The sequence below is a fragment of the Saccostrea cucullata genome, unplaced genomic scaffold, assembly GCF_032062105.1.
Source record: "Saccostrea cucullata isolate Sc308-1 unplaced genomic scaffold, CSIRO_AGI_Scuc_v1 ctg9, whole genome shotgun sequence".
Lineage (NCBI taxonomy): Eukaryota > Metazoa > Mollusca > Bivalvia > Ostreida > Ostreidae > Saccostrea > Saccostrea cuccullata.
The window spans coordinates 335,553-479,731 of record NW_026935030.1 but is presented as its reverse complement, the minus strand read 5'-3'; the positions used below and the strand labels follow the sequence as shown (position 1 = coordinate 479,731).

The 144,179-nt window shown below is 33.1% G+C and overlaps 11 protein-coding genes and 1 long non-coding RNA gene across 16 annotated transcripts; 3 read left to right on the top strand and 9 right to left on the bottom strand.

The window, feature by feature from the left end:
* Positions 1–5,532: 5,532 nt before the first annotated feature.
* Positions 5,533–26,503, bottom strand: LOC134241728 (3'-5' RNA helicase YTHDC2-like). Its single transcript, XM_062723753.1, has 32 exons — positions 26,341–26,503; positions 26,093–26,183; positions 25,551–25,738; positions 25,085–25,287; positions 22,727–22,893; positions 22,390–22,492; positions 21,991–22,147; positions 21,834–21,888; positions 21,565–21,617; positions 21,101–21,231; positions 20,694–20,829; positions 20,287–20,479; positions 19,903–20,084; positions 18,736–18,823; positions 18,516–18,603; positions 18,320–18,400; positions 17,196–17,278; positions 16,992–17,097; positions 16,281–16,400; positions 15,967–16,132; positions 15,401–15,507; positions 14,963–15,057; positions 14,578–14,757; positions 14,140–14,375; positions 10,688–10,803; positions 10,503–10,598; positions 10,257–10,353; positions 8,773–8,889; positions 8,139–8,389; positions 7,861–8,012; positions 7,453–7,537; positions 5,533–6,764 (listed from the first exon to the last, which is right to left on the bottom strand). The coding sequence occupies exons 1-32, from the start codon at positions 26,501–26,503 to the stop codon at positions 6,198–6,200; spliced, it is 4,653 nt and encodes a 1,550-aa protein (XP_062579737.1). The 3' UTR covers positions 5,533–6,197.
* Positions 26,504–35,202: 8,699 nt separating this feature from the next.
* LOC134241726 (uncharacterized) lies at positions 35,203–48,203 on the top strand. The gene is made up of 8 exons (XM_062723747.1): positions 35,203–35,222; positions 36,314–37,125; positions 42,590–42,709; positions 46,076–46,259; positions 47,267–47,292; positions 47,416–47,517; positions 47,631–47,875; positions 47,963–48,203. Exons 2-8 carry the CDS (start codon positions 36,346–36,348, stop codon positions 48,108–48,110), a joined length of 1,605 nt encoding a protein of 534 aa, XP_062579731.1. The 5' UTR covers positions 35,203–35,222; positions 36,314–36,345; the 3' UTR covers positions 48,111–48,203.
* Positions 48,204–54,328: 6,125 nt separating this feature from the next.
* LOC134241747 (uncharacterized) lies at positions 54,329–55,928 on the bottom strand. The gene is made up of 2 exons (XM_062723771.1): positions 55,625–55,928; positions 54,329–54,711 (listed from the first exon to the last, which is right to left on the bottom strand). Exons 1-2 carry the CDS (start codon positions 55,905–55,907, stop codon positions 54,452–54,454), a joined length of 543 nt encoding a protein of 180 aa, XP_062579755.1. The 5' UTR covers positions 55,908–55,928; the 3' UTR covers positions 54,329–54,451.
* A 451-nt stretch (positions 55,929–56,379) lies between these two features.
* On the top strand, positions 56,380–59,100 carry LOC134241746 (uncharacterized). Its single transcript, XM_062723770.1, has 4 exons — positions 56,380–56,673; positions 56,759–57,075; positions 57,156–57,399; positions 58,658–59,100. Exons 1-4 carry the CDS (start codon positions 56,403–56,405, stop codon positions 58,969–58,971), a joined length of 1,146 nt encoding a protein of 381 aa, XP_062579754.1. The 5' UTR covers positions 56,380–56,402; the 3' UTR covers positions 58,972–59,100.
* A 3,243-nt stretch (positions 59,101–62,343) lies between these two features.
* On the top strand, positions 62,344–67,420 carry LOC134241723 (cartilage matrix protein-like). Its single transcript, XM_062723741.1, has 6 exons — positions 62,344–62,491; positions 62,588–62,612; positions 62,795–63,385; positions 63,700–63,885; positions 64,913–65,512; positions 65,953–67,420. Exons 1-6 carry the CDS (start codon positions 62,438–62,440, stop codon positions 66,504–66,506), a joined length of 2,010 nt encoding a protein of 669 aa, XP_062579725.1. The 5' UTR covers positions 62,344–62,437; the 3' UTR covers positions 66,507–67,420.
* On the bottom strand, positions 67,361–71,382 carry LOC134241724 (collagen alpha-6(VI) chain-like). Of its 3 annotated transcripts, XM_062723742.1 has the most exons (8): positions 70,930–71,382; positions 70,334–70,405; positions 69,887–69,958; positions 69,589–69,660; positions 69,322–69,390; positions 68,928–68,999; positions 68,174–68,764; positions 67,361–68,022 (listed from the first exon to the last, which is right to left on the bottom strand). In XM_062723742.1, exons 1-8 carry the CDS (start codon positions 71,249–71,251, stop codon positions 67,481–67,483), a joined length of 1,812 nt encoding a protein of 603 aa, XP_062579726.1. In that variant the 5' UTR covers positions 71,252–71,382; the 3' UTR covers positions 67,361–67,480. The 3 variants fall into 3 exon arrangements, with proteins under 3 accessions (XP_062579726.1, XP_062579727.1, XP_062579729.1); XM_062723743.1 differs by lacking the exon at positions 69,589–69,660 and having other exon boundaries at positions 67,362–68,022; XM_062723745.1 differs by lacking the exons at positions 69,322–69,390; positions 69,589–69,660 and having other exon boundaries at positions 67,363–68,022.
* Positions 71,383–79,514: 8,132 nt separating this feature from the next.
* LOC134241725 (U9-ctenitoxin-Pr1a-like) lies at positions 79,515–80,435 on the bottom strand. The gene is made up of 3 exons (XM_062723746.1): positions 80,322–80,435; positions 79,934–80,096; positions 79,515–79,666 (listed from the first exon to the last, which is right to left on the bottom strand). Exons 1-3 carry the CDS (start codon positions 80,370–80,372, stop codon positions 79,551–79,553), a joined length of 330 nt encoding a protein of 109 aa, XP_062579730.1. The 5' UTR covers positions 80,373–80,435; the 3' UTR covers positions 79,515–79,550.
* Positions 80,436–91,044: 10,609 nt separating this feature from the next.
* On the bottom strand, positions 91,045–93,655 carry LOC134241745 (universal stress protein YxiE-like). 2 transcript variants are annotated; one of them, XM_062723768.1, is made up of 4 exons: positions 93,440–93,655; positions 93,002–93,085; positions 91,706–91,815; positions 91,045–91,427 (listed from the first exon to the last, which is right to left on the bottom strand). In XM_062723768.1, exons 1-4 carry the CDS (start codon positions 93,513–93,515, stop codon positions 91,236–91,238), a joined length of 462 nt encoding a protein of 153 aa, XP_062579752.1. In that variant the 5' UTR covers positions 93,516–93,655; the 3' UTR covers positions 91,045–91,235. The 2 variants fall into 2 exon arrangements, with proteins under 2 accessions (XP_062579752.1, XP_062579753.1); XM_062723769.1 differs by lacking the exon at positions 93,440–93,655 and adding an exon at positions 93,330–93,410.
* Positions 93,656–96,534: 2,879 nt separating this feature from the next.
* On the bottom strand, positions 96,535–104,761 carry LOC134241744 (universal stress protein YxiE-like). The gene is made up of 4 exons (XM_062723767.1): positions 104,625–104,761; positions 99,549–99,632; positions 97,621–97,730; positions 96,535–97,367 (listed from the first exon to the last, which is right to left on the bottom strand). Exons 1-4 carry the CDS (start codon positions 104,695–104,697, stop codon positions 97,176–97,178), a joined length of 459 nt encoding a protein of 152 aa, XP_062579751.1. The 5' UTR covers positions 104,698–104,761; the 3' UTR covers positions 96,535–97,175.
* An 11,866-nt stretch (positions 104,762–116,627) lies between these two features.
* LOC134241722 (uncharacterized) lies at positions 116,628–118,071 on the bottom strand. The gene is made up of 2 exons (XR_009986716.1): positions 117,634–118,071; positions 116,628–117,320 (listed from the first exon to the last, which is right to left on the bottom strand). It is a non-coding gene; the product is annotated as an uncharacterized LOC134241722 (long non-coding RNA).
* A 14,372-nt stretch (positions 118,072–132,443) lies between these two features.
* LOC134241741 (universal stress protein Sll1388-like) lies at positions 132,444–135,092 on the bottom strand. Of its 2 annotated transcripts, XM_062723764.1 has the most exons (4): positions 134,857–135,090; positions 134,689–134,772; positions 134,307–134,416; positions 132,444–133,011 (listed from the first exon to the last, which is right to left on the bottom strand). In XM_062723764.1, the coding sequence occupies exons 1-4, from the start codon at positions 134,909–134,911 to the stop codon at positions 132,796–132,798; spliced, it is 465 nt and encodes a 154-aa protein (XP_062579748.1). In that variant the 5' UTR covers positions 134,912–135,090; the 3' UTR covers positions 132,444–132,795. The 2 variants fall into 2 exon arrangements, with proteins under 2 accessions (XP_062579748.1, XP_062579749.1); XM_062723765.1 differs by lacking the exon at positions 134,689–134,772 and having other exon boundaries at positions 134,857–135,092.
* A 695-nt stretch (positions 135,093–135,787) lies between these two features.
* LOC134241743 (putative universal stress protein SAUSA300_1656) lies at positions 135,788–137,038 on the bottom strand. The gene is made up of 4 exons (XM_062723766.1): positions 136,858–137,038; positions 136,569–136,652; positions 136,236–136,345; positions 135,788–136,051 (listed from the first exon to the last, which is right to left on the bottom strand). The coding sequence occupies exons 1-4, from the start codon at positions 136,910–136,912 to the stop codon at positions 135,860–135,862; spliced, it is 441 nt and encodes a 146-aa protein (XP_062579750.1). The 5' UTR covers positions 136,913–137,038; the 3' UTR covers positions 135,788–135,859.
* Between the last annotated feature and the right edge of the window lie 7,141 nt (positions 137,039–144,179).

Genomic DNA, 144,179 nt, shown 5'->3' with positions numbered 1-144,179 from the left:
CTTTAAGTCTAGTCTGAATTTGTGGCTAGGAGAGGGAAACCCTTATACACTTTACACAAACAATAACAAAAGCCAGCTTTAGTAGCATGAACATCATCTAAATTTTGTTGTGAAGTTTTAATTTTTTTATCAGTTAAAGCAAACCAAGATCATGAAGCATCTTAAGCTTAAGTCTAAATTTTTCTGTTGTACTAAAATGTTGTGGAAGTCAAACAGGCCAAAATCAAACTGTTTCCCAATATTGTTTTACAGAAGTGTTGTTGTTTGCAAAATTAGAGATTTATTCAATAAATAATAAATATTTTACAGAAGATTAAAATTTTGACTTAAAGATATGTATGCCGTGTTAAACAGTATTTTTCCATAGCTGAAACCGAACAAAAATTTCTGAAGTATGATAAGCTATCAAAAATGAACCATTCTTGCAATTCGAGAAATATTATTCAATTAACAAAGTACTAGTTGAAAAGAAACATATTCTCATGCATATTTTTATAAAGGACTGACGTTTATCCTGGATCTGCGCATGTGCGCGGGCAAAGCATCACGAGAATCATCAGGTCGAGGAAAATATTTTTTGTTACGTCTGTTCAGTGAGGAACACAAATCCACCAATCAGCTCAATGAGTTGCATTTAATGCATTTATGGGTTACTACATAAAATACTACTGTGTAAAATAATACTGTGTTATTCGAAAAGGCTAGTTTTTTAAAATTGCTCTCGTTGACTTGATGCATATTCTCAAGCATTTACACGCTTAATGCATTATGTACATTATTATCTACTAATCCCATGTTCATATTTGCATACAAATGATTAACAATGATAAAAATTGAAGTTTCCCCCACTCCATTATACAGGTCCTTTTGTTTAGTTTCCCCGTGTTGTACTGCTATTTTCGGTTAATTAAAATAGCGACACGGATCTTCAGTATGGAGCGCATTATGGGCAAATATATTTTAAGTCATATATAAATGTAGATAAAACTTACATACCAAACAATCTTTGATATATTTGGGCTATAATTCCTAAAATTGGGCACATAAAAACTATTCCAGTTTGAGGGTACAACCAAGCATTTCGGTGAACACCATTAAGAAATATTAATTCAGGTAGGTAGCATCGTTTTTTTAAAGTGGGCGGGGGGATAGAACAGTTAGAATAAAAATCGACTAACTCGAAGAAACCTGACAAGTAAAATAGGTTTCATCCACTACAACATTACCCTATTTAACTATACTGCCACAAAAATTGGGAAAATTCGGGGGGGGCGACTTGTTCAATGAACATTTTCAACAGTAATTTTTTTTTTACATTTGGGGAACAGGTTTTATCACTGATGCTACGTGTATGTTCCTTCACAGGCTAAAAAAGGTCATCAGATGTACTTATGCAAAAGGAGGGGGGGGGAGGAAAAATAGCTTTTTCTGTAGTTAAATATATATTGAATGATTACATATATATAGAGGGAGCAATTTTAAAACCATGAATTTCAGATGTCATTCTTAACAATTCATTCCTAAAATATACAAAGTTTTATGGAATGCGTACATTTGTATATATCTTTCAGCATCACACGTGTTATTTACTCGTAAGTTTTAAAACCTACATATCGATCATGTACTGATTTCAAACTTATAATTCAGAATTTGAAGCCAGGATTTATAATCACAGATTATTTAGAGCCAAACTCCAAATTTCACTTTCGAATTTGAAAGTTTTTGTTTTGAACCATTAAAAAATGCAGAATCGAATGTATCTAATAACCATTTTGATTGATCAGGTTATATCATTTGTTTGTATTAGTTATTTCGTTTTGGCACAACATGGTTTCCACACTTCTTTATCCATAGTCGCTGACAGCTGTTGAAGTTCACCCAACCGAAAATGTCCAGTGAAAAGACAATTGCACATGATTATTCCTTGGTACAAAAAGCAACCAACTCTGAGGTGTGGTCACGTATTGACAATCCCTAACTCACGTGTTTGTAGTAAAAACGTAGTAACCATCATGCTTTTCGATTGAAATAAAATAATTCATCATGAATATTTCATAGAGGCGGTTTATTGTCCGATTCGGAGAGAAAAAAAATTTTACCAAATAATATTTCATAATTTTTAAAAGTGTTGGAGTGAAATTGCCTTATTTGCAGAAAGTAATAACTTATATATCTTGATGATACACCACATATATTTATTCCTTTTAAAATAAAAAACTAATACGGCATATATAGCTTTAAGTTTGACTTAAGTTTGTTTAATGATCCTGGGGTTAGGACGCAGCTAGATGCGATAGCGCGATGACGATGTACAATAGTGCGACAATGTGATGACGATACGATAGCATGATGAAAAGAAAGTGAACACTGCTGCTCGTCATCGGACTATTGTGCCATCGTCATCGCTATTTTCATCATCACCCTGTCATCGCTATCGCAGCACTGCGTCATCACTTCGTCTCCATCGCTCTATCGACTCTAACCTCGACATGGTGCAATGATGTGATAGTGAATTACATGTACAGTCTGTATATGACTCTATCTGAATTTCAGAACTTAAATTCTTTCACTGTCTCATCAATCATTAAAGTTTGGGTCAATAGCGCAATAGCATGATGATGCATTGAGAATGAAACAATAACATGATAGTTGAGAATGAAACAATGACATGAAGAGTTGATGCGATAGCGTGATAATGACGGTGCAAGGAAACGACAATGCAGGAAATGACCATGAAGTGATGACAAAATGAAGCAATTACGCAAATACATGGTGATGCAATAGCAATTACATGATGGTACAACGATAAGCAATGTAAGCTCTGTTGCATCATCTTAGTATTGCATCATTGTCATTGCGCCGTCACGTCATCATTATCGAGCCATTGCACTATGGCACCATTGACCATTTATCAATACGAGGGCCGTTCAAAAATTACGCGGACTTGTTGCACAGAAAAAATATTTGACGACATAATCGAAAATGTTTTAGATTTTTATATTTCAAAATTTTTTTTTAGTAAATTGGTATCAATTTTGAGTGATTTTTCAGGACTTCATTAAGTCACGGAGCAGAAAATCTTCGACGTCACAGGTTTTCAAAAAATATGTTATTGAAAAGCACACACTCAACATTTTCCCAATACATGTAGTCACTGTACAGTTTGAGTTACCTTATCTACTCAACATCCACACACCAGTTCTTGTCAAGCTGAAAATCTATTTAACAAGTAAAAATTTTTTTTTTGTTTTAAAACCAAAAACTTCAGGTATTTATGAGATTTTGTGTGATATTGGTGACTCTCAATCACGTTCTTTACAGTCCGGATAAAGTTTTCGTCGATAATCTTCTTCCCGTCCTCCCGTATAGCCTTTTTACATATATATTAAAATTTCAATTTGCTATACGTTTCTGTAACGATACTTTAATTACTACATGTTTTATTAAGCATAATTTTTGGTCACATTATGTTGGCGATATCTCGAGGACACATAATTTAACAAAAGTGTGCTGCGCCGTCAATTAAAACATAGACGATTTTCACAGTCGTTTTCACGGGAATCATCAGAGAAAAATCACTTTATTTCTGTTAGTACTCCAAATATCACTTCAGAAATTTAAATGCATAATAATAGAACAATTTTAAGATACATTTGAGAAAACTGTCGAAAAATATCGCGAATTATAGAAAATTAATGAGATAAATTTTGGCGGCTTAAATTTTTTGTCGTGCTCCGTACCTCTCCATCAGCGATATCAACATACCGATTATTTTAGTAGAATTTTTTTAAAATACAGAAATTTTGCCCAAAATTTATTGGAATCTCTAAGATACATATTTCTGCAAAATTTTATAACTATGTGACGTCTGTAAGAGTAAATAATAGCATAGTTCGCGTAATTTTTGGACGGCCCTCGTATTGTTATGATGTGAAATACCCGGATTCTCCACCAAGTTTTACGGGATGAATTTGTCCGTCTATACTGATTCTGAGTCAACTATGAGCTTTCCTCTTATTGTTGAACCCAGATTCTTTAAACCCTCACGACACCAACACGTTGACTCAAAATCAGTAGAGACGGACAAATTCATCCCGTAAAACTTGGTGGAGAATCCGGGTATTTTACATCGTAACAATATGAAGTTTAGATAGGGCCAGGTAGTTCACTATCACACCAATGCAACAATAGGGTTGGTTTTGATAGGGCAATGAAGTGATGATGCCATGACAATGAAGCATTGTCCCCAAGATAATGAAGCAATGCCTGCAATGGCGTGAAGACATTCTAGACAATTAATTGCTTTATTGCATCATTGTTATCACATTGTCAAGTCACATCATAACGCACTAAAGATCCTTTAGTTGATGTTTGATGGTGCAATAGTGAACCATTTGGCCCTATCCAGATTCTATAGATTAAAGCCTTAATTACTATGAGATCATATCACACTTTTTGCCTGCATAAACATTTTACCTTTAAGCAAAAGATGTGCTTCGGCCTTGTATGAAAACTAGATTTCTTGTTGCAAATTCTGAATTTAATTGGGTTTATGTACATGATAACTAGTCATTGTAAGTTTTGTTTACCTTCAAGCAACTAGTAAATTCAAAATTTACATGATAGCCATGCTGTCAGTTTCTAGCTGCAGAACTGTAGCTCTCCAATGAAACATTTTGACAGATTTGAGAGCTCAGTGCCACCCATTGAAAAAACTGTACATTTGTTGCACACAAAAAAGTATGCTGTTTCTAGATCTATTTCTGTTTTTAAAACTGTCATCTCAGAATATTACTAACGGTGTGTTCCTAACATTCTTTCACTGTTTCCACAACAGAACATTACTTACAACTGTTTATGCCCTGCTGGCCCTGAAATTGAGATGATAGAAAATTTCGTCTATTTTTACTCTCATTTTGGTTTGCAAGATTATTTGGTCCAGCAGATGTCAACTACAAGAATACTTGATAGAGGATTACGGACTTTTTTTTAATCTAGCTTTTTTGCAAATGATGTAAGAATTTGGAAAATTTAATCCAGAACCAAGTGCAACTTTTTGTGCGCAATAAATATACAGATGTTTTTTTAATGGGTGGCACTAGCTCTCTGGTCTGTCAAAATTTTTTTGGAGAGCTACGGTTCTGCAGCTAGTCAGTTTCTAAATGCATTCTGTAAGCATTTGTTCATACACAAAATTACGTTATTTTGTATAAAAGTTCTTAACACTATCTGTCTCACACATGAAAATGATTTTATTTTTATTCTTTTACCAAAATACAAGATTAATAATCAATAACACAAAAAGAGGAAACAACAAAAACACCAATTACATGTATTTAGTATATAACACATTTGGCACAGAACATATTAAAATAAAGATTATGGGAAGAAAATTTAACAAAATGACAATTATTCAATCTTTAAATTCATTCCATTGTGTCACTGATACGCTTTTAAATCATGTCTTCATGTATTACATGTACATGTCTTTTTTTCTTTAAAAGAAAGATCAGCAAATGCATTTTTAAAAAAAAAATTTTGCCTTGCTTAAATCAACATTCATGAAAACATAATATGCATAATAAAGCAAAAGAAATAAACATATAAATCCAATTCTTGAATTTACAACCTTTTCAATGATTAAAAAGCACAGGTAATGGCACATTTACATGTACATTAACGCTACATTGCTTACAAGTACAATGCACTAATTTTTTGCAAGATTTTACATCCTGGTCTGTATGGAACTGTTCATGATCACTGCAAAGATGACATCTGTACAGATATTTTATACCTGTACACAGACATTAAAAGGACCAAACAGCCTATAACTTACATATGTTCTAAATCTTAACTTTCTACAGGATGTATATTTAGCATTAAATAAAATATGCAATAATATTTGTAAATCAAGTATTTTTTACCAATCTATTTAAATGCATATTCAGATTAGAAAGAAAATTTAAAAACAAAAAAAAGTTGCATAAGAGGTTTTTTTCTGATTATAAAAGTTTTTTTTTTTCAATATATTTTGATGAAATTATTCAGATACCTTATTAGTACCCATTTCAAATCTAAATGAAAACCATAAACATGATATACATAGATAACTTTAGAAGATGCCTAAGTGCTTACAGTGTATGTGATTTTATTCAAACCCTGACTCATGGCAGTGAAGATGCTTTCTGATCAATAAATCAGTGATATCCTGACCCATATCCTGGATGATATCCTCTAAAGTGGCTTCCTGACCTTTGACCTCTTTGTAGAATCATCACAGGTGACAGTGGATGTCTGGGAGGAGAATGCATTCCCATATACATGGGGTGGTTGTAGTTAGGTCCCATGGGGGGAGGGTAACCCATGTTGTACATTCTAGAGTTATAATGTCCGCCTCCTCCTCCACCGTGATAACCCTGCTGTTGATGATGATAATACTGATGATTTTGTGATGAAGACGAGTAAGGATATGACCCTGGCCTCTGACCTTCATAACCCTGCTGATGTCGACCCTGATATTGACCTGGATGTCTACCCCTTGTGTTATTTGAATTTCTGTCTCCCTCCTCTTGTTTTGTTCTATCCTCATCAGACAGCAGGGAATCTTTGTCTTCTTCTGAATGTGAAGACTTTGAGGCTTTGTCACTTGATAAATCAGTCTCTTCATCATTTTCCTTCATTTCATCAGTTGATGCTTCATACAATTTGGGTTCAAATGTTTGCAGAACATGAATGAGCTTCTCTCCGCAAGATGTTTCCAGCTCCTGAAGCAACAAGATTTGCTTGTAAAACCACAGGCCTGCTATGTATATTCATGAAAATCTAGTTTGTTTATTAGCATGACATTCAACAGGGTCCCTGAGTAATAATGGGACAACCTGTATAAATTTAACCTGAGAGTCACAGGGCCAAATTATGTTCTAGTCTATTTGTTGGTTACAAAGTTTGATGACTATCAACTCCAGGTTTGCTTCTTGACAGAATAATCAGATATTTTATGTGGGTATACATATACCACAGTTACAGAAAACTTTCAGACCTTTAACTTTTCATCAGAAAACTTGTGAACAGATGTTATGTACATATCATGACCAACCTAGTATGATTTTTTGGCTATCAATCAAAGAATTTTTAAGACATTCGGGCTATATTTTGTGAGGGATATAAGATAAACAGGGGCTACTGATCTTTTGACCTCAAAATTGAGTCTACACTTACCAAGGATTTATCTAAATTCTTTTTCTAATCATGAAGATGATGAATACATGTATATAGATTGTAAATATTTCTTTTCTAATACCTTTATCTTCTTTTGAGGCTCCATCTTAACCCACAGGACATGTTTTGAAAATTTTGAATCTATATTACCTGACGATGCTGCAATATTATCATGACTAATCATGGTTTTCCTTTTCTATAAGATAAAATTTTAGAACTTGTATGAGTACTTACATGTCCATCTTTACTGTACTGCACCCTTTTGTTTTCATTCCAACTGTTGGTTATGTTATGTGTTGCTTTAAATGGTACAACTACCCTGTTAGATTAAAAATCATGGATGCATAAAGTTAGACTTTGTATGATGAATGAGAATGTACATGTACTTACTAGTATTTATTTTTTAAATCCAAAAACTGTTACATATTTCAGCATTTATACTTATTAGAAATAATATCTTTTATCGTTTAAATATTAAGGCAGTACTTTAAGGTTTTATTCTATTTTCTTGGATGAGTGTTACATTGATTCTTGTAATTTTGAGTCAAAAGAATTTAACAGCACTTTTAAAGAAATTCTCCTATTTGTATATAAACAGTATATTTGCTATTTATTCATTTATTAATTCACAAAAATACTTACTTTTTAATCCATTCAATCTTAAATGTTCCCCCGATGCCATCTCCAGACATATCAGGACACTTGTCCTTGCTGCTCTGTTCTGTTACTCTGGCATAACCCTGGAAATGTCCACTACCCACAGTAGAGAAAATTAGGTACAATTCCTTCCCATCCTAAAATAATTCTGATTATTATAGAAAGTACTCAATAATCATGAACCAATGCAGTTCAGCTGAGATACACAAAAATACCAGAAAAATATAAATGTCAGTACATGTATTTTTGATAATTGGCTATACCTGTATTGCTTTGTTAAATCTGGCTTCACTTTTAGGTGATGTAGCATAAATTGATTTTGACAAGGCAACATCCAATATATTCTGATCATTGGGTTTGACAACAAAATATTTGCTAAAGGATTTTCCCGAGCTTGCCAGGGTAGTACCCCCAGCCTGGGGACTGGTACAAGGAGTGGTGGGGCCACTGCCCTTTGGACTGCTGCTAGTGGAGGAACTATCTGATCTTGTGTTTCCAGTGGTACGGGGTGTTCCTATCAGATCAAGAATGATAATATAGACATGTGTAGTGATAAACATTTATAAAGTCTTCTCAATTTCAGCCAATTTTGATGAAAGCAATGGTGTTCAGATTAGAGAAGTTTCCTACATATCGAGTATGCACAGCATAACCATGTTAATTAGCAACTACACAAAAGTGTTTACACATTTTATAATTCATTTTAATAGTTTAATTTGTTATGTATTTATTAACCTACATCAAACTAACAGATGTGTAACTACATAAAACTGCATCCTGTCTAGGTCAATTTTATGAGCAAGTTAAAAAGCTGTCATATGTGGAAAAGTATCATTTATCATTTTACAGTAGATATATAAATCACTCTATAGTTCACATAGTCAATAAGATACTGACTAGGCAGGACAGTGGTGTGTTTCTTGGGTGGGGTGATAGGTGTCCTTCTGCCCCTGTTACTGTGATCCTCATAATCATAGCTACTGTAGCCCCCTCCTCCTGCAGACATGTACTCAGCTGAAAGAAAAACAATGGCCTTCAACTGGAAAGTTAACAGATTAAAGAGAATAAGCTCTCCTTCTCAAGACAATGATTTATTATAATAGAATTCACCATTTCACCCCAGGGAATGCTATCTTTAAGTAACACAAACATTAATATCAAACAATACCCTAGAATCTTGAAAATAAGACGGATTTAATAATAAGCCGGTTTTGAAAATAAGCCACCTATTTCTTGCATTAAAAATTACTCGAAAATAAGCCAGTTTTGAAAATAAGCCGGTCATGACAATGCCATTTAGAAAAGATGTTAAACGTTTGACGATTGCATCGTCTTAAATTTTTTTTAATGTGCAAAATAAAACTGAGTTATCTTTCCTTAATTCATTTCACCTTAAGTTTACCAATTTCTGCATACGACATAGTACGAAGTCTGTAGCTAATTATGAACTTATGTAAAATTACTAATGAAGGGTAGTTATTAAAGTTAATTTTTTTACCAATAAGCATGTTACTACGCTGGCTAAAAAAAATTCAGTTGTTATAATTAAACAAGTAAATTGATAAAAGGAATTTTTTGTTTATAAAGCATTTAACTGTCAGGTAACACTGCCCGAGGCAAGAAACCTGCTGATCAGCAGGGCTTGGTAGTAATTACATTTCAATGTACCGTATAATTGAGTTGTCTAAATATTTGTTTGTTTGACTAATTTTTCAAGTGATTCAATTGCAAGCGGATATCTTATATATTACTTTTACTTTTTTAAAAACAAGTTTATATTTCATGTAAATTTATATGCTGTATACAATGAAATTATCTTTTCGGGATCGACATTCTCAAAATATAAAGTAGACGCTTACAACATAGAAAACATACACCGGAGAACGCCAATGAAAAAAAAAAAATGACGAGAGATCGAACAAGTAGTTTCCATTCTATCGATTACATTTTATTCAATGATTGTATGGAAAAAAAAACTTGATTGTGCTCTCTTCTCTTACCGGTTTTTTGCATTGATAATAAGCCGGAATTTGAAAATAAGCCGGTTTTGAAAATAAGCCCCCACTTTCTTACCAAAACTTAAAATAAGCCGCGGCTTATTTTCAAGATTTTAGGGTATTCTGGTTGTGGAAATGCAGCAAAGATACACCAGACAAGTATGGTCTGTATAAGATTTCTAGTCACAGGTTACTTTTAAAAAAATTACGTTCAATCATCTTCAAAATGTATGTAATATATAGCTGTTTAAAAAAATAGCTATGAAAAAAAACCTTCTTATTTTGTATTCATATTGCTGTACTCAGATGTCTTTCTCTATGCTTACAATCACAATATTGTGCAATAGTATGATATAAAGGTACATATGTACACTGAAATCTTACTCATAGGTCTTGGTCTCTGTCCAATACCGGCCGGCTGCTGAAATCCGAGGGCCTGCTCCTCATTAGTTAAAACACTGATGACTGCTTTAATGACAGCCTATAAAAGTCAAACAAAATATGCATGTACATCAATGGAAAACTGTGTAAATGTCACTGTAGTTTATATTCCTGATACTACGAGATATATAACTAACAATACATGAACCCAAACATCTCTAAATGAATGTAGAAAACTTAAAACCTCACCTCATCCACCTGTGACCAGGGTTTGGAGGGAGCCCTCATTCTCCGTAGAAAGAGACAGTTCCATTTGTGTCTCAACTGAAGAACCATGTTTGCTGTCTACAATAAAGTAAACAATTCCATTTTTAGAGAGCAGTTGATTGACTGAGGAGAGCTACGTTTTAGTTTGTGTATGTTCTATAGTGTACCTCATTGTCTAGCCTGAAGGACAGCCAATCATCAAACTGTAAGGTGGTTTTAGTGTTGTCTTCCTTTTCTTCTCCCTCACTATCACTACTATCCTCCATTCCTGTATGTAGCATGGCTGGTAAAAAAAAAATCAATTTACATTTCTTAACTATCAGTTCAAAATGGAAACAGAATTTATGTACTTGGTACCGTATTTGGCCGAGTATAATACGCATTGATGTAAAATACGCACCCCCCTTTTTGAGCCTGAAACTGAGGGAAAAAAACGCAGTTCGGATGTATTATACGCAGCAGAAAATTTTATCAATCGGTGTTATGAACTTTGAAAATTGCGGTAATTTACTACGAAAATCGGCGCGGAAAAAAAAGTGCCGAAAATTTGCAGAATGCAATATTTTTTTTTTTCAATGCGTATTTTTTTCTTCTTAATCCATACTTTCCATATTGCAGCAAGCCAGAAAAATAATTTATTTCAACAAAGCATGAGAAAATGTTGCGTAAAAAAGTATTAACAGAGTTTGTTGTTTTATATTTCATACGATGGTATTGAAATTATACGTCGCCATATTCTTTGGCAAAATTATTTTAATTCAAAAAAGCACGAGATATTGTTGCAAGTTTTACAAGTTGTTATAATTATTTTAGTTTGTAGGTAATCATGGTGAAAATTATGTTAATTGAACAGCGTGCCCGATATGGCAACATCAAAGTAGTAATAGACTACGATTTTCCTCGTTTGAACTTGAAATTAATTAAATAAATAGCTGTTGTTATGAAAATAAAACCTAATTTAACAAGCGTATAAGGTGTTATCAACACACTTCCAAAGCTGTGAAAAACGATGTACAAAGCTGGGATATCGATCCCTCATTAATTAGAAAAATGATACCGATCAAAGCCATTTAATTACTGCAGTAAATAAATTACTGTCTGTAAAAACAATTCTTTGGTAGGGAAATAAAAAATTGAATCATTGCCCTAAGAATTTCCACTGCATAAAGATGGGTAAAGTACGACAGTCGTTTACTGCGAAGGAAAAGTTAAAAGTTATCGCGTACGCCGAGGCCCATGGAAACCGTGCAGCAGGCAGAGAGTTTTCCATCAACGAGGCAAACGTGCGACTCTGGCGACGACAGAAGGACAGACTGCATCAGCTACCGAAGTCCAAGATGGCAGACAGAGGCTGCACAGCGTTTTTACCGTAGAGACTGAACTACTCACGTGGGTTACTGATCGCAGACAACAGGGGTATGGTGTGTCGACAGCTGAACTTCGCCTACAAGTACTCAAGATCGCCAAGAAAGATCCGAAAGCTCAAGACTTCAAAGCATCGGTGGATTGGTGCTATGCGTTTCTCAAGAGACATAAATTATCCATAAGACGGAGGACACACATTTCCCAGAGACTGCCTGACGATTATGAAGACAAGCTGTCCAGCTTCCAGAGCTTCATGATCAAGATGAGGAAGAAACATCAATACCGCATGTCCCAGATCGGCAACGCTGACCAAACACCATTGACCTTTGATCTTCCTGCCGACACCACCATCCATCCTAAAGGCGCATCAACCGTGTCCATCAAGACAACCGGCAACGAGAAGAACAGATTCACCGTCATGTTAGCTTGCACTGCCGACGGAGGAAAGCTGCCGCCCTATGTAGTGTTTAAAAGAAAAACTATGCCTAAACTGCAGTTTCCCAAGGGAATTATTGTGAATGTGCATCCAAACGGCTGGTTCGACGATGACATTACCAAGGACTGGATCGAGAGAGTGTGGGGTCGACGACCAGGTGCTTGTGTTAACCGTAGTGTCTTAGTGTTGGACGCTTTCCGGTGCCATCGCTCCCCAGCAGTGAAGACTGTGTTGAGAGATTCACATCAGACGGACCTTGCGATCATACCTGGAGGTATGACGAGTGTGTTACAACCACTGGACGTTAGTGTAAATAAACCCATGAAAGTTGCTTTGCGACATAAGTGGAATTCGTGGATGTGCAGCGACGAACACACGTACACCAACCAGGGGCGCATGCGAAAACCCGAGCTGAACACCATCTGTGCATGGATCAAAGAAGCGTGGGATGAACTCGATCCACAGATCATCGTCCGTTCCTTTAAGAAGTGCTGCATTTCCAACGCCTTAGATGGATCCGAGGACGATATTCTTTGGGAAGATGTTCCATGCAGATCAGCTGATGAGTGTGATGTAGAGGATGCCGACCGCAACGACATCGTGTACGACGACGATAGTGATGATGACACCCCCCTTTCCGTACTCAGAGACATTTACAAGATATTCGAGAGTGACGACGAGGACGAGGAATTTGAGGGATTCTAAGTGACTGTGACTTGTGGTGAACATTGATCAGTGCTTTTAAACGGTGCTTAAATTAGTATGTGTTGAAAGTTCGAAGAACTATAGTTATTTTTTAATTTGATTGTTTAACTTGCATGTTGTTGTACAGTCATGTCTTTTTTTTTTGTCTTTATGTCAAAAATATTTGAAAGTGAAGTGAAAGACGAAATTTTATGTGTGAACATAGAAACATCTATGTATATTAATGCTTTCAAAAAAAAACTCTATTATTTATGAATTATTATCAGTGCGTGTGAAAATAATTTTTAATAATTTTATTACAATGTCTTTGTGTCCCACATACATTTATATATATATTCATGTCTCTGATGCTCGTTATGATTTGTTTTAACTTAATAAAATGATTGAAAAAAAACTTTTGATTTCTTTACAAGCTGTTTACGCCCTAGGGGATGTCATAATCATCGAGGTCAAAGCACAGGTGTCTACAACAATGAACTTTAATTGTTACGTAAACATGGAAAGCTAGAGGTGGAGCAAGCTAGATAAAAGTGTAAATTCAGGTGAAATGAATCTCCAAAGATTTATTAAAATAAATTGGTAATGTATTTTATTACAAGCGATTATATATTATTCTATCCATTGAAATTAATGATTGATTAGGTTGATTACGAAAATGTGGCTGAGGCCCGGATCATGTACACTTCTATTAAAAACAGCTGTAATGGCGGCATAATGGCGGCAGACACGGAGAGATGATGAATAGACAGCTCAAATACATTTTAATAATTTTAACTGGTTATTTTAAAATAATTTACATGTATCTATAAATACTTTAGATATGCATCAATTTCTACAATCATACGACCCAACAATAATTTCCTAAGGGTTAAATATAATGGTAAGCAGCAATAAAGCGATCTATATATAGGCTATGTCTGTGGTTCATACTAATCCTGCAGTTTCACCTGGACGAAAAAAACCTGGTCAAATCCCATTGTGATGTATAATACGCATACCTTTCTCACAGAAATTTGTTTTAGAAAAAAAGTGCGTATTATACTCCCCGAATTACGGTATATCAATTTAAAATCAAATAATTATAATTATTCTTGCATCTTTATAAAGAAATACCATGGGCTTTTGTGCCATCTCTGACACTCTCTGGTGGTAGTTTGATGGGTCCAGTGAAGAGAGCTACAGTAATAGGAGAAATGGCAGTACAACATCGGATATAAGCACTCCTCTCATACCGACTCATCTCCTCATACAGGATCCAGTCTGTAGGGATATTCTGAATGGCCTTCTTTTCAGAGAGGGCTGGGTTCTTTAGAACTGAACTGGTGTGGAATTTGATGCCAGAAGATTTCCTGTAAATGCATGTTTAAATAAAGCACAAAAATAATGTACAATGTACAGTATGTAAATTAATCCTTGAATGTCAAGTTCTCTACAAAAGCAATAAATGGTGTATTATTTGTTAAGAGCCATTCTGCATTTTAAAAATATAACTTTCAACATTAGATTACATGCAAAAAGAAGCACAAGTAAAAGTGCATTGTATCTTCTCACTGTGAAACCATTTTGATGTTTGTACATCGTTCAATTTTGACAAGATTGGGATAGATCCCTGCACACAGAGCAGCCTTGACTGCTGCCCAGTTCTCTGAATTTGTGTTTAGGTCACGGATGTCTCCACCTCCCCTTGCTCTCACAAAACCCGAGGCTCTCAACTGTCCTAAAAGTTGTGTCCTGTACAATACAAATTATGGTAATGTAAACAAAATTTCAACCACATGTTCGTGAAATCTTGTCCATATTTTAAGTGTCTGATTCAGAATCTCCACTACTGTGGCATCTGAACTGAACTGAATATCTGAACTGAACAAAAAAGTACATACATGTAACTATTTAAAAATTACAGCTGAAATTGTCATAAATTAAAAATATAGTTTACCTCATGCCAACTATCATTTCCATGCAAGCAGATGACAGAAAATTCTTTTCACAGTAAGTTCTCTCACAATTGTCAGTGCGAGCTCTTTGCCAACCCTTAAAAATAAGAATAAATGAATGTAAAGCAATATTGTGTACTACAATTATATTTCCCATTTAAATTGTAGCTTCTAAAATAAATTTTTAACACAGTTCTGAATTTTAAGAACTCTGCTCCTGTATTGAATATTCAAATACTAAACTTTACTGTTATTTTCACATCTTTTTTTTGCACTGAAAACATTAATACTTCATAATTTTTTACTGAATATTCTTTGCATTAATTGACAAATATTGCTATCACTGTATTGTTATTGACACAGCTTATCCAAGTGCAGTGAAAATTAAGAATTCATCTAAACATAATACTTTAAGAAGGACAAAATGGAGACCTACAGACCTGGAAAGCCCGGAGTAGGGCCATGTGATCACTGAATGTGTTGGAGCTATACTGACGTCTGACCTGATCAGCTGCTCGCTTCAGATGGGGTGAAGAGGGCAGAATGACTGTAACATAAACATATCCACAGTGGGAAAAGAAAAAATGCAATGGGGGAGTAATATATCTGTGAAAGTCAACCAATTAACTTTTCCTTAATCAATTTGCTATCTTATATTCTTATCACAGCGATATTTCACTTTCAGAAAAAAAAGACATTTGCAGAATGGTAATCTCTGACAATTGTTACATACTAAATAGTTTCAGGTCACATTAAAAATATTTTAGGAAAAATTTGTAAGTCATGGATTCCTGATGTTTGAGTTTAAGAAATAATTTCAAGCTACATGTATGTTTAAATTGGTTTCTAAAATGTCATTTTCTTCTTTTTTCTTTTTTTTTTTAATGTTTTACAATATTTTGGGCAAAGCTGCTTGCTTACAGATTTGTTATGTTTGAGCTTAAGAATTAACTTTTAGTTAAGTTTTACAGGATTTCTGAAATCCATCCAAACATGAAACACTTACAAGGATCTCGGTATGCCAAAGCGCACACAATGGTTAGAATTGGATCCAGGCATTTCAGTACAATAGAGTACAGAACAACTTTTCCCAGCCTTGGCTCCAGGGGTAGGTCTGCTAAATGATAACCAATCTCTGTCAAGTCCTCAAAGTGATCCAAAGCATCAATTTGCTGTAATAAACAAATAAGTTATACAATACATATACATATAAACTTTCACAAACTGTATTTTTCCTCTTTTAAGGACTAGCTTATATAATAATAAGACACAGATAATAATGTGGCATCTGGTACTATGTGTGTACACATGACTGGTTACCTTCAGTAACAACACAGCATTTCTTGTAACCATGTAAGGAGGTGGTTCAGGTGCCTTCGCCAAAAATTCAGCAATTGGACAATGAATTGGTGCAATCAACTTTGTATGGAGGCAAATTTCCTTAAAAAAAACAAGACTTCATTGGCAACAATGCTTTTGTCGTCACCAAATCAAAAAAAAAAAAATTTTTTTTAAATTGAATTTACAGCATGTTAAAGTTAAATGGACACATTATCGTCTTGTTCTTGTAAATACATGTACATGTACCAATATATCAATGTATAAAACTTTGTTCCCTCAAAAGCATATGAATGACAATGAAGGGATGCTAATAAAATACATGTATCTGACAAATGACACTTATGCTAATATTGAGAACAAGCTTTCTATAGACCCCCTTCTCCCAATATTTTTTTCAAGTTAAAATTTAATCTGTTATTTTGGCGCCACACTATTTCCAGAAGTCAGATTTCAATAAAACTTACTCTACATGACTGTATGTGTATATGTAAATTGATAGAAATATTTCAACAATAAATTTCAATATTTTGAATTAGAATAATTGAAAATACCACGATGTATTTCAAAATTATTCAAACTATAAAACTGCAAAAATAGGGTCAAGGCTCACGTGAGCTAAAAACGATACCAAAGAAATACTACCATACAACAGGTTTGAATACTGAATAACAGTGTTTAGAAGAAACTCACCTGTAGAGGAAACCTTAGAAGTTCTGGAGTGGCAAAGTCCTGCATCATACTGTATCTGATTCTGCTAAAGAGGTGATAGCAAACACCAGGTTTACATCTCCCAGCCCTGTCAAATTATTTGTTATGAATGAAAACAAAAAAACCCTGAACAGTTTTAAAACACAAGCCAAACACTTTTATCCTGAGAAATGTTTTTGTACTTACCTCCCCTTTCTCTGCAGTGCACTAGCTTTTGAAATCCATGTAGACTTCAGCATTGATAATGACAAAAGGGCATCAAAAGCTTTCTACAATAAATGAATGTAACACATCAAACAGTAACCAAGACATGACCCTTGTAATTCACATGGTGAAAATGTGTTAAAGTAATGTATGATTACATTCTATGCAAGAACATTGAATGAAAAGAAATGAAATTCAATGTACATGTATATGAATGGTTTGGCCAATTATTTTTTCTGGGTGTTGGTTGGTATTTGTCAGAAGAGATCTGAATGCCAGGATGTAGATTTTACCCATGCTTAGTGAACTTGTATGTTGCTTAGTGAGCTATAGTGTTTCCCCTGCTGAATAATCTTAGGAATCAGAATTCTGTGAAATTTCTAGGTGGAATGGTGTTGCAAGATGACAGAATGTTTAAACTTTCTAAAATTTCTCTTCATTTTAAAAACAGATATTCTTTATAAAATTGTAAGCAGTATCATGAACATGTATATATTTACATATGTATGTATATACATGAATTTATACATGTATATTATGTACATATTGAAATGACTCTTGGATGCCATGTTGCAAAGATATAAATTCATTCTCTTTTGATGAATACATTTATATGCACTTCAGCAATGAAAGAATAAAAGCAAGTAATTTTATTTCACAAGTGGTGTTTCTGATGAAAGTGCACAATAATATTCTTGCTAATACAGTCAATTATTGTTTTCTCAAATTCTATGGGACCAAGACAAAACTGAAATATCCAAAGTTTGAGACTTTTGAGCTATTCCCGCTGCACAGTAAACTTGACCTACGAGTTTTAAACTTGGTTTTGAAGTCACAGTAGGGTCTATACCTTACAACACTCAATGGGTAAAGTATGAATAACTTTCATCTAATGGCCTAGAAGTATACAAGTCAAGGAATGCTAACAGTGATTTTTACATTATAGTTATAAATTTGTATTACAATCACTGTACTTTTTTTCCTCAAGACACCTTGGATTAACTATGAATGATATAAGGCTAAAAGGCGAGATGATCTTTACAACAAGAAATCAAATCAGACTATAAGATGGATGAACTTTTAATGCATCTGTTTTACATACTTACCTCTTTTACTTTCCCAGAATCTATCACATATACAACATCATTAATTGTAATACTGGTCTCTGCTATGTTAGTGGCTAGAATCTGAAATGAAGAACATAAAAAATTAAAATAAGATTGAAAAAATATTTAATACTCGACTTGTACATTATTTCACAAGTAAAGAAAGCGAATATCTTTTAAACATGCCTGTACCTACTATTTTTCTCACTCCCTGTGGTACAGACTTGAATACCCTTTTCTGGTCATTGGATTGCATAGATGAATGCAAGGTATATAGCACATACCTGGGAAAAATTAAGCAAATGTAAGATTTTCAATGCTTGTTTTATTACCCAAATGAAGGTATTCAAACTATGAAGTGGTTTGCAATCATGTACATGTAAACATATAGGTATTCGTATTGATGATTTGCTTACCTGAATTTATCCATACTCTTGTTATCACTTAATGTTTCTCTCAATGTAACAATGTCATCATAACCTGGTAAAAAGACTAATATGGCACCTAAAAAAAGAATTCAAACATTTCAATACCTTACACACATTTCAAATCTGTATTAACTAGAAAACTGACCAGTCAGCAAGGGCCCCGCCATGGGGTAGAATTAAAAGGGTGCAGCTTATGCAGCAACTGTATTCTTAAAACTGAAAAAATTCCTGAATATTCAAAAACCTGAAAATAATATCCTTGTATTTACATTAGGCAGTAAAGAACAATTTAACATTGAATGTATATTATGAAGCTATATAGAATGCAAACAATGCAAATATCATGAAGGCTTGACCTTAACTTCAAACAAACAGCAGTTGTAAAACATTTTCTGCAAGGCTATTTAATTGTACCTCTCTCATCATTTTCTTCTAAAGTTACAATAAGAACTTTTTCAATATATAATGATAGAATGGGGTTTTTATAAAACTACCTTAAAAATTAATTAACATAAAGTAAAAAAAGTAATTCAAAAATCTTCTTTAATCTATTTCTTGTTTTTAGAATTAAAAATTTATACCTAAATCCACATTTCACAGTTTCTAGCATTCCAAATTGACTTAACTTCAAAACAAACTTCATTTGCAGACAGAGGTGGTAATTCATCTCAATGTGAGATAAAGATAATGCTCTGATTATTTAAAAGGGACTGTTCATTTCACAATGGGAACATCTTCAGCAGTTATCTCTCTTTGCCAATGCATTATAATCCACTTTGTCAAAATATGTATTTCTGCATAATATACCAAATTTGAACTTGTTGTTGCCCATTCATTCTTATGCATAGTAAAGGAATCAAATTTGAGAACAAAACTTAGCTCAAAATGTATTTCTGCCTACTGAACTACCATACCAAATTTGAACTTGATTGGGCAACCATAAAAAAAGTTATTAGAAAAAAACAGAAAATTTGTGGACGGAAGAGAGACGGAAGAGAGACAGACGGACAGACGGACAGACAGAGTGATTACTATAGGGCACCCGCAAATCCTTGCGGGGCCCTAAAAATGCCTATCAGAATTGTTATAAGATATATTATGAACTAACAAACAATTGTAAAACATTAAATTTTGTCTAATAAAATAGAACAATACCTTCTTTGCTTGTGGAGAGAATCCTGATTATTAAATGTAAAATGAGATTTATATCCACTTTGTCATCATCAAAACTGTGTTGATACAAATTTAGCAGCTCTTTGTCTTCCTCCGAGAGAATACGAGCTGGCACAGTAGCAATGGCACTGATTTCATCAGATGATCCCATTTCATATTCAACCCTTGGATGGATTGGATGGATAAAAAGAAATATCATTATACTTTTTTTAGTCTGTATTTTTTCCTTTGTAATTAAAGTAATGGTTTATTCAAACTATATGAGAAAGAAAGAGAGGAGAGGGATACATATTTACAAGAGTATTGCTTGTACATGCATGTGTTCCTTATTCTTAATTAAAAGCCATGTACTTCTTTTCAACTTACATGTAAGCTTGCAGCATTTCTATCACCTCTTCTTGGTTGAACTTCTTTGCAAAATCCAGGGCTGTCCAGTCATTAGAAGATTTGAGTTTGGCATTGGCTCCAAAGTTCAGCAGATGTTCTACTACAGCGGTGAAGCCTCGAGCAGCGGCAATCATCAGAGCTGAGAGACTGGTCTCAGAATGCTGGTAGTCCACTGTTATCATCAACACAGCAAACATCGATCATGCAGTGTTTTAACATGATGTATTATATTCTATGTATTCCCACCTTTACTTTTATTTTTTTACAAGAAAACCTTTTTTTTTTAAATTAAAAAAATAAATAAACATGCTTGCATTGCAGGTTAAATCTTGTGTCCCAAGGGAAATATTTTCTTTTCCAATATTGACAAAAGGTGCAAGACAAACCTGAAACATTTTCACTTTTGATGAGATGTATAAGTTGAGAGAAGCAGTCTTCATTTCCTGTGAGCCATATCTCACTCAGGAGGTCATCCATTTCCTTCACAAGCCATGGCTCTAGCTCTTCTTTCTCATCAGCATTCTGTAAAGTACACATGTACATTTAAATAGTAACACTCTGCAATCTCAATGGAACATGCATCTCAATAAACATACATGTACATGTATTATATATGAGACTGTATTCTGTTGTATCGAAAAAATCATCAATACTTCAAACACAGGCAACTGTGTGTAATTCTCACTTTTTCATTTATTATAAAATTATTAAAATCTCCACAGCGGAGGAGAGGATAAAAACAATGCCATAATAATGCTCACTATCCAATAAAATAAAAGAATAAGGAGACTACCTGGGAGACTTTTTGCTCCTCAGACAGTTCTGCGGCCATTTTCTCCTCTATCTCCTCGGAGTGAGGGGTAGTCGTCACCTCCTCCATCTGAATCTGACACCACTGACTCAGCTGCTTCTGTTGCTTCTCCACTGATTTTGAGAGTAAAAAGTTCTCAAAACATTAATGATGAAACACAATGAAAAATTCATGTGAATCAAATGCTTCATCAATAATTTTACAAATGCAGTTCTTCTTTGTTCAAGAAATCAATTTTACCTACATGTACCAAGTACCTTAAATTTTGAAATATATTAAAAGTTCAATTATCAATATTAATTTAATCATTCATACTATATATGAATGTACATAAAATGTACAATACCTGTGACTTATACCATTCAAATAACTTTTAGGTACTTATGAAACATTAATTGATTAGTAAATCATATGGGATCAAATCAAAATTCACAAATGGTACTTACAGTTTGACTGGCTTTTCTTTAGTTTCTCCATTTTCTTATTTGTGTAACCAGTCCTAAAATCAATACAGTATATGTAACGGTAATAAATATTTCTCAATCCTCTTATAACTGAATAACTGTTGTTTGTAAACATTCTAAACAGTTTTAAACTAATGCATTATTTTTTTAGAAGTGCATGTATTTCCACTTTTGAAGAGTAAAATTTACAATTTGAAAAGGAAATGGGGACTTTTTATCTAAAAAAAAAAAAAGACCAATAATATTACTACCATTTCAGCACATCCTCCAAGAAATGTTCCTCAACATCAAACAGACTTCCAGGGACTGAAGTGACAAAAATTCAGTTTACAAATACTTCAGAAACAGCAAGTATATAAATATGTAATGTTTGGATCTTAGATAGTGCTCTTAAATATATGGACTTACATCTTAAAACAGGACAGTTGTTGAAGTATCTGATGAACAAGTCCACATTCATTGAGGCACTCATAAGAATGAGCTTCATTTGTTGATACTTAGGGAGTTCATCTCTAATGGCAGTGAGAAGGAAATCACTAAATCTGTCTCTCTCATGAACTTCATCCTAGTAAGTATGAGGCAGAGTTCTCGAGTTAAGCCTGACACACATACACTGTATATACATTTTTAAACTAATTAAGTTTTATACAATAACTTTGCTTCTACTTTTTCCAGAGTTTTTTTAAGAATCTTGGCCTTTTTAATATAAAATACAATTAAATATGAAGAATTTTGGCCTAGTTAATTTAAATCAATGGAACTTTGATTCACTGCACATATTCAATACCGTAAAACTCAAAATCTCACCACAATGACATGTGTAACAGTTGACAAAGAATGACTTCCATTCATCAAAGTTCTCAACAATACTCCATTGGTACAAAATGTAAGAAGTGTTTTTGGAGATACCCTGAAAAATATTCATTTACATGTAAATTTAGGCTTGCATATGCTCACACCTTTCCAAGGAGTATCAAATCAAATTCTCTAGGATGTTTTCATTTTGTGAATGTATCCAAATTTACTTATAAATGCATTCATGTTTTCCTACTTCAGAAAAAACAGGCATATTTCAATTCTGTTGGCCATTAGTAAAATGATGTCCATGTATTTTACAGTAGATATTTGATGCTGAATGTCTTACTTGCTCTCTAATCTGATTTGATATCCCACAGTTTGTCCTACTTTCTCCCCTCTCTCAGCAGAAACTCTCTCTGCTATGCTGAGTGCAGCTATCCTTCTGGGTTGAGTACAGAGTATACGGCACCTTTTGTTGTTCACTGTACAATCATCTAGAATCATTTGTGGAATCTGTTAAACATAAAAGTTTTATTTAAAAAGCATTTCAATTAGCATATTTTTTATAGTTGATCTATCATCATCAACAATATATTAGATAATTAAAGATACATGTAGATATTACAGACTACAGAGCTTATCTCAAGAAATTTTAATTGGTGAACAAAGTTAAGTCTTGCATCAAATGAATATCCAAATTAATGCAGATGCAAAGTGAAGTTGAACATAACAATATTTCAGTTATGCACTTGGAAATTATAGATCTATTGAATGATGCAATAGTTTCCATCCCTACACACATCACCTAAACAAGTTGGTTGCATATACAAATGCTTCATCAGGAATGAGCCTGCTAAAATAAGAGGCCCATAGGCAAAAAATCCTCATCTGAGCCATTGTTGCCCATCTGTTCTTAATCAGATTTTAAAAAGATTTTTCCCCTCATGTAAAAAAAAATTGACCCTACATTGTGACAAAACCTATTCTCAATAATGAGGTTAAAGCATTTGAAAATGTATCAAATCTACTAGCTCTACTGACAAGTGTATTTTTTTTTGATACGTTCTAAATAAATGAAGACCAACAAGAGGCCCATGGGCCACATGGCTCACATGAGTAACTTGGGTGAAGCAGATCTTTAGCAAATTTCCCCTCTTGCTATACCTATCGTGCCCTCCCTACCCCCTCCCCTTACAGGATTTTAATACTTTAGAATCTACACTACCCAAGGATGCTTCCACATAACGTTCAGCTTTCCTGGCCCAGTGGTTCTTGAGAAGAAGATTTTTAAGAGATTCATTCTATACATTTCAATGTAAAACTTGGATTCCCTATTGTGGCCCCGCCCTACCTCTGGGGGTCATGATTTTATCAATTTAATATATACACTACCCAAGGATGCTTCCACATAAGTTTCAGCTTTCCTGACCCAGTGGTTCTTGAGAAGAAGATTTTTAAAGATTTGTTTTATATATTTCTATGTAAAACTTGGATTCCCTATTGTAGCCCCGCCTTACCCCCGAGGGTCATGATTTTTTACAATTTAATATCTACACTACCCAAGGATGCTTCCATATAAGCTTCAGCTTTCCTGGCCCAATGGTTCTTGAGAAGAAGATTTTTAAAGATTTGTTCTATACATTACTAAGTAAAACTTGAATCCCCTATTGTGGCCCCGCCCTACCCCCGGGGGTCATGATTTTTACAATTTAATATCTACACTACCCAAGGATGCTTCCACATAAGTTTCAGATTTCCTGGCTCAGTGGTTCTTGAGAAGAAGATTTTTAAAGATTTTTTCTATATATTTCCATGTAAAACTTGGATTCCCTATTGTAGCCCCGCCTTACCCCCGAGGGTCATGGTTTTTACAATTTAATATCTACACTACCCAAGGATGCTTTCATATAAGCTTCAGCTTTCCTGGCCCAATGGTTCTTGAGAAGAAGATTTTTAAAGATTTTTTCTATATATTTCTATGTAAAACTTGGATTCCCTATTGTGGCCCCGCCCTACCCCAGGGGGTCATGATTTTTACAATTTAATATCTACACTACCCAAGGATGCTTCCACATAAGTTTCAGCTTTCCTGGCTCAGTGGTTCTTGAGAAGAAGATTTTTAAAGATTTTTTCTATATATTTCTATGTAAAATTTGGATTCCCTATTGTAGCCCCGCCCTACCCCCGGGGGTCATGATTTTTACAATTTAATATCTACACTACCCAAGGATGCTTCCACATAAGTTTCAGCTTTCCTGGCTCAGTGGTTCTTGAGAAGAAGATTTTTAAAGATTTGTTCTATATATTTCTATGTAAACTTGGATTTCCTATTGTGGCCCCGCCCTACCCCCGGGGGTCATCATTTTAACAATTTAATATTTACACTACCCAAGGATGCTTCCACATAAGTTTCAGCTTTCTTGGTCTAGTGGTTCTTGAGAAGAAGATTTTTTAATGACCCCACCCTATTTTTGTATTTTCTTGATTATCTCCCCTTGGAAGGGGACTTGGCCCCTCATTTTAATAATTTAAACTCCCCCTTACCCAAGGATGCTTTGTACCAAGTTTGGTTAAATTCGGTCCATTGGTTCTTGAGAAGAAGTTGAAATGTGAAAAGTTTACAGACGGACGGACGGACGACGGACAAAATGTGATCAGAAAAGCTCACTTGAGCCTTCGGCTCAGGTGAGCTAATAAAAAATACCTGAGTTGTCTTCCCTGAGCCTGTTTCTCCTGTGATTAGAACAATTCTGTTGGAGTTGATACTGTGAATGATCTCCTCTTTGTGCTGGAAGACAGGCAGTGTATTTCTGAAGGCATCCAACTCTGTACCAGCCCGGGGAGGGGGAACCTGTGCCACTCCATTATTCAGTTTCCCAATGGTTGCTTTTGCAGCCTCCCTGTTGGCTTAAAAGTATTACAAATTTTCTTAACATGCAATATCACATAAATTGAAATCAAAATACATATAGTACGTGTACACATGTATATAAACAAAATGTATGATGGTATCTACATGCAACATTCAGATTACCAATATTCTTACTCAGACAATTGAATTAGATTAACATTTTACATAACGCATGTTGCTTTTAAAAATATTGTTCGAAGAAAAATTACAAACACATACTGTGTAAGTACAGTTAAAATGTGACTTGCAGAGATCTTACTGTCAAATGCTTGACTTCTCTCCATCTGTGGCATCAGTTCTTGTCTTTCTTTGGTGGTAAGAGGAAACCTCTGCAGCAGGTTACATATCTGCTGTCTTGAATTCCTGATAATTTTCACTGATGAGGCTGATGCCTGGGTTTGATTTAATTCTTTTTTTGAAATTGTCAATATTCTATTGTTGCCTTTTCTGAAATCAAATTATGACACAGTGGTAATTGTGCACTCAGAGGGTTCAAAGTTTGTTTTATTGTCTCTATTCATTTAATAATAGGGCATTTTTTTAATTAGAAATTCAGTTGAACTGCTTTTGGATGAGAACTCATCTACACTAGCCTTCATTGACTCTGATGAAATAAAAATCTTTCTTCCTAATTTATATGCCAGTTTTAAAATAATGTTAGGCCATGCTTCCAACATTTGTATTGTTTGTGATTAACAAACAAAACTCTGTGACAACTGTTTTCATAGTTTAAAGTGATACACACCGGATTCAGAAAGCAATAGAATGGTACATTTTTCAAGAATTTTTAGAAAAGTATACCCTTTGCTCTTGTGTTTCAGTCCTACTGTATCACAGTATCTGTGCACATATGCTCTTTCTGTGGCTGTTAAGGATGAGGGAAATTCCAACTCTTAAAAAAAACATTAAAAAGTAAGTATATCTGTCAATTATACATTTCTAAATAGGTAACACATATGATCATGTCAATGTAAATTGATTTCATTAAAACTGATAAACCATATTCAGAATAAGCCATTTAAGGACAACTTTCAAATCCCTTTCTGTACCTTTCTGGTCTTCATTTCTTCTAAATCTTTCAATTGCCAGATGCAGAGAAATCCTGACTTCCTCTCCAATACATACATCCTCTGTGGTCCTGGGTCCTCGATCACTGACTACACTGCTAGTGCTCTGTGGTCTTGATCCATTACTACTTGGACTTTGCATCATGGCTCTACATAACAGTTGCAATCATTACAGTAAATATTTACATACTGTAAATTCATATATTTTTGTGGGGCCTAATTTTTGTGGTTTGAGAAAAGAATGGTTTGTAGTTCTTGCACCTCTTGAAAAGTACTTGTATTCATGTAACAAACAGGATATATGGGTCTGTGTACATGTATTATTATACAGGCAATATTCTTTTTTTAAAAAGGGGGAGGGGGTATCACATATGTAAATTTCTTAAAAACAAAACACAGCTATATTCTTGAAAAAAAATTCCTTTTAACATTATTTCATGAAGAAAAAAATCCCTATATTAAAAACTTCCTCACTCCTTAAATTACAAATCTTCTGTCAGCATAAATTAGATAGGGGTCACGTATGTGATACTAAAATGTCAAAGATGTCAATGGTCAGTTAAAACTTGTATAGTTTATTGTAAGAATAAATAAATTCAAAAATTAGCTTAGATTATTTAGATTATTATGTTAATAAATATATATAGACTTTACAACAATTGCAAAAATATGGTTGGAGGAAAATTTGACCTCAACAATATTTCTTTGATTATGGAGGTTCAACATTGTTTTATGTATGAACACCTTTCAGATTTTTTTAATCCAATATTTCCTGAAAAGAGGTACATTATCCCCCCCCCCCCCCCCCCAAAAAAAAAAATTAAACAGGTTAAGCACAGCCCACCAAACAGTGGACTTTTTTAATCTATTCCAATTTTTATTAAAATAAAGCAAAAGCACATTTGCATCATGTGCATAGACATTGGGGAATTTTAGTGAACATTCAACATATTCCTCGCACATTGAACATATTATGAAAAAAGCCATTGCATGTGTACAAAATGAAATACTAGAAAAGCAAAACCTTGTTTTACTTTTTATTTCCCAACAGAAAAATAACACATACTTATAACCGACTTTTGACTGGGTTAAAAAAAGATCATAAATCTTATTGGTTTGCACTATTTGATTGGTTGCCCAGACAATCAAAAAATAAAGAAAGGGACACGATCGACTGGCAGATGCTTGGGGAAGAAGGGAATTTTTAAAAAGTAAAAGTGGATCAACATTGCACATGTTTACATGTGGGACGGTTTTGACATATTTTGTAAGGATTCTGCATAAAAAACTGGACATTGATCAAATTTCCGAATTTTTTCATTAAAAAATGAGAAACCAATAAATATCTTTATTTTATTCCACATGTTTTGAAATTATGTGCCATTCCACGCCATTCTTTGTAATTGACGATTTTTCTCCTGGCTCCCCCAATTAGTCAATATAATTAGTCTCTGATATAGGAGTTTGGTCCCAAATGGTAAATGAATGACCGTTTGATGAGTTGTGCCCAACCAAATTTTCATAGTGACGGATAAGTGTGTTGATTTGGATCCACCAGAAAAATTTAAAGCCGCTTCATCCGAAACAGGCACATATTATCTTTAAAAATAAATGTATGTCATTACATAGATAATATATAAAAATTAATTATAAGATTGATTTAATAGTTTATTACAAGAATCCTTACATGGAAAACATAGAACAAAAACCTTGTTGACAAACAACAGTTCCTGACGGGAAGTTAAGATCTGTTTTGAAGTCACCTTTGAAAAAAAATACTTTTATCGGTTATATCTAATTATGAAGAGAATTCACACCCGAGTATTTTTATTCCATTAGTAGAAGCCTAAATATAAATATTAAGAAATTAATTGAATATTATCCATAGTAATTTTTATATTAATATGCATATTTACAATGAGATAAAGGAAAATCAGATATTTTTAAAGATTTTTTAAAAAGGGAGTTTAATAGATATGAAATTGCCCGTGTACACTTTGTTGTGGAGAAAATGCTCGGGTTTGTTCTTCATGAGTTATACATGTAAGCGATAAATTTACTTTTTCGAAGGTGATTTCACGCAATGTCAACAAATGTCAACAAAGGATTATTTTTTGTGTGACCTAACAAAAATTATTTTTTTAACTTTTGACATTTGATATCTTTAAAAAGAAAAAGGCTTTGGGGATATAATTTGACAAAAGTTGAAATAATTTATGGACAATTATTTTTCAAAAAGAAAAATGAATATATATTTTTAGCGATTAGAATCGGACCAAGCGGCTTTAAAGGGTTAAAAAAAAAAAACAAGTGTCACTGTCAGTTCAAGTGGTACTCTACTACACATTTCAGACCCACTTCAATAATGGCAAAACTCATACAGTGATACACCAACGAATTAATTCAACAGCGTATTGACTAGGCCTACTTTCACTTTCATAAGCATTTAAAACATTGCAAAACAAAAATGAGGAAATTCTGGATGTTTTTGATGATGCCGTGGTCAATAATGGGGTCAAAACATCACTGATTTGCAAAAACAATCAATATCTTCTGCTGATTTTTCAAAATCATATTATGAAAGTTTTTTTTCCTTGTTCTAATGTGATTTTTTATTTAACCTGCTTTGTTAAAAAAACTGTGTCCCATTATTTGTTTTTTTTACGATCAAATCCTCATAGCGAGCCGCCATGTTGGTTTCAATGAGAAACGAAGGGAAAATGGATCACAGGGGTTACTAATAAACATAATAGATATGAAATGTATCGATTTTAACCTTGATTACAATAACACATATTAAAATTTCGCAAGATTTCATGAATTTTTTATGTTGTTACAAATTCAACCCTTGATTCTAAATTTTGTATACTTGAGCGCAAACCCCTTAAGGTTCTCAATTCAGTAAACTTCCGGTGAAGCTTTTACAAAAGTTTACTGTTAGGCCTATTTAAAAAATGGTAAGTTGTTACCCTTCCATTTTATCACCTTTTTTTCTCACGAATTGCATGTTTAGACATTTGATTATGGGAATGTATAAGAACAAAATGTTACATGTCTCAAGTGGTCACAGAGCAAGCTTAATTCCAGTGCCAGTACTGAAACAAAAAAATAAAAGAATGCAAAAGCTGCAATGTTAGAATAGAACCGTCTGATAATTTTTGATTTAGATTGCTCTTTTGGTATCCCATAGGCCAGTACACATAAGAATAGACACAAACATGCAGGTGTTGTCTAAATGTAAAAAAAAAAAACTGCATTGGCTTGCCTTGATATTTTCTTTAGCAAGCTAGTATTTTAAAAATAAGAAAGGCAAATGGAAAATATAGAATGCAAGAGAAAAATTATACAATTCAAATGATTCTTGGGGTAGACTTTACTTTACCAGTCCCCAGATCTGCAAGAGGATAACAACGTAACATTTACGTCTCTCAACTGATAATTAGGGTTAGTTTTGTACACTACTCGACTGGTTAGGTTTGGTATTGCACCCACCTCATGACCTGACAGATTAGGGTTAGTCTTTGCACAAGTATTAGACTAATTAGGGTTAGTCTCGCATCCATACGAGAGATTAGGGTTAGTCCTCGCAAATTATTTGATCGATTAGGTTTAGTCTAGCATCAGCGCAGGAGATAATGACTAAATGTATTTATTCTTGCATACTATCAGAGAGTTTAGGGATAGTGACTCATTCTTTTAGATGAATTAAGTGTAACAGGAAGGGAGAAAATGTATGGCTGGACTGGAAATCGAATCTGACTGGAACCCCTGCATCTCCAGTCAGGTACAGTACAGGCAACGCGGATCCCGTATTTCCCGCGCCCTGTCGCGGTATAAACACAACGCGGTATTTGGCCAGGTGAGACAGGTAAACCGCGTTCCCTCCGCGGGAATTTCATCACCTACCTGTCCCCGCCGCGGTTAAATCATCGATCAATTACTGACAGTTAGTATCACAGACAAATGGGAGTTATCTCCCTGAATTGTAATTTGCGAATTTTCCCTGTAACCAAAAATAACGACACTGTATGTTTATTAAAAGAAGTATTTTCATTTATATAATTTTGCTATGATGAATAGAAATTAAACGAAGAAAAAATATATTTATTTTTGTTTCTAAAATTATCTATCGATATCTGAATTATAATTAAAAATTTTATTCAATTGGTTAATTTTTTGCGTTATTGAGAGTCTAACAAGAAACAAAATTAGATTAATTTTTTTTTTATTTATTCATATTATATGCGAACTTTAATACTGCTGAACTCACACAGTGTGGGTTTCGAAAAACGATTTTCAGCATTCGTTTGAAAAAAAAGGTAGAATTAATCTTTGAAAAAATTGTACATCCTCATATTGTTTATACTCTTTTCCAAAATTTAGAACACTATAATTCCAATCTTCATTGTATCTATTGAATTCCTGTGTTTTGATTGGACGAGAACACGTTTAAGAAAATTTTTACACATCGATAAATTTTTTTTTCACATATTAGACTACTTTTTAGACTCGCTTCTACATGTAGTTTATCGTATAAACAACGAAAGCAGTTATTTATTGTCTGTTTTGGATAAATTATAAATACAAGAAACTTCAAATTAAAACAAAACTGGTGACATGCTAGGCTGCCCAGCTGACGGACGCCATGAAAATGTTAAATGTCACTGTTCGATCACGAGTGTGAATTTTAAAAATCGCTGTCTCAACGTTCATAATACGAAGATAATCAACTCAGTTTATATCGTTTAGACAGGGAAAAGAAACGTACCTCAAACTCTTGCCCTATAAGCATCAAATTCATACTTACTTTCTATATTGTTCCTCAATCTTTGAACAAACAAGTGCAAATCGAAGGCATCGATCAATTACTGCAACTTTCGCTATGAGAGTTGTCGTTTATGTCAACATGGCCATGGTCAAGGACGAACTTTCTGTAAACTCGTAATTACGATATTTGTTTACTTAAAAACATTCGATAAGTCTTTATAATTTATTTAATTTTGTTTTGACAATTTAAGTTGAAAAAAATATATTTATTTTTGTCTCGAAAATTACTTCCTTTTGAATTAAAATTAAAAATTTTATTCAGTCCAGTTAACGGATTGTATGGAGGCCTCAAAGAGAAATAATTTGAATATTTTTAAAAATTCGATATTGGAATTATAAGCGAACTTTAATACTTCTGAAAAATTTACACAGTGTAAACTTTGACATTTTACTCACAAACTTAACATAAAAGTGCTTCGCACTTTTAATCTTTGTGAGTAAAATGTACAGTCCTCACATTGTTTAATTTTTCAAAATTTAATCCTATATAATTTAATAAATTTCGCTTTATTGTATAAATGTGCAGCCATTTTTCTTATAGTGTCAAATTACTGGGAAACATTCGATGGCGATAGTTTGCAGTTACATGTAGTGGGCACGTGAACTTAAATTTTCTTTACGCAAGATATCAAGAAAAAATTCTTCTCTTCTTTTTTCTCATTGTTTATGTTCTTTTCCCAAATTAAGAACACTTTTTTTTAGTTTATTTTTGCTGAATTATATTATTGTGCAAGCATTTTTCTCAAAGTGTCAAATTATCGGAAAACATAAATTTTATTTCGATGGTGTGAGTTCACTTTGCAGTTACATGTGAACTTTATACAAGATGTCAAGCAAAAATATCGCCAATTGACCTTCATATTTACACGTGTTTCTTTTGTAAACAATATGTCTTTCTTTTTAATTTTAATATTTCTCCAGTTTCATGTGCGGTAATATAATATATGATGTGCAGGTACGGTTATAAACTTCACAGAACAAATTAAATTTAAGAAGGGGGATGTATTACACTTAATTTTTTAATAATATTCAATGAATGAAATAATCAAATACTTTCGATTTCTTTGACAAACCCTGTTTCTTTGTGTATTAAGTATTAGCCGCGATCATTTCCTGTGTATAGGGATTAGCAGTCCCAGAGCAGGAAACGGCATGCCCTGGGGGTTTCACACCTGTCCTAGAGTACCTTGAGTAACTCTCTCTGAATGTGCAAGTCGTTGTCTAGCCTTTCAACACAGCATTTGATTCAAATTTTCATTATTTCATCGATATCATTTTCAAATTAGATAACAGCCTTGAAATTTTAGTCAATATATTGTTGCTTTTTTTAACTGAGTGTATTAAGTAAAAAAAAAAAAACAACAAACCTTTTAAAACAAATTAATAATTAAAGTATTTGAAATCAATTAAATCAAATAATGATTCATTGCTATTTTATTTACGTGTCTGTATATCCCTGTACCAGTTAGTAGATTACGAGAGAGAGAGAGAGAACGAACATTACAGTATCAACTTGAGGCACGTGCAAGACAGTTTTTCCTTGTTTTGATCAGTATAAATATTATTGATTTCTCAAGTCTATCGAATAAAACTAAACTAAACATGATATAATTTTAATGAAGTTGCTAATGGATAAGATTTTCTTAAATTCCATAATAATCGTTGCCGTGAATAGATTTTGCTGACACTGATTTTTCAGTTTATTGACCATTTGTGGATATTGTCGAATTAATATGTGAGTTTAAGGAAAACACAGGAACAGTTATAGCTAAACACCCAATACTTAACTAAACTAACAGTTTGATATGATTGTTTCCAAGACATTTATTAATCTTATTCATAATTTTTCGTCAGTGTCTCTTCATGATGTAAGATTACGTAATGTGAAGGTATTGCAGGTATCTCGTTAAGGATATAGACCAGTTACACAGACTCCTGAAAACTTGAAGTATTTTCATGACAACTTGCTGATTAAAATAAGTTTAAGAATTTCCGTGCTGTGTGTTCAAATTATTTTATATTAAATTATATTATATTAATAAGATTAGCAATTTGAAGATCATTTGTGGTGAGATTATTGATTTTATAAATAAATTTGATTTTATGAATAAACATGATAAATATATTCAATAAATTATACAACTATATTTCATCCAATATGACTGTCAACAGACGCGTTTGAGGCTTAATTAATTTTGAGTGACTATTGGTATGTAATTTTTATTAAAGAATTTGATAAAACTTAAAAATGAATTTAAAAAAAAAATACACAGAATGGTATTCATAATATTAATGTGGTCGTAATCTTAAATGGCTACCCCATTTAAAAATCGACAAGACTTTACAGGTAACAACATCTAAGCTGAAGAATAACGGTAGCTGGCCCCGCCGCGGTGTAAACACGGTCTCAGGCAGCACCGCGATCAAAACCCGCGACGGTGTAACGCGGAAAGGATTAATACACCGCGGAGGGGACGCAGTCTAATACGGGATCCGCGTTGCCTGTACTGTAATCTACCAACTGAGCTGTCCAGGCCTTGGCCCTTGAAGACACAACCCAAGTTCTTATTACCCCATGGCAGGACTTTCACCTGCAAGTCCGGGGTTGGTCAACGGCACCAAATCTGTAACTAGAAAGGAGAAAATGTATGGCTGGACTGGAAATCGAATCCGGGACCCCTGCATCTCCAGTCAGGTGCTCTACCAACTGAGCTATCCAGGCCAATATCCACGGCCCTCACCATTACATTCCTCCCTCCTTAAATGCTCTTCGCCTCTCGAAGACACTACCCAAGTTCTTATTACCCCCTGGCAGGACTTTCACATGCAATTTCAGGGGTGGTGAATGGCACCAAATCCGTAACAGGAAAGGAGAAAATGTATGGCTGGACCGGGAATCGAACCTGGGGCCCCTGTATCTCCAGTCAGGTGCTTGACCAATTGAGCTATCCATGGCCCTAACCATTATATTCCTCCCTCCTTAAATGGTCTTCCCTCTCAAAAACACTACCCAAGTTCTTATTACCCCCGGCAGGACTTTCACCTGCAATTCCAGGGATGGTGAACAGCACCAAATCTGACGACTGAGGAGAGAAAAAAATGCATGGCTGGACTGGGAATCAAACCCAGGATCCCTGCATCTCCAGTCAGGTGCTCTACCAACTGAGCTATCCAGGCCAATATCCAGAGCCCAAATCATTACATATTAAAAAATGCAGTTGCCACTTTAATATTTGCAAGATCAAAATTAAGCTTCATTGGCATTTCGATGGTTTGTTTGCACCAAAAAAATGGCTAAGTACGAAAGAAATGGCACTAAGCATAGGCTGCACGCACTTCCTTGACAATCGTTTTTTGTTGATTTCTTCAATTAATTTATCAATTTTTTTTCAGAGGACAAGGTTAAAACTTTATTTTGAATAACAAGGAAGTTTAAAACTAAACATTTAACTGTAGAATTCGATTTTGGGGTCAAAAAGACAAAAAAAACCTCGTATTTTAAATTTGTTTTGATCGCTCACAGGATCTCACATAAATTAATGTCGCATTCAACCACACTACATTTTAGGGCGTTTTATTAGGGGTTGGGGGTGGATTGAACCATGCTGACTGGCGAGACTGCCCAAATTTTCTCCTGTCTTGATACATCTGATGCTGTGCCATGCCCTAGAACTGACAGGTGACAGGCCTGCCAGGGATGAGCCTTGGTTGGGTTCTTTGAGGGACCAAAGACCTTTAAGGAGGAAGGAATGTGGTGGTCAGCCAGGTTCGATTGCAGGTGGCCAGATAACTCAGTCGGTAGAGAACCTTAAGTAACTGGAGATTCAGGGGGCCCTGGTTCAAATCCAAGTCTGGTCCACTGCATTTTCTTTTCTCCCTTTACACAATACATAAAAAATGAAAAATTATACAATACAAACAGAAATTATACAATACAAATTGAATATTGCAACATTTGACATGCCATATATATTTTCACTAAACTAGGTGATGTGCAATACAGCAATTGAACCAAATAATTAAAGTGTTTTTCAGAGGTGAGATTTTTCACTGTCAACACGGTGAAAATATCAAAACTTTTAGTGTAGCAAAACTAATTAAAGATTTTTAATCCTTTCTTCAAGATATAAAGATAATTTCCTTTTATCATGTTTTATAAGACAGAGTGTAAATAAGGACTAAAATAATATAAACATTTATTTGTTTGCAGTTGCCTTCCGACCCACTGAAAGTGCACTCGACCCAAACTTTTGTTATATTACAATTTTTTTATTTTCAGGATAATAAAACTGACGTGTTTAATTTTAGTTTTTATCAATCTGTGGTTTATACAAGAGTGAAGATTATAATGTTTAGTAGGCCTATGAAAAGCTCTGTTATTAGTTATCTAACAAAACTTAATTTAAAAAAAAAAAATACCTACTTACCTACCCAGTGTACCCACTCAAAAAATTATAGGTTGGCAACTGCAAATAAGGATTTTTTAAGCTTGGCCTAAACCATTTTGATATCTTGAGAAGAGAAAAAAAATCACTGTCAACTATGGCAAGCCCTTTTACTATTTATTCATGAAATAACAATTTCAATCAGAGAGATATCTCTCAAGCATAGAGAGAAATCTCTTGACTTTAGCTTATAGAGATATCTCTTTGACTAATAGAGATATCTCTTTAAACAAGAGATATCTCTTTTTGTAAGAAAGATATCTCTTTTACTTAGAGAGATATCTTTATAAGCTAGAGAGATATCTCTTTAAGCGAGAGAGATATCTCTTAATGTTAGAGAGATAGATATCTCTTTAACAACATTAAGTTAAAGATATTTCTCTTTCTCATAGAGATATCTCTTGAAAATGAGAGATATCTCTTTAAGTTGGGAGAGATCTCTATTTTTTAAGAGATATCTCTCTAAAATGAGAGATATCTCTGTAATATTAAGATAAATTTTATTTTACGAAAAATAGCAAAAGGGCTTGCCAGAAGCAACTCTATCAAGACATATCAAGTCCTTGTTGACATTATATTTATAATAAAAATATGGATAAATTTAATAAGTACTCTGTTTTGGCAATTGAAAATCTGAGCATATGTGAGTTTAAAGTATCTAATTCTATTTTCATTTGCTTTAGATTTGACATTTATTAGTGACAGCCTATAACAGATGCAAAATCATACTGGACATCCTATGTCAATGATGGGACCAGGAGGACCAGGGAATGGACCTTCTATGTCAGGACCAACAATGTCAATGGCAGGAGGTGGACCCATGATGTCAGGCCCACCTATGTCTGGAAGTGGACCTGTAATATCAGGACCTGGTGGACCTCCTATGTCAATGATGTCAGGTCCAGGAAATGGACCACCAATGTCTATGATGACTGGACCTGGAAATGGACCTATGCATATGGGTGGACCTGGAAATGGACCCATGCAGATGATGGGTCATGGAAATGGACCAATGTCAATGGTAGGTCCTGGAAATGCACCGATGCAAATGTCAGGACCAATGCAGATGTCTGGCCCAAATGGACCAATGCAAATGACAGGCCCAAATGGACCAATGCAGATGTCGGGTCCAAATGGACCAATGCAGATGTCAGGTCCAAACGGACAAATGCAGATGTCAGGTCCTGGTGGAAACATGCCAGACCCTAGATCTGCTCATCCAATGTCAAGTCCTAGAGGTGGACCAATGCATATGGGACCAGGTGGCCCACATTCCATTGGGAAAATTTATCCACCAAATCAATCAATGGTATTCAATCCAGCAAATCCTAATGCTCCTCCAATTTACCCGTGTGGAGTTTGCCATAAGGAGGTGCATGAGAATGACCAAGCAATTCTTTGTGAAAGTGGTTGTAACTTTTGGTTTCATCGAATGTGCGCAGGCTTGACTGAACCTGCTTTTATCATGCTAACACAGGAAGTGTATGCTGAATGGGTGTGTGACAAGTGTTTGAATAATAAGAACATTCCTCTGATAAAGATGAAACCTTAATCCAATGATTAAATGAAAAAATATCATATCGGTGAAAACATGCATGTCAGATAGGGCTGGGACAATGCAAGGTATCCTGATGTGATACATATCATGAAACAGGGGTTGTGATATGATATAAATATGTTCAAAAAGGGTTTTTTTTCCGGTAGTATAAGGTATTCGATCTTTATACTAAAAGTTGTATAGTTTTCCTTCAAAGAAAGAAAAAAAATATGATCTTTGCTTTATTTCCATTTATTGTTAAATATTTACATCCACTGAATATTTCCTCCTTTATTTCTCAAGAAACCTCATTGCGTTCATCACTGCATAAACTACAGTAGACAGGTCGCCTGTACAGATTTCTTAATCAGTGGCTGTTCCATCAATGAAACGTATAAAGACGTTCGCATCATTAATATTTAATATTTAATATTTATTGCAGAAAAAATTTACATAACCCGCTTACGCGGGTTATGTATTTTTTCTGCAACAGCTGCTTCCGTTCATTCCAGTAACAACAAGCAAAGAAAGCATTTTATTGTTTAAATACATGTATATAAGTGCAGGAAAATTTATAGCAATACTTACTAAAAGAGTTCAAATTATTTTACTCCCAATGCTGTTTGTATCCTGGATTTTTGAGAGGTATATTTTAGATCATTTGTAAGAAGGTTTTTAGGAAAACATTCTTACAATTCTTGTAATGAATACTGTTACTTAAGAATGCTTCAATATCCAAAATTAATACTTCCCACAATATCTTAAATGGTAATTTGTATTTTTTCCCATGAGACAACATGCTTTTATCACTGTCACTGTTCATTTTTACTATTATATAGAAAATCTCTAGAACTTGAAATAATTTGCAAATGTAAAAAAAATTCTTAAAGTCATTGTTGGAAATCCACAGTAGGTCTTGCTTCTCTTACCTTGAGAGGTAACCCAGTGAAGTGAGATCAGCTGTGGACTTCCATTGATGCCTAAAGTATGTACCAATACATGTACTCTGAGGAATTTCACTAGAAACTGTTGCAAGAAAATTCATATTGATCAATTTACATTTTACTGGGTAAGTTAAATTTTGAAGAGTTGTTGTGAGCCTCTGAATAGTTGAACAGAAAATGCCCATTCATTTACCTACCAGTTTTCACAAGATTTATCTTTAATAGCAGCATACAAGCATTCAATGTTTATGGTTAAACTGTGTGATCTAACTCTGATTCCTGATTCTCCTTCATGCCATGGATTGGGGGGGGGGGGGTGGAGTTAATTCTGCTCATGAACAAGGAAGATGAAAGTTGAGAGTTGATTTTTTTTTTCTTTTTTTTGCTCCTGAATATTTTTGAAATGTGTAACTCAGATAAGATACAGTATAGGCATATATGTACCAGATAAATGTTTGTAATTTGATGGAGTATATGTGACTTCTCATATAGTTATGTGTATTTTTGTCATATATGTCACTGAAAACTGCAGTAGAACATTTCACAAATGTGTCTGTAATTTAAAAATTCAAGGACTTCTAACCAGTGTAAGTCTTACATTTTAAATTATTGTCACAAGTCAGACTTTTAAACATAAAGTTTTATAAACATATTTAATTTTTATTTACAACTTATATTCAACTTTGCATAATATAATAACATAGAATTACATTTAGGTTATATAATTTTTTATATAAACAAGTTTTTATAGAATTTGAATTATTTATTCATTTTTGTTTTACTTGTTAAAAAAAATTAAAACTTGGGTGAAAACTGAGTAGATTTTTTTAAAACCAATTTTTGGTTGTATACAGTTTTTTTTTTTAACCAGGTATATGCTTATATCTATTCATGCATCAAATGCAGCAAAATTTATATTCATTTATTACATCATCTATGTAATATAAACATTTTTTTGATAATATTAATGTTATTTGAAATTTATTATGTTACATTTACAAAAGAGGATTGTTACTCCTCGTTTCTGATCACCATTTTAATATTATTTTATGTATTCAAGTAGAAATTGCATTTAGTTTTGTTAAGAGAATTTTTTTTATATTACTTCATGTGAGTAGATATTTATTTTATATTTACTGTAATCACCTAATTTTATTTCTTAGATTTAGAAAAAATGCATCGACATTTAAGGATGTCATTTAATGAATGAATGGTTGTGCCAAAGCCATATTTCACTAAATTTTGAAAATAAAGATATTAAAGAGATATTTAAGTTATGACTCTGACTGTCCAAAAAATTAAGCCCTTTTTATTAAATTTTTTTTTCTATTATTGCGGGATATATGTTGATAATAGTCAAGAGGCGTTGCATTCAATCCCCAGCAGAGGGGAATAAATTTCCCTTTTAGATTTGGCGCCCACGTTGGGACCCGTGTGTTCTCTGGCGGGTGAGAATGTTTGCCCCTTGAACTTCGCCCCATAGGTGTCGGCACTCCAAAAGAGGTGAGGACATATATTTTATGGAGGGGGATAATGTAGTAGTGTAAGACACACGGCATCCTACCAGCTTGGGTTAACGGGATAACCCTTTCGCTCATTTGGCAGAGAACTGGACTGTCAAGCCAGAGTTCCCGAGTTCAATCCCCAATAGAGGCAAATAAATGTCTCTGTTAAATTATGGGCGTGAAAGTACAAGTTTTTGCGTACATGGCAAAAATTATAACCCCACCCCCCGGAATCTTCTATTACGAGCATAAAACTTTCTCTGAAATCTTTGAAATAAGTGGGTTGTCCACTTGCGTAAGTGGACCATAACATTACTTTCTTTTGCATTTACAGCCAATCTCAATGAACTAAAATTTTCAAGACAAGACAAGGTTTAAAGAAATTTCAATATGAAAATAACAACATTCAGATACACTGTACCCGTGAGAACTAACATTTTCCAGCAATAATGGAGCTATATAGTAGACAATTTGGGAAATCAAACTGAGGCAAATGCTACTTGGAGTTAGATTAATATAAAGCTGAAATGAAATACGATTATTAAAAAAGAAACCATCCGGATATTGGTTTAACCTCTAACCTCTCAATTCAGCAGCCCCCCCCCCCCCCCGAAAAAAACATGAACAAAAGAAAACAGAAATTGTTTCCTACGGGCCTGTAACAGACGAACGGACGGCTAAAAGCTGAAGACAGGGGACAAAGCTATACCATTATGCACAATAAACGCTCCAACAACATTCCTATATTAGTGAAAATTAATAAGTTTAAACCCCTGCAATTTGAGTTTTTTAATATAACATACATAGAACTTGTGCTGATTATTGGGCCTTACTAGAGAAATATACCTTAGATTTTGCTCATTTTTTAAAATTCGAGCTTAAGGTTGTCCGATCCTCAGGTTTATAAAATTAGCAGTTAAGTAATCAAAAGTACTCATGAAAGTATCTCTGAATCCACAAAGTTATGTAAATTTATCCACGGGATTTCTTTAAAGTTAAAAATTGAAGTTAATCATATTATGTAGGGAAAAATGTCAAATCTCCAATATTTTTGCAGAAAAAGCGAATTGGAATCTGAGCAATGCATTTTCTAATTGCAAATAGATCAACAAATATATTTTAGGTTAAAAAACGATATGTATCCAGGCATTCAGAGAAATTGCCATGATTTTTATACTTATTTGGTATTTTTGGTCTTCTATTTCCGTCATATATTCTATAATACATAATGTAAAAGGCTTCTGCTATCATTGCAAGACACCACAAATCACTCTTTATATCATATCCTGTAAATAAGCATTAGTATCTAAGGCTGGATTCAAGAAAATCTTATTTCTCTAAAACTGTATCATTTTTTTCCCTTTTATAGCGTATAAAAGTCAACTTTTATAAGACCTTTTCCAAGACTTCCAAAAACCTTGAATCATATAAAGATGAATAAAATGAAAATTGTTGCATGAAAAAAATTCATTTTCAAGCTTCATTTTGATGCATTTCAAATAAAATATTAATTTTTGGAGTTATCTTTCCTGGCTGAGGATCGGATATCCTTAAGCAAAAAGGAATAACTATAATAACCTTGACAGCAAACAATAATACCAGCGATTATATAAACTGTTACAGACAGGAAAAATAATGAAGCAAATTGAAAAGGGGAGGAGCTAAACCAACCCCAAAACAGTTTGGGACCAAACACCATTTTCAAGGCCTGTACTGTGTACATCTCTGGCTTTGTAAAACAAAGTGGGGGAGAGTTCGTAAGCCATTTAATATGTCCCCTTCCCTCTCACGGTTAATTCAGACCATAGGCGCTTGGTTTCAGGATGGTGTATTTTATGTATTATGTATTTTTCTAGGTGTGTCTGAATACCCTCATTAAAATAAAAATTCGCTGAAATAAGCACGTTTTAAAAATGTCACATATATACTGTATATAAATTTTAGAGGACTTTTTATATACAGTCAGTATATATGACATTTTTAAAACGTGCTTATTTCAGCGAATTTTTATTTTTATTTTAATGAGGGTATTCACACTCACCTAGAAAAACACATAATACACAAAATACACCATCCAGACACCAAGCGCCTATGATTCAGACGCCACAAGTGTGCATGATATTTGAAAAGAAGTATAAGAACTTAATATTATAGTTTTAATCAGGTATATATATATATATACATCATGATTTTAAAATAAGCATGGCCTAATTTTTTATCATTGAGTTTGACTCGTTTGATCCGCTCATGCACTGAACAAAAAATCGGAAAATGCAGACTATTTGGTTTGCACTTGCACTCCGGGAATATTAAATCCCTCCGGATATTTTCATTAATATAGATGTATTGTTGCATCCGATGCCTACTTTCAATTTATTGTTTTGTTGTTTTGTTTCAATGTTGATAAGAAGGGTTTTCAAAAAGTTGAGAAAAATGTCATCCACAAGGATACTGGTTCATTTGCAAAATATAACTCAAAATGATAGAGAACCCATACCCGCTAAATTTACTCAAGTAAGTTTTTAAAACAATTTTTTTGTCATTTTGCTTTCATCAAAGAAAGTGTTAACATGATTAAACTGCATTGTTCAGCTGCTGTTGCTTAAGGCAATGATAATGATGTTCTATTGATCCAGTTTTACACCTGTGGCGTGGGTCTGATAGTCTAATATTGGATTCCGCTCTGCGAGCGACAATCGCTGTTATGGGCGCCCTGTTATGTCTTAGTCTTATCACTGACATGTGTAAATGTTATATCAATACCCCCCCCCCCCAAAAAAAATTAAATTACACATGATTGTGAGTGTTTTATTTTGATGCAAAAAGAAAAAAATCTTATTATTTGATTATATTAGGATACATACATTATCATAAATTTAGGCAATTTTTTTTAATATTAAAAATGCTAACGTCCAGTGGTTTCATCTGGTACCCTTCTTTCACCAATTTATAACTTCAGAAACTTTTTTTCAGAGTGTAATTGATCATTTTGGTACAACAGGAGACCATATTACAGAAGTCAATGCTTTTCTTCAAGATAACAAGCTCATTATTTCTAATGATTGGAAGAAGGGCAAAGCTGTTAAGCTGAAGGTATTAGACAATTATGTTTTTAGAAATTACATGTGCTTGTAATTTGAAAAAAGTAAGACTATACATTTTAAGAATCCTCTCAATGAAATTTTTTTGAAAATATTGTTTAAATCAGGGTTAGAACCAAGAACTAATCATACTATTTTTGTTTGGAAACAAAAAAATTTAATTAATTATGTGAACGAAAAACCTATTAAAAATTATTATAGATCTAGAATATTGCATCGCAGTGAGAAAAGGATCGAGAATTTGTTCATAATATTTTGTGAGTTTTTTATTAAGTAATGAATTAATAAAAGGGTTAATTTGTCTTGTTAATTAATTCACAGTCAAGTTATTTAGTAAGAGTGAAAAATAAAGATTTGCTCTAAATGAGGTCCAATTTACTTTAACTGCATGTTTTTTTTTTTACAAAGCTTTTTTCCCCAAGACGTATCACAGTATCCTTGATTGCCTAATTAAGATATTGAATTCTTTTTGAATAATGTCGGTCTTATAACTGCACCTGGCAGTGCCAACAAATTGAATACCACAGGTTAATTTACACACTCTCTTATTTTCTCTCTTCATACTTGTCAATTTTATTAATCTTTATTATAAATGTAGCACCTTTCATGGAGCCTCGGTTTGTAAGCTAAGGTCTCATCCGAATGACCCAGTACTTTCACTTCAAAGTGCCAAGCGCTTGGCGAAGGAAAAACTGCTACCTATATTTTTTCGACTTAGGTCAGCTAGTGGCTGCCATCGAACACACAATCTTCCATTCATTGGGCTATTGACTGAACTACCTTGACGGTCTTGTAAAAAAAGAAATCTTTTACTCAAGTCTGCTAGATTAAAACTGGCTGATGATTCAAGCTCAATGTGCAAATTATTTTTCACATCATGCAAATTGTTATTTACTTATTATTCCCTCACTTACTACTGCCCGGCTTGTGTGAGCAGGTTATTTTGTCCTTGTGTATGCAAACTAAGTGAGGTACATGTAAACTGAATCAGGATCCATGTCGATGCTGTCTTGATTTATTGATACTCTTTTGCAAGAACATGAAGAAGATGCTCCTCTGTACAATGCTCTATTGTCAACATTTAATATTTATGCAACCAACATTTTTTTTTTAGTTCACCTGAGGCACCCAGATCACCTTGTACAAATTTATGGAATTCATGGTCCCTGAGTCAGAAGGAGCTCTAATGATATAATAATTATATTCAGTTTTAATATATGGTGAAAATGCGCTATTTCTTTAAAAATATTACTCTCTTCTGCAAACAAAACAAGAAGTGAAAGTCTGCTTAATTATAATGAGCAAGCTAGGGCACCTCTTTCAAAATTGTGAATTCCATGGCCCTTGGTCATTTGTTCTTGTTTTAGGACAGTGTTCTATTGACAATTAATACAATGGAAATGCATTAATTTTTTGAAAATCTTCTCTGCTCATAGCTATAGGTATTAGGTAGATAAACTGAGTACATTGTTCTGATGAACAAGGGTGCATCTAGCTCCTAACTTCATGAAATTCATATCTCCTGGGTAAAGGGGTTTTGTGTAAGGACAGGACTTTAAATATATTATGAACATGATGAATTTGCATTACATGTATTTCTTTGAAAATCTCTGCCCCGGATGCTAGAGCGGGACCTTATTAATTATGTAGAAAAAACGTTACATTTTTAGGTCACCTGAGTAAACTCAGGTGACCTATTGCTATCCGTCGTTGTCCGCCGTGCGTCGTGCGTTGTGCGTTAAGATTTGAACATTTTCAGCTTCTTCTCTGAAACCGCTCAACCAATTTCAACCAATTTTGGCACAAAGCATTTATGGGTGAAGAGGAACAAAATTTGTGAATTTCATGGTCCCTGCCCCCCTGGTGCCTGAGGGGTGGGGCCAAAACCACTAAAATTAGTGCAATCTTTAAAAATCTTCTTCTATGCTCCTGGACATCAAGCAGTCAAACTATTGGCATGATTGTAATCAGCACTGAGTCCTCTACCAAATTTGTGAAATTCATGGCCCCAGGGTCAGGGGTGCTAGTGCTGAGGTGGGGCTAAATAGACTGTATAGTGAAAATGCATTATTACTTTGAAAATCTTCTTCTCTGCTCCTGGGCATTAAATAAGCTAACCAAGTACCTAGTTTTGTTGAATTAGATTGCCTCTTCCAAAATTGTGAATTTCATGGCCCCAGGGTCAGGGGTTCTGGGGTTAGGGCGGGGCTCTATTGGTTATATAGTGAAAATGCATAAATTCTTTAAAAATCTTCTCTTCTGTGCTTGGATATTTAACCAAAGAACTATGTACATTGTTATGGTACGGAAGGATGCTTCTTCCCAATTTGTGAATTTCATGGCCCCTGGGTCAGGGGGTCTGGTGTTAGGCGGGGCTCTATTGGTTATATAGTGAAAATGCATTAATTCTTAGAAAATCTTCTTCTCTGCTCCTGGGTATTAAACAAACAAACTAAGTACATAGTTATGATGACCGAGAATGCCTCTTCTAAAATTGTGAATTTTATAGCCCATGGGTGAGGAGTTCTGGTGTTAGGGCGGGGCTCTTTAATTGTTTATATAGTGAAAATACATTAATTCTTTAAAAATCTTCTCATATAAAAATAACTAATACCCCGGTATATCCTTTAAAAAATAAGAAAAACAGAGAAAAATCGGATTAGCCAGAATCCATTTTTGTTAAACTATTTGTTTCAATTTGGTAACATCATCTTATAGACACTATATAGTAACATCTTTTTATGCAAAAAGGAAAACATTTAATCTTTAGAAAAGAGAACCACCCGTATCGCATGATTGTATGCAGTATTTTTCAGTCATAATGTTTAGGGAATTCTTAATGGAAATGACCTTGACGTGACCTTGACTTTAATATAGAACGGTCAAAACTTATCTAACTGATACCATCACTTAGTGATATTGTCTTCTTGATTCTGTAAAAAAAATCATTAATTTTTAAATACAAGAAATACAGTTTTGTGTGAGAAGAATCCTACCTTAAATCATTTTCAGTTTTCGCAATGGCACCGGTTCTGACATCTTCCTGGCATGTGAATATAAAAATCGCGAAAATCCTGGAAAACGTCAGATATTTCGGACTACGATAATGGGTTCCGGTACCGGTGTTGGGCAGTGCTAAACGTATGTTGAATCTAAAGTAAAGATGCTTTATTCTTTTATTTTGTACATCCCTACACGTATGTAGCTTCATCTATCAGTTTGTTTCATTTCACTCTTCTATGGACCCTTTATAGTATTTTATTAAAATCAGGTGACCTTTCAGGCTCCTGGGTCTCTTGTCTTTTCTGATCCTGGGTCAATTGTCTTTTCTGAAAGCTCCTTCTATTTCTCTTTTTAGCGCCCTTCCTTTTGTCCGGTAACAAATTTAACATCAGATACCAGTGACAAGTTACCAGAAGACACAGTAAAGCGCGGAATAGATTCAGGAGTAGCTCTTGTACTAGAATCTGCAGATGAAAAAGTTCTTCTTACCAGACGAGCAAAAACCCTCCGTACATTTCCCGGCGTTTGGGTCCCTCCTGGTAAGAATAACAATCAACTGAAAAGTAGTAGCGATTGATTTCGATACTTATAATTTATATATTTCTTTTTTTTTCGGCAAAATCAAAAAAAAATTCTTTTAGAACCACTCAGTAAATGAAAAGATCCATGTGCAAATTCAAATTTGACCCACCCCCAAGTAATAAGATAGCTATAAGAATAATAATTTCTTCAGAATTATGGGCAATGAAGCTGTTATTTCACCCATGGCACTGAGACTGATATTTCAGCCATAAAATGTAGGTTACATATAGAATCTAAAAGTGATAGGTTAATTATATGTATACACACAAATGAAACATCTATACCACCTTGGTTATTATTGAGTCTTATAAACACCTGGAAATGGACTTTGTTTAGACATTTTACCCCATAAGTCATGAAAGGATATCGACAGCATTTTGAGGACTATTATAGGCTTTTCCTGATGTCCAATCCAATTATGTTTTTTCCGTTGTTTCCTCATCATGACAAGGAGCCCACGGCGGGTGTGACCGGTCGGCAGGGGATGCTCACTCCTCCATTGCACCTGATCCCACCTCCAATGTTTTGGAGGTCCGAGTTTCGATGCTCTGCTCCTATATATTTTGTATTGTTTTATGGACTTTTGATCTTGAATAATGTTCGTTATCTCCATATGTTTCATTGACTTTTCATAATGAAATATTGATTGAATTAATCTAAAGCAAGACAAGTCTTGGGAGAATTTCTAATAAGTTGAAAATGGACCTGAATATTCTTGATGATTCATACAGAAAGTGAACTTAATATGTACAAGTGATCCAAATCATGATTGAAGGTACAGATATGTCTCCTTTAAACACCAATGTATCGAAATAAATAAACCAAGAAACCATTATTAAAAATTGCTCCCAGAAAATCTTGGTCACTTTCAAATCTAAACGCCAAACAATTTTACATGTTCTTGTTTACATACAAGTTTATATGATCTTGTTTAATTTGATTTTCAAATATTTGTTCTTTGCAGGTGGACATTTGGAGGGAAATGAGACGGTAATGTTGGATCTGTGGAAATTCCTCCTCCCCTCTTATATCTGTTATTTCTGAATAAAAGTCTTTCTAGCTACAAGAGACTTTTTTCAGATATTTATATATAAATATACTTCTTATTTGCAGTTCATTCAGGCAGGATTACGGGAATGTTATGAAGAAACAGGAATAAATCTTTCCCTTCAAAATTTTACATCTGAGGATGTCAAAGTATTGGCTTTATGGGAGGTGCGTCAGATTTTTTAAAGAAATTTAAAAAGTAGTAACCATTTGTTTGCTCATAATTCAAAATAACAAAGACCTATTTTATACTGAGAAATAATTGGTTTTTTTTTGCACAGTCAGTGTACCCGCCAAAGTTGACTCTAGGACCACCGAAACGCCATCATATTGTTGTCTACTTGTACGGGAAATTGAAACCTGGTTTAGACTCCCACACAGTGAACAAACAATTGCGACTGGACCCGTCCGAGACGGACGCGTGTGCCTGGTTTGACAAAGAACTGGTAACTTGTATTACACAGGCTGATGAAGAAAAAGCGTCAACTTCAGGGAATAAACAGCAGGGGAATCATGACTTCATAAGGTACATTTACATTACAGGAGAATTCGAAATCATATTTGCAGAAAGTAAGTCTTCATTGAGTCCATTTTAAATTTATTCCTTTTGCAGAGGCCATGTTTTTGATAACCAACAAATTGAAACAGACATTCCTTTAGCACCACTGTTAAGGGTGTCTGGTACAGACACAGATCACGAGAGAGTCAGTACTGGTACAAAGTTTGCTTTAGAGGAATGGATCAAACAGATATCTGCTTGAAATTTACCTCTTTGAAAAAAAATATTTATATGTTGTTATTTTTATGAACAGTTAATAGATATTTAATAAATTATATAACTGTGATTATCTGAATGTGGCATCTTGCAATTATTGCAACGTGAATTCCATGATTACATAATTTGAAACACACCTATTCCTAGTGGTCAGAAACCGCCATGTACTTGATTAAACCCCATTGATCAAGTTCAGACCCAAAGGAGAAAAGAAAAACCACACCAGTAATAAAATTCTAAAGTAAGTGGCAAAGTGCAGATATATGTACACCCAATAAGACATGTATACTTTTCCAGAGAAAGACATACTGGTAGCTCTGAAAACCTTAGCCTGACAATTTTTTCAAAAATAATTTTCATTTTAGTGTATTTTTCTTATGCTCAGCTATTCTTCTTTAGAACACCATGCTCTAAAATTGTTATTGATTTGTATTAACTGCGAAAAGGCTTTTAGAGATTTAATTTTTAGTAATATATTCATGTTTTTGCAATGTGGAAAAATATATTACATTAAACTTTCATTTTATCCTGTTTTTTTTAAAGGCTTTCAATCAAATCTTCATTTTTCATCACAATAATCTCTTGTATCTGATTTCCGAAAACATTCTTGGTCAATTATTTTTCAAGTTCTTCAGCCATAATATCATTTTCCCATCCAAAATCTTTACACAAGTTACTTTCTTATGGTCCTTTCTCATGTCCAGTAGATAAAATGAACAGTGATCAGTCTCAAAAGACCATTGAAATGTTACAAACGGGAGTAGAGGAAACAAGGACATATAGTATCACATTTCGACGGGTCACACTCGATGTCTGTTCATCGTGTAGATAAGAAAAACGGGAAAATTCCGTAGACAAATAATGACCTTACAGCTAGAATGAAAAATGTTACCCAGCTTTCTTCTTAATTTTGCTGACAAGTATCGACCATTGATAGATTTTGCGAAATGATGACTTCAAATGAGACGGTTTCTATCCTTGTTTATCAGCTATTTCCATTTTTATGTCGACACGATTTATCCTGGTGAGCTTGAAATAAAAGATATCACAGAGTCTGATACATCTGTTTCATATTAGTATGTTTTACTAGAGAAGACTTAAATGGTAATCTAGAAACAAAACTTTATGATAAACGTGATGACTTTAACTTTTCAATCGTCAACTTCCATTACTTAATATGCAGAAATTAATATACCCCTATCGCCTGCATATGGATTTGATATCTTCCAGCTCATTCGATACACAAGAGCATGCTATACGTATGAACAATTCAAAACAAGGTAAATTATAAACAAACAAGTTGACGAAACAAGAATACATATATCATCAGTCTCGTTTAAGTCATCATTTCGTAAGTTCTGTGCTCGATACGATGACCTTGTTAGTAAATACGTGCAATCTATCATTAAGTAAAATGCTGACTAACGTTTCTCATTCTTATTGTTATACCATTATTAACAAACTGAATTGTCGACGGATTTTCCCGTAATTTCCTGATCATGACAGGGAGCAAAGGCTGATGTGACCGTCGACAGGGGGATACACACTCCTCCATGGTACTTGATCCCACCTCTGATATTTTAGAGGTCCGTGCATGTTTGATCTGCTTCTAATTTGTAAAGTTTAATGGACTTTTGAACTTGAATACTGTTTGTTATCGCTATAACAATAATACGTTGTCGATATTTCTAAATGTCTGGTTGAAGGCCACAGCAATTTTTTTTTTCATGTGTAAGATTTTAAATAAATTAAAATTGTATAGGTGAAATTGATATAAAAATAGGCCTGCTAACATTTAATAAGCACATTTGCTCCATCTGGAATTCCAATAGATTATTTGAAGACTTGGTTTTTTTAAAAACTACATTTATTTTGTCAATTAGAAAATCGAGCATCTTTTAATATCAACTTTGGAGTTCTTGTGTGTACGGTCAGAATGTCTTTTAACTAAATAATTGAGCAAATGACCAGTGATAACGCTCGGTTATGCGAGTTCCATATTTATGAAAAAGGTAGCTGTATATGACGTCGAAAATCTGGACTTCAATTTATGAAAAATACTTTGTGGACCATTTATCCCATAGCTTCATCAGTTTGTTTTCCCTATTCATACTTTTGTAGTTCTATAACAGTGTTAATATCGGGTGATTGCTATTGCCCATGTTAACTAAAGTTCTTGACTTCTTTTCACGATTTTTTTTTATGTAGACACTTGATTTTATTAAGCAAGAATGTAAAATATTTACGCAAAATGTTATATTCGAAATTAAAAAGAGGATATTTCATTATTATGATAACACAGAAATAATAAAATGTCCTCTTTTAAAAATTAATTAAATTCAATACAATACATTACATGATCAGTACGTGCTGGTCCCTGCTGACAAAGCTTTTAACGACATTGTCTTCGTTTGTAAGGCACATGATTATAAATTGTATTTTAAAAGAACTTGGATTTATTCTACAAGTGGTAATCCAACTTATAGTTCCCTTTCTAAGAAATTCTCATAATCATATGTCGTTTTTGAATATATTTAATATCCCAAACAACCGAAATGGATTTGAATTTCTATATCTCTATATTGGATTCCGAAACTTTATAATAATCCTTACAAACAAAGATACCTAAAAATGTTCAACCAAGCCTCTTTAAGATATAAAAGTAGTGAAGGAGAAACTTAAGAGTAAGTGCAACAATATATTCGTTGGATTTATTCCAAGGAACTACAAGTTGTAATCCAACTTATAGTTCCCCAAAATTTTGAAAAATCTCATAATCATATGTCGTTTTTTGAATATATTTAATATCCCAAACAACCGAAATGGATTTGAATTTCTATATCTCTATATTGGATTCCGAAACTTTATAATAATCCTTACAAACAAAGATACCTAGCGGGTTCCAGGTAAATGTTCAACCAAGCCACTTTATTTACTCCTCCCTAAGATATAAACAGTAGCGAAGGAGAAACTTCAAGAGTACTGTGCAACAATATATTCAAGAAGAAGTGTAAATCAGATGTGGATACTTAAAAATTCCAAGGAACTTTGGACAATTTGAAATCATAAGATTTTACCAAAATTAACAGGTTAAAAACTTAATATAAGCCTTCTTTTCTTAAGCCAACTTTATACACAACCATTAAAAACATTCTGATTGTACACTCAAGTACTCTGAATTTGACATCGATTGGAATTCCTATGGTGACCAATTGCTCCCCGTTATTAGCAGACCTATTTTTGTATTCATATGAAGCAGAACTTGTCCAAAATCTTGCGTGAAAAGAAGAAAACCTTGCTGTGGCCTTCAAATCGACGTTTAGATACTAGTATATCGACGATATATTGATAATTAACAATGGTTATTTCCATTCTGATGTCGATACGATATATACTGAGGAGAGACAAAGATACCACAGAGTCTGACACATCTGTTTCATGTTTGGATATTTTACTTGAAAGAGACGTTAATGGTAATCTAACAACTAAGCTTAATGATAAACGTGATGACTTTAACTTTTCAAATGTCAACTTCCCTTAATTATGCAGCAATATACCCTCATCACCTGCATAAGGAGTTTATATCTCCCAGTTGATTGTATTCAAGTACATACTCTATGTATGTACAATTTCTAAAGCGAGGTGAATTATTGACATACAAGTTTCTTTGGTCGATACAATGGTCATGTCATCAAACGCAATTTATCATTGAGTCAAATGCTGAATAACGTTTTTCATACTCTTTGTAAGTCCATTATTTACACACTGAATTGCCGACGGGTATTCTTCCCTTTATTTTTCCGATTATGACAAGGAACACACGGCGGGTGTGACAGGTCGGCAGGGGATGCTCACTTAATCCCTTTCTGATGTTTTGGAGGTCTATGTTTGCTCTGCTCCTATTTTGTTTTATTATCTAACCTACTATATAAATTGTAATTAGGCATTTTGAACTGTTTCCTGATTCATTTTTATGTTTTTCGCATACCATGCAACCGTATACAGTTGGCAGCAGCTTGCACTCCGGTCCAACAGACCGACTGTTTCCCTCTACCCCAGTCAACAACTGTATATTGTTATACCTCTACTAAACAGTCCCTAGTAAAGAGACCTACGGTCTCGGCCAACAGCTTGCACTCCGGACCAACAAATCGACTGTTTCCCTCTTGCATGGCTGAATTGAACCATTATGACGTCATATAATTAAATTCTCGTACTTTACAGCTATATAATACTGAATTATGCATCAATTGAAGCATTTTCATGACTTTCAATTTGAAATTATCATTTGAAGAGAAAACCTAATACCCACAAAATATATATTCAATTTGATATCATTTGAAAGAAGAGGCCAAGGACATCTTTTCTGAGGGTAATTTTGGAAAACTGTAGACCCCTTTCACTCATTAGATCTTTGCCTTTTAAAACGTCCGACTCAGCGTGTTATATTCAAACCTTCAAGTCATTTTATGTTTTTTTTTTACTAAACAGCACATGTATACATAAATATTTATTAGGGCGTGCATGATAATACAAGAAATAATGCAAACTTTTGTCGATGTGTCTATATCATTACTTTAAGAAATTATATAGTAGGTTAGGTAATAAAACACTTATTTCATGACAAGTCGGACACCATTTTCCCAGGTCTTCCCCATTTCCTCGGGACAACAGTTTGACTGTTCCCCTCGTTGTATTGCAATAAGTGTCTATTGTTTTATGGATGTTTGAGCTTGGATACTCAAATTCAAATAATGTTAAGAAATTTTATCTGTAATAACTTCACACATTTTGTAGATCTGACATGGTTTACAAGGAATCATTCTCACACACATCATTTCAAGATAGGTTTAGATATTAAAAGGAAAATACTAGTATATCATTTATAATTCCTCTTACATTTGTAGAGATTTTTAACATAATAAGCAGTGACGGTGATGATGTTTTAAATGTTGTTTAAATATACTGTAGACGTACCTTTTACCACAGGGTCATACTTCCACAGAATCTTTTCAATCCACTGGTAGACAATTACTCGGGTATCTTAAGACTCTCTTTATATGCATTATATTTGCAATAAGTTCGATTGTACAAATTTCCGCGGTTTTGTGACCCTTTGTCAGATCCAACTGTATGTTCTATTTAGGACCAGATCACACGCCAATACGGATACTTCATTTTTAATAAATAAAATAATGCATGAGTATTTCAAAAATAAAGAAATTTACAATATGTAATGTCAGAAAATCTATTCCCTTATACTTAAGTGTACGTTTTTATTAGGACTAAAAAAGATAAATGTATTTATTACGGCAAAAATAAGTGATTTTCAATGTCTAATATAACGCATTAATTTGGTATAGGGTGTAAATTAATGCCTATTAAAATCAACTCAAAGGTTTAACTTGTATACTGTAACAGTAAGATATTTATTGAGACAAAGTCGTTAGCATATTTGCATGTAGTCAAAAGTTACAGAAAATATTATTATGCATTGCAAAATTTTTCCAATATAATTTTATGCTTGAAAAGTTTAATATTCTGTAGTTTTACCGATCGTTTATAAAAGAAATCGATGTTAGACCGCGACAGGTCTAGTATCTCACTCCGCGGTCAAACATCAATTTCTTGTATGAGCGCTCAGTGAAACATTGGAATCTTCTACAGTTACCTATCATATAATATTAAAAACTTTAAAAAAAATTCAGTGATTGTTCAGACATAGTTTTGATTATAATTAAAAGCATGTAGAAAGAACTTGCATGCCATTTGACCTGATTTGTATTATATCTGATATTTTAAATATGATTCATAGCTAGTTTTCTTAATTTTATTTTGCCTATTGAAGTAAAGAAATATATATATATACAATGTAATACAGATTTCTGATCAATATATACATAATATATGATATTACACACTCCTTTTTATACCCTTGTGTTGTTTTTCCAAAGAATTTCTGTGAAAAATATTTCAAGAAGTTTTCATATCAAAAAAAAAAAAAAAAAAAAAAAAACCAAACCAAAAAAAAAAAAAAACGATCAAACGATCTTATTAGTTAATCGGTAGAAATTTCTAAATATTATCATATAAAATAAAAATAACACCCTAACTGTATTTTGAAAACATCCACTGAAAATTTTGAAAAAGACCTTAAGTCCTTATAAAAATAAATGAAAAAAAAATTCAAAGACATTAAACACTTTATTCATTGACAAAGTCATATTCGAAGACTGTTTCTTATCTATTGCTACTTGTGCTTCCGTTACAGATTCTTTTCTGACATATTTCTTCTCCATTTTTTCTTAAAAAGTTCTACAATGGTGTTCAACTTCCTCTTCGCAGTATTGAAGCAATTTCGATTTCATACGTTCTATATATGTTCGAATTTTCCGCCGATGTTGGTGGCGAGGAGATGGAGTCGTCTCTATAACTTTCCACTAAACAGTAACCTGATGAAGATGATGAAACACTAGAATAACTTCTCTCATTTAAAGAAGTCGATGGATATTTGAATTCTGTAGTTTTTATGCTAGAATTTTCCCCGTTTCCTGAGATCATTTTCAATTCCTCTTCACAACTGGAATCTAAAAAAAGAAGAAACTGTTCAATTTACAAAGCATAACGCACGTTTACTTGTGTAAGATGGAGCGTATGAGAACCCTGATTCCTATGGCTTTGCTTTGATCAAAAAAGTAACTTGGGATCAAGTTTTTTATTTGACATCGAATTTGGCTAATTTTTTTTTTTTTGTTATTCAAGGTTACAACTAATGTAGAAATAAGGAGCAGATTGATATAGACGGACAAAACGTGCACTCACAATGCTCCCTCTGGATTTGCACTTTAACAGAAAAAGAGAAAATATATGACTGGACCACGTGAACCTAGCATGGGACATTTGCATGTCATCAGACTTTCTACCGACTAAGCTATCCAGACCAATATCCAGGACTTACATCACGACAGCACAGTAATGAATGCATACACACACACACACACACACCCTCACACACACACACACATATACATATATATATATATATATATATATATATATATATATATATATATATATATATATATATATATATATATATATATATATATAATATGAATAGACCCATTCAAGATAACCGCGATACTGCTCATTTGCAGGGCAAAATGATGTATTTTGGTGAAATATGACGTAAAAGTAATTATTTAGTATACGTCATTTAATTATCTATCAACAAATACTTCGTCAAACTTAATTATTTTGCCCTGAAAAAGAGAAGCACCGTAGCTATCGTAAAGAGGCTAATTAATATGAAAAAGAGATCAAACACTGATCCATCTACAAATAATCCAAACAAAACAGAATTGAAAACAGGGCATAAAAACGAACCCGCGAAAGGATCATGTGCCTGAGTGGAGTAAGCATCCTGTTACATTTCATGAAATAATAAACATTGTTAAATATGTCATTAAGTATAATTTTTAAATGATATAAATCACTTACTTAAAGATAATATTTGTTGTATCTTTAATTGATAATCTTTTATCTTGTTTGCGGCTGTTATCTGTTCAATTTCCGTTAAAGCATTGTGCAAGAACTCATAGTTTCCTAAGGTAATTTTTCCGTCATGAACTAATGATTCAAATATTTCCTGAAATTCTGCTCCTTTTCCTTGCAGCGTCTGTGGTATATGGTGTCTAAGACGAATTTTTAATTCCTTCAAAGCATTTGAATCACAGCATTTTTGTTCGTCGTGTAAGAATATTCTACGCAGCTCTATAATCATTTTAGATTCTTCATCCTTGGCTCTTTCTACGTATGCATAAGAAATTTAGAAATATTTGTAAATGTAAATAGAACTTTTTGCAATGATTTTCATTCAAGAGAATCAGTGCACAGCCATATATCTATATATTACAAATAAATACACATACCTTTATTCATCTTTACAGAAAATAGATTTTAGTCAGCAGATGATATCTCATAGCATGGAAAGGTATCTTCCACCATGAATATGTGTTTCGCACATAGACAAATGTCAAATGTCAAATGACATGGTAATATCACATATTTAGAATGAACTCTTGAATCTTTTAAAGGGTTTTAAACTTTTAAATTCAGATTTCAGGGACGTTATTATTTCTTTTATTTGTGGTCTATTTGGTACTCTATGAATCGAAACAAAATTGTATTATTAGCCTTGATATTTAAATAAGAGGGAAACAAGAAATAAAAACTTCAGGTAGAATATTAATATATGTGGTTGGAAGAGATTCTGAAAATGGCCGAGGGAAAACCAAATATAAGATACTCGCAAATCACTCAAACACTCGACAAAATGTTCAATGAGCTGACAACAGTCACGCCACTTGAAAATAAGCAACAGATTCATGGCTTGTGGATGTCACTTTATAAGGAAAATCTTATTCCGATGGGACCATCAACAATAACAAATTCTCTGGATGCATTATGTAGCATAAAGAAGAATATGGTCAAAAATGTGAAAGCCCGCAGTACAATTATGACGTGGTTATATGTCGTAAGAAGGCAATGTAAGTATTTTAAAATCATGTATAAAAGTAAAATGCAAGGGAATTATGCTATCAATTTACATTGTAATTACCTTCTTTATTACAGATATTCAACATTTTATCTTCCAAGAAAATAAAAATGGATTGCAAGTTCTTATTGGATACAAACCGGAAGATGGAATCTTTGACGATGGGCCTGCAAGAGAATGGCTGGGTAAGTTATCACTGGAAATACTAGATGGATGGAGGTCGGACACTGCAAGACAGCAACGTGGACCAAACTCGTTATTCATTGCTCTTCATACCGCGTTACAAAGACAGATCGAAAAAGTAGAAAGAAAGACTTTGGATAAAACATTAACATCTTGGGAATCCCTTAAAGAAACCCTAAAAATATCCATTGCTAATGCCAAGAACACGAAGGTATGTCAAATGAAAATAAAATATTTTTTATGCAATTCAGTTAATATATTTATTTCTTATTTCTAATGTTTTATTGCCAGATACTGCGCGAGTTTTCCAAAACGATGGAATGGAAAGATATGACCATAAATGAACCAGCTGCATTTTCCTGGCTTCCGTTTTACATTATGTTTACAGCAGACGCATTCTCTGTAAACGTTAATGTTTTATATTATCCGTCAGAAGAGGAAGTAATATTTTATCCCACAAAGCCCACGGAGAGAGCAATAAGAATTGGTTTAATCAACAAACAGCACTTTGTCTGCATTATTCCGAAAGATGAAGGTAATGAAAGACTTCATAAAAAATACCTTATTTCATTTGATAAAGAATGTGTCAACATGTCAAACTTTAAATCTCAAATTTTTATAAAGAAAGTAGGGATGTCAAATCGGTCAATTTTTATTACTCGGTTACTCGGACGTTTTTCCGATCGAGTACTCGGGTACTCGGTAAAGTGTAGCTAAATATGAACTAAATTGAAGACTGTAAAACATTGTAAACTTTTGTAGAAATAAAGCCACATGCTCTGATAGGAGGTTTACCCGTAAATGTATTTCTGTTGTAACAATGATGAACAGTTCGCGCCCGACGAAATTTAATATAACATTTTCATTAGTATTTATTTATCAGATAAACACAAGAAATAAAATCATAAGTGGTCCACAGTGTTTTTTTTTTTTTTTTAAATCTGCTCCGTAATTGTAATGTAACTCTTTGTTGCGTTTGATGTGAACATGTATCAGAGCTACGTACAGTATCAACTTAAACTTGATAAAGTTCTCCTAACAGAACGGATTTACGATTTTCAGACACTTTTCGATCCTAGATTTTATAGTATTAAGGGACGGTATTTTGTAGTTTAGTGCAACGATGGACATCGGTTTTTTGAAAGCCTTTGCCATCAACCATTTGTATTGGTATGTAATCAAACACAACCACATGTCATCAACAATCGCACGTGCACACGTAATATCATCTATCTCTTTTCCAGAGAATTTACGGCTTCTCGGCGAATTGACAAAATCACCTAACTGTTTAAACATAATAGACCTTAAACGACGATCAGTGAAAACAAATAATTAAGCAAACCAAAAATAAGGGTAGAAGACAGCTGGAGGTGAGAAAAGCCAGGTAACAGGTGCTTGGTCATGATAATTACTGTATAAACACGGCCACAGGCGATAACGGTCATTTAGAGGCGTAGGAAACCCTAATTACTATATGTACAGGTGCAATGAACATTTAACGTTTTAAAACAAATTGGTTAATGCATTAATAAATAAGCTTGGAAAAATTCAAAAATATACATCCGAGTAACCGAGTACCGATTTTAGTATTCGATACTCGGACGTTCGATCGAGTACCCGGTTAACCGGGTACTCGTTGACATCCCTAAAAGAAAGTAATTGCAGTTGGCTTAATACATAATTATGTCACTTATCAATTCGCAGTAGGAGACATTTTGATATAAGATTGCACTGAAATGCATTCAGAAATATTACCTACATTTTACTTCATAATATGTACGTGTTTCCTACAGAGAAAAAACATGTTGAGAAGGTTAAGAGCTTGGAACTTTCGATCAAAGATTTAAAGACACGCATTCAAATCAAAAACAACCAAATAAATGAACTGAAGGAAAAAGATAAGGAAAATAAAAAAGAAATATCTAGACTCGCAGCTGAAAGAGGAAAACTCGAAAAGGAACTAGAAGAAAAGGAAAAAGAAAAGGCAGACTTGATTAAACAAGCAGCTGAAGAAATGGAAACAACTTGTCAGAAACTTACAGAGCAATTAACAGCAAAATTCGTTCAGGAGTTCGCATCAAAGATTGCAGGTTTCACAGAAAAATGAATCTGAAAAAGTCACATTTTAATCATTAATGTTTTATATTAAATGAAAATTTCCCTGTTTAAATTGTTTTCAATGTAGTAAATATACACGGTACATTATTAACAATCGACTTCCAAAACTAGGCAATAAAGAGATCAAGTTTATTGCAGGATTGTCGTTGTAGATCATTGATTTTTTTATCAAATAAATATAAAAATAAAGTTGTTAAGCATCAATTTTAATTGTTTTACAGCTTAATTACAAAATTGATTGGAAGTTAAGTCCTGACATGGAAAAGGGAAAGTTATTCATGAATTTCATTCTTGTTTACATTATGTTTACAGCAGAGTCCTGACTTCCAAGCACAGCTACACCAAACATGGACAAAGAACCTGACTTCCTCAGTAAATATGAGTTTTTATGAATGTAGATCATTGATTTTTTTATCAAATAAATATAAAAATAAAGTTGTTAAGCATCAATTTTAATTGTTTTACAGCTTAATTACAAAATTGATTGGAAGTTAAGTCCTGACATGGAAAAGGGAAAGTTATTCATGAATTTCATTCAATATTTACAGAGATTGAATTTTATATAAATACCTGACTTTAAATTTTTTACTATATACTTATATAATTTTTAACTCTGATTGGCTGAGATTCAACATTCAAGAAATGGAACTACTGGGTAAATAATATTCAACTGCGCATGACCTTCCGATAGTTACAAACCTGCACTCAATTTTCACGTAAACATTTTTACTATGTTTTTAGATCGGATCAAAATAAATAAAAGAAATTCCACATCAATACAATCGATTATATTTATTTTAATCCCACTTCTCTTAAAGCACACGACAAAGATGTCAACAAATGTAAGCAATTAAGAAAGATTGGTTTTATTTTTGAATCATCATGATCATATAATTAACAAAGTTTGCCCCCATCCCCCCTTTTTTTTTACAATATCATAGAAGACATTGCTATATAATGGGACTTACTGTAAAAAAAATCAGTTATTTAATATTTAACACATTTCTATCAAGGGACCCATTAGACCACAATGTTCATTCTTGTACCTCTGTTAGTGACCCTTACTTGAATACCCACTGTATTTTTTGCACTTTCGATAATGGTTGCATATCAGTATTTTCAATCAGAACGCTGTTCTTGAGGTGTGTTTTTTTAGTTTTGTAAAACTTTGGTCCTTCAGATTTTTCTTTTGAGATCGATCATCGTTTCTTATTTTCACAGTGGTTAATAGCGTACGTCTGCTCTAGAGTCGCGGAGTAAGGAGTCAATCCTAACGTCGCGGGTTCGAATCCCACTGTGGGACCGGTCCTTCGGATGAGACCGTGTAAACCGAGTCCCAAATCGCAGTAGGTTTTGGCACAAAAAATCCCTCACTCTTCAATGGCCGTGAGTGCCGAGAATAGGACAAAATTTGTAGACCTCCATCGGCAAGTGGTGGCGTCTCCATGTGTGGAAAATTCTTGAGAGGGACGTTAAACAACAGTTGTAATCAATCAATCAATCTTCAAATAAAATAGATGTCAAGTTTCAAATGCATATTTACGGAAAAAAACACTAAAACAACTTATGACACGAACGTAGAAATTGTAAAATTTTAATTCATGCATCCTTTTATTTGTTACGCTGTGTTACAGCTTATTCTAGAAGTGGTGTTAATCAGATGTTTATACTCAGAATCTCTCAAGTATTGTTACAAACTGTATTATATATTTTTTAAAATTCTATTACATAAAAATTAAAATCTAGATATTTTGATTTCCTAGACAACCGCATCTTAATTAAAAATTAAAAAAGAACGCGGGACATTTTCACATCTTGTGATTAGTCATCAGCAAAATTACGTCGCTAAAAACTACTCTGAAGTCTGATTGTATTATACACATATATTCTGAAGTTGATATTTAAAAGGTGCTGGAGTTTCTCATTGACGGTTTTTATGTACCGGTAGTATTCAGAGACCAAGTTTTCCAACAAAGTATTCCGAAAAAAATTTTTCATGCGTAGAGCAAAACCTCTATGGGAGGAAAGGAAAACACTTATTTGGCCTTTTAATTCGACATTCATATGTGGTTTTTTTTTCAATTCACAATAGTTTTTTTATTCGTACGTTGACTAAATAGATCCTAATGAAATTGAAATTTTTTTTTTAAATCACCAAGGTGTCTGTCACACCTGTTTCATATTTAGACATTTTACTAACTATAGACAACAAAGGCCATGTAAAAACTAAATTGCAAAACAAACAGAATGACTTCAGCTTCAGTTGACTTGCTCGCTACTCAAAAGCTTTTTCTGTGTTTGATACTTTTTTAAAGCGTGGCAGACTACTGACTGATAAGTTGATGTTACAGCCTCATTCCCATTCAACATTTTATTAAGTATATTCTCCTTATAATGACCTTGTTATCAAATATAACTTACCATAGGGTCTTATTCTGGCTGACTTGTTTCATACTATCTCTGAAAACTTTTTCTTTAAGAATTTACTACGGATAAGTCTGTCTACCTGATCAATAGATATAATAAGACTCGGGGCGGGTGTATCCAGTCGACAGGAGATGGGGTCCCTCTTAAGCTCCTGATTCCACCTCTTGAATTTCCCGGGATCCGTGTTTTATTCCCCATTCACATATTTGTATCCTTCATGATTTTTAGAGTAAGTTCGATCACTGTTCCTTATCTTTCACATTTAGAGTTAGTTATTTTTTCAATGCTGACCTTGCCTTTTATTCATATGGTCTGTCCCTTTGTGGGTTTTTTTGTGTGTTGCTTTCTATTTTCCCTCCTTTTTATTATGATTATTATTTTTTGTTTCTTTCGTTTTTTTTTTGTTTTTTTTTTTCTTTTTTTTTTTGCTTGTGTAATATTGTTTCATTGTCAGTGATTTTTTTGAAAGGTATTTTTTTACTGATTATCTCGTTGCCAATCCCCTTAAAAAAGGAAGATGCCCTATGTCTGAGGACAGAAATCAAGTGATGCCCGTTAGGTCGAGTTTGAGATGGGAGTTGATAATTGGTTAGATTTTTTTATACACGAAATGAATTCAATTGTAATATTATACAAATAAGGAAATAAGGAGCTATTCAATTCAAGTCCAGGTGACATACCTTGGGCATATTGTCTTATTTCATGATACTAAGATATGCCAAGGTCTGGTAACTGACTGGATACTGGATTTTGATATTTTGATAATAGAATATATGGAGTCATCTTTGAAATGTAGTATAACATAAGCTAAAAATTGATAACAGAAATCAAGGCGTAATCACAAATCAGTCGTAACAATTGCATGCCTGTTTTTCAAACATTACGTGCATTTGCATTAAAAATATAACCACCTCTTTTTCCTTGACGTGAGTGGTACTTAGAGATCACATGGTTATATAAAAAAAAGATTCATCGATGTTCGACAATTCAAGACTTTTGTTTGCCTACAGTGATACAAGTAACCTTTTATGGACATGGTATTCTGTGAAATATTTACAACCTTGTTACTTATCAACTTTGTGGTGAGTTTTATTTGTGTCGATATTTTTTTTTCCTTAAATGATTTGATTTTTTTTTTTTTTTTGATAATTCATAATTCTTATTTTATTTTATTTCAGTCTGGCAAGAACATTAATAATGAAGGTAACATTTTTCATCCCAATTATTTAGAAAAAAAAAATACAAATTCAAGCAATTGAAATATGACCATGCGTAGTCCTCAAGAAAACACAGCTAACAAGTAACGAATCAAATATGACTATTTAAAATATCCAGAAACGGTTGCTTGTACGTTATTATTTTTGTAATCTTTCGTTTTAACATAGTTTTAGAAAATGGACAAGCCCCTTGTAAGGGCATCGATCTTGTCTTCCTTCTGGATACCTCTAGAAGTATCTGGGGACCAGACTTCAAAAAACAAATGGCTTTCGTCGAAAACATTGTCGACGAATTTAAAATTGGACCGGACATACATGACACAAGAGTGGGTGCAATAACTTTTGCACAAACGTTCTGGCCCCAATTTTATCTGCGGTCATATCTTGACAAAAGAAGGGTGAAAACTGCTCTTCGGTACATCAGGCACAAAAATGGCTACCGCACGAATACTGCTTCCGCACTTAAGTTTTTATATGGCTATATGTTTAATGAAAGGTACGGAGGACGACCGAACGCTAATCATGTTGCAATCATCATCACTGATGGAAGGTCACAGAATAGGGAATCCACCCTAGAGGCTGCAAAAATTGCCAGAGAAAAGGGTATTAAAATATTTGCCATAGGTGTTGGTAAATACCTTGATCTTCATGAACTAGAAGGTATTGGGAGTGAACCAATTGGACAACATGTCTTCACAGTATCATCCTACTCGGAACTTGGTGGCATTAAAGACAGATTGCCATCGAATGCATGCGAAGGTACGCTTTACAAATAGTTGAGATGTTTTAACATTCATATGTTTCTTGGCTTTGGTTGAATATGCCCCATTGGAGATCTGATTTCTTTAGAATTGTGGTACATGTTAATAAATATATAGCTTTTTTAAAATTCAGTGATCTATATTAACATCAAGGATTGTATTCATAATGTTAACAAAGCAATTCTAAATAATAGGGGGAAAATGATGAATCTTTTGCATTATCAAGAGTAATTTAAGTTTAATTAAAAAATCAAGAAGAAGTCAATGCCATTTAAAAGTCAGTTTTGTTAATGTTACAATTTTTCATTAAAGTGACCACTACCACCACCACCACAACAACAACAACAACAACTACCACAACACCTCCACCTTCCACAGCTATAGCATCCAAGGACGTGTCGGTGCCAGAGGCGTTCTACAAGTCGCACTATTACCAGTATCACGATCAACCTAACACCAATCATTACCACAAGTTCTTAAGCGACAAGCCCGCTGACTGTAAGTGGACCACTTTAACTTAATTATCAATTACGTTTTCACCACCCACGTGTCTTAAGACAGTGTATTAATATCATTTGTCAAGGCGTAGAAGAGACTATTTTATTATAATTGGAGTTATCCCCGATGTTTCTAGTCTTTTATTTTTTCTTTATACATTTTAGGATTCTTTTCTAAAATATTTATCCCAAGATGCTCATAAAGAAAGATTTTTTTTTTAAATAAGCATGCTGCTTTCCTCGTAAAAGTTATTTCTTCCCTTTAAAGATGATTTGAAGATGATAAAACAAGGAAGTTAAAGTTTGTTCCAAATTTTAAGTGTTTTGTTTACGGAAAGAACAAGGGCACCTTAGACTACTTACAATAAAGATACATGTAGTCAATGGCTTCCCTGCAGATAACACAAAGAATAAAGCTGATTAAATCGTAACATCCGTTGTAAATAGCAGCCGAATAAAGCATTCTGCTTTTTCCACTTTATAATTTATAAATTGTATTAAATACATAAATAATCATTAAATAAGGTTGATTGAAAAGTTATGTAACAACTGATATAAATTTTAGGAAATCAAATGTGAACAATATTTAAATATAGTCATGCTCCTAAAGTAAGCTTTTGCCTATCACCAAAATGTTACAGACGTCGCTATACGAAACTAAAATAAAATATCAAAAATATTTTCCAAATTATGTAATATGTATTAGAGACATATTTTTAAACAAGAAACATTAAGACCCAATAAACAAAACTGATTCAAGGAAAACAAAATAGAATAAAACAAATAACAAGGGAAAAATCAATTGAGCATACAAAACAACTAAAACACAGAAACAAAACAGCTTTTTGATTGTTGAAGTACATCCACGCGGACATCTCAAAGATAAACCTTGCAAAGATGCCAACTTTTCATAATCTTTGTCTGAATATGCTTTAAATTGACAAAGGAGCATGGCATTAATCCTTTTTTGTAACTATGGAGAAAATAATTTTGTAAAATGTACCTGGTATTTGTTTTGTTTTTTACAGATTGTGGAAAAAAGGAGGCTGATATCTATTTTGTTCTAGATGCTTCTAGTAGCATTTGGAAAGTGGACTTTGATAAAGAACTAAATTTTGTCAACGCAATGATAGATGATTTGAAGATTGACAACGTCCATGGAAGGATCAGGGCAGGAGTTGTGGTGTTTAGCAACAGAACACGAAATGTTGTTGCTCTGGATTCAAAACGAACACGGGAGGAGCTCAAGAGACAGATTAGTGGCGTGACATATAGCAAAGGGGTGACCAACACAAATGAAGCCATCAGATTCGTCCGCCAGTACGGCTTCCGAGAAGGGGTGACTCGTCCTGGTGCTATCAAAATTGCTATTGTCATGACTGATGGCATTTCAAGATTACCTCAAAAAACTATGGAGCAATCTGAACTTGCAAGAAATGAAAACATAACCATCTTTGCAATTGGAATTGGGGACAAAGTTGACAAGACAGAGTTGAAGAGAATAGCAAATGACCCTAACAGCAAGCACGTCTTCCACGTCAGTGACTTTAATGGTCTTCATGCAATTAAAGATTTATTGGTACTCTCTACATGTGCTGTTATACCAGACGTTCCACAAAATCTTCAAAGTAAGTATAAAGGATATAAACACTTACTATTTCATTTTTTGTTAAATGTTTGACCTTATTTTATCATTGTGATTATAATCTTTAAGAAGTCCTCTTGAAATTTGAGACATATTTCTTCAGAGAATAAGGCAATATCGTTAGTTTTATACAAAGATAATTCAAGGTTAAAACATTATATTTCGGAAAAGGGAGGAAGGAAGATTTTTTTTATTGCCATTGGAAATTACTTCATTACATTTCACAGAAATATTATCTTTCAAAAAATGAGAAAGGAATAAGTGGCTCTTGATTTAACGGAAGAACACGAACAATGACATAACACCTACTCGATAAAACAATAATTAGGTCCTTCTGAGTTTCTTCCTTATATAAATAGGCCAGGTTTAAAAAGCCAATTAACTTTTTTCAAGTACATATTGAAGTATTCAACCTCTTTTTAGCATGTAGTGGAGACAAAGAAACAGATGTCCTGTTTGCGTACGACGTTTCTAGTCTTGGATTCAGGAAAAGTGAAGTTATTGGCCGATTTATCCACACGCTTGTGTCCAGTCTCGATTTGTCGACTGGTAAAGTAAACGTTGGTCGCATCACTGACAATTGTCCACGATACAGTAACGTACCGCTAGGACGTGATACTAAACTGTTCACAGAGCTCAAATTTCCCGGTATAGGGCAGTTATTACAGTCGATGAATAAGAGTTTTCCAATCAGTTCAAATGTGAAGAGAATTGGTGTGCTTATTGTGGATGAAAGTACGACTGGGGAGAGAGAAGCTATAGAATTTATGAAGAGAAATAACAATTTTGAACTTATGGTCATCGCCATCGGCGACCGACAAAACACAGCATTTGCAGCAGATCTGGCGTCCGATCCCAACTTTAATTTTCTTGTACGGGTTCCCCAATACTCCGATCTGAGCACATCTTTCAGTAGAATTCTCGATAAACTTTGCACAGCCATAAAGAGATCATTTGTGCTTAGCTTGAATAACTAAACCTTTTCTTCATTATATTCCTAGCTACTTGAGTACAGACGTATTACAATTACCATCTAACGTTTCATTTTACTGTTGTTTTTATCAAATATCTTTATTGGATTTGTAAGAGAGACATTTGTTTATATTGACCTATTTTTGTTTGACTTGTACAAATAATAAAAAATAAAGTGTAATTTAAAAGTTCGATACAAAATGTTTAAAAATAATTCAATGGCTCAAAACCCTGTATTATTCGTTAACAAGTATTCAGTATCTCATTCATTATTGTAAACCAAAACCCAATTTAGTAAATTTTATAATACCTAGTTTTCATGCTATCATCCACTACATTTAGACCAATCTCAAAATCAATTTTATTGTATATGTATTTTTTTTTTTTTTTTCTCTGATATGTAATCATTATGTTCCATAGAATTTTTACTACAACATTGAATTTTAAATTTCTAGAGCAGTCCACGATTCTATCTTAAGTAGCATGAACGGACAATAATAAGTGTCTAAAATATATTCAATTATGCAATTACTACGGGTCTGATATGGTTTACAAGATTTCTTTATATTGTATTTATAAATTCTCGTAAATGCTTTCACGTCTAGATATATACACATGTATAAGATTTATTTTACTTACTTTGTCTTAAGATTTGAATCTTGTATCAATCAGTATAAACGTACAAGTATTTGTCATTCATATTTCCTCTAAATTTACACCCCCCCCTAATTGAATTTTAGGATTTGGCTTCTTTATTCTTGAATTTTTTTCCCAAAAAGACAAAAGAACACAACCTTTAGGAAATCGTTTTATTTCTTTTTATTCATTTATATAAAACATATTATATGTGAATGTATTTTTCAGAAGAAAATAAAGTACTAACAATTAAAAAAAGTATTGCTTGATTGTTTGATTTTCATTTGATGTCTTTTAATTTATACCTTTTTTTACTAGTTTTGATCTGTTTCTTGCTTCTTTTTTAATTAATCTGAACCATTTGACATATTTCCTCTTGAAGATATCCCGATAGGCTCTCTATAGCCGTGAAGTCAACCAATGAAAGAGTTGTCACAGAAGCCGAGGAAACACTGAGAATGGAATTTTTATTGTGAATGTTGCCCACGTAGGCAATATACATTTTATTTACAATAGCCTCTAACTCCAGAATCTCTATCTCGTCCTCCATTGTCAGAAGTGTGTCAACAATTAGAACAACAATGTGGACTGCCTCGCTTCTGGCACCATTCTCCTCGGTCAATCCATAGCTTTTCGTTCTTTTAATGAGGAAAGACATCTTATCAAATGTTACTGCTAAATTTTTGTTTGGGGTCTGTAATGGAAGGTCACCCCCATAAGCACATGATTGAGAAATGACGCCAACACGCATGTCTGATTCATTTTGAAATCTCAATTTTTCAAAGTTTTGGACTGTTTTCAAAATACTTCGAGTGCCACGATTTCCAATTGTAGCAGCATTAAAGGTGAAGACAATGTCAACGGGTTTGTTCAAAATGCAAATTGCTGAAAGTAAAATTAATCCATTTTTCAATTTCCTTTATTATTAACCTTACTGGTGATCGTCATTAGATTGAGTATCGAATTTAACAATAATACATTACCCATGAATTTTATCAAATAAATTATTCTTCCTCTCAAAATACTGGATACTTACGACGGTCTTTCATATGCAGTCCAGCAATGACACATGTTTTGATGGCAAGTAGATTCTTAATAGAATGTAACGCATCATACGTTGAGAAGTTGAATACAAAATCAAGGCCTTCTTTTGGAGGGCTTGCCATAGTTTTTAGTTCTTTCTGATCCACAAAAGGCCCCACACCTATCGCAAAAATAGAAACTCCGGTTTTCTTAAGTTTGCTCGCTTGTAGAAAAGTCTCAAAAGGGTCACGTGATAAACCATCAGTTATAATAATAAGGATGTGGGCAACATTTGGACGAGCGAATTTAAAATCAAAGTCTATTATGTTCTTAAGGGCATTCCCTGTGTCTGTCCCGCCTCTGAGATAAGGAACTTTGTCGACAGCCTTGAAAATACTCTCCTTTGACGTGAATTCATTGAGATGGATAACAGACCGAAAATCATCACTAAAAGTGGATACTCCTACCGCAGTTTTTTGTGGATTAATGTCAAATACATTTACAACCGATTTGATGAAACTAAGTTGCTTTTTGAAATCATTGCGAGATATGCTGCTGGAAGAATCTAGCAGGAAAAGAACATCAGCTGGCTTTCCACTACAATCTAAAAGTTTCTAAACCATGAAACTTGCCTTGTTAAACGTTCAGTTATATATTGTACATAATACTCGTGATAATAAAAACAATTAATAAATACTTTCTGTAAATTTGACTTGGATTTAAAGCGATTCCTTGAGAAGAAAATATTTTTTTTCTAAAATACTTACATTCTATCTCCACTGTTTTATTTATTGGAGTGTCTTCTTGTAAAATCTGGGTAGTTGTTGACTGATGAATTTCTAAAGACAGATGTACAAAAATACAACATTTAACAAAGAGTTGGTCTATTATATTTACAGTTATGTATAAAAATTCAAAATCAGATAGGTGAATTTTGATATCAAATTTCATACAGAACTATACAAGTCCTTTTGATCAATGTGTCCTTATAATAGTGTCTTCTACAAAAATTAGATTTTTATCAAATTAAGTTTGATTCTGACAATTGTCAAAACAAATTTAAATTGACAAAATCTATTGTTTTTGTAAAGGACATTTGTACTAAATGATCTCAAAAGTTAGATACTTATTTTGAAGACGAGCTTTTTGAAAATCACTTACTTTCAAAATCCACAGTCTCATTCTGTGGCGTGTCTTCTATGCTCGAAGTATTTGTTGTTTGATGTATTTCTATGGATTGATGCACACAAATGTAGACCATTTCATGAATAAAAACATCGTATTTTGTTGTAGCATAAATAGAATAAATACTAGAAAGGGACAGTGTTATATTAAAAGAAAAAAAATAAGGTCCTTTTGATCAAGTTGTCTCATACTTAAATGATCTCCTAAGTTAGATAGTAGACATGCTCTTCAAAAACTACTCACTTTCAAAGTTTAAGGTCCCAATCAACGCTTTATCTTTTTCTAAATCTGTGTTGTTTTTTGATTGATGAATTTCTAAAAACAAGGAAAATTTCATAAATTACACAAATCACACAGAGGTAGATCATTTCATGAATAAAAACACCGTATTTTGTTGTAGCATAAATAGAATACTGGAAAAGGACAATATTATATTAAAAGAAAAAAACAAACTAAGGTCCTTTTGATCAAGTTGTCTCTCATATTTAAATGATCTCCTAAGTTAGACAGGTGGTAGACATGCTCTTCAAAAACTACTCACTTTCAAAGTCCACGGTCCAATTCAACGTTTTATCTTTTTCTAAATCTGTGGTGTTTGTTGACTGATGAATTTCTAAAGACACGGAAAATTTGATGAAGAGTTAATAAATAATGTTTTATAGTGAAATAAATAAACATTTTAAAGGGGAAGTATAATATCAAGGGCCAACAAATCTAAGTAGGCAATTTTGAGATCACTTGGAAGACCTGGCCCCAAGACCATACACTGAAAAAAAGACTTAGGTCAATATTTCAAATCAATATAACTTCTGAAAAAATGTAAAAATGAAACAATTTTTTTTTTCGTGACATGTTTGAAATATAATGCTAAGCATAAATTTTTTATGCAAATTCATTAAATAAAACTCAAGATATTGAAAATCAAAATATTGACTCCAGTCTGTTCTCAATTTATGGTCTTTGGACCTGCTCTATAAAGATCACTTACTTTTCATGTCCACGGTATCATCCAATGGCGTGTTTTCTTCTAAATTCGTGGTGTATGCTGATTGATGAATTTCTAAAGATGATGTACAAAAGCATACAGCATTACATGCGTTGATATACTATGACTGGTACATATGTATGTACAAAATAAACATCATAAAGGTACATAGAGAGTAATACATACCCTTCTACACATCAAATCCTATATCAGTCAATCACACCAGTATCAACCAGAGAGTTGAAGGCACAAAGGCTGATATTGGTCGAGGGCTAATATGGGATTTGATGTAGGAAAGGGAATGTTTTGTTTGTTACATTGTAAATACTAAGTTATAGCACGCACCACACATTTACGTCAGAAACTAGAAATAAATAAAAGAATAATAAAATGTGTATTTATTATATATTATTTTATACATTAAAAAGAACTGTTAAATCTACAAAGGGTGTGATAAAAATACGTATCATCCCTGTAGATCTGTAACAGCCCTGTCGGATCCGTATCAGCGGCTGACGTCAGTCATACTGCATATATGCGAAAGACCCATTTTTATTACTAAATTTGTTATAAATTATCATATTAAAGACTCAACAGACCTATGCAAGTCTTATTGATCAAGGCATCCTTGATACTTTTAAGATCTTCGTAATTCGACACTTGGTAGACGTGTTCGGAACTTCCAGCAATTAGACGTAACTCTTTCACATTCACACTGGTTCCAACTCCTATTGCAAACAGATTGATTCCCATATGTCTTGCCTGCGAAGCCGATTTTTTTGTTTCAGACTCCGAAAAGCTTTCTCCATCAGTAATAACAACAATTATATTCTTTACTCCTTTTCTAGCACCAGTTTTTGATTTAAACACCTCGTTCACAGCCAGGTGGATGGCAGATGCGGTGTTGGTTCCGCCAGACATGTAGCTAATTCTTCTGATGGCCTCCAGTACGTCTTTTTTCTCGGTGCAATTGCTTAATGTAAATTCCAATCGCGGTTCATCACTGAAAGAGATTACCGCAACTCTGGATTGGTTAAAATGCTGACCGATGTCCATTTCTCCTGTTATGTTTTCCAAAAATTCCAGCTGACGTGTAAAATCGTTCGGAAAAATGCTGGAAGAGGAATCAATGAGGAACACTAGATCCACGGGACTGTTAGTGCATTGTAAACCTGAATTAAAATTCATAACAAAATTAGAATTTGTTACATTTTATGATGTCTTTTGAAAAAAATGTCAAGAATATATATACGCTCCTAATACTGCTGCATTACTACTGCAAATACTTACTTTCACAGCCCGTTGGTGTCAGGTCATTTCTCTCTAAAACTTTTTCTCTCCCAGGTTATTTCTCTCTCCTACCATTTCACGGTAGGTCATTTCACGGTAGGTCATTTCTCTCTCCTACCTGGGTCATTTCACCCCATTTTAATCTGGTCTTATATAATTATTTACAATTTCATTCTTGTGCTATTAACTTTTATCTTGTAAAATAAATTAATTTTATCTATTTATGACCAATAAAAATCGAACGAGAGAAAGTGTTTCGGAATTTTATCTACATGTGAAAAATTAAATATCTAATATTAATAACAATAAATTGATACCGTTGTCCAGCCCTTGCCACGTGGATGCCTTCTTGTTAAGGGTAATAATTTTGAAATTTGTTAAAATAACAATTTTTACCCTAGCCGATGATGAAATTTTGTCTATAAACTGAATATTATATTGATGACAGAAAATAATGAAATAAAGCTTTTATCATTAAATGTTTGTGGTGTAAATAGAAGACTTCAGTATACGGAATTTAATGATCTTATTTCTTCATATGATATAATTTAAAAAACAGATGTAAATTATCTAGAGTAAAATCAGGTGGCATTGCTTTATTAATTAGATATTCCATTGTCAAATATATCAAAATAATCAATACAGATTGTAAATATGTATTATGGTTCAAATGTAATAGATCGCTATTTCATCTGGAGGAGGACATTTATTTTGGTATTGTATATATCCCTCCAGAAAATAGCAAGTATTCATCCCCAGATTGTTTTACTGAAATAGAACAAGAGCTCATGTCTATATCCAAAGATTGTAAACATGTTTGTTTGCTGGGGGATTTTAATTCCAGAGTGGGCAAATTGAATGACTTTATTATAACAGATGAATTTTTAACAAATGTTAAACAATGTAATTCTGGCGTTGATAATAACGATATTGAAACGTTTTTTGATAATGTAAACATTCCTCTTGACAGGACTGTAAAAGATTTTTCAAATAATAACTTCGGTTATAAGATGATAGATTTTTGTATAAATAATAATGTGTATATTGTCAATGGTCGCGTAGGTAGCGATAGAGATGTAGGAGCACTCACTTGTAAAAATACTAGCACAGTCGATTATGTTCTAGCAAGTATGGAAATGTTCAAACTGTTAAGAAACTTTGACATCCTAGAATTTTGTGAAATGTTTTCAGACGTATATAGCCCTGTTTCATTTAGCATTGTTATTGAGCAAATTATATCTACCGTTAGTAACACACCTGTAAATAACCAATCACGTGTAACGCTCTGGTCGAATGACAAAGCAGACGATTTCCGTGAAAACATCGACAAGTCTATTTTAAAAAGTATCGAACAAGAACTATTAGATTTAAGAACCTCAAATAATGTTACTAATGAAAGTGTCAACAATGTAATTTCAAGAATGTGTGATACATTTTTCAATGCTGCTGAGAAATCATTCGGAAGGAAAAGTTTTCGAACTTGTAATGTAAAGAAAAAAGATAAACCATGGTTTAACGGTAACTGTAAAACAGCAAGGAGAAAATTTCATTTAGCGAAGCGCATAAATAACGCAAATAAAACGATTGAAAATAAAGAAAGTCTGAAGAAAGCAAGTAAATATTGCAAAAAGGTAATGGATAACTCAATAAAACAGTACAGAAAAGACTTATCGCAGAAACTTATGAAATTACGTACAACAAATACAAAAGAATATTGGAACATTCTTAACAGTACTAAAAGATCAGAACAAGGCTCTGCGGATTTAGACTCGATGTTTAATTATTTTAGAGAAATGAATGAAACTAGCAATACTGAATGTACTGAGGTTAATTGGCCTAACTATTTACATGTAGATAATTACAATAATAGTGAGCTGTTAGATTATCCAATTACCAGGGAGGAAATTTCATCAGCTGTCAATGATTTAAAGAACAGTAAGACCCCGGGCTTCGATAATATTTTAAATGAGCACATAAGAACAACTTTGCCATTATTTTTGCCAATTTATAAACTTTTTTCAATCTTATTTTTGAAACTGGTATCGTACCAGAAAACTGGTTAATTGGTATCCTGAAACCAATCTACAAAAATAAGGGTGACCCAACGCATCCTGAAAATTACCGCCCGATTACCCTTCTAAGCTGTTTAGGTAAACTTTTTACAAGAATATTTGGTAGCCGTTTAGAAAATTATGCAGAAGAAGTTATGCTTATTAAAGAAAGTCAGACTGGGTTCAGAAAAGGTTACTCTACTTTAGACAATATCCTATTATTACAATTTTTATCCCAGACATTGATTAACAGCAAGAGAAAATTGTTTTGTGCGTTTATAGACTTTAAACAAGCGTTTGATACAGTCTGGCGTGAGGGACTTTGGTGCAAACTTCTTAGAAGTGGGGTCAATGGTAAATGTTTTACTTTTATTAAAAATATGTATAGTGGTATAAAATCTAAAATACAAATGAATGGTCTGTCATCTGAATTTTTTAATTGTAATGTTGGTGTACGACAAGGTGAAAACTTATCGCCTTTCTTATTCTCATTATATATTAATGACTTGGAAGATTTTTTGACAAAAAAGAATATTGTTGGTTTGTCTAGTATTAGCAAAGGTATACAGGATGAGTTGTTTTTGTATATGAAACTGTTTATCTTATTTTATTCCGATGATACTGTAATTCTTGCCGAAACTGCTGAAGATCTTCAGAGAGCATTAAATGAATTTTACAAATATTGTGAAGAATGGAAATTATGTGTGAATATCAAGAAAACAAAGATACTTATTTTTTCAAAGGGCAGACAGCCAAAGAATATTTTTACATATAATGGCAGTATCATAGAAGTAGTTAAGGATTTTAATTATTTAGGGATTGTATTTTCTCGTACAGGCTCATTATGTAAAGCAAGAAAACACCTATGTGAACAAGCACAAAAGGCAATGTATGGTGTGATACGTAAAATTAGGCAGTTTAATCTCCCCTTCGAATGTCAATTGGATTTGTTTGATAAAGTAGTTTTACCAGTATTGTTATATGGCTGTGAAATATGGGGTATGAAAATATCGATATTATTGAACGAGTACATTTACGTTATTTAAAACATATACTGAATTTGAAAAGTAGCACTTCGAGTTATGTGATTTATGGAGAAACTGGTAGGTTTCCATTACACATAAATATTTACTCAAGAATGATAAAATATTGGGCAAATCTTGTATTATATGTATATATGTTTTATATGTTTTTTTACCTCATGTACCATTTACATGGTTTTGAGAGAATAAATTGAATTGAATTGAATTGAATTGTGGATGCCTTCTTGTTAAGGGTAATAATTTTGAAATTTGTTAAAATAACAATTTTTACCCTAGCCGATGATGAAATTTTGTCTATAAACTGAATATTATATTGATGATGATCAAACTCGAAAATTAGAAAAATAATACATAAAAATTTGCTTTTATTGATTGATTTATAATGTTTGACGATACAAATACGTGGGAATGAAAAATAAAACAGTTTTAAATTATATTATGTCACTTTAGATCTTAGGAGGAAAAGGGGAGAAAATAGACATGACATAAAATAAAAGCAGCAGAACTGTAGGTCTGTCGATACATTTCTTATTAGAGAGCTACAGTTCTGCAGCTAAAAATATAAATATAATTTTTAGAAAACAAAGGTTACTTCAAAATATATATTATGAAACCAGATACACAAGTAAAAGTATGCAAATATTTACCAATAATTATTTTGAATATTTGTACATTTATAAAACTATAAACAATAAAAACGCGAAGAAAACAAAGACGTAAAAATGCTATCAATATTATAAAAAAACCTAAAATGCAATACCGAGGTATTTACCAGGTATACCATATGTACAAAGTAGCCAAATCACATGAATTAATGGGAATGTAACAACGGAAGAAATATCTCTTTAAAAAATGAATTACAAGATTTCGATGTGGCAATAGACACCTCCACAACTTCGCCGGGAATGGCTTGCAATTTTTAAGATGTTTAAAATACTAGTATATTACGCCATTTAAACGATCCTTACATGTATGAATCTCTGTAAAAAAAATTATTTAAATCCCTCCTCCTTTTTCAATATAATGTAATCTGCGAATAATCTGTAATTTACGAAATTACGAAAGAATACATTATTAGGACTGTATAAAATGTTGTTTAGGAATTGTAGTAATCTTGATGCTCTCAGTATACATGTATGTCAAATAATTTACTGTCCCTAAAACTTTACATATTCTTGGATTCAATACAAAAAATTATCTCATTTTTATACGCAATTTATCCATGGCGTTCAGTTTTCACTGTTATACCACTGTTATACCAGAGATCGTAAATTTTAAGTACAAACAAAAATTTTCCAATTATAACACAAATTTGAACTAGCTTTTTGAAAGAGCAAAGACATATGACTCTTATGTGAGCTAGATCTTTAGACTGTTCAATACTTACGTTTTATTATTAAGGAGTCATTCATGAGAAGTCTATTACATGTATGCACATACAGAATATAATGCAGAAAAATGTTTGTAACAATCGGGACATTTTAAATTTAAAATCCATGCATCAGCACATTGATTTTGTGTTCTAAGAATAAACTTGTAAGTGGGGGTGGGGGGGTGGGGGGAGGGAGGTTCCACTGTTGTACATAGAAAGCATGTCTTAATATTTGAAAAAAAAATGAAGTCTAAAAAGTTAGTTAAAACTTACTTGACTGTGACAATGCACACACGTAGGATTCGTCATCTTGCCTAAAAATTTTGATCGCTAGGAAGTATTACAGTCCATGTATATTAGATTTTTATTCTAATGTAATAAAAAGTGGGGGGAAAATTCTTATTTATATAATAATCTGGCTGAACACATCTTTGTACAAGTTGACATATTTTGTCTAAACACTAAAGGAGATATTGTGTTGTCAATCTGTGAAATCGACAATTTACGGATAAGCATATGCACCAGCATGATGATAAAAAAAACACCTTGTAGGGTACCATAAAACCGCAAGACAACAATTACGAATTCTAACAATCATATATTTATTCCTGATAAAGACCATAAACGACAGATGACAGGACAATAAACAAATTCACTTGAAGTCTACTTGATAATGAATTTAACTGTTAAAGAAAGAAGATTAAAATAAAATATTTCTGTTATCGCATTTAAAGTTATTTTATATTCCATTATAGCTGCATAACTGTAGCTCTCCGAATTTTTTTTTCTTGGACAGGCCGGACTGTCTCTATATATTTTTTCGGAGAGCTACAGTTCTGCAGCTAATTCCATTAAAAAGAAAGAAAACAAGTCTTAGAATGAATGAATGAAAATAAATAATCATATGCCTCGGCCCTTTTAAAAAGCTAGTTCAAGATTGTATAAATTAATTAATTTAAAAAATTAACAAATAAAGGAATGAATTAAACCACGAAAGAATTCTAAAAAAAAAATAAATTTACAAATAAATGAGTGAATTCATAAATATTAAAATTATGAATAAAATAAACAATAAATGTGTGAACTTATAAATAAATAAAACATACATGTGTGAATTAATAAATGAATATATAAGATAAAATAAAATAAATAAAGTTAGCGTTAAATTCAATAACGATGGAAATTAATAAAACTAATTAAAATTAAACTTATTACATTATAATTTTTGCGTTGGAGTGAAATGACCTAGGTTGTGGAGAGAAATGACCTGGGTAATGGAGGGAAATGACCCAGGAGAGAAATGACTTGGGCGGAAATGACCTAGGCGGAGCAGGTACTGGGGAGAAATGACCCGGATTCAATGAGCCCATTGACACCTGTAAAATAAAAAAAAATAAAGAATAGATTTTTAAATTATCAAGATATAAAATAGTTTTAAAAAATTGATCACAAAAAAGTTAATAATTAGCGAGTAAGAGTTCCTTATGGTATTGTAAAAAGGAACTGAAAATAGACAAAGTACTTGCCATAATCATAACCGAAAAAAATATGCACCGCAGCATCTTGTACAGAGCAAACAATCGTATACGCAGTATAAAAACGAAAAGTTTTACATATATACATCGCAACATTCTAAGTAGCTAAGAGGGTCATTAATCAGACCCGGAAAACGTTAAAATCACGATACAGAAAGGACAAGACCTTGCCAATCGTATTCTCGAATTCTGTATTCTAGAAGGCATACATTTAAACAACGCTGGTATCTTAAACAAGAGGCTCGTGAACTACAACCCTGACCGGAATAATTTTTGACTTTCTTGATTTGCATCAGCTGACTCTTCTTCCTATATATTCCTATGTAAAAATTTGATTACCAATTGTAGCCCCAACCTACCCCTTGGGATTATGATTTGAACAAATTTGAATCAATCCTAAGAATGCTTTCGGCAAAATACCCTGGTATAACAATAGGATATATTAAAGATATTTTTTATGTATTCTTTTTGCCCATTGTGGCCCTACCCTGCCCCCAGGGGTCATGATCATTACCTTAAGGTACTTCTATATAAGTGATCATGGCTTTATTGTTTTTGAGATTTTTGAAAACTAATTCCTACATAGTAAAAACCCATTAAAACTTGCCCAAAGTGACCCCACCCTACCCAAGAGGTTCATGACATGAACAATTTGAATCTATACAAAACATAACTAGTCATGACTATCATGAAAAAAATATCTATGACTTTTAATGTAAGACTTTGATCACCCACTGAGCCGCATTTTAACCGCCCCCTCCCCCTACTGGGGAGCTTCATGTTTAAACTAAGCTTGAACTAAATTACCTGAAGATTTTTCCAAACAGGTATGTCTTTTAAAAGTTTTCCTGTTCTAAAAAAAAGTTAGATACACCCCAGGGGCCTAGTTTGAAGAAAACCGAATCTACGTTATCTCAGGAAGCCTTCAAACAAGTTTCATCTTTTTTGTCCAAGTTGTTCTTAAGCCTTATTACTGGACTGAACAAGTTTCATCATAACCCGCGTTTATTAAATTTTTTCTGTCCAGTAATAACAAACAAAGAAAGACATTTTATTGTTTATATTTATATCTGTTTAAATAATCAATTAAAGTAGATTAAAAAGATATTTTATTAATGATAACGTCTTTATACCATTGATGGAACTAAAATTTTGCCTACTGTAGTTTATTTCTGGGGTTTCTTAAGATAACAGTGGATGTAAATATTTTAAAATAAACCCTACAAATTTTCAATATTTCTTGATAACTGTATCTCCCCTTGGAATATGGTTTGATCTTTTATTTAAATAAACTTGAATCAGTTGAATCAAGGATAACCTGTACCAAGTTGAACAATTGTTATTCAACAGCAACCATAAATATTTAATTCTAAATGAAATGATACTCCATAGTCATGGGGTATTATTAAGGGCAACTCCTCATTATAAACGCACTTCAAATCAAATTTCTGCGATCATTAAAAGTCTTCAGCATATGACAAAACCTACTGTGTTATTTTGTGAATCAAATGTTATATCTCTTCAGCATGCCTTCTGTAACAAAATTGTACGCAACGTAGAATAAAACAAATGGTCATTAATTAAAGGGAAAACACTCACACTTGTGCCAATTTGATAAAGCACTCTTTATATTCTTCAAATGTACTTCTTGACAGTAAGTATTATAGGATGCTTAACCCTTCATTTTAGAAAAAAAATATTAAATCTACCAAAGATGATCGTTGCTAGATAAAAATCTAAGAAAAATTAATAACTATTTTCCTTGGGATGGGAAAAAAATTAAAAACTAATTAAAAATCTCGTATGATGGAACATGTCTTCGAATAGACAAAGTAAAGTTGTTGAGGGACATACAAAATTTTAATAATAAAATAAAAGTGAATTGTATAGATATTTCATATTTTATAAATTTAATCAAATGGTGCAGATCTATACAATTGGTTCGCATGTCCCAAAACCGGTGTGTGTCATGATTTCTTCCACTTGATGAAGAGCACCAGCTATTGACCCCTCCGCAGATAAATGGAATGGTTGGCAATTGTGACCTTCAACAAAACATATCATATATTAATATAATCACATTTAGAACTTCACAAACTGCAGCGGACATATTGACTTGATGCAAAACAGAATACTTTTCATGTTTCTTGGTTTAATAAAAACCGGTTCCATACCAATGCTGACCATAATGCATTAAATAATTTTCTTTTAACTGCGCATACACAATAAGACTGCAGTTTCATTAAAATTGTCGAATACATTTTCGAGAACGTTGGTACATGAGAGGTGAGTAGAATTCAAACATGAATTACCCGGAGCACAGTTACAATGATAGAGGTGAAGTGAATGACCAGGGAGATGGCAAGGCTGGGAGGCGTTCTGATAGGCGGAACAGTACTTCCCGTGGTAATCCGTCACACAGCAGTGTGTGGTGGGGCAATCACTGTTAGAGGCACATTCATCCCTCAAAGCACCCTACCAGATAGAGAAAATTAAAATATTTTAATATATTAGAAGTAATTCTTTGTTTGATAATATTCATTGCTTTTGACATTTCCAAATTATCTACAATATATTCTAGTTTCAACAACCGTACGAGTTAGTACAAGTACCATAGAAAAGTTGTGTTTTTGTTTACAAATATTTCTTACCTAAAAAGAATTAAGAATGAAACAGCAGTATTCAGGGGCAAAGACTTACCAGAACAATAAGTGACACTGTACATAATGTTAGTCCTGTCAGTAAGTACATCTTGTGTTCTTGCCCAGCCTGAAAATAATGCTTGTATGTCCGAATCTACTGATCATATATATTCTTATCAATAGAACCTTAATAGTTTCCTAATTTCTATGCGTAACCGTCCATGATAAGCATTTGAAATGTATTGTGTCTTATTTAGATCTATACTAAAAATTCTAATCAATTTTGAGATTTATTGTTCAAACTGTTTTCTATCAACATGCAATTCATTACTATAATTGTAGAAAAGGTTTAACAACAGTGAAAAGTATAAATTGGAACATAAAAATTTTACGCAGTGACACTCAAAGTTAAAATATAGATCGCTGGCTGCAGATAACCTGAACATGTAATTGGACTATTTCTTTACCATGTAAGAGCTTTTACAGTAAGGTGTACGGTGCTTGTAACAAGACGTTTTTATTACCAAGGGTTTTAATTCTATTCCCTAAAGTTTGATCTTTCAGTTATATTCTTTAATTTTTCTATATTTACGAGAGGTTTATATTTTTTGCTGTTTAGATTTAAACTAATATAGTCTAACTTTGAAGGAAATTCAACATTATTGTCAGCTTATTGTCGTTTTTACAAAAAATAGAGTAAAATGTTTTTAGTTAAAATAAGCATTTTGAAGTCGAGTGAGTGAGATTTGAGTCATGTAGTGTGAGGATTGGAGAGCCGGAGTTCTACGTGGTAAGATCTCAGGGGCGTATCCTGGCGTTTTCTAGAAACTGTAGTGTTATGATTGTTAAGTGGCTGTAGTTATATGTAAGATCGGTACCATAGCTTGAAACGCTTCTTCTGGTGGGAGGAAAGAGTCCTAAGTCAACTTTCGCCCTGTCTTTCTACATGTTTTAATTGAAGTGATGCAAAGGTCGTGTGGCATATTATTTCAGTGGTTTGTAGCTTGTTTGTTATGTTCACATCAGCAACATTATAAAGTGATATAATGAAGCCCGTTTAAGAAACAAGTTCATTTACTGCAGCTGTAGACTGTGTAGTACAATGATCTTTCTGTTTTTAAGCGGTTAAGAGAGAATAGATTCTAATCCACTTTTAAGGGACTCCTTGAATAAATTATATGGAGATAACAAATGGTATAAATCAAGCTCAAATTTTCATTGAAACAATGCAGATTGAAAACAAAAACAGACCTATAAAAGATTAGGGGTGGTATCAGGTGCCATTGAGGGTTTGACTTGACTGTCGACCGGGCATAACCGCATCGTGCTCCTTGTCATGATCAGAAAGACAGAAAAATCCCTAGCTCTTACAATGTACGTTATAAAGCCACATAAGTACTAGTAGGAAATCTTGAAAATGCTGACTGACGTTTTTTTATACTAATTGTTAGTCCATTATTTATACACTAAATTGACGACGGGTTTTTCCGTTATTTCCCGATCATGACAGGGAGCGCACAGCGGGTGTGACCGGTCGGCAGGGGATGTTCACTCCTCCATGACACCTGATCCCACCTCTGGTGTTTTGGAGGTCCGTGTTCACTCTGCTCTTGTTTTGTATTGTTTATGGATTCTTGATCTTGAATATTGTTCGTTATCTTCATTGCCTCACAGGGTAAAAATTAATCAGATACAAGAAGAAGACACTTGCCGTTACCTTCCACTCCATATTTAGATATATCGAAAACATTTTCTGTAGTCAACTTTCCTTACTTGTACTGCAGTTTACCTTTTTCGCCTCAATATGGGGTTTGAGGTCTTCCACTGATTCGATACTCAAGAGCATGTTGTACGTACGAAATAATTTCTAAAACGAAGTAAGCTATTGGCAAACAATTTAATGAAACAAGCATCTTCGCTAGCCAAGGGTTTCTGATACGCTACTCTCCTCATGAACCCTTGGCATAAGGTGAAGTCAAAAGACGGGATTGTTTTCGTCACGTGATCTCGAATCTATCAGGTACGCACAGATTGCGTCATCGACAGAAATAAAGACGCGTGTTTAAAAAAGAATTAAATCAAAGTTTTTTTCAAGAATAATTAAGAAGCAATAATTGAGTTATATTTATTTATTATTTATAGTACAAATCTGATGCTTTAATATAGATTCTTAATTAAATGTTTAGAAGATATTGGATGACACCATAGCTATTCATAGAATTGCATGTTATCTTACGGATCGTTGTTTACTTGCGATTTTCATTTCCGACATTTAAGAATCAAGAAGTATCCCGAACGCAAATATCGTCATTTACAAAAAACAATTGCTGATTGGTCGACCGGGTGTACCGAATCCCAATCAGAACTCGAGAAAAAAAAACCAACTTCTATCAATACCGTATGCCAATTAAGGGATTATGAGGAGAGTAGCGTATCAGAAACCCTTGGCTAGCGAAGATGTGAAACAAGAAAATCGACAGCCATAATGAATTAAGTTTTAAGGTCGAAACAATGACCTGTAAGCAAATACAAATTATCATAAAGCCAAATTTTCACTTACGTTTTTCATATACTCTTCAAAAAAAGAAACGCATAGTAGGAACAATGCCCTGAAAATTTGTGATTGTTTTGTCATACCTTTTATTTTTGTATGGATATGATGTATCCGAGTGAAATGAATGATTTTTTAAAGCAATTGTTAACTTTACAGTTATTCTACAAGTCTCACAGACAAAAAGACGTGATTTTGCAAAATTTCCACCAAAATTTTTATCTCAATTTTCATTTGTTGAATTCCGATGCAATTCCTTCAGGTACAAAGGGGCTATCAAAAGCGGGGGTTCTGATATTTTGAATCTTGTTTTATCTGAGAAATGACGTTTCCTAAAAATGCTGCATCTGAATGTTGCGTGGCACAAAAAGGAAAATGGGCGACTGGAAGCAGGGGTACCACAATCTACAATTGCAAGAGGTTTTAATGTTACACACAGACCATATCTAAACTATAAAACATAAACCATTAACATTGAACACCCACTGTTCGCAAAAAATATGGTAGACTACGTGTGACATCAGCAGCACAGCATCACTTCCGAGGATAATGCAAATTGCATGAATGTAATGCAAGGACGTCATCTAAAGCATTAGCTATCCCTGAACTTCACAGATCATCTCACAAGACCGTTTTCAGTTGACTACGAATAATTGCAAGAGTATTATTCATGCCATTTTTCGACCCCTCAACACCCCAAATATCGACTTCAAAGATCTCAGATGAATAGAGTATGACCACAGCATCACTGTTGAACATTTTGGTGAACCTATGCAGCTACCATTTGTCCGAAAAGGTACTAGTCCAGAATGTTTATCTGAAAGCCTCTCACAAGTTTAAGAGTGCTAATGCCTTTTAATGAAGGTTAGATAGATAACTGCCTCCAGGACGTTAAAAAAGTTGGTGGTGGTAGTGTAATGATATGGAAAATGGTATTATAAGAAAGTAAGATTGACTTGGTTCGAATTCAATGGACTTTGATGGAAAAAGGTACTCTAACCATGTTCTGCCTCCACATACCCATTCAATTTTGCAGCATCCTAGAGCCGTATTGCAATCTCACAATACACAGCCACATATGGCTCGTTTGATACACCTATTCTTGCAAAGAAACAACAACCTGTTTCAGTCACAGTCATCTATATCACTAGATTTAATCCAAATTAAGCAGCATTGTACATAATGGATTGATATGATTTGCCAAAGACAGTCGCATCCCCAGACTCTGCAACAGCTTACTAAAGTTCTACATTTGGAGTGGGAGAGTATTCCTAAACAGTTTTTATTACACACGTTTGCTGCAAATATAAAAATTTTGCCATTAGATGCCGTTTGTGGCTATCATTTGTGTCTGCGGGGGGCATACCAGATATTGATATTTAATGGTCTTAAACTGACTATAATTTTAAAATTGTTGAGTAATTATGACATTAAGATAGTATTCCTGTTGCTTACCACATTTCTGTTTTATCAATGCATCATTTTACTAAATAATCTTTATGTTCAATGTGTCACTAAAATTCTACGATGCGTTTCTTTTTTTGAAGAGTATACTATTAGTTAGGCCATTATTTACATAATAAACTGTCTACAGATTGTTTTTTGTTTTCCCGAATATGATAAGGAGCACACACATTGGGTGACAGGTCGACAGAACTTTCTTTTGAATGACACCCAATCCACCTCTGATGTTTTAGAAGCTCGCTCCTGATTTGTATTGTTGTTATTGAAATAACCTAAAACCTCTTTCTAGTAGACTCTCGCATTAGTATAAATAAAAGAGACACTGAGAGATCGACTGGTCCTTTCTAGAGCGGAGAAGAGGGTAGGCAAGATTACTCTCTAAACTTCTCCATTTAAACAATAAATTAGTGGCGCGAATTAGGCAGAAGATTTTCAGTGGTTTGTTTTTGTTTTTCGTATAAAGTATGGCTAGTCATAGGCCAGTGTTCTAAAAACTATGGGAAAAAATCACAGGTATCGCAGTTAGGAGCCCATACAGAGGGAAACTTTCCTGGGTGCTTGTCACAGGCACTTGTTTCTGTAAAAAAATTTTGACCCATAGTATAATAATAACTATACTATGGATCAAAATTTTTTTACAGAAACAAGTGCCTGTGGTGCTTGTGTATCTATTAAGAGTAACTTTCGGTTTGACTACTTTAAAGCGGGTGTTGCTAAAACGCGGAACGGAAAACGGAACGGAAAGCGGAACGGAACGGAAAACGGAATATATTATTTTGGATTAAATCACTTAAGATACACAAAATTTATCATAAACGATATATTTTGTACATATTTAATCCCCCACTATTAAAAAGAAAAAATACAAGTTGATTTTATCATGCTCAGTCTCTTTTTTTTTTTCGAAAATCGCTAACATATAGCAGTCACCTAGAATGAATTTGAAAAGGGGGGATAAACGAACTTGAAAAGTATTTGACAAGCAATAACACAAAAAGAAACAATTGTTTGATTCGGGAGGGGGGATATGTTCCAATTCCAACATCTTTCAGTACTATTGTTTTACACTAACTTACTACATTTATTACATTCACAAAAAGTGTGAGGATGTCAACTTAAACGAACATTTCCGTAGTAAAAAGACTATGACTGGGGGATCAAATATTTGATATCTAAATGAACCATGAAAGAGAAATAAAATGTTAAAAAAAATTATTAAGATAATACGTTTGGGCAAACCTTTACGGCAAGCTCGAAGAAACATCTCTTATACACACTGGTTGTTAAGATTTTATTCAAAATAGAGACATTTTCTACATATTTAAATTCTGGAAAAACAAAGTTGGAAAACTTTCATGTCATTCAGTGAAGTTAAATTTTGTTTGGGGTACATATGTGTGTATGTTTCGGGGGGGGGGGGGGGTGTATATGAAAAAAACCCCGTAAAAAATGAGTTTGTTTTCCCACTCATTGGAAAGGTCTGAGAAGTTGTAAAGTTGTAATAGGTATGCCCCCCTTTTTGTGTCAAAAATATACATAAAGTTTAATAAATCAATTTTTAATGTGACTGTGAGCCCCTACATAGACCCGAAACTGCCACTCCCCCTTTCATGATTCGCGAATTCGACACTGCGCATGCATAATCTGAATATCATAAAAAGTTATTTTTGTCTTTACAGACATTGACATTGGAAACAAATTGAAAGAAGGGGGGGGTCAGTAAAAATTTTCCAACATACAACAAATTTGACAAACCAAAAAAAAGGGGGGATATGTCCTTTGCCCAAACACGAAAATCCTATTTGGTGGGGTGTTGCTAAAACGCGGAACGGAAAACGGAACGGAAAGCGGAACGGAACGGAAAACGGAAAATTTTTGTCAAACAAATAACATAGATTCGATATAAATCAGATAAAAAAGCAATATTCTTGTTGTAAAAATCATTTCTGATAAAAATGTATTGTAAACTATTATATATATTCATGAGTCATACACAACTTCCGTGGAAAAAATGGTACTGAAAGAAATTTTACCCCCCCCCCCCCCCCCACACACACACGAAATAGGATTTTCGTGTTTGGGCAAAGGACATATCCCCCCTTTTTTGTGGTTTGTCAAATTTGTTGTATGTTGGAAAAGTTTTACTGACCCCCCTCCTTTCAATTAGTTTCCAATGTCAATGTCTGTAAAGACAAAATAACTATTTATGATTTTCAGATTATGCACGCGCAGTGTCGAATTCGCGAATCATGAAAGGGGGAGTGGCAGTTTCGGGTCTATGTAGGGGCTCACAGTCACATTAAAAATTGATTTATTAAACTTTATGTATATTTTTGACACAAAAAGGGGGGCATACCTATTACAACTTTACAACTTCTCAGACCTTTCCAATGAGTGGGAAAACAAACTCATTTTTTACGGGGTCATTCATATACACCCCCCCCCCCGAAACATACACACATATGTACCCCAAACAAAATTTAACTTCACTGAATGACATGAAAGTTTTCCAACTTTGTTTTTCCAGAATTTAAATATGTAGAAAATGTCTCTATTTTGAATAAAATCTTAACAACCAGTGTGTATAAGAGATGTTTCTTCGAGCTTGCCGTAAAGGTTTGCCCTTAACGTATTATCTTAATAATTTTTTTTAACATTTTATTTCTCTTTCATGGTTCATTTAGATATCAAATATTTGATCCCCCAGTCATAGTCTTTTTACTACGGAAATGTTCGTTTAAGTTGACATCCTCACACTTTTTGTGAATGTAATAAATGTAGTAAGTTAGTGTAAAACAATAGTACTGAAAGATGTTGGAATTGGAACCTATCCCCCCTCCCGAATCAAACAATTGTTTCTTTTTGTGTTATTGCTTGTCAAATACTTTTCAAGTTCGTTTATCCCCCCTTTTCAAATTCGATTCTAGGTGACTGCTATATGTTAGCGATTTTCGTAAAAAAAAAAGAGACTGAGCATGATAAAATCAACTTGTATTTAATAGTGGGGGATTAAATATGTACAAAATATATCGTTTATGATAAATTTTGTGTATCTTAAGTGATTTAATCCAAAATAATATATTCCGTTTTCCGTTCCGTTCCGCTTTCCGTTCCGCGTTTTAGCAACACCCTATTTCGTGTGTGTGTGTGGGGGGGGGGGGGTCGAATTTATTTCAGTACCATTTTTTCCACGGAAGTTGTGTATGACTCATGAATATATAATAGTTTACAATACATTTTTATCAGAAATGATTTTTACAACAAGAATATTGCTTTTTCATCTGATTTATATCGAATCTATGTTATTTGTTTGACAAAAATTTTCCGTTTTCCGTTCCGTTCCGCTTTCCGTTCCGTTTTCCGTTCCGCGTTTTAGCAACACCCCTTTAAAGCTCATTGTCCCCCGCTGAAAGTGGGTGACATTAATTTCGGTCACTCTGTTCGCCCGTTCGTCCTTAGCGTTGGACACACATTCTCTGATTGGTATTTGTTGTCTTAATGATTCCTTCTTGACTTGTAAATATCAACTGTTTTATTATTTTTACAAAGTGCCAAACTGAAAATATTATTTCAGAATGCTTTTGATTAGATTTTTTAAAGTATTGTTTAGTATTAAAAAAAATCTGAAAATATGCAAAGGGCAATAAATCTTACTATTTCTCCGACAGCTTTAAACATATACTTATTTATGACATGTAATTTTGCTAAACTATATTTAGTAGAATTCTTTGCAGTTTCAAACTTTAAATCTATAGATGTGTAAGTATGTTTTTACATTTATATTTAGTGGATGATAAGCGAAATTGATATAATTGTTTTTGGCTAATCCATTGAATCAAGTAAATCAGATTCTCCCGTTACATACAGAACGCTCTTCATTTAAGGTCTGGCATTTTTGCTACATTAACCAGCATGAAATCAACATCAATTTCAGAGAAATTTCTAAAATGTTAGATCTTTATTGAAGGTTAGAATCTGGGTGAAATAACATCCATTCAGACCACGTATTTCTCGCATAGCAAAATATCCTTACCACCTGCAGCATTAGGGCTGGGCAATGATATCGATATTTCGGTATATTGCAATACAATGTCAAAAAATATCGTATTGCAATACGTTTTTGTAATATCGATATATCGGCAAAATGTGTAGACTACGGAATTTTATCATCAAATATAAAAATAAATGTAAGAAAGGTTTGTTATGAAGCCAAACAGTAAGACAGAAGCTGTTTTATGGTTGTTTTTCAGAGCATAACTTAATAAAATCAACAAGATTTTTTTTCTTTTGCCAACTTATCATAGTTATGTACAATCTGTCTGTAAATTAAAGCTAATATAAATAAGAAAATGCCATTTTAATTTCGTTGAAAATATTGCAATACAGTTTAAAATATCGCAATATATCGCAATACGAAATCTCTGGCCAATACCCAGCCCTAAACTGCATATTGGTATTTGTTTCCCAGTGGATTCGATACGCAAGACCATGTTCTACGAAATATTTCTTAAACGAAGTAAGCTATTGACAAGCAAATTGTTGAAACAAGAATATCACGGCTTCTTTAAAGTCATAATTTTTAACTCTGTGATCGATACAATGACCATGTCAGCACAATATATCATTAATTTCAATACTGGCTGATGTTTTCATGCTAACTTACACGTTGAATTATCTACAGATTTTCCGCTTTCCCGTTCATGACAAGGAGCACACTGCCGGTTTGGTCGGTTGACAGATGATGCTTACTCCTCCATGGTACCTGATTCGATCCCTGATCTTTCTTTAAGTCTATGTTTGCTAGGCTCCCGATTTGTATTGTTTAAATGAGCGTTTGGGCTTGATTGCTTTTCGTTGTCTTTATGTTGCATCGTAGGTATATGTGGCAGAATACATATGCATGTATTTATGTATAGCTTGTAATTTTTGTAATGTTTAATACATTAAAAGTTTGTGTAGTTTCTGTTGTATTTTCATATTCTGAGGCATACTAGTAGGTAAAAGTGTATCATAGGAAACGCACTGCTTTAGATTTCTTATCCATTCAATGAAGAAAAATTAACTAATTTTAATACAATATCTGTGCACCAGATAAATGTATGTTTACCAGATTTGCATGGAAGATAGTCGCAGATTCATGGTACACTTTTGGAGAAGAGCAACTGCAAAATTATAATTCAATTGAGGATTATGAAATTTGTAGTTGAAGAAAAGACGAAACACAATATTTCTTTATTTTGTAACTTCACATGGCTTCTAATCGATGATCTAATGAGCAAACTAACCTAATCATATTGTAATGGACAGTAATTATTTATCGGATGCCTATGAAGAATAAATATCCCCCGTGACCGGTCTCACCCATTGGTAGTCCTATGTATTGATCAGAAAGACGGACAATTGCTTAGTCAATTTGGTATAAACACAAGGGTTAAAATAATTGGTATGAAAGCAGTCAGCCAAAATACAACCAAATGACAGGTTTACTGACAAGGTTACAACCATAGAAGTTACCAAATGTAAACTTAAACTGAGGTTGTTGAACCTGCCTCGGTTTAAAAATTGATCGTACGTTGGGCATGCTTTTAAGTATCCAATGTGTTTTGACCAGTTGTTTCTATTAAGAATGATTTACAATATATAGTATTTTTTATCCCCCTCTGTATTTAATGTCCTTCAAATATTCCGTGGTAATAAAGCTGTTACTCTAAAGGTCTGTAAATGTACGGGGAAGCTACTCCAGATAACCCCGACAACTCTTTTTCAAGGGCACCGCTTTGTTCTACAGAATTGACCGAAGTTTTTCAGGTTTGAGAGTATAGAAAACTTTGTAGCTTGTAATGTATTCAATTGTTATCTAAAAGAAACGTTTTTAGACGGGGTCACGTGACCCCGTCTATTAGTTTACTTTCAGAGGCCTCAAAACGGAAGCCGTGGTGATAACACATGAATTAAATCTACGCTATATTAAAGAGTGCAGAAATTGTTTTGATCAAAATATGAACATTCTGTATCAAACTTAAGAAAGTGATATGAACTTTTTTCTAGCTCAAATCTAATAAAGTACTTTGAAAATTTTAATCTGAAAATATTAATTGTAAAACACAATGGTAAACAAAGTACTCTCCTGCGTATTATTACGACTGCGTACGCATCATCCATTGTTTACTTCCAGAAAAATATTAATTCGTACCCGGTGAAATTCGGACAGTTCAGAAAGGTTTCCAATTAACTGAGCAATTATTGAAATTTCTACTTCAAATTAAATGAAAAACGTGAATTTATATTATTCACAGTTTTGTTTTTAGTATATTAAAAAATAATTAAGTTGTTATCAAAATTCATAAAAAAAATTCACATTTGTAAAATCTAGCATGAAGATTATTTTGACCCCGTCTTTCAGTACTGTCTCAGTACTTTGATTTTATATCTGTATAACGATTTTTTTTCTTCACCATAGTGTGATGTTATCAAGCAAAGAATATGATTGTTTATCAAGGAGATACTCTGAAACGAAAAAAAAAGAAAAAAAATTTTCAGGATCATACTGAAGAAGTGGAAGTGAGGGGAAAACGTTATATAGAAATATTCACTTCATCTTTCAAAAATTAATTTTGAAGGAGAAATATGAAACTTCGGTCATTACGCATGTAAGGAATGTAATTCTGGTAAATTTGTAAAATATTGATGATGGGATCAGAGAAATCTTTCATTCTTTTGGACTTTTGCGAGAAGCACTGACTTTTAAAGTTGTATTAAAAATGAATAAATGAAAAGTCTTTAATTATCCAATCAAATATTCTAGAAAGGATATTTTATTTTGACTGTTTAGAAATCTAGTCACTATTGAGACAGACGTATGGAATAATGATGAATAGTTAAGACACAGCTGAAATTGATGAACACAGATAAAAACTAAACTGTCCTTGATGAAATTCATTGTAGAACACTTCACTATTAATGGCGACACACAATGACAGGTATGGACGAATGGTGGACCACATAATCACTGACACTTCCCATAATTGTCCTCCTGATCTTTCCCAATCCACGAGAGGCGATGATGATCAAAGTTGCCTCTAGTTCCTCCGACTTTTTGATGATTTGTTCACCAGGATTTCCGTGAGCACGTATTACTTCCCCTTGAACCTTAAATAAAACATCCATAGAACCGTATTGATATAAATTTGATCAGATTTATTATATTTTGAATAGCAACGTGGGATTTGCAATTATATATATTTCAGAGATCTTTTCCAAAGCTTTCCTTCTTACATAACATTTTTAGAAATTAAAAATCTGCTTGACTAAGAAAATAAATCAAAGGATATTATCGAAGAAGCAGGAAATTTGATAATATGCAGGCAAAAAATCAATAGAGTTTTCTGTCAGATCGGTATGGTAGGCATGTTTCAGAAAACAATTACCCCTGCGTCCATCAATATTGCATCTAGTTTCTTGATTTGCACTTTGGCCCTTTCTTCTTCCTCGTTGTATGCCTTGTGAACGATTTTGGGGTCTACAGGCATCCAAGCGGCTTTAAGAGAAAGACAGGAAAAATAATTAACTTTCAAAATAAGCAGAATATCTGAGGGGGAAAACAGAAGTGGGAAATAGTTTTGTTGTGGTGAAAATCTCATGTGGTCATTTGAACTCGTGTAGAGAACATTCATTGGGAATCTCTTATAATCTCTGTGTTTTGATATAGGAGTATGCTTTATAATTCCTACATGCTCAAAGGATTAAATCAATCTGATTTAAAGTTGTGAAAAATAATATGTCATTTATTACATATGAAAAAAAAATGTAGAAAAAAAGATTTACCAAAATATTTAGTTTAGCAGCGAAAACATTGTTGATTAAACCATATCGGTTTTATAAAATCATAATGATCCTTGCAAAAAAAAAAAAAGCGTAGATGAATCGATAGAGGGAAAATAAATCTTGACATAATGAGTATCTGATATCCTGTAGACAAAGTGTACTTGGTGTTAATCAATGTTTTATCTAAACAGAGGTTATCAAACCTCCTGCTAGCTCACATCTTTGCCATCACTGCGTTTTTCATGACACCTTTATTTTCTTACCTTTTTTACAATATATATTTCCCGTTGACCTATTACACTTAAAAATCATATATGATTAAGAAAACTATGTTGTAATTTTTCATAACCAAGTGTTTGCTATCAATTAAGCATGACGCCAGCCTCTTCCTGGTTATACAGATTGCTTATGCTCAAGATAATGAATTTCAACATAAAAAAGTTGTGGAATTTGTTTGGTTAACATTTCATACGTTTCAGTTATGTGCACATTTTTAATTTGCTTGAATTTGTACTCTGTGTTCTGTCGGTTGTTTTTGTGCATATGGAGGAAGAAGGAAATAATTCACTCCACAAAAACTGGCATATAAGTCACAGTTAGGCGTACAGTTAGGAAGAGAAATGTACATGTATATTTTTAAAATATGGAAAAAATATACTTAAAAAACTATAATATTAAATTAAAAACATTGGTTTAATTGTTCAAAAGATATTTTGATCAAAAGATTTTTTTCTTTGCCTCATTAAGACTCCAATGAACATTGGGATTCAAGTGAGAAATTGCTCTGTACTAAATATATGTTCTGTTGTGGTGTTTTCTGATGAAAACACTTTGCATCCAGTCCTTTTAATTTGGTATTCACAATATACTAGTATCTATGACAATATACGTCTACTTACACCCGTACGCCATGGAATTCCTGTGATCAGTTACGTGAAGGACAATGACCTCATCATCTTTTCTGTACATATTTTTGACAAACCCTAAAACAGAGGAATACGAAAGGCTTTATACATTAATCCTTTAATCTGAATTGAATGTTAATTCTTATTTATAAATGTCATTAGTTTAAACGTTAAGTTTTGTTTCATTTTATTTTTTTTTATGAAGTCATTATTTTCAACCAAATAAATAAAAACAACAAATCAATACTCATTCACTAGTGTTGAACAATTCTTTTTTATACATACAAGTTATATACAAATAGAGACCTTATCAAAAGCTTACTTACATGATAAAGCTCTTTAAGTCACTGATTTTCTCATTTGTTATCAAGATGCAGAAAAGCATACACAGTTTTCCTGTTAAGAAATCGATATTAACTGAAAACTACATACATTTGAGCGCTCCCTCCGAGTATTCACTCCCGTCCATTGCAATCATCACTTTCCGCTTGTTACTTTTGTCCGCCATTGCGCTTGATTCGTAGTACTATGTGTGGAACAGGAAAAGATTAGATAAATTTTTAATTTGTTGACTTGTATTGCTAAAGAATTTCACTATACATTGAGGCCACGCTTGTCATGTAATACTTATGGAACGCCATATCAGCATATATTTAATTAAAATAACAGAAGACACGTCTGCGAAAAAAGCTTTTCATCTGAACTTTTAAAATGATTCACGAATATACGGTGACGTCATTTTTAAAAGTTTCAGTTGATTGCAGTCTGAGTTTCTTAATTGTGTTACATTTTAAAATGAAAAAATATATTCAAAATATAATCATTTAACTTAGAAACCCTTTTGGCCTTTAAAATATCTTCTTATGTACGAGGGAGGAAAATCGTGACCAGTCACCCATACTTAACAGTATTTTCCGTTTATTTGAATGACCTAGTCTTCCGGTGAAAAAAAAAGATTATTCACCATGATCAGAATCCTACAATGGTATATTTCGGACACGGAATTATTTTTTTTTAAATACCACACAAAAAATTGTCTCGTGAAAACGACATAATTATCTTGTGAAAACGACTTATTATCTTGTGAAAACGACATAATATTTTGTGAAAACGACTTATTATCTTGTGAAAACGAGATATTATCTTGAGAAAACGAGATATTATCTTGTGAAAACGAGATATTATCTTGTGAAAATGACATATCGACACCGTGGAATTGAAAGGTCGTACATGGGAATTTTGGTACTTTACAGGAGGCGTAAAAACTGTTTTTCCACAGAATATATTACATGACTGTGAACATAAAGTTTAAGGATGTTTTATTTCGTTTTAGGACCCAAGAAAGTATATTTTTTAATCCAATTAATGCATGAAAATAATTAATACAAGCCGATATTTTGCAGATATGACTTTAAATTAAGGAATGAAGGTTATTTCAACTTTTGTCATACGATATACCATAACTTGGGGCAGTTTACGCTTTGTAGACCGCGAAATGTGAATTTCATGGCCTCTGGTTTAAAACACGAACCAAATTCAATTTTTGGAAAGTTGTTACATGATACTCAGGTGACCTATAAGGTCCTTGGGCCTCTTGTATTTGAATGAAATATCATCTGAAATTTTTAAATGTAAGAACACAATGTACATTTTTCGCTTAAGCGTCCGTTAACGTTGAAGGAACGTTCATAAAGAACAGAGATGTCCCAATTACATCATGTTGTATTGTAGAACATTTATATATAAAAAAAATATGTCCTTTTCCCAAGATAATAAGTCGTTTTCACAAGATAATAAGTCGTTTTCACAAGATCATATCTCGTTTTCAAAAGATAATATCTCGTTTTCACAAGATATTATGTCGTTTTCACAAGATAATATCTCGTTTTCACAAGATATTATGTCGTTTTCACAAGATAATATCTCGTTTTCACAAGATAATAAGTTGTTTTCACAAGATAATATCTTGTTTTCACAAGATAATATGTCGTTTTCACAAGATATTATGTCGTTTTCACAAGATAATATCTCGTTTTCACAAAATACTATCTCGTTTTCACAAGATATTATGTCGTTTTCACAAGATATTATTTCGTTTTCACAAGATAATATCTCGTTTTCACAAGAGAATTATGTCGTTTTCACAAGATAATTTTTTGTGGTATTTAAAAAAAAAATTGCGTGTCCTAAATATACCACCGTAGAATCCCTTTTTGAATTTGCATTTAGAATTATGCATTATTATATACCCCCTTATAACTAGCTAAATGTAGCAAAATGGAACTTTAGAGATCAATTGTATAATTTTTATCCATAAAACAAAGCATAAAAACAGAAGACTTTGTAACATGCAAGAAAATAACGTCATGTTTTTGCGTACTACGTCATGTTTCAGAGAGTGGTGATATGGATTTAGAAAACCACAATTTGGTGATCCGGAAAGTGGATCACAACGTCACGTGGTTGCAGTAAAATTGAGTGATACTCAATAGGTATATAATAAAATGTTTCTAGCAACAATTTCTAACTTTCTCTATGAGATGTATGGAGATAACGAATATATTCAAAATCAAAAGTCCACAAAACAATACAAAAGAGGAGCAGAGCAAACACGGACCTCCAAATCATCAGAGGTTGATCAGGTGCCATGGAGGAGTGAGCATCCCCTGCGGACCGGTCACACCCGCCGTGTGCTCTCTGACATGATCCGGAAATAACGGAAAAAATCCGTCGTCAATTCAGTGTATAAATAATACACTAACAATTAGTATGGAAAATGCCAGTCAACATTTGACTCGATAAAATGAATTTGCTGACAAGATCACTATATCGACCATAGAACTTACGAAATGATGACTTTAGACGAGATTGCTGATATTCTTGTTTCATCAACTTGTTTGACAATTTGTCAATAATTTACCTCGTTTTAGAAATTGTTCATACGTAGAGCATGCTCTTGCGTATCGAATCAATTGAGAGATATAAACTCCTTATGCATGTTATGAAGGTATATTGCTGCAGAAGTAAGGGAAGTTGACGATAGAAAAGTTAAAGTGATCAAGCTTATCATAGAGCTTGGTTGTTAGATTACCATTAATGTCTTTTTCAAGTAAAATATCCAAGAATGAAACAGATGTGTCAGACTCTGTGGTATCTCAAGCTCCCCAGGATATATTTCATCGTTATAAGAATGGAATTTACCATTGTTAATTGACAGTACGTCGTCGATATATCTAAATGTCGAGTTGAAGGCCACAGCATATGTTTTCTTCTTTTCACGCATAAGATTTTGCACAAACTCTGCTTCATATGAATACAAAAATACGTCTGCTAATATAGGAGCGCAATTAATACCCGTGGGGATTCCAATAGATTGTTGGAAGACCTGATCTCCAAAATTCACATAGATATTGTAAATCAGAACCTCAAGCATCTCTTTGATGTCAACTTCAGAGTACTTGTGTGTCAATCAGAATGTGTTTTAATAAAATAATTTTGCAAATGACCAAATACCAGGTAAGTAAATCCATAAGTTCCACTTTTATTTAAATGAAAAAGCAGCTGTCAATGATATCAAAAAGCCTGGACTTTAATTTATCGTGGGGAATGGGTTGTTTATTAAGTTAAAAAGTCATAAGTTTTTAAGCTGTTGATTTTGGTAAAATCTTGTGATTTCAATAGTTCTTTGAAATTTTTAAGTATCCACATCTGATTCACATCACTTCTTGAATATATTGTTGCGCAGTACTCTTGAAGTTTCTCCTTCATTACTGGAAATATCTTAGTGAGGAGTAAAGGAAGAGGCTTGGTTGAACATTAACTGGAACCCGCAAAGTATCTTTCTTTGTTATATGATACTTCATAACGGACTGTCAAAATACAATACTATACAGAATCTCTGGTAAGTGTTGAATTATTAAATAAATGTATTATTTGAACTCATGTACATGAAACATATGTCTTTCAAAAGCATTTAGAACCAATTTCTTACAGAACAACAAGATCTATGAAATCTTAAAATCAATTCTTCTACTCAAGTAGAGAGCTTGATTTTTCATAGTGATGATCATAAGCAACATTAAAAACACTAAAAGGCAGCTGTTCATTATAAGATTTTGACAGTAATGGTACGGGTTGTTCGTGATTAATATGATATATCTATATTTCATTAATGGCGAAATATCACGACAGGTATGTGCGAATGGTGTAACACAAAATCGCTGACACTCCCCATTATAGTCCGCCTGATCGTTCCCAGTCCACGAGATCCAATGATGACCATGCTGACACCCAGTTCTTCAGCCTTTTTAGTGATCTGTTCTCCGGGATTGCCATGGGCTCGAATGACGTGTGCTTTAATCTAAAAATACCATATTATTGAATATTGTTGCAGTATTTATTAAATTCTGATCTTAGAGAACTCAAAATATAGATAAAAGTAATTTTTATTTTAGTTTTCTTACATACTACTAAGAAGATTATTTTTACAAATATACTGTTGCTAAAAAATGATGAAAGATAAAGATAACGAACAATATATCCACCCCCACCCCACCCCACCCCACCCCCCAAAAAAAACTTCAGTTATCTATAAAGTATAGAAACAATCATACCCCGACATCCTTGATTAAGGCATCCACTTTCTTGATTGTTTCTTTGGCCTTGTCTTCCTCCTCCTTTACTTTCATTTGGAATATCATGGGGTCCATAGGTAACCAGGGAGCTGTCAATAATAATTTTATATGCATAATGATGATGCCTCATTTTACTAAAATCAAAAATTGGAAGCTGTATTTCGTAACATTATTTTTTAATATTTAATAACTAGCTAGTGGGAAGAAAAATAAGTGAATCTGAATATGGTTAATGTGTTCTAGAATTAAAAAAACCCGCTTCTATAAAGAATCTGCTTTATCACCACAAATTATTCACCCAGGCTGAAATTGAGAAATGGTTGAATTTTTTGTGCTTTATCAACTTCTCACAGATGTTAATTTGAATGAGTTAAAACAACTATCGATGTTTAATAATAGCAGCATTTTCAATCCTTTTGATAAATAAAGGAAATATATTAATCCCTTGTAGAAACAGTAATTAAATTTTTGCTTATAGTAAAGGTTCATTTTTAACTTGAATGTAATAGTGTTGGATTTGTGTAAAATACAGTTATAGAACTTGCCAGAATATTTATCTTATTTTTTATTTCAGTTGTCATTAAAAACCAAGATCCACTCCTTAGTTCTCCCTTATCTGTATTACCTGTGCATATTTGTATATACCCAAGGCCATTGATCAGGTATTTTGGAAGTGGTCATTGTGATTTTGTTTTTTATTGATTATTGATTTGAAAGTTCGGATTCGATTGGTTTTCTTGACTGGTCTAAAGTTTTCCCGCTTTATTATGACCATTCTTTGTTCCATGGTTGATCAGATCAGACATATATTTAGACAATAACTTGAGACTGAAGATTTCCTTCTCTTGTAAGTTACTAATATTTTCTTATTTAAATGCTTATCCTATAGTATGCAAAAGCCTTTTTCATTTGCATTTACTAAAGTTAATGAATGATTTTGAGAGAAAGTTATTTTAGGATGTAAATTTATCATTGATTACAATATCAATATGAAATATTTGCTAGAAGTAATTTGATGTTAATCAGATTATGTGTTTTTATGATGATCAAAGATATTTTTGATTATATTGTTCAAAGTGAGCAATTGTTGGTATATTTTTATTAGGAGATTATATTTTTAATTATCATTGTATTAAATAGCTGATCATCATTCATAGACTTTGTAAAATAGACAATATAATGAGCAGATGGGAAATGGGAAAGCCTATTCCAATAGAATTGTGAGATTAATATGTTTTTATCTTAAATATTATGTCACTCCACTGTGAATTAATATTCAAAGAACACTGACAGGAGTTTTGTCGATCATTCCCATACCCCTGTAACATAAAGTAAATATTTTACCTTTTGTATTGTATTTTTCATTTTGAAAATTGTACAACAGAACTTATACAACAGACACTGAAACATACAATAGAAAGGGAAAAATTAAAGAATAAAAATGAATACATTTTACGATGCAAACTGAAAATTATACAATACATATGGAAACAAAACAATCAAAAGTACAAAGAAATATTTATACCATATATGTAAAGATATACAATGAAAAGTAAAGCAACGCAAATGAAAAAATATACAATATATATATAAAAAGAAGATCTTTTAGTCAAGTTCTGCATAAAAAAACAAAGGTCTAACAATGGGTATGAAACAAGTAAGCCAAAAAACGACGCAATGTTAGGTTACATTCATGATATCTACGAAATGCTCAAACGAGGTCCGCGTAACGTATCTGCCAGTAGAAGAACTGCTTCTTTGTTCATGCTCACCAGTTAATATTAATACATACATGTACTTCCCCTTCATTCTAATACTTTGGTATCCGTTTGGAGACTATGTGTGAGATATGCTGAATATTATCAGAGTAGTTTAAGCTGAGCATAACATGTGTATTTTCTACTTACATGAATAGGATAGAGATTCTTTATGATCTGTCACGTGGAGCACAATAACATCATCTTCATTTTTGTACACTTTACTTGCAAACCCTAAAAGAGAGAGTTTATATCAATCACATGAGTTACTTTTCTTTTACAAAACAGCAAATTATCTATTTACTTGTTTGTGAAAGAAATCTTTAAAACAAATATACATCTGTTTTAATACCTGTTGGGTCCAAATGCGAGCATATCTAATATACATGTATAATCGCAACATGTCCAACTATATATTATTGAAATATTTCGTTCACAAATATTTTATGCTTCTTGCTCTTTAAAGTCACGAACGATGATGTTAAATTTGCATAATTATATTTATTTTTTAAAATAATATTCAGTCCAGGTTGAAAATCACCAAGCTGAACCAACTGATGTCAACTGAAGATAACAAATAATTATCAGGCTTAAAACTCCAGTAAAGCAAATCAGGAGCAGATCAAACACGACCCTCTAAAATGCCACATATACCATAAAGGAGTAAGCATCCCCTGTTGACCTGTCAAGCCCTTTAAGTCCTACTTGTTATGATTGGGCAAATGGAAAAATTCATAGACAATTCAGCATGTAAAATATGTTGGCCTTACAAATTGTATGAAAAACGAGTGATGGATTATATTTGCTGAAGTCAGCCATAGAATTTGAAAATTTTAAAGGAGACAATATTGATATCCTTATTTCATCAACTTGCTTTTCAATGCCTTGCCTCATTTAGAATTTGTCTGTACCAATAAGACCTATGTCGAAAAAAAAAATACGAAATTACAGAAAAACATATAGCAAAGAAAACAACACTGGACCATCATATGCAGAAATTGAAAAACAAATGCTTTCAAAAAACTAAAAATGAAAAGGCACTAGCAGGAACAGGCTCTATATCAATGGACTAAGTCGAGTTTTATTTTACATAAGGAAAATGTGATAATCCTTTTTTAACAAGATATGGGAGGAAATAAAAATATCTGAAATATTGAGGAAGGGGTTTATCATAAAATTGCCTAATAAAGGGAAATCTAATCTGAAAAATTAATAAGAAAATTGAGATACCGAAATTTCACTATAAAGTCTATAGTGAGCATAATTCTGTGAGGGATGTTAATTGATAGTATCGGAGAATGAAGAAGCTGACTTTCAAATGAAAATCTTCATATTGTACAACATTGTAAGGCAAATATACGAATGACACAATACACTATACATTAATTTCTTTGAGTTCGATAAAACCTTTGATCCCATTCATAGAGAATGCTTATGAAAATTATGTAGACAAATAAAGTTTTAGGAAAATTGATAAGGCATAAACAATATATAAAAGTCTTTGATAAGATTTTAGCTGATTTGTGATAGAGAAAGGGAAAGTATCGAAATGGTTTGAAGTGAAAAAAAGAAGTGAAGAAGGCTAAAGCATGGTCCTTTATTCCTGATAGAGATGAACTGATCAAAATAAAGCCGTCAGTGAAGAATAGGGACCGGGATATGATAGGCTTGTTAGTCCATTATTTATACACTGAATTAAGGACGGATTTTTCCGTTATTTCCCGATCATGACAAGGAGCACAAGGCGGGTGTGACCGGTCGGCAGGGGATGAACACTCCTTAAAGGCACCTGATCCTATCTCTAATGTTTTGGAGGTCCGTGTTTGCCTTTTGTAATGTCTTATGGACTTTTGATCTGGAATACTGTTCGTTAATCTCCATATATTTCATTTTAACAATATACATTTTCGCTGTTTTGAGGTCGATCAAATAATTTAGCGTCCCAAAGAGTACAATACTCACCGAACTCGAAGGAAAAGGTTAATATCGTACTTTGATGGTGCCTTATTATTGTATTAATTAAAAAAGCAATCGATCCTAACCCAACAGAGCGAAGGGAGTAGGGCTAAACTTAACAACTAGACTAGTTGTATAAATTTCAGAATTTTTGTGAGAAATAGAAAAATATTGTCAGCCACATACCATCAATCGTGAAGGGGGTTGAGCGTAATAACCGCGTGGTCGGGGATGTTCTCAACTCGGGTAGGAGGGATTCACTATGCTATATCAAAAGTTGCAATTAACAGAAGCGTACTAGTAAATTGTAAAATGTAAGGTTTGGAGAGAGAAAAAAGGAAGGCCTGCAACCTTCTACTTCTACCCAATCCCTAATTCCATGTGACTGAATGTTATATTTACTTGAGTGGAAGTCGGATTGAGGTAACAAAAAGCACATTTCCAACAGTAGTAAATGTATCTATTTGGAAGATACCATTTGGAAATTTTCGATCAACTTTTCGACCGATATATCAAATAAAATTACATTAGCCCTTTTCACAAAAAATCTTACAACATATTTTTATCCTAAGTGAAAACTTACGGTAAAAGTCTTTTTCACAAAAATTCTTAAGAAAGTCCTAAGTGCAAAATCTATCGTAACTTTACGAGAGCTCCAACCCTCTCTTAATTATTTTCAAACCGATTTTATTGTTAAAATAAAACCAAAAAAATCAAATTACATGTTAAATAGAACTATTAAAAGTAACTCCCAATAATATTTTTCATTATTTTCACACTCATAATGGAAAAATGAAATGAAATACACTACAAAAAATTTACGATGTAAGTTTCACTTAAGATAATCGTAAGACCTACTTTTACGTCATACTTGTGATTGTGACGTCAAATTTCAAACTTCTTGTTTTAGAATCGATTGCACTTGTTATTTCTTGTCAATAACGTTTGTTCTGCCGATAAATGATGAAAACCGAGCTATATCTTTATTTTCATCTTCTAATTTAAGGATTATAAAGCAAATTGATACCGTTGCTAAGGATGAAGTCTGTCGTAAGTAAAATCTTAAGTTCAATCTGCTACGAATGCATTTGTGAAAAGCATTTAAGATTTGTCGTAAGAGATTTGTAAGTTAAAATCTTAAGCAAAAACTTAAGATTTTTTGTGAAAAGGGCTACAGGTCTTTTTGATATCATTAATAGCTGCTCTTTCAATAAAAATGGTATGCGTAAATTTACTTGCTTTGTCATTGGTCATTTGCAAAATTATTTTGTTTTAAGTCCCCTGTAGTTAACATCAAAAAGATATTTGTTTTCTGATTGGGGCCATAAAACTTAGACCAGCTCACTTTTGATCTCAGTCTCACTTTTCCACTATATATTCCTTAGCAAAAACTGAGACTGAGATCAAAAGTGAGCTCGTCTAAGTTTTATGGCCCCCAGGCCAGGTCTTCCAAGAATCTATTGGAATTCCCATGGGTACCAATTGCGCCCCGTTATTAGCAGACCTATTTTTGTATTCATATGTAGCAGCATTTGTCCAAAATCTTAAACGTGAAAAGAAGAAAACACTTGCTGTGGCCTTCAACTCGACATTTAGATATATTGACGACGTACTGTCAATTAGCAATGGTAGTTTCCATTCTTATAACGATACGATATATCCTTTTGAATTTTAAATAAAAGATACCACAGTATCTGACACCTCTCTCTCTCATATTTGGATATTTTACTTGAAAAAGACGTTAATGGTATTCTAACAATCAAACTCTATGATAAACCTGATGACTTTAATTTTTCTATCGTCAACTTTCCTTACTTATGCAGAAATATACCTTCGTCACCTGCGTATGGAGTTTATATATCTCAGTTAATTCGATACACAAGAGCATCTCTACGAATGAACAATTTTTAAAAAGAGGTAAATTATTGACAAACAAGTTGATGAAACAAGAATATCAGCAGTCTCATTTTAAAGTCATCATACAAAGACATAGTTCTATGGTCAATACAATGACCTTGTCAGCAAATACAATTTATTATTGAGTCAAAGGACGTTTTTCATACTTATTGTTAGTCCATTGTTTATACACTGAATTGACGACGGATTTTCCCTTATTTACCCCTCATGACAAGGAGCACACGGCGGGTGGGACCGGCAGGCAGGGGATGCTCACTCCTCCAAGGCACCTGATCCCACCTCTGATTTTTTTTAGAGTTCCATGTTTGCTCTGCTCCTATTTTGTATTGTTTTATGGACTTTTGATCTTGATTACTGTTTGTTATATCCATATGTTTCATTGATATATTTTTCGATTGCATACATAAAGTTATTTTGATATAAAATTTCTTGCAAATGCATAATATATGTATACACATAATTATCATGAATGCTTTTCATAAGCAGTCCATCGTTCCTGACTGGAATTCACTGCAACGAAGTCTTCTGATGAAATTTTATGAGGTATCTACGTTTCTGATAGGATTCGCAATTATATACAATAATCACGTTTTTCATGAATGTATACATATACCAAATTTTAACTAAACACCTCAGTGGTTAGAGCGTTTGTTAAAGAGTTGCGGGGTAAGGGGTCTGTCCTTACGTCGCAGATTCGAATCCAACACACCACAGGACAAGAAGACCGATCCTTCGGATGAGAATGTATAAACTGAGGTTGAGTGTCGCAGAAGGTGAATTGATGGCAAGATAAAGATCCCTCACTACTCAAATTAAGGCACTATGTGCCGAGTACAGGTCTAAATTTGCACCACTCCACCGGCATTTGGTGTCACTCTCGAATACAAACAAACATGCACGACATTACCTTACCTTTTTTCGACGTGGCTATATATGTAATTGTCCTTTATTCTAATGACCCAATTATTAAATCTCAAGAAAATTTATACATATAATAGATTGAAAATTCATAAAATGACATGCATTGTTAATAATAATAATACTTGTAACTAGGACTCATGTAACGTATGTTTAGCTTTAAACATTGGTGTTAAACTGCGCAGTATTAATTAAACTTATAAGCTACAGTATTTTTGTACTTAAGCTGAATAAGACAGATAAGAAAGGTTATGATGCTACGATTCTTCGGCGATACCTGGTAACGGTGCAAAGTGTTACGTATATAAAAAGAAGTAAAACTAATTATATTGTATTTGTTGAACCATATTAGACTTCATGAACTCTACCACGTGTAACTCACGATCAATATAAGCTTATATAGTCAGATTATATGGACATCATTAGAATACAAACATTTCAGAGCTTCCTCGGAATATTCACTTCCGTCCATAGCGATCAACACTTTACGATTGCTGTTGTCGACCATTGCACTCTCTTAGACTGACCTTCCTTGTGATTTGTCCTATAAACCATAAATGTTTAAATGTTTGGGCTGACATGCAAATTATATGGAGCACCGTATTTACTATAATCAAATGATTACCTTAAATTCAATAATTATCCTTAATCTATATTATGTCAAATATTTTTTTATACGTTAAGATAATCAAAATTTATAAGAAGCTTGGAAATTTCTTTAAATTAAACAATAAAAACCAATTGCAATTCAAAGATATCAAAGTCTAAAACAATATTAATAGCCTATTCATTCACCGTCTCAACAAAAATGACAGATTTGAATAGCATTGCCTTAATTTGATCGACTGACAATGTATGCTGACAGTGACCATTGACAATATAAGTAAATTTATCAACAGTAATGGTGAACAATGAGAATTTTGTTTATTTAGTTACCGACCCACTGCATAAGAAAATATGCTTTTAAATGTCAAATTCGCGGTAATTTTGTATGTTTGTTCGTAAAAGTGGTTTTAATGGATATTTTTAAGAGTTCTATTTGAATTGTCATAACAAAAAGCATCGTTATGAAAACTAGCGATTCGTTTCAAAAGGATTCCGACCCTGGAAATTACGGGGTCCGCATTTAATTATGACATATGTACAAATTTGTTTTCTTATACTTTTTATGGGACCATGCAGTCGCTGTTTGTTACCTTCACCTTTTAAATTAAAAGTAAATTATTGAGAATGCATTCTGTATTTAACATTTTGTTTTTAGTGAGAATAAATATGTTATTAATATTTCTATAAAAATGGAGAAAAAAAATCACAATAACATAATTGTTTGTTCAAATATATTTTTATGGAAGTAAAAAAAAAAAGAATTAGATAGTAACACGGTCCGTATGTACTGGTACCTGCTGATAAAGCTGGTAACAACAATGACTTTGCTTGTAAGGAGCATTACTTAAATTGTGTTTTGGAGGATCCGGTGTAACGACGAAAAATGACCCCCGTAGAATATTAATTTTTTTGTGAAATGACCCCGGGACAATATACCAAGTAGGGTCATTTTTCGCTTAATTCTACGACTCCACACACGTTGAAAAATGACCCCCGTAGAATTTTGACCCCTACTCTTTTATACAATAAAACCTTATGTATGTGTCTCCTGATATTTTTTCATACTTTCATATGCAAGTAGGGAAATTTTTTTATGCATATCTTAATAGCGGCATCACCATCAATGTGTCTGGTATGGATTTATTTTTGGCTTGCAGAGTCCCAATGAATAGTTATTCATTGAGGAGCATTAATTTATTATTATAATTTTTGGGTGATTTTTAATCCTTCAAAGGTTTTGTTCCGAAAATGGCATGATTTGTTTCTGATAACTATAAACTTTGAATTTTTTACAAATCCAAAAACATGGCATAGAAGCAAGAAAAGCAACCTTATTTAACTATGTAAATTCAAGTCCCTTAGCTCTTACATTTAAACTTACATTTACATATGTATGGAAGAAGGATATGGAGATTACGAACAGTATTCAATATTAAAGTCCATAAAACAAAACAAAATAGGAGCAAAGCAAAAAACAAGGACCTCCAAAACATCAGAGGTGGGATCAGGTGCCATGGCGAAGTGAGCATCCCCTGCTGACCGGTTACACCCGCCGTGTGATCCTTGTCATAATCAGGAAATAAAGGAAAAATAAGTTGTCAATTCAATGTAAAAATAATGGACAAACAATCAGCACGAAAAACGTCAGTCAGCATTTAACTTAATGATAAACTGTATTTGCTGACAAAGTCATTGTATTGATCATAGAATTTACGAAATGATGACGAATATTCTTGTTTCATCAACTTGCTTGTCAATGTTTTACCTCGTTCAAGAAAATGTTTATACGTAGATCATGCTCTTGTGTATCAAATCAACACAACGAGAAATTCCAATAGATTGTTTGAAAACCTGGTCTCCAAAAACTACATAGATTTTTTTTCAATCAAAAACTCAAGCACTTTTTTATGTCAACTTCAGAGTACTTCTGTGTGTAATCAGAGTGTGTTATAAATAAAAAAAAATGCTTCCCTTTTCAACACTTTTTAGCCCATAGACATCTGACCAATGGTTGCTGTTACATCCTCTTTCTTCTGAGATTTTATAGACATAACCTTTGCAAATTAATGAACTCTAATTGTCTATCATGCTATTACTTCGATATAAAGTCCTAGCACATACCGTCCAAAAATTAATGCTAAAGTAAAAGCGTGGAATTTGGGGGTAAAAGTGTCTCAAACTTCAACGTCAATGTCATAATGTCAAAGTTGGTTATACACAAAAAAGGTCTTTTCATAAAAATACACCTGTGAAATATGAAAGCCATAGTCCCACCCAGTCTAAAGATATGGACATTTTTTTATGCGGACAAATATACAAACGGACAGACGGATAGGTAAAAAACTATATACCCCGAAGCTTCGTTTAAGGGGGCATAAGTATAACATTAGAGTAACAAATTTTTTATCATCCAACATTTGTTTTTTTTTTTCTATTGGTAAAAAACTCCTAAAATCGCTATATCTGTTTTATTAACTACATGATAGAACGGGGAAAACGATACTACATGTGCTTATTTTGGAAAGACGAACATAACTTTAGTTAATCATGTTTTATGCTACAACCCCATTTTTTAAGGTTTCGTTGACACTAGCAAACGACAAAAGACATTTTACAGCTATCCACATTTTGTTTCCCTTGTATCATTGGTCAGAGGCAATTTAATTTTGTACTAATTTTTACAAATTAAATCATCCCTATTTTTTAACTGAAACTTCATTCATATTATTTTTACAAGATCTAATTTTCCAAGCTAGCGCCCCTTTTCGCGCCAGTTTTAAAAGTAGGGATCAAAAACGTTTAACTTTTGAAAAATAAAACTTTATTTTGATTTTTGCAAATTATTTATCCAGGGTAAAATTAAAGAGATTTGTACTTATTTAATTATGGAAACTTTTTTTCTGACACCATCTAGAAAATAACATTTTTTAAGATTAAAATGACAACTGTGAAAACTTACTGTATAAAATGTAAAAATTTTTCTATGAATGCGAGTATCGTTGCTCTAATAGCCTTTAGTTAGAACATTTTAACATTGTTTTCCTTTAATGGGGATAAAACAGTTTGTATTTTTAATGTTAGGTATTGTATAGCTTTGATTTCGTTATCTAAGCTTAAAAGCTTTCAGAAATAACCCTTAAAAGCATAAGGCAGCTTGATATTAACCGTATACATTCGCCTAACAAGAATATTCCTACCAAAACGAATGTTTTTGCTTCAAAAAATGACAAGCGGTCATTTTTCTACGGGGTCATTATTCTACAATGCACACGGAGAAAAACGACCCCAAGGCCATAATTTCTACAGAAAAGTGGGTCATTTTTCACGAATTGATCAGGGGGTCAATTTTCTTCCCCCCGGTCAAAACATACTCGTTACACCGGTGTAAAGACGAATAATGACCCCCATCGAATAATGAGATTTTTCAACGACAAAAAATGACCCCCTACCCGTAGAAAAAAAATCATTTTTTGTAGAAAAAGTGTCCTAGGGGTCATTATTTTATATGTTAGTCCTATAAAAAATTGACCCCCGTTGAAAAATGACCCCTTTAAAGTGAAAAGAGATTCTTTAATTGTCAAGCAAATAAAATTTCTTTTTAATATTCCTCCTTATAGTTTTTGCTTAAAGAATGGTATTCCACTTGTTTTTAGAAATCAAACAACAATCAGGTTCCAATACTCTTTAATAGAAAAATTAATTTTTCCTTCATTAATACTTTTAGCTTGTATAAGTTGCAAATCCTATTTGACAATGAAAGAGGAGGAAATATTTAACCCCTCTCCAAAAAAATTGCGTTAAATCAAAATAAATAAATAAATAAATGAAAAGCATTAAATATTTTCAATTTTTTTCCTTCACACAAGCTCTATCATATCATAATTTACTTCGCCATCATTAAAGCATACTTTAAATGTTGGTGGGGGTATACTTGAAAGTATTGTGGCAAAGTAACAGTTGAAAATTAGTAGAAAAGTAGATTATTTTAAGCTTATCTTTAGTCATTCCTTATAGAAAAATAAAGGTAGGATAGTTTGTTTTTTTTTTTTGTTGCTTTTGTTGATAATCGACTTCCTCTTAAATAAGTAAGGGGATGGGGTGGGTATAACACCTAGAAATATGCTCTGTAAAGGTATGGGTTAGTTTAAAATACACATTCTAATGCAAAAACTATACATGTAGACATCACCTTTTGACTTAGCACACAGTATTCATTACATTTCTTAATTCTTCTTTTACTCCACCTTTTGCCCAGTTCTGAGTATATTTTTCAGAGAATATAACAATCAGATCAAACATTGTCATTTTTGTAACGTCTTCTTTATACTGTATCATAATATGAAAAGTTAATTGAAGACCATTTCTTTTTATATCCCTGTAATCGAAGATTCGGGGATATATAGTTTTATCATGTCCGTCTGTAATGTCTATCTGGCGGTTTGTTTCTCTGCAAAAACTTTTACCTTGACTATTATAACTTGTCATTTATTGTAGCTATGCCTTTCATATTCAATATGTGTACATTCCTTGTGACACGACCTTACTTTGGGTACCACCAAATTTGACCTTTTGACCTTTACCTCGGAGTTTGTCCCATTTTACACAAAAATGCCAAATAAATTTTTAATTTACGTTGGCTAGTAACTTTTAAACGGTAGATACTAGTACTCTCATACTTCACAAATGTAATCCTTGTTACATTAAACCTTTCTTAAGAAACCATCAACTTTGACCCTTTGACCTTTGAGTTTGACCTACCTTTCAAACACTTATCCTTAGCCATTAATTTTGAACAAGTGGTGCTAGGGCTTTCCTATTTTGCAATTTTATTTCTTGTGAGAAGACCCTACGCAGGTATGTTAAGGGGGCTCTCTACAACGTCACAACATGGCGTACTTCCGTAAAAACGCCATTTTGATCCCAAATGATCAGATTCAAATTCACTTAACACCGATAAATCACTGAGTCTAACACAACATGCGATACTGTGGATGGAATGGACATTATATCACATCAATTAATACAGTGTATTGCCCAATACGAATCAGTTCCTTAAAAATGAATTGTTTGTCAATTTATTCAATTTCTACTTATTTAATTATTAAATGCTACATTTACAAACTTATTAGAATAAGATTTTTAGATGAGAAAAAATGATATAAAACATGGCTTGTCCATATGCTAATTCATCAAATTTATCAAAACGCCATGGCATACACTCAGAAATTTATTTCTCCAATAAGCATATATGCTTTTCAGCAAAATATATCCCCCAAAAATGCAAATTTGATAAGAAAAGACATATGTATTATCTTCCAAAGTGGTTTTTAACACCCGAATTTTTAAGAATGGTTATACCCGGTGAAATTTCGCATGACCCAAACATTTGATCACCATTGATTGTCAGCTGTTTACAAGTATGGGAAACGTGCGGGTTTTAGACGAAGTGTACATTTGGTTATAGGAATTTCTTTTACCGCTTTTGGCCATTTACCATCTTAACTTGTTTTGTTATGTATAGCACTGGATAACACATGCAAGTTTGATAAAAACGGTAAGTAAATTATTTCTCAATACCATGAATTCACTTAATACATTTTTGTCATTGACTGGAAACGCGATGATTTTCGCTTATACTCATTGAAAAACAATACATGTACAAAACGAACTTCTTTCGATGTCCTTACGTGACATTTGTTTAATACTTGTGCAAGTAGAATTTATTTAAAGTTTATATTAAAAAAAAGTACCAAGATATTTGAGTCCACTCTTAAAGCGGATCTCTCACACTTGAATTTTTGTGATGTTTATAAATCTTTGACAGTTTTTCAATTTTTTTCAATTTCTTTTTTTCATTGTTTTTACCTTTTGTTATTATATATCTTTTCAGATATTGAAGAGGATCCAACCAGCTATTCTCAAGAAAATGCTGTTTTAGTTTTTCTTTTGTCTATTATTGTAATTTTGAATAAAAATTATGTTGATTTTATTTTTATCTTTGTTGGTTATTTTTTCAATATTTTATAGCACTAAACTTTGAAAAGAAATTTAAAGCACTGGGCTTTTAAAAATATAGATAGGAGGGATTTTAACAAAATAAATAATTTCAAATATTTCTAAAAAAATAAATTGAAGTACTTTGGAACCTTATTTTATCGGATATGGGGCCTATCATTAGAAACAAATGCATGCAACAAAAATCAGTTATACTTTATAGGTGTATAGAGCCCCCTTAAGGTTACAACCAAATATTCTACTTGCCTATATGATACGACGTCATAGTAAGCTACATGACGTGAAGTTTAGAGATAACAATTTCTTAAAATCGATATCAAAGATTTCATTCTAGGTCGTAAAAATGAATCAAAATATGCAGAGGCAAAATATAAATGGAAATTTGTCGTTTCAGGCTCTCTATATTTATCACAAGGGTTAAATACCAAACCCGTAAAGTCATAACTGTTGATCATGCAGTAGCAGAGTGAAAGTGAAACGTAACGAGAATTCATGTAAACAAACACAAGAAATCGGATGTTTAAAAGCATTTAGAAAAGTATTATTAGTTAAAAGGTTCAATAGAATGTAGATTATTTTATTCAACACCCTTCGGCCTACGGCCTCCTTATAGAAAAATAAAACCCAGGGTAAATCCCCGTACACCCTTGATTGGACCTGAATAACGAATTTATTTCCTTTGTACCCATAAAAATGATGTAAACATCAGAGTGTGTCTCATTCTATCGATTAGATAACTACGTACTGCAATGCATCGTGACGTCACGTTATTTGGTTTTTATCATAGAGAATTTATGCATTGTGACGTCACGTTTTATTTACTCCCGGCTCAAGTCGGATTTTACACCCGACTTTGTAACCAATCAAAGCTCGTGTTACAAGCTAGATAGGAAATAATATGTGCGATTCATGTGGGAATAAAGCTTATTAATAAGGTATGCTCATATATTTCTACAATTTCTTCATAAAAAAACAGGCAGGGTGTTTACTTGCAGATCAGCCTTTCCTCTTTCGTTCGTAACAAAAAAGATGCAAAGTTTAACACTACGCCGCACACTTTGAAATTTAATTTTTGTTTCTATCTAAAGTTCTTAGTCTATTGATTTTGGAAAGTGCTGCTAGAATCGTATGGTTTACGGGAATAGATGCAATTTTTCCGATCTTATGAACAAAGTGTAAATATTTTGGAAAGGTTTCGTCCGAAAGTATTGGATAATTATTTCTGTAATAAGACAGTAGGATTCTAGCAGCACTTTTCATGGCACAGAGCTGTTTTTACATAACTATTATTACAAACTGAAATTAATTAGTCCCGGGGTAGTGTTGAACTTTTCACTTTTTCATTAAGGCATTTTTTCTCATTATAGACGTCACGTGGTGACGTCGTGGTGAAGTGCTTTCTGTAGTTTAAGTCCCAATGAAGTCTATAGAATGCATAATAATAGCAAAGATTTATCCATGACTTTTCCGATTTATTAGTGTTACATATTAATAAAAAAAAGTCTAAATTCGCCGAATTGTGATCTGTGTGCTGCCTTTACTAACCCGCATACTTTGGGTACCATTATATTTAAATTGCATTTACGAAAAGTTTAATCTTCGCTATATATGTTGGCATACAGGGGCATAGCTGTTTCACAAACACATCTTCTTATATATATAAGGAGTTGCGGATTACAAATGAATACCCCAAAGCGTAACAGACGGACGGACGGACATCCCGATCATTGTATACCCTCCCCTTTTCAAGCGGAGGATATAATAATATATGATACTGCTGATTTTTTTTTCTGTCAGTACGATGATTTCCACCATAGAAAAACAATGTTTACCTAATCCTTTAGGCTCGATAAATCTCTACTCCTTTAGATTCTGAGTCATTGCATTGATCTTAGAATAAAGCTAAAATCGTATGTTATGAGATCAACATATAATCAATTTATTCCACATAAGCTCAGGTGAGCATTTTGGCCAATATGCTTCTTTATCTAATTTTTTTTTTTTGCCCCCTAAAAATTTCAGCTTTAATCCACAGGGAGTCATTTTTCTACGTCATTTTTCTTACAAATTTGTAGGGTGGTGATTTTTCTACGGACAAAAGGGTTTTTTTGAATGACCGGGGGTCATTTTTCGCTGTATCCCCCGGTTTGCATTATTCGATGGGATTATTCGTCTTTACACCGGAACCGGGATTTAATTTTACTTGTGGTAATCCAACTTATACCAATAGCTCGCTTTCTAGGGAGGACATCCTTCAAAATCAAAGGTCAGTTTTGAATATTTTCAATATTCCTACCAACCAAAAATGAATTTGAATTACCATATCTATATTGGATTCCAAAACTTCATGAAAATTCTTACAAAGACATATATAGCGGGTTCAATTTAATGTTCTATCAAGTCTCTTTCTTTACTTATCACTGAAATTTTAACAGTACGAGTAGTGAAGGAGAAACTTCAGCAGTACTGTGCAACAATATGTTGGAGAAGAGGATTAAATCAGATACGGATACTTATAAAAATTAAAAGGAACTTGTGGGAAATATCAAGGTACAGTTTCGATACAAATTAAGCCTTGTATTTTTCAAAAATATGAAAGTGATATAAGAAATTAAAATTCGTTCTTTCTGAATCATAGGAATTCCATGCAATAAAAATACACAAATCGTTTTAAGCATTGAATTCATATTTTTGGATGTCTTCGGTCCTATAACACACCTGGCCGTGCCGACAAATTGAAAAACGCGCGTTAGCGCGGTAATTTTGTCATGGTGTGTTATTCCAAGACAACCAAAAATATGAATTCAACGCTTATATTTACATTCACTAATTTTCCTTCTTCACAATTGCTCATTTCGTTAATCTTAAATGTGGATTTAGTGCCCTTCAAAACTGCCGTGGGTAATAATGTAATAAGTTCAAATGACGTTAAATGACGTTAAAGTTAAATAACGCAAACAAACATTGCGAGGGTGACAAATTAATTCTTATTGATTAATTTTTAAAGTTAATTTTTCAGGGTTATAGTTTTTCATAAAATTGAAATAAAACATGTTATATTTTTGTGTTCCTTGAGTAAAGAAAATGCATATAGTTCCTACTGTGTATTCAAATGCGCGGTGTCATGGTTTCGCGTGTGTTATGTAATTTTTAGTTATTAATAACATGGCGTTATGAAGTAGCATTGCCCTCATATTCCATGATGCGCGCTAGCGCATCATGGAAAATATGCCAGCAGAGCTATTTGCCATGTTCAAAATAATCGATTATTCCTACTTACATAACCTTGGACGCAGCTTCTTCTGTCTTCAGTAAAGAAAACCATACAGCTTTAAAACCAGTACACCTGATCAGTACTCCTTTCTCTAATAAATCACAATTTATAAAGTATTTCCCTCTCAAACACAGTTATCTGGATATAAGCAGCGCCGTCATCGCATTCTCTTAATTTTTGTTTTGATGCAGTCGTGACGTCATCGATCAACGTTATTGAAATCCTCTGACAAAAATCAATAATTTAACACTATGATAAATATGAGAATGCTTTTATAATGATTATTGCTCCAGTATGCTTTTCTGTGATTTTTTTTGGTACGTTTTCTTATTTTTTTTCTTGATATAGATCTAGATCTACCAGTTAAAGAAATTTTCTTTTTGAATATTATTACCCAAGTGTGAAGAGTTATCGTTCTTTGTACAAGTATGCATGATAAAAAAATAAAAATATGGAGTTCTATTCAATTTTTAAAAAGTTTCATATTACAATTAAATACATTGACCAAAATTAAATTTTTAAAGATATCAAATCAGCAATTTTAAATTGTTCTGAATTCCTTTTTTTCCAAAAAATATTATTAAAAACTTATATTTAGTGGTTTTACAAAACACTTCATATATATACTTCTAAACAGGAGGTATAAGTGTAGTAGAACTTGTTCTACACGAGTGAGATAGAACAATTGCACTCATAGCAGAAGCAATTGCGTCTATAGTCCTATGAATACAATTGATGGCTGCATGTTCATAGTGGAAGAGAGCAGTGGATATGCAAATATAGAAATTTGAACGTCGTAGATTTCTAATGGATTTCATAAGGAAAATTAAACTGAATGTAAATATTTACTCATATGACTTCCTAAATGCTACTTGTGACGTCATTAACTTGTGCATTTTCCCGTCTTTTAAAGGGTTGCAGAAGACATCAATTTTCTTCCACAAAACATACTCTGCCACCGTCGCCTATAAAGATTTTGAGACATGATTTTTCAAAGCAGTTTACATAATATATCCAAAAACTGAAGCGGGCGACGATGGCAGACACTATTTTCTAAAGGAAAATTAGCACAAAAATGAGTCGTTCTTATAGGCTTTTCTGCATTAGATTTAGAAATGTACCAAATAAGTGACGTCATATTTCCAGAATGGTCCTCCTTCATGCCATATTCTTTAATGATTTATCATATTCATCTACTCAACTTTTGTTAAAGCCAATTTCATAACTTTTTAAGAACATTAAATAATTAGGGCACAATAACACCCATACTGTACCTTCTTCTTTTAAATCGCAAATTTTTAACAAAATCCAACAGCATACGAACAAACGACTATTCTAAATACAACCATTCCTAAAAATAAATCTGCTTTTTCAATAAAAATGACTTACCTTGTCATTGGTCATTAATTTTGCTATATTATTCGGTTGAAAACATTTAGATTGTACACACTTGCACTCTGAAGTTGTAATTAAAAAGGTGCTTGCGTTTCTGATTGAAAATATCTGTCCCGGAGAGCTTGAATCAAACATCTCTTTCATATTAAGATGATTGACTTTGAAAGGACAACAATGGTTTATCTAACTGCAAAGCTTTATGATAAACATGATGACTTTAACTTTTCAATTGTCAACTTCCCTTACTTATGCAGCAATATACCTTCATTAACTGCATAAGGCGTTTGTATCTCTCAGTTGATTCGATTCGCATGAGTATGCTCTATGTATATGAACAATTTCTAATACGAAATAAATTATTTATAGACAAGTTGCTGAAACAAGAATATCAGCAGTGACATTAAAGGTCATCTATTGTCGTTACAATGACCTTGTCAGCAAATACAATTTATCATTTAGTTAAACGCTGACTGACGTTTTCCATACTTATAGTTGGGCCATCATATATACACTGAATTGTCGACGGATCTTTTCTTTATTTCCCGAACATGACAAATAGCACACGGCGGGTGTGACCAGTCGACATGGAATGCTCACTCTTTCATGGCACCAGATCCAACCTCTGATTTTTTTTTGGAGGTCCGTGTTTGCCCTGCACCTATTTTTGTATTGTTTAATGGACTTTCGATGTTGAATACTGTTCGAATTCTCTCTATATATATATCACTATAAATCTCGACCTATTTAAGCAAATGTTTTATGTGTCCTATAACTATAGGGCGCTACAAAACAATCCTTAACTCAAATGTAACTGTCCCATTATGCCATCTTTAAATCTTCGTTTGTTAAAAGCCCTCATACAACCGCCTGGCTAAAAAAAGACCCGACTAAAAACTTCTATGTAGATTCATTAACGTTTTTTTCTTTTCATTCCCGAATTTCTCATTTCGTCAACATGTATCTTAAGATAAAAATCCAACTGACCTTCAAAGCTTAGTCAGGACAGGGAAAGCAAACATTTTGTCAAAGATGCTGACCGTTATTGTCGAGTATTGTACAAAATTTTCAGTTCTCCACCGGCAAGTGGTCGTGTCTCCTATAAGTGAAAAATTTCGAGAGGGACATTAAACAAGATACAAACAAACAAGCAATAAAAAACTTTTTATTTCTCAAGACTGCTATAATCATTTTCATCAATAAAAATAAGACAAATTAACAAAAAAATTAAGATAAACTTCCTTTCAACAAGAAACCATTAGGTACAAAAACAAATGAAACAAATACACAAGAAAGATAAAACTGTTTGAAAAACGTGGCTTATGAAATTTCACATTTCTATGTAGTAACTTATGACGATTTTACTGTGACAAAGTAGTCAAGAATGCATAAATGTGTTCCTCAAATACAACTGGCAGTTAAAATTTTTCCAAAAAAAAAAAATTCACCCATACGTTCATACTAATTGATGCTTTATTGATGTATCTTTGCAATTTTAGGGACATATAAGTAATAGTCATTACAAGTCCAAAGGCATTGCAACATAGAATGTTGACATAAAAAAATGGCACTGGTATGTGTTTTGAACACATAGAAATGTGTCTTGAACACATTGAAAAAAACATCCCTGATTTAGCTGGTAAATGCGTGTTTTAATTACGACATACGACAACTGGTATGGACGAATGGTGGACCACATAATCGCTGACACTCCCCATTATAGTCCGTCTGATCGTTCCCAGTCCACGCGAGGCGATAATTATCATGGTGATTCCAAGTTCTTCCGACTTTTTGACTATCTGTTCCCCGGGATTGCCGTGCGCTCTAACAACGTTGGCTTGGAGCTATAAAATAAGTTGCTGATTATAGTGGTGACATTAATATTGATTTTTTCAATGACTAGAAAGCTGAAGGAAATGAGAATAAAGACAGTTTATATTGTTTGCATTCTTAAAATTGGATTAATTATTTAGGTAATTTTTAGTTATTAATACATGAAGTAATTGCCCTTTTGGAATGGTACATTTGCTAAAATGACATTTACTTGTTCTTCAGAAAAAATTTTGAACCGAAAAGGATACTATTCAACCTTATTTTATCAGGACAACAAAGTAGCAGCCAAGAGGGAGATTTTAATTGGACAAAAAATAATAGTACCCCAGCATCCATAATAATTGCATCCAATTTCTTGATTGTGATTTTGGCCTTTTCCTCTTCCTTTTGGAATGCCAGAGTGATGAGTGCTGGATCAACAGGCATCCAGGGAGCTGATAAAAGACATATGGGTGAAATATTGCATGTCATAGAAAGAAGAAGTAATGAAAATAACTTCAGCAGCAGAAAGCTGCAGCTGCACTCCACTGATAACAGAAAACTTATGTTCAGGCATTATATCAACTCATAAATGATTTTCCAACAACTCACAACAGTTAAGACCAAAAAACATTTTTGCCAATCAGGTTGAATGATATGAAAGTAATTATATACATTTTCTGATATGTTCCAGGTTTTTACACGCTATAATGATGAGGATATTCAATATTAGAAAAGTGACTCTGATAACGATTTTTGAAGAAATGAAAGCAACTGGAAACGTTTCTACATTATACACGACTTCATCAATGCGCTGATGTTTTTTAAGTAAATCAATTTAAATCAAACATTACTATAGGCTATACTAGTATGTTATCATACGTAAGAAGCTTCTATAATGTGATTATAACTGTACAAATGTGTCAAAACATCTTTTCTGTCAATTTTCTTGCAAAAATCAATAATACAATCGAGTTTTAATTAAATGTTTTTCTCAATGGTTGGAGATATTGAGCTGAATTTTGGCGAGTTGGTTTTCCCTGAGTAACAGATCAAGTTCGCATTTTGAGCCTCTTTAATGATTTTTGACGGAATTATTGCATTTCAATTTTTAATGGGTAACAGACTACAATTGCTGGTAGAGGACTACTATTCACTATTGTTAATGCAATACTATCAGAATGCTTGTTATATTAACTTCCATCTACATGCAATATGTTCTATTAATGCACTCATACAACACCATATGCCAGTATGTTATGAACGATTGCAAACATTGACAGCTTGAATATTTGAAGAAATCCCAAGTCTTCAAATAACATATTTCATCGCATTACACTAAGCGAAATAGTGTAATTTTTACTGTTCAGAGAACAGAAAGGTAGTACTTATCGTTACTGATTCGGTTGCAAATTTTGCTATAAAAACTATATGGTTTATACTATCCAACCTTAAACATGAACATTAATAGGTATTCCCAAACAATTTACTGTAAACCAACTTTTATTCGCGACGACTTTATTTCGCGATTTGCCGGGGGTAAACCAGTTCGCGACGATTAATTTTCGCGGAAAAGCCTATTTAGATTTCTTTTTGATAGACACATAGACTTTAAGAACCGGTTCGCGGCGAGAAATATTCGCGATGACGAGGCTCTCGCGAACTTCGCGAAAATTTCTCGCACGCGAATAAAAGTTGGTTTACAGTAATGGTTTTTACAAATTAATTTATTGCATGACATTGATTTTTTTAATATAGTTTATCATAATATTATGTATACCAAAACAGAGCATTATAAGGAAAAATGTGCAAATTTACAATGCACACATAATTGAGTAACTATATTTTATACATGTTTACATATTTGAATAATTAATGGGTACAGTTGTATCTACTGGTACACTCTACACTTCATGGTATACTTGTACAGGTAGGCAAACAAAAGGAAATGGAGTTGGAGGGAAAAGGAATAGTAATGCATTGTGTACCTAATTTCATGAAGAATTATATTTTTATGCGCCTGGATCGATAGATCCGAGGCGTATTTTGTTTTTGTCCTGTGTGTCTGTTTATCTGCTTATCTGTTTGTTTTTCTGTTTGTCTGCAAACTTTAACCTTCGTCATAACTTTTGAACCATGAAAGATAGAGACTTTATATTTAGTATGCATACTCCACTAATTAAACTCTTTCAAATGATACCATTGTGACCATTGTTCATTGACCTTGTGACCTTGACTGTGACTTTCGTGCTAAAAATAGCGTCTTTGTCTGCAAACTTGAACCTTCATCATAACTTTTGAATCTTGAAAGATAGAGACTTCATGTTTGGTATGCATACTTCATCAATTAAGATCTTATAAATGACACATATGTCAATGACCTTGTGACCTTGACTGTGACCTATATGCTAAAAATAGCATTTTTGAACCTTCACCATACTTTTTGAACCATGAGAGATACACACTTTATATTTGCTATGCATACTCCACTAATTAAATTCTTTCAAATCACAATAAGGTCAATGACTTTGTGACCTTGACTGTGACCTATATGCTAAAAATAGCGTTTTGCACCTTCGCCATAAGTTTCGAATCGTTAGAGATAGAGTCTTCATATTTGGTATGCATACTCCATTAATCAAGTTCTTTCAAATGACACTAAGGTCAATGACCTTGTGACCTTGACTGTGACCTGTATACTAAAATAGTTTTTTCCAAACTTTGTTGCCGCCGGGCGCATAGTGTTCCACAAACACATCTTGTTCTGCTTGTTTTCTAGAATGAAAACGTATCAAACCATGTCTTTAAGTTATGCTTCTTTCAATTCTATTCGCAATCGTGTGCAGAATGACTGTAAAATTTGTTCTAGGCCCCTAGCATACTCTCATTCCATGCTTATTTATCTTGATAAGTTATAATCTCCTTTGAATGTGTTTTTGAGAACAAAGCATATGTTATATATTATACTTTTCAAGCGCATGGGTAAACCAAATCAATAACATTTTTAACAGAAAGGAACTTCGGATTCAGATTTTTGCAAATTAACAAAATAGGAAAAATATTTCTCTTTTTTCTGTTTCTCAGTTGAGAAAATATATATTAATAGTGAGCATATTTCATCGTCCTTTCAGCTTGTAATGTTCCTTAATGATAATTTTCATCTGAATGTATCATACAGTTGATTCAGTATTGTATATAAAGCGGATCACAGGAAAGATAAGACTAAAAAATCACAAGTTACTGAGTAACACGATAATATACAAGAAGGCAATTAAGACGAAGTTTAGAGCTTACATAAGAAAAGGGCACTTGACAATTTTTTTTTTCTCTAAGTACCTTTCAGCGGCTTTATTTTTTAATTTCTAATAAAAATATTCCACATTAGAAACATGCGGCATTATAAATTGTTTTTATTTATTTGCGTTGATTTAATTGACCAGTAAAGTTTTTCCGTTGTTTTAAATAGTTTTATCATGTTTTAGGTCAGTTGAAGATCAGTGACTCACTTTTGAATAAAGAAATATTTGCAATTTTTCAGTTTTGGACTAAAGGAAAAAAAATAAAAACCTGATGGAGCAGACAAAGACTGCAACATTTGAACATTTGTAGCTCCTTACATTTTTTTAACTTTCGGAAAAAAAATATAATGTCGAAATTTGATGCAATTCAACTTTTCACACCAATAAATGAGGAAACAAAAACAAAAGGCACAACAGAAAATTAAAATAATAAGTAAATTAACAAAAAATGTCATCACGGAAAAAATTCCTAGTTCTTTGTAATTGAAACAAATTTTACATCATGAGCACAGCATTTTCAAATAGGGAATGATTTACAAGTTTATGACTTTTGTACTGATTGAAACAAAATTAAAATAATAATGTAAATTAGGACAAAAAATACAATGACTTCATCCTCATCTTTTCTGTACAGATTTTTTACAAACCCTAAAAAAGAGGAAGGTGTGCTCAATCGATTATATTTGAACAATTGAATATAGGTTGTCCATTTAGTTTACAGAATGTCACAGTAAACATGCTATATATACACTGTACTGTACTCTTATCAGCGTTTTTAAAGACATGCTTTGACTCTCCCTTATGTTAATGTATGTCTTTTTAATTAGGACTTGTATCACTGATTGAAAATTTTGCCAAAACAGCATGTTTGAATAAAGGTGTAAATATTGAAATATTTTAGGCCTGATTTAGGCCTCATTTCAGCATTGTATGCTATACGCATTTCTGATCATAGATTTACAGTTTGAATAAAGGTGTAAATATTGAAATATTTTAGGCCTGATTTAAGCCTCATTTCAGCATTGTATACTATATGCATTTCTGATTATAGATATACAGTTATGTCACATACAGGGTGTTTCACACTATATGTCACACATCTAAAGGGGCATAATCTGAATATCGTATGTGCACTATAGTTAAGCATTTAATTAAAATTATTATGTTGCAAAATATCAAAATTATAATAAACCAGGAAGTAACTGATGATATAATCGGTATGTCATATTTCAGCTATATACGTAAAACTTGCAGCAAAAATTTGTTGTAATTTTTTATTATAAGAACCGTTATATTTATATATTTCAATTGAATATAAAGAGACCAGAAATTACTGTCTACTTTTCTTCTATTAAGAATTATTAGAGGGTTTAAATTAAATTATAATGTAAAGATGAAAGACAGTTAAACCCTGCCTCCTCTTCAACCCTAACCCACCCCCAAAATATTTGAGAAGATATCAGAGTGAAGTCAATCATTGAGAAAACCTCTCAGATCTGAGTTTAGGAAGATGTTGTAACAATGCTATGTGTTTTATTTAGAATTCTTAAATTTGAGTTAAGTATCACTGCATACAAAATTTTTTAAAGTCAAATGAAATTCAGAGCATAAAAGTTTGCAAGATTGACTGAAAGGAAGTAAATAAGTTGACACCAATTAACACATTTTAGGCCTGATTTATTTAAATGCAACTTTAAATAAAAATAGATCATGCACTTTGTTTTAAAAGCCAGATATAAAACAAGAAAAGTTTCTTGTGAAACTTACAAAACAGTACCAGAAATTTATAAACGTGTAAATATTTGAAATATTTTAGGCACTGATAACATTTTAATTTGTTGCCATAGTCTGAGGTGGTGGATTTTGTATGCTAAAAAAAAATAATTTTGAATATATGCCAATTAAAATGATATATAAAATGTGTGTGTATTTTGTTGTTATACAGTCTATGTGTGACATATATTGTGAAACACCCTGTATAATCCATCGTAGTTGTTTAAATTATTGATGACCTAGAAAACATAAATGTAAACATATCATTTATATTCATGATAGTATTTTAGAAAGAGACTTACATTTCAGTGCCCCCTCGGAGTATTCACTTCCATCCATAGCGATCATTACTTTTCGCTTGTTTCCGTTGTCCGCCATGGCACACTGAACAGCTAGACTAGTCAAGAATGTAAAAAAGATGAATCTCTATATAATTTAGAGAACAAGATGCAGTTCATTGACTTCCGCTATTGAGGCTACGCCAGTTGCGCATATTAATAGTCCGTGAAGTAAGAAAGGGCATAAAGGAAAACTCTGGAAAGATCGGAATCCTGAATGAGAGCGTTTCAACAGCTTCGATATTGGAGTGCGCAAACTGACTCAAGATGTTGTCGATAGAGTATCGATTTTTTTTTTTGCATGCGTTGTTTGCATGCGCGGATCTAGAGGGGGGGGGGGGGGGTTCAGGACCCCCCTGGAATTTACCAGGTTAAAAAATGTATATACTAAAACAAGAAAAAAGTTACTATGGATCCCCCCTGGAAACGCTGACCCCCCCCCCTGGTAAACGCGAATATGTATGAAATGGGTATGAAAAGTGAACGATTTGAGGCAATAGAAGTCACCACTATAGAAGTCACCACTACCCCCCCCCCCCCCTTTGAAATAGGTTTTTGACGTTTCGGCGAGTTTAGGTGTTGTTTTTTTTTATTGCTTGTCAAGAAATTTCTGGGATTGGATTTTTTTTTTGACTGGGGTGGACCCCCCCTGGAAAAAATTTCTGGATCCGCGCCTGGTTTGAACCTTAATTTAAAAAGATTAATTTATATGTTTCAAATCACACATGTATAAGGGGCTGATGCATATTTACTCGTATAATACCCCATTCATACGACATGATTTGCATACCTCAGTGTAATTTACACATAAGTAAATTTACTCACATGTTCAATTTTCGTCGTATGAACTGATTTACTCATATGCAAATTCTGCACAGTTGAGTAAATTTACACCTGGTCAGGACTAGGTACCACAGGCCTTCAGATCGCTTAGAAAAAAAATTGAGGTGTTGAAAAAAAATAAAGGTATGGAACTCTTTTCATAGGGTAATGAATCGCCAATAAAATTCTTTTAAATCAAATGCTTTACAATTTTACTTTCTATCCATATCTATTCAAATATACATAATCTTCATTACTACCAAAGTTCATTCCGTAATTTCTTATACTTCTCGAAATATTCTGAAATCAATTCCCAAATTGACCTTAATTTTTTTACTCGACATCAGCTTGGTGACTTGGTGAAAAATTACGCACTTTGAAAAAAAATTTCAAAGTGCGTTAAATTTGGGACCAAGCTAACGCACTTTGAAAAAAATATATTTTTTTTCAAAGTGCGTTAATATCGACCATATTAACGCACTTTGAAAAAAATGTAAAGCTTGATCAATGTTCTCACAAATAATCGGTACGATAAATAATTGATCATGGTTGGATAACTTTTTTTATGATGAGGTCACTTCAGGACATGGACTTACGATAATTCTTCATATAACTTTTTAATAAACATTATATAGAAAATTATTTTAAACTTTTTAAAAGAAATTGGTAAAATATTTTTACACAAATAATTTTGAAGAAAATTATTAAGTTTCCAAAGTTTTACAATCATCTAAGTTTTGGGTCTTATAAAAGTTATTTAAATATCTTGGGTTTTGATAAAAGTTATAAAAGGAAAATGGGACTTTTAGAAAAAATAGAGAGATAATTGTTTAATATCATTATTTTGTTTCTGTTTAAAAATTCTAGTCTGTAATAGGTAGACTTAAAGATGGGGGGGGGCTAAAAGTGAACGACTTAAAGCATTGAATTTATCTTAAGAAAAAGGGGCAATTTGATTTTTCAAAACTATGAAAGTTCTTTCTCTCTCATACATTTTACTTTTTTTTTAAGTTTTCATCTGTTTTAAGTTAACTCATTTATTGAAAGTTTTCAACGCCATACCATTATATAATTACATATTATACATACATGTGCATGTATGTGTTTTGGGTATAGTATAGGCATCGAAACCGGGCGAAGGGCACGAGGAGGGGGGAGGGCTAAGCCCCCCACTTATTTTGGAAAGATATACATCATATAAGCATTGAAAATGCGGCTTACCCTTTTTGGGGTTAATTACACCCCTCCCCCGTTTTATTTGTTACCGACATACCGATCATGTATTGGAATGATAAAGATTTGGACTGATAGATCTTCTATCCGTCTTCTCCTCTTCTCGACGGGAGTAAATCAATGCATGTGTTATGACAGATAAATTACAAATAAAATATTTCCATTACTTCATTCTTAATCCAGAATTTTTTTGTTTTTACATATTTTTTCAAATGTATCAAGTGTCTCCATGATAAAATATATTGATGTAAACTCTTAAAGCACTTTGAAAATTTTTTTCAAAGTGCGTTGAGTTGGTCACAAATTTAACGTACTTGGAAAAAAAATTTCAAAGTGCGTTGATTTTGTCCCAATTTTAACGCACTTTGAAAAATTTTTTCAAAGTGCGTTGCCACAGCGGCTTGCACGCTTTCTTACAAACCCATGTTTATGTCTTTAAAGATATAGCTGTGGTCGCAAACAGGTGCCCTGACGGATCGATAAGTAGTGAACTATTCAAGTTGTCTCCTTGGAATTGCTCCGGAGCTATGATAGAAACATGCATTCCATCAATCGCTCGGACCCCATTACCATTTACCTCTTGATGGCATTCTTCTACCTTTCTCTGTTTTTAATTCAGGCAAGCTACTCACATATAAGTTAATGTTACAGGAATTTCAATAAACTAGTTGAAAGTAAGCATTCGTTATAGTATCTCCCCTGGCACCCGATCCCACCATGAATGTCAAGGGGTTCGTGTTAAATTCCTATTCACATACGATTTTTGTATTCTTCAAAGATTTTTGAGATCGATTCCTGTTAGTTTTCTTTATCCTTTTTATTTTCCTGGAAAATACATAATTATAATATTCAAGCAGATATTTTATAATGGCCTCACACACTTGATGTACTGTAGATTTCCCAACACCAAAAGATTTCAATCGTCCTATTTTTCTGCTGAAGACGTCAACCAGTAGATGACAACAGTTTCTTTACACCCAAACACCCAACGGCTCTTCTACAGTCTCTAGGACCGAAACCAAAACAATTTTCAACATTAAACAAATTTTTTGTTCATAAATTTTTAGCTCACCTGAGCCGAAGGCTCAAGTGAGCTTTTCTGATCAAAATTTGTCCGTCGTCTGTCGTTGTCGTTGTCGTTGTTGTCGTAAACTTTTCACATTTTCATCTTCTTCTCAAGAACCACTAAGCCTATTTCAACCAAACTTGCCACAAAGTATCCTTGGGTGAAGGGGATTCAAATTTGTTCAAATGAAGGGCCACGCCCTTTTCAAAGGGGAATTAGAGAAAGATTAATGGCATTTTTAAAAAATCTTCTTCTCCAGAACCACTGGGCCAGGAAAGATGAAACTCACGTGGAATCATCCTCAGGTGTAGATTCAAGTTTGTTCAAATCATGACCCCCGGGGGTAGGGTGGGGCCACAATGGCCGATCAAAGTTTTACATAGGAATCATAGGAAAAATCTTTAAAAATCTTCTTCTCCAGAACCACTGGGCCAGGAAAGATGATTAGAATCATCAACAAGTTTGTTCACCAAAATTTTTTACAAAGGAGTATATAGGAAAAATCTTTAAAAATTTTCTTTTCCTGAACCACTGGGCCAGGAAAGATGAAATTCATATGGAATCATCCTCAGGTAGTGTAGATTCAAGTTTGTACAAATCATGACCCCCGGGGGTAGGGTGGGGCCGATCAAAGTTTTACATAGGAATATATAGGGCAACCTTTTAAAATTTTCTTTTCAAGTATTTCAGAGCCATGATTAGTAATATTTATATGGAATTTTAGTTTCTAGTTTGTTCAAATCATGGGTGGGGGGGGGGGGGTGGTAAAATTCAATAAACTTTCAGTTCTGATCTGATATGTGCTTTTTCCTAGCCGATGTGCTCAGGTGAGCGCTGTGGCCCCTGGGCCTCTTGTCTTTCTTCTTTTGTAAATTCTGACACCATTCTTTGTCCTTAAAGTCATTAAGTTTTTTTTGTACCAATAAATTAGTGGATCGGAGCCCCCCCCCTCCCCTAGTTTCTTTGAGGAACATTCAAAAGTTAGTCTTATACCCAAACAGTAAGGAAATACCCTTTTTCTATTAAAATTCATAATTCTGAATCTGTCCATATTCTTCTTTTATATGAAAATATGAGGATTTACTAAATAACTACTAAACATAAATCTCGGCTGAACGCATAGCAAATTAACTTTTACTTACGTGTGTAGATTTACTTATATGTAAATTTGCAAATTTTCGGCGAATGAATGGGGTATGAGACTCTTTATACAGTATTAAATTTCGGCATTCCTAAATACAGTCGTTTGGCCAGTTCCGGATTTTGGCCAGTTCCGAATAATTAGTAATTTAAAGACTGATAATTAATAAATTCAACGGTGTAAAAATAAATTGATTTCTATGGTAAGAAGGCTTATTAATGAGTGTTTGAATTATGTGAAGTTTTGATTTTTTGCCCTCAGTTTGGTTTCGTTATCGTACTTGAAACAGTCGACATACTTTTACAATGCAACAAATCTGAATCACCGCGACGCGTAAGTCTGCAGAAAAACCTCTGTAGATGCATAATTTTTTCATATAAAACAACGTTCTAGGTATCAAAAGTAAGTTTGATATGTACTCTAACATATACTAAAAACTTGTCAAAAATAAATGTTTAGAACACTGGAAGATATCGAAATATTTTCGTGCTCTTATTTTACCAGTTCCGAATACCCATTTTAAACAATATTATTAATTCACTCTTCGATGTTTTCTTCATTGTAAACGTGACTTATTCTACCCCCGCTTGAAAAACAGGAAGAAACGGTATATAGTAATGGGATGTTAGTCCATCCGTCCGTCTGTACGTCCGTCCGTCCGTCTAGCTGTACGTCCGTCCGTCTGATATGCTCTGGGGTATCCATTTCTTATCCGCAACCCCTCTTCTACCACTGAATGAAGGTTAATGAGGCTTCACAGAATTTAATGAGTCTTTCACAGAATCTTTGTTTAACAGTGCCAAAGTGCTCCTATTTTATTTTTGGATCTGGTACATAATTTGGGCTCCCTGAGAAAAACATAGATACTGCCATTCTTTGTAATATTGAAAAGTATATCCATCTCTTGTCCGCAATTCCTCCTATACGACTGAAAAAAATTTAATGATACTTTCACATATTCTTTATTGCATTGTGACAATTTGACCTATTATTCTACTTTTTGATCTGACATTTAGAGAGTAAAACATGGACTTTGTCTTAAATAATCATAAAGGAGGCGTGGGGTATCATAAAATGAGCTCAATGCACAGAGTACCTCTAGTTTCTCTTCAACCTTTGGAAACACAAATAATTTGTTGGTAAGCAATTAATTTAACTTTTCTTAGGCATGCCAATGGATAACGTCTGGGACGTATATCTTTTAATTTAGGGTTGAATTGAATAAGAATCTCTAGGGTATCCGGAACCCGTCGGCTTATCCGTAACTGGTAAAATGGACACCTATGGTAACTTGCGAAATAATTTTTTTTGAGGGAAGGCTGAACTTTTATGAAACAATATTTAATTCCACAAGTCATCGAACTACCTTGACAAAACACTTAGATTTTGAAATAATTCCTAGTATAATTGTAGCACCGTCGAATCGGTTTCTTATTCGGAACTGGCCAAATAACTGTATAAAGTTTTCGCTGTAAATTTGTGCGTTGGGGGGGGGTGTTAAAATTTAGAGGCTGAATTTTGTGGAATTGTACGTAATATCATACTTAGATCTTGTTGTTTTCCATTGTTTCCTTATTTAATTTGAAACATTATAGAAAACGCTGCTGACTGGTTAATTGTCATGTATGGAAGATTTTGATATTCGGTTCCTTCATTTAAAAATGAGATACTATATGATAAATAAACCATAGGACAAAATTATGCTGCAGCTGAATCTACCAAACTCTATTTTAAATTTTATTACACCTGCATATGGTGTTTTATTCTCCAAAGTTATTCGATTTCATTCAAGAGCACTAAATGAGTAGAATCTATTTTTAAACCAAGACAGGCTTCTGACGAATAAGTTGATGTTACATATAGATACCTCTTTTTAAGACAACATTTAATACAATAGTCGATAAAAATATGCAGCAATTGTTCTTTCGCTAAAGGCTCGATTTTTTTAAGCGAAAGCTGTGGGTCCTTCGAATGAAACCAAAAAAACGGCTCCCCGTGTGACGACAGATGTTGGCACAATAAAAATTCCTCACTGCTCAATGGCCTTGAGTGCCGAATACAGGTAGAAATTTGAAGCCCTTTACCTAGCTGTTTATGATTGAGTGACAAATTTTCGAATGGGACGTAAAACAAAATACACTCAATAACAATCGTAAATTCTCTTGTGTGTTGATGACCTCGTATACATACAAATTTAACTTGTCATTGGGTTGCATTCTGGTTGACGTGTTTCATACTCTTATGTCTCTCTTTATATACTAATTATGACTACGGATTTAGCGTATATATATCAGCACATGGATCACTGTGAGTATGTCTATACAACGGGAAATGTCTACTCAACCCTCCCAGACACCCGATCCTACCTTTAAAGTCTCAAGTACATTATGTTACAATTACAAGTTCTTGTTTTATGTTCACTTCATATATTTTTATTATTTTTGTTTATAGTTTTTTTTTCGTTCAATCACATTTCCTGTAATTCAATTTGGCTACATGTACGTTTGAATTTCATAAAAAAAATCACTTTAACACAAATAAGAATAAAAACTTGGTTATTTATTAGTATAATTTTGTAATATGAGAACAAAATACCAGTGAGATTGATTACTGATCCTGATCTTTTCATTCTATGAATACTTTAATTGCCATTCCCCAATACATTTCTCATCTGAAATCCATTTTCCACCAGCTATTCAACAATCTTGTGGAGGTTTATCAATATTTATCAATGAAACTGTAGAAGGAATCAAAATAAGCTGTGCACAATAGTTTCTATTCCCGATGTTTTGGAGCAGGAGATGGAAGGATTGGTTGTAAAGTACAGAAATGCAGGAAGCTGAGTCGTATAAAATAAAAAAAATTTTCATCCTACGATAAACAACTTTATTAATCATAATCCCTAAATACTAATTTGTACATAGAATTTCATTGGGGACCTATCTCTGGAAGCGACCAGTTACAGCGCTAAGAAAAATGAGAAAAAAACAAGATATGTTTGTAAAACACTGATGCCCCATATGGCAACATAGCGGAGATTGAACTTTTCTTAAATGCAAATCAAATATATGCTGGTATTCGAAATTAGGTCTTTTACAAGAAATACAATTGTGAAATATGAAAGCCATAGCTGGCCAAGATTAAGTTTTTTAAAAAGTAGGTCATACCCCAAATTTAAGATCAAAGAGTCACAGTTGTTGGTATCCTATGAAATGTCTTGTCACAAGGATTACATATGTGAAGTATGAAAGCCTTAGCCCTAAAAAAGTTATGATCAAGGTCTGTTTTTAAAGAGTGAGTCAAACTCCAAGATCAAAAGGTAAAAGTTGTTGGTGTTCATTGAAAGGTATTCTCACAAGGATTACATATGTAAAGTATGAAATCCCTAGCTTTTTGCGTTCAAAAGTTAAGACCAAGGTTATAGAACTTTTTTTTAAAATACTTAAATCTCCAATGGCAGGGTCAAAAGTTCAAAGTTGTTGGTGTTCAATTTAAGGTCTTGTTACAAATAATATATATGTAAAGTATGAAAGTCCTTGCTTTAATTGTTCAAAAGTTATGGCCAAGGCCAATGTTTTTAAAAGTAGGTCAAACTCCAAGGTCAAAGGGTCAAAGTTCTTGGTATCAAATAATAGGTCCTTCACAAGAATTAAATATGTGAAGTATAAAAGCCCTAGATATTACCTTTCAAAATTCATGGTTAAGGTTTGTATTTAATAAGTAGGTCAAACTCCAAGGTCAAATGGTCAAAGTTCTTGGTATCGTATGAAAGGTCTTTTTACAAGGATTAACATATGTGAAGTATGAAAGCCTTAACCTTTACCGTTCAAAAGTTATGGCTAAAGTTAAAGTTTTTTATAAGTACTTAAATCTTCAAGGTCAAGATGTCAAAGTTGTTGTATCCAATGAAAGGTCTCACATACACATGTGAAATATGAAAGTCATAGCTCCACTACATCAAAAGATATGGGCAACGTTAAAAGTTTTGCGGACAAACAGACAGACAGACAAACACGATAAAAACTATATACCCCCAAATCTTCGATTAAGGAGCATAAAAATAGGTTTGTTTTTCGAGAAAAAGCACATCGAACATAGGTAATAAACACCTCCCACATAAGATGAGTTACCATTAGACTGACCCGAAAGTCTTGTTTGTTTATTTGTATGTTGTTTAACGTCCCTGTAGGGACTTTTTCACTTATATGGAGACGCCACCACTTGTCGGCAGAGAGCTGCAGTAATAAAAAATGGAATTCGTGAATTTACTTGCCTTATTATTGATCATTTGCAAAATTATTTTGTTAAAAACATTCTGATTGTACACAAAAGTACTCAAAGTTGACATTAAAAAAGATGCTTCAGTTTCTGATTGACGATATCTGTGTTGTTTTTGGAGACCATGTCTTCCAACAATTGCATCCCCCGTTATTAGCAGTCATATTTTTGTATTCATATGAAGCAGAATTTGTGCAAAATGTAATGCGTGAAAAGAAAAAAATACTTGCTGTAGCCTTCAAATCGACATTTAGATATATCGACGACTTATTGTCAGTTAGTAATGGTAATTTCCATTATTATGTCGATAAGATTTATCCTGGTGAGCTTGAGATAAAAGATACATGTACCACAGAGTGGGATACATCTGTTTCATATTTGGATGTTTTACTTGAAAAAGACATTAATGGTAATGGTAATGGCAAGCTCTATGATAAACGTGATGACTTTAACTTTTCTATCCTCAATTTCCCTTGTTAATGCAGCAATATACCTTCATCACCTACATACGGAGTTAATATCTCTCAGATGATTCGATACGCAAGAGCTTGTTCTACGTACGAACAATTTCTAAAACGAGGTAAATTGTTGACAAACAAGTTGATGAAACAAGAATATTAGCAGTCTAGTTTAAAGTCATCATTTCGTAAGTTCTATGGTCGATATAATGACCTCGTCAGCAAATTTGCAATTTATCATATAGTCAAATGCTGACTGATGTTTTTCATACTAATTGTTAGCCCATTATTTATAAACTGAATTGACGGCGGATTTTTCCGTTATTTCCTGATTATGACAAGGAGCACACGGCGGGTGTGATCGGTCGGAAGGAGAAGCTAACTTCTCCATGGCAGTTGATCCCACCTCAGATGTTTTGAAGGTCGGTGTTTGCTCTGCTCCTATTTTATATTGTCTTATGGAAATTTGATCTTGGAATACTGTTCGTTATCTCCATATTTGTAATCGCAAAGATGGTGTTCTTTAATTAAATATTTTTTCCAAGGAGTTTAAAATCCATAGAAGAACATTTCTTTAAGATAAATAAATCAAAATGACTCAGACCTGGTCAAATATACTAACATGGACATTAAAAAGTCTTTCTTCTATATTTAAAAAAGAAGAAGTAACGATTATTTTCTGTTTTACATGTAACTCTGAAAAAATACCTATCTTGAAGATTTTGCATCGGTAAAAATATCACAAAATAATAATTCGTAATTTATAGAAGAAATCAAATTGTCGACAAAATCACCCTGGAGAATCTCTTAATTGCTGGCTGAGCAATTCCTCCGAGATTTTAAACGCTCTGTTTATAAAATAATGCAACTGTAAGTGCACATTCCGAATGTTTGTTTAAATACAAAATTTTATATCGAAATAATTATATAAACTTATTCAATTTATAGTCAATCCAGGCACAAGGATGATTCAAAATAGTCGGAATTTGCAGGATTGAGGTTCTTGTGTTTTGTCCACATGTTTTCAGTTTCATGAATAAATCAAAATGTTCGGACTTTGCAGTTTGTGTTATGTTTCTTACTCCATTTGTCTAACATTTCATATATTGGCACCTTGTAATGATTTGTCTGTATAGACAACCACGGGAACCTCAGAGTGATGAACAACGTAATCACTAACACTTCCTAACACCGTCCTCCTCACTACACCCAACCCCCGACTGCCTGTGATGATCAACGAGGCATCGATATCTTTGGCTCTTTTTACAATTTCGTGTCCCACATCACCAAATAACTTGTTAACTTCTCCTTTAATCTACAATGCAAATCATACAGAATATTAATTGGGTTGGGAGTCAACAATATTAAACGCACTCGTGTACTCTACTGTATAAGGCCCCAAATGCATGTACGATGTTAAATTAATTCTTTTTTTTTAAAAAGTAATTTCATGAAATACTGAAATGTCTAATGCTTCTTGAGGGAGTGGGATTTGATTGTCATAAAATTAATTTTTCTTAGTTGTATCATGGTTATCACATCTTTCGAAATTTCACAATTTCTAAAACGAGGTAAATTATTGACAAGCAAAATGATGAAACAAAAATATCAGCAGTCTCGTTTAAATTCATTTCGTAAGTTCTATGGTCGATACAATGACCTGGTCCGCAAATACAATTTATCATTGAGTCACATGCTGACTGACGTTTTTCATACTAATTGTAAGGCCATAATTTATATACTGAATTGACGACGGATATTTCCGTTATTTCCCAATCATGAAAAGGGGCACACGGCGGGTGTGACCGGTCAGCAGGGGATGCTCACTCCTCTATGGCACCTGATCCCACCTCTGATGTTTCGGAGGTCCGTATTTTCTCTGCTCCTATTTTGTATTGTTTTATGGACTTTGATATTGAGTACTTTTCGTTGTCTCCATATCCTTCTCTTTGGTAAATTTTAAATTCTAGAATCAAGATATGGGTATTGAATGGTTTATCAATTAAAAATAGTACTTTTTTTATTTATATATTGACAAAATAAATCCAATTTTACTAGCTTCAGTTGATAATACCCAACAGTAATCCGACAAACAGAACATTTTCATTTTTTCCATGGGCAACTTCCCTTTTTCACATAACATAATTCAAACATCACCTGTTAATGGTGTATAAGTCCCCAACTTATTCCATAAGCAAGAGAATGCTTTGAACATGATAAATTTTTCGATCGAAACAATAACATTGTGTATCAAAAACGTTGATGTTACATGGATTGCAATAATCCTGTTTGAAAACTCTAGAGTTGCCACGACCTCGTTTGCAAATACAACCTATCTCCGCATGTTTTTTTTTTTTTGTTTTGGTCTGAAATTTTACATTTAGGTCATTGCCCGTAAAAGCATTTTACTGTCCACTTAAAGGATACATGTACATAGAGCTCATAGCGGCTGCATGTGACAGTCAAAAACAAGGATACTCACTCTTTCTAGGCAAATAAAATCAACAATCTGAAAAAGCAAAAAGCTCTCGCTCTCTCTCTCTCTCTCAGGTTATAAACTCTAATCTAAGAACACCTTGTGGTGTATTGATGGAGATATGTGCTACTAACTCTGTTGTCCTGGATGTACGCTTCCATTTTATTTATCAATTCTTTGGCTTTCGTTTCCTTTTCTTGGTGTTCAAGAACGAAAAAGTGTTGGTCAGTTGGTATAATTGGGTCTGTGAGTTGATTTGAAAAAAAATGCAAACGTGTTTAAATATTCATGGCTTTAAAGAATTTGTTATAATTGGACTTAAATCTGTCCAAGAAGTTGACAATTCTGAGATGACATGAACTACGAAGTTGACATTAGAATATAATAGTAACGCATATTACTACTTTCATTTTGAAACTCATTTGCATATCTACATTAACGCACTAAAAAGGTATACAAATTAACAAATTGAAAGAAGAGGTTCACTTATATCATTAATTTAGATCTTTCACTAACCTTTATTTTCAAAACTGTACCTATTGTCTGTCACGTGGACAATATATAATCTATTATCTTCTTTGTGAAGGTTTTGCATGTACCCTGAGGAAAAGGTAATTAAGACTTTTTTACGTTTCATATTTTATATTGAAAACTATGTACACACGTTTGATGATTCATACTTACATTCCAAAGCTCGCCTGGCAATTTCACTTCCATCAGTTGCTATCAACACCTTCATTTTGCCTTTTTAAAACAATCCAATACAAGCACTAAAATATAATTGTCAGAGAAATCATTCAAGTTTGTCAGAATTTATTTTCCTGACCTATATTGCGTTTTAAACTTCTGACTACGTTCTATTACTTTAGGGCATTCACATAACGATCATATGAGAATTCATTCTCGGTCGACACAGTAGTGTTTTAAGTGCGATTAAAATTATGAATGAATCTCATCAACAGAGTAACTAATATTACAGTTAAGATTACAATCCATGGTAGTCCTTAATTATAGTTTCATATAATTAAAATCTAAAGTATAATAACTAAGATGAATATTAATTGTAGTCATTTGATTATTGAAAATGCACAATATCCTTTATTTTAAACTTTGAAAAATGAGAATTACCGTTGAAAAGCTAGGAAATAATTGTGCGGGTTTTATGATGTTAATCTGTGCATACAGTCCAACACTACATTGAGTCAAATGCTGACTGACGTTTTTCATACCTGATCCCACCTCTGATGTTTTGGAGGTCCGTCTTTGCTCTGCTCCTATTTTGTATTGTCTTACGGACTTTTGATCGTGAATATTGTTCGTTATCTCCACATGTTACAATTATATAACTTTAAACCAATAAAGTACAATAATTTAAATTACTAGATTAAATTATTCTCAATAGATTAAAATACCTAGTCTTAAAAAGACTACATAGATTTTGCCAATGAATCTGAGGCAGGAGTAATTTCAAATTGTGTTCTTTCATATTTGACTTTGTAGGATATTTTTTTAATTACTTTAAATTTTTTTTCAGAAATATCGTTGTAGAGTTTAAGAAAAATGAATAATTTTATGTGTGTACAATACAAATGAGAGAAGTGGCAGAAAACAATAAAACACTTAAAGTCATGTTTTATTTTATAACAAAATATATGATGTAACAATCGAAGTTGATGTCTGTTGGTTTTTAATGTTTGTAAACCATAACGGGGACTTCAGAGTGATGTATGACAAAGTCACTGACGCTTCCTAACACTGTCCGCCTGATGAGACCTAAGCCACGACTTCCTGATATTAGCAAATCTGCCTGAATTTCCTGTGCCTTTTTAACAATCAGTTCTCCGGGGTTTCCAAAAAGTCGAATAACTTCACCCTCAATCTATTCATGAAACAGAAAAAAGTGTAAAACGAAAAATAAATAAAAAGGCAAGTACATTGTATAAAAAAATGTGCTGGTTTACTTTGATATTAAATTTGGTTTCCATGTTTTTGAAATTTGTTTCACTTACTTTCCTAAAAATTTGATAGTCACAAATAAAGTGATAGTTAATTTTTTTTATTACTTGGTTCTTAGTGAGGAAGTCCCCCATTTCATCCATTAAAGCCCTGGCCTTGTGTTCTTCTTCCTGATACGCTAACTGGATTAACTCGGGATCAGCTGGTATCACAGATGCTGCAATATACAACCTAAGTCAATGACTCAGAAAAATACCAATCCAGGTGTACACGACAGATTCTCAAGTAAATTTTTCCTCGGTATATGATAATTCCTTAACTTTGAAACATTCATATTGACATACATTTATAATAGGACATTGAAACATTTATGTTCCTCTCTGTATGTGAATATGTGTATGTTCTAAAGAACTTTTGTTGAAAATTACATCTATACTCACTGTTATAAGCAAAGTTACGGAGATGATCCGTCACATGGACAATGATGATCTTATTTTCTCTCAAGTGAATGCGTTTCATGTACCCTTAAATGTTAAAAAAATAGATTTGAAAGTCTCATATATAAGTTAGATAGCATTAGTTTAATGCGTTTATAAAAATGCAATACGTAATCGCAAAATAGCTAAAATTTTCTGTTGACAAGTTGAAATGTTCAGGATATTTCTTATTATGCATACGTAATCGTGTTAAATATATTGAATCTCTCGGTATTGTAGTAATATTACTCACACTCCAAGGCATCTCTAGAAAATTTACTTCCATCCACAGCTATCAGAACCTTCATTATTGATTCTCAGAAGACGATAAAGCTGATTTGTTATGTATGTTACCTCACTGTCACAAACATATTATTAAACCGACAAGATAAAGTTCATTTACACGCTCCTATCAAGTAAAATAAATATGTTAGAAGGTTTCTGAATCATGTTATGTTGACAGAAGATTAGGTATTGAATGTTTTAGTACCTAGACACGTAAAGTGTGTGTACTTGCCTTGGGTTTTTCTTGAATTATATTTTATCTCCTACTCTTAGTTTTTGGGTTAATATGTTATCAACTTTCTTTTCTGTTCATTCATGCGCAAATTGTTATGTGAATGTGATCTAGGTTACAAAAATATTTCCTGTTGAATATGAATATTACGGTCTTAAAAATTTAGATGTATACTTATAGGTCAAACCTATTTTGACTAATATAAGAGGGCAAAGCCTGAAAATATTGGCATCATGACCTAAGATATAGTGCCCTTCTTTTACTTTTTTTTTTTTAATCAGTTTATACCTGTCTAACGATCCACATATTTTCCAGAATATAAAGAGGAACATATGTCTGTATAAAGACAATCATTTTAAAAAATCATCTAACCCGTATCTACAGTAGTAATTTTCTGTTAATTATTTTTATTTTCAATGCAGAAGCTAAAATCTTATCTTTGTAATTAATGTTTACTTTGTGTGACACTTAAGATTGCTATTTCCAGCAGTCCTTATTGATTATTACACTACGTATTCCGTGGTGTTGTTTTTCGAATAGTCAGAACAAAATACAGTCCTTTCACTCTCTAATAGCTTTTATAAGCTCTGGCTTTTTAGGAAAGTATTTTCATTAACGAACGAGACTAGGAAGAGTTTTATACTTAAATCCATCCTCATTTACGTACTTTAGACAAAATCAGGCCAAAAGGTTTCGAATCGATTAAAACATTTTGATTAAAAAGGTTTGAATTTCTTATTGACCATATCAGTGTAGTCTTTTGAGATCAAGTCTTCCAACAATTCGCCGAAATTCCCTTGAGTACAAATTTCTCCCCTTATAAGTATACTTTTTTTTTGTATTTGTTTATAAGCTGAACTTATTTAAAAAGCATAAACACAGGAAGTAGGAAACGTTTGCTGTTGCTTTCATCTTGATATTCATATATATCGACAGCGTATTATCAATTTACAATATTTACTTTTACCTAGGCAAGATATTGACAAAAAAGTTGATGAAACAAGGATATCAACAGTCTTATTTCATGACATCATAATACAAGTTCTTTGATCGATACGATGACCTTGTCATGAAATACTCTCATCAATAAGTTCAATGCTGAGTGATCTTTTTCATTCTAATTGTCCGGTCACTACGTGCTCAATTGTCCACGGATTTTTTCCCCATTTCTCCGATCATGACAAGGAGTACAAGTGGTAGTAACTGTTTCACATGGGATGCTGATTCCTCCATGGAAACTGATCCCACCTCCGATGTTTTAGATGTCTGTTCTGCTCACTATTGGATTGTTCAGTAGACCTTTTAAGTTTTAGTACTGTTTGTTATCTCCACTAATGTTATATATGGCGAATCTGAGCTAAAAAGAGAGATTAAGTGTAGATTTAAATGATATTTGTCATATACGTTCAAATTAAAATTTTCACCGATTTTGAATGTTATTACAGTGTATACAAAATTTCTACTTAAAATAAATGTGATGACAAAATTCATTTCATTTATATGCCTTCATGGTATTTTTCTTCTTAATGGGTAGACCAATATTTTAGATCTATCTTTTTAAGGAAAATAACGTTCATAATCTTCTTATCATAAACAATATTTGGATTTACATGATTAATCTGTTTCATAGTCTTAATTTTAGATTTATCAATCTAGTCTGACGGAAAACAAAAGCAAATATATCAAGTTCAGGAAAAGTGTGCAAACCTAATAAACTTTTATACGGGCCAACTTCACTTTAAGCGGAAATCCTAGTCCCGTGGTTTCCACTCAAAAACCTCCTGTAGGATGAAATGATATGATTATAAAATTATTCCGGACATTCAACATTCAAGCCTGTAAAAAAATGATTAAAAAGGCAAGCAAAGGGAAGCGAACGAATTGAAAATTTTGTCATCAGTTTGATATTCGTTATCGCCAAACCCAAATACTAAAATGAAATGGTGATGAAATCAATTGTCCTTTTTTCTCAACGTCAAGTAAGAATTGAATAAACGTACAATACAAGTGTGACTTATTGCCAAACATAATCTATAACCGATAACTCCACAAAACTTATTACAACAAACAGATTGACATAAGTTGTGCTTCTTACAATCTGCATTCACTGGTATGCGCCATAAGCATTATCGATATGCTTTCGCACAATGCATTTTTATTTTTACTTCACTGTATTTATCTTATAAACTTTTATTTCAAATCCGCATCCTTTTTTCTCCGGGTTTACAGTTTAGATATCGGTTACGGGTGTGTGCGTATCTTTTCGGTCAATTTAAAATTAAAGGATCTGCAATTCATGCTATTGCTTGTGGTATAAAATAACCAGAAGTCTCTGTCGAGACTGAAGCTCTACTGGTTTGTACTTATAGCAAAGGAAGAGAAAAGTACTTAAGCAGTTGGGAATTGAAACTTTTCTACAGCAATAAAATAATGATCCTTGATTAAGTCTCTTTATGTTCTTAGTGTAGTCTACTTGCATGCCACATTATATTATAATCACACTAAAACTGTATTTGGAGTAGCATTTGAGAGTATTTAACAGAAATTTCTATTTTTAGTAACTGTGGCAACACCGTTCATTGAAGTGAAAAACTGATACACAGAATTATGTATCTTAGTGTAGTCTACTTGTGTGCCATGTTATATTGAAATCAGACCAAAACTGTAGGAGGAGTAGCATTTTTAAAGAATTTCAGAAATTTCTATTTTTAGTAACCACGTCAACACCATTCATTGAAATCAAAAACCGATAAACAGATTAATGTACCTTAGTGTAGTCTACTTGTGTGCCAAGTTATATTGAAATCAGACCAAAACTGTAGGAGGAGTAGCATTTTGAATGAATTTCACAGAAATTTCTATTTTTAGTAACCATGGCAACACTGTTCATCAAAATCAAAAACCGATACAAAGAATTATGTATCTCAGTGTAGTCTACTTGTGTGCCAAGTTATATTGAAATCAGACCAAAACTGTAGGAGGAGTAGCATTTTGAAAGAATTTCACAGAAATTTCTATTTTTAGTAACAACGTCAACACCGTTCATCGAAATAAAAAACCGATAAACAGAATTATGTATCATAGTGTATGATACTTGTGTGCCAAGTTATATTGAAATCAGACTAAAACTGTAGGAGGAGTAGAATTTTGAAAGAATTTCACAGAAATTTCTATTTTTAGTAACAACATCAACACCATTCATCGAAATCAAAAATCGATACACAGAATTATGTATCTTAGTGTAGTCTACTTGTGTGCCAAGTTATATTGAAATCAGACCAAAACTGTAGGAGGAGTAGCATTTTGAAAGAATTTCACATAAATTTCTATTTTTAGTAACCATGGCAACACCGTTCATCGAAATCAAAAACCGATACACAGAATTATGTATCTTAGTGTAGTCTACTTGTGTGCCAAGTTATATTGAAATCAGACCAAAACTGTAGGAGGAGTAGCATTTTGAAAAATTGTTTACAGACAGACAGACAGACAGACGGACGGACGACGGACGCATTACTATCGCATAAGCTCTTCTGGTCTCTGACCAGTAGAGCTAAAAATCGCAGATAAATATTTGAATTTGATCTTAAAGACTATGGTTTGCCAAAAGTTTTTTTTTTCGCAATTAGAAATTGAAACCAATGAAATATAGAAATAAATAGTATTCAAGCTCCATTCGAACAGTACAAATCAGGAGCAGAGCAAACACGGACCTTTGACATATCAGACGTGGGATCAGGTGCCATGGGGGAGTGAGCATCCATGCCGACAAGTAACACATGCAGCGTGCTCCTTGTCATGATCGGGAAATAACTGAAAAAAGCGTAGACAACTCTGTGTGTAAATAATTGCCTAACAATTAGTAGGAAAATATCCATCGGAAATTGACTTTAAAATAAAGTATGCTCCTTATCATGATCGGGAAACAGATCGGAAAACCTGGAAGCAAATGGCATAACAATTTGAATGAAAAAAACGCCATTTAGCATTTGACTACATGATATACTTGAGTAATGTTTTCATTGTATTTGCTGAAAAGGCCATTGTATCGACCAAATAACTTTCGAAATGATGACTTTACACAAAAGTGTGGCTATTATTGTTTTAACATTTTTTGTCAATAATTTATGTCATTCTAGAAATTGTTCGTAGGCGTAGAGCATGCTCTTGACTATTGAATCAACTGTGAGACATAAAACCTACATACCGGTGAAAAGGGTATATATTGCTATATAAGTTACAAAAAGTCGGCTTTTGATAAGTTGAAATCATCACAGTAATCATAAAGCACTAAAAATGACCCAAGAGAAAGCTAAATTTACTATTACGTATTTCAGCTATTGTATCCATTTCATTCCCGAAAAAATATGCCACAGAGTATGAATCGTCTGTTTTAGATCTAGATGTTTAACTTGAATCTCTTATTCAAGTATCTTGAATCTCTTATTCAAGGCAAACTAACAACAAATCTTTATGACTACGTGTAGTGTAATGATTTCAACTTTTTGTTTGTCAACTTTCCCAATTTATTCAGCAAATTTTATTATCAACTGCAGAAGTTTATGCCTCACAAGAGCACGTTTACTCTTGCAAACAATTTTACGAAATAAGCTGATGATATTCTTATTTCGGAAAATTTTTGAAATAATTGTTCATGTTCTGGTAATCACTTTGTTGAAAACATCGAATATACTCTGTAAAGATGGGAAAAAAATGTCAACAGAGAATTCTTTGAGTAGTTGTTTAAATCTGCTGATGTTCTACAATTCTGTTATGAATAATTAACAAGTGTTACACATTGTCTACATGATTTTTGTGTTAAAAATCAATTTTTCCCCCATAAAAAAATCACCTTTTTTTAACATGGAAATAAAATCATTATGTTTTATCTCTTCAAGGAAATGACGAGTCCGTTGGCACTTCAAAAATAGTTTCACTGAGCTTAGAGAATATTCTGCATTATTTGATACTTTATTTGAAGATACATTGACAATTTTTAATCCCTCCATAATAGAAGATTCGGGGGTATATAGTTTTTAACTTGTCAGTCCGTCTGTCTGTCTCTTCGTCTGCAAAAACTTTAACCTTGAATATATTTGATGAGTTGGTGGGGTTGTGGCTTTCATATGTCACAAGTGTATTCCTTAATTGCTATAAGACCTTTCTTTGGGTACCGCCAAATTTGAACTCTTGACCTTGGAGTTTCATCCACTTTTACAAAAAAAATCACACTTTAACGATGGTGAACATTTGATGCTAGGACTATCAACCTTCATAAGTGTATTCATTGTAACAAGATCTTTTGCTTGTGTTTAAAATTTTTTGATCATTTAGCATTGACCTTAAGTTTGACCCACTTTTTAAAAAATGTAACATTGGCCATAATTTTTTAACAGTAAGAACTAGGCTTTTCATTTTTACAGGTCTATTCATTGTGACAAGGAATTTCTTTAGAAACCATCAATTTTGACCTTTTGATATTGACTTTTAGTATTTGACATGCATTTGAGAAAATTCAAAAATACAACCCTCGCAATAGGCTGCCATACGAGTCATCAGTGTTTCATAATCATATCTTGTTCTTTTGGGGATTATTATTTCTTGTTATTTGAAATTTAGGGTCTGTTAGATTTTTTAAAATTAAGATTGTGTGATTTATTTTCTTAATGGGAAAAAACCTCATCAATAAATCAGAAGAGGTACCGGGGTATTTATGATAAATAAACTTTGCTGAAAATTTCAGTTTAGAGCGCCCATTATTTTTTTAGATTACAGGCCCATAGGAAGTAATTACAGTTTGGGGGGACACAAAACATTTTCAGTTGCAGGGGCACAGGCAACTACCAAAGTCCCTTGACAAAGATGATCCGAAGCTTTTATTACTTAAGGGGGCACAAGAATTTAGAAGCTATGTTTTCTATACAGTATTCCATTATGGGCAAAAGTATGCCCCTCCCACCTGGGTCCCTACTACCATGGATTAAAAATCGGCTGCATTATTGCCTTTAGTAAAAGTACCTCTTATTAATATTTGTTAGATGAGATTTTCATGAAGTTTAGGAATCTAATGTAAGTATGCCGAGTACCTGTGCAGGTCTAAAACTGCAGTTTTTCATTGCAACATGGTGGTGTCTCAATATGAATGACAAATATTCGAAGGGACGTTAATCAAGCAAAAATAAAAACTAAACTACAAATATGACTGTCCTATCCGAGTACTCCAATCCACGTTTACGATGATACCATAAAGGTTGATTGATACAGAATCCATCCTCTTTAAAAATTATCTCTTCTAAACATTTTAGTGCTCAAAGAAGATAGTTTGGTCAAAAACGTTAGTATATGAGAATTTGTTTTGCAAATTAGTATAGCAAAGCCTTAAGTTGAAAACGCAAAACTATTTATTTTCTATGAAGTGAAAGAATAATTATTTTAATCGGCAAAAATTAAATGAAATATATATATGGATGCAGCTAGGTTGGATAATTTCAATTCCTTTCAAGAACAAAGCCTCGAGTGCTATAAATATACAAAAATTTTCGATATTATTTGGAGCGATTTATTGATCCTCATTATTTGTAAAATGATAAACATCATATTTATTTTATAAAATATCATAGATGGATATGATGTGCTGTTAGATTTTGTCAACAGCTTACTGTCAGTCCCTTGAGTTTGCAATATATAGATTTTTACATCTCTGCTGCTAAAATATTCTGTAATATGAATAATTAACAACTGCAACACGATCTATCGCTAATGGAACTTGTGTAAGGATCAAATGTTTATCCAGTGTAAACAGTTATCGTCAGCTAAAAAATATTAACATGAAAGTGCTGTTGATAGAGACCTTAACACCTATTGACACTATACACAAAATTATGGTCAATTTTAAACGAATGTATTTTTTTTTTATTTTAACCAGCTGCTCCTTTTCCGTGGAGACAAATATGATTGTACACTCTAACTCTTTGTAAGCTGTTTTTTTATTCTATGAGATGACATTTTTCTGGTCTAACGTCAACTACGTTGGTGTTGACAAACAATTTAAGAGAAAT

What these genes read in the sequence shown, in the direction of transcription:
- LOC134241741 (XM_062723764.1), bottom strand. Translation starts at nt 134,911, where the DNA reads ATGAAGGTGTTGATAGCAACTGATGGAAGTGAAATTGCCAGGCGAGCT. An exon ending in TGCCAGGCGAGCTTTGGAAT is followed by an intron (nt 134,773 to 134,856) that starts GTAAGTATGAAT and finishes CCTTTTCCTCAG; the next exon opens with GGTACATGCAAAACCTTCAC. An exon ending in CGTACATCCAGGACAACAGA is followed by an intron (nt 133,012 to 134,306) that starts GTTAGTAGCACA and finishes TTTGCATTGTAG; the next exon opens with ATTAAAGGAGAAGTTAACAA.
- LOC134241747 (XM_062723771.1), bottom strand. Translation starts at nt 55,907, where the DNA reads ATGATTATAGAGCTGCGTAGAATATTCTTACACGACGAACAAAAATGC. An exon ending in ACAACAAATATTATCTTTAA is followed by an intron (nt 54,712 to 55,624) that starts GTAAGTGATTTA and finishes TTCTTTTTTTAG; the next exon opens with ATTCCAGTTGTGAAGAGGAA.
- LOC134241725 (XM_062723746.1), bottom strand. Translation starts at nt 80,372, where the DNA reads ATGTACTTACTGACAGGACTAACATTATGTACAGTGTCACTTATTGTT. An exon ending in CAGTGTCACTTATTGTTCTG is followed by an intron (nt 80,097 to 80,321) that starts GTAAGTCTTTGC and finishes TCTATCTGGTAG; the next exon opens with GGTGCTTTGAGGGATGAATG. An exon ending in TCATTGTAACTGTGCTCCGG is followed by an intron (nt 79,667 to 79,933) that starts GTAATTCATGTT and finishes GTTTTGTTGAAG; the next exon opens with GTCACAATTGCCAACCATTC.
- LOC134241745 (XM_062723768.1), bottom strand. Translation starts at nt 93,515, where the DNA reads ATGGCGGACAAAAGTAACAAGCGGAAAGTGATGATTGCAATGGACGGG. An exon ending in CTCGGAGGGAGCGCTCAAAT is followed by an intron (nt 93,086 to 93,439) that starts GTATGTAGTTTT and finishes CCTCTGTTTTAG; the next exon opens with GGTTTGTCAAAAATATGTAC. An exon ending in GAATTCCATGGCGTACGGGT is followed by an intron (nt 91,816 to 93,001) that starts GTAAGTAGACGT and finishes TTTCTCTTAAAG; the next exon opens with CCGCTTGGATGCCTGTAGAC.
- LOC134241743 (XM_062723766.1), bottom strand. Translation starts at nt 136,912, where the DNA reads ATGAAGGTTCTGATAGCTGTGGATGGAAGTAAATTTTCTAGAGATGCC. An exon ending in TTCTAGAGATGCCTTGGAGT is followed by an intron (nt 136,653 to 136,857) that starts GTGAGTAATATT and finishes TTAACATTTAAG; the next exon opens with GGTACATGAAACGCATTCAC. An exon ending in ACTTCCTCACTAAGAACCAA is followed by an intron (nt 136,052 to 136,235) that starts GTAATAAAAAAA and finishes TTTCATGAATAG; the next exon opens with ATTGAGGGTGAAGTTATTCG.
- LOC134241726 (XM_062723747.1), top strand. Translation starts at nt 36,346, where the DNA reads ATGCAAAATCATACTGGACATCCTATGTCAATGATGGGACCAGGAGGA. An exon ending in GCAAAGCTGTTAAGCTGAAG is followed by an intron (nt 42,710 to 46,075) that starts GTATTAGACAAT and finishes TTCTCTTTTTAG; the next exon opens with CGCCCTTCCTTTTGTCCGGT. An exon ending in GGGAATCATGACTTCATAAG is followed by an intron (nt 47,876 to 47,962) that starts GTACATTTACAT and finishes TTCCTTTTGCAG; the next exon opens with AGGCCATGTTTTTGATAACC.
- LOC134241746 (XM_062723770.1), top strand. Translation starts at nt 56,403, where the DNA reads ATGGCCGAGGGAAAACCAAATATAAGATACTCGCAAATCACTCAAACA. An exon ending in CTAATGCCAAGAACACGAAG is followed by an intron (nt 57,076 to 57,155) that starts GTATGTCAAATG and finishes TTTTATTGCCAG; the next exon opens with ATACTGCGCGAGTTTTCCAA. An exon ending in CATTATTCCGAAAGATGAAG is followed by an intron (nt 57,400 to 58,657) that starts GTAATGAAAGAC and finishes TGTTTCCTACAG; the next exon opens with AGAAAAAACATGTTGAGAAG.
- LOC134241744 (XM_062723767.1), bottom strand. Translation starts at nt 104,697, where the DNA reads ATGGTCGACAACAGCAATCGTAAAGTGTTGATCGCTATGGACGGAAGT. An exon ending in TTCCGAGGAAGCTCTGAAAT is followed by an intron (nt 99,633 to 104,624) that starts GTTTGTATTCTA and finishes TCTCTCTTTTAG; the next exon opens with GGTTTGCAAGTAAAGTGTAC. An exon ending in AGAATCTCTATCCTATTCAT is followed by an intron (nt 97,731 to 99,548) that starts GTAAGTAGAAAA and finishes TATTATTGACAG; the next exon opens with CTCCCTGGTTACCTATGGAC.
- LOC134241723 (XM_062723741.1), top strand. Translation starts at nt 62,438, where the DNA reads ATGGACATGGTATTCTGTGAAATATTTACAACCTTGTTACTTATCAAC. An exon ending in TGTTACTTATCAACTTTGTG is followed by an intron (nt 62,492 to 62,587) that starts GTGAGTTTTATT and finishes ATTTTATTTCAG; the next exon opens with TCTGGCAAGAACATTAATAA. An exon ending in AAGCGACAAGCCCGCTGACT is followed by an intron (nt 63,886 to 64,912) that starts GTAAGTGGACCA and finishes TGTTTTTTACAG; the next exon opens with ATTGTGGAAAAAAGGAGGCT.
- LOC134241724 (XM_062723742.1), bottom strand. Translation starts at nt 71,251, where the DNA reads ATGTCTGGCGGAACCAACACCGCATCTGCCATCCACCTGGCTGTGAAC. An exon ending in TGATACCGTGGACATGAAAA is followed by an intron (nt 69,959 to 70,333) that starts GTAAGTGATCTT and finishes CCGTGTCTTTAG; the next exon opens with AAATTCATCAGTCAACAAAC. An exon ending in TAAAACAGTGGAGATAGAAT is followed by an intron (nt 68,765 to 68,927) that starts GTAAGTATTTTA and finishes AGAAACTTTTAG; the next exon opens with ATTGTAGTGGAAAGCCAGCT.
- LOC134241728 (XM_062723753.1), bottom strand. Translation starts at nt 26,503, where the DNA reads ATGATGCAAAGTCCAAGTAGTAATGGATCAAGACCACAGAGCACTAGC. An exon ending in GAGAAGTCAAGCATTTGACA is followed by an intron (nt 25,288 to 25,550) that starts GTAAGATCTCTG and finishes AATACTTTTAAG; the next exon opens with CCAACAGGGAGGCTGCAAAA. An exon ending in CCTTCAGGCTAGACAATGAG is followed by an intron (nt 10,599 to 10,687) that starts GTACACTATAGA and finishes ACTTTATTGTAG; the next exon opens with ACAGCAAACATGGTTCTTCA.